Below are 136,344 nucleotides of genomic sequence, written 5' to 3' on the forward strand. Positions count from 1 at the left end.
AAGGGAAATCTTTGAGGTTCTACCTTTTAAAGTCATTTTTATAACCACTGTCTACACATCTCAAGTTTACACTTCCCTAACTGCTCTAGCCCTTTATCTGTGAGAGTATCCCCTGTGATGCAGTGACCTCTGAAGCTTGTACCCCCAAGACTCTGACCCTTAATGGCCATAGTTGATTGGATTATGGAAAGACTGCCTGGTCAGATTCCTTAAAATTTTGGAATTATGACTTGGAAGTAATTGTTGGACTCTGGCACTTAAACAGGAAAGTCAGATAAAGCAGGAGAAACAAACAACAACCCCACCCCACTAGTCTTAACAAACAGGTGCAGAGAAGCAAAAACAAAAGGCCAAGTGATGAGAAATAGGGATAGAGGAGGAAAAAAGTAAGGAAGAGCATTAAAGTCTTTGTTTTAAAGCCTCACGAAGTCTTTATTTCCTGCCCTTTGGTTCCATAAACTGAGTATTATTCCTGATAGTAAATCCTCTTTCACTTAAGACTAGCCAGAGCCGGTTTCTCTGCTCTGAAGAACTGAGTTAAATTCTTCCTAAGGTAGCAAGAGAGAGAGAGAGTAAAAGACATAAAGTGTCTTTAACCTCAAGAAAAATACTTGTGTAGCTCTATTAGGTGTAGAGATAGAGGAGGGGGTACTGTATACTAGAGATCCTGAGCCTCCATTGGACCTTTATGTGTTGTTTCATGATGGTCATTTGTGTGTGTGTGTGTGGGGGGGTATTCATTTGCTCATCAGCCCCTTCTGTACCTTATAGGCCCTCTTAATTCTTCCTTTTGGCTTTTACTTCTGCCCAATTGCCTCTTTCCCCATTTTCTATGTTCCCAGGGAAGTGGAAAAGTATCTGATTATGCCGAACTTTTCACCAGTTCAGTTCAGTTGCTCAGTCATGTCTGACTCTTTGCGTCCCCATGGACTGCAGCCTGCCAGGCCTCCCTGTCCATCACCAACTCCCAGAGTTTACTCAGATTCATGTACATCGAGTCAGTGATGCCATCCAGCCATCTCATCCTCTGTCGGCCCCTTCTTCTCCTGCCCTCAATACCTCCCAGCATTGGAGTCTTTTCCAATGAGTCAACTCTTCGCATGAGGTGGCCAAAGTACTGGAGCTTCAGCTTTAGCATCATTCCTTCCAAAGAACACCCAAGGCTGATCTTCAGAATGGACTGATGGGATCTCCTTGCAGTCCAAGGGACTCTCAAGAGTCTTCTCCAACACCACAGTTCAAAAGCATCAATTCTTCAGCGCTCAGCCTTCTTCACAGTCCAACTTTCACATCCATACATGACCACAGGAAAACCATAGCCTTGACTAGACGGACCTTAGTCGGCAAAGCATATCTCTGCTTTTGAATATGCTATCTAGGTTGGTCATAACTTTTCTTCCAAGGAGTCATACCCATTACCTATTTTCAAAAAACATTTTGCTTCCTTGATTTGTTTCTATGTAATTTTGTTAGGAATGATTTGAGAATAATTTGTATACATTATGGTTATATATTCCTAAATACTTCAGTGTGTATTTCCTTAGAATATACTGTTACATAAACACAGTAGTTATAAACTTCAGTAAATCAACAGTAATACTATTTTCTAATCTTCTATCTATATTCTTTTTTTTAATATAAATTTATTTAATTGCAGGTTAATTACTTTACAATATTGTATTGGTTTTGCCATACATCAACATGAATCCGCCACAGCTATACATGTGTTCCCCATCCTGAACTCCCCTCCCTCCTCCCTCCCCATACCATCCCTCTGGGTCGTCTAAATGCACCAGCCCCAAGCATCCAGTATCGTGCATCGAACCTGGACTGGCGATTCATTTCATATATGATATTATACATGTTTCAATGCCATTCTCCCAAATCATCCCACCCTCTCCCTGTCCCACAGAGTCCAAAAGACTGTTCTATACATCTGTGTCTATTTTGCTGTCTCGCATACAGGGTTATTGTTACCATCTTTCTAAATTCCATATATATGCATTAGTATACTGTATGGGTGTTTTTCTTTCTGGCTTACTTCACTCTGTATATAATAGGCTCCAGTTTCATCCACCTCATTAGAACTGATTCAAATGTATTCTTTTTAATGGCTGAGTAATACGCCCTTGTGTATATGTACCACAGATTTCTTATCCATTTGTCTGCTGATGGACATCTAGGTTGCTTCCATGTCCTGGCTATTACAAACAGTGCTGCGATGAACACTGGGGTACATATGTCTCTTCCAATTCTGGTTTCCTCGGTGTGTATGCCTAGCAGTGGGATTGCTGGGTCATAAGGCAGTTCTAGTTGCAGTTTTTCAAGGAATCTCCACACTGTTCTCCATAGTGGTGGAACTAGTTTGCATTCCCACCAACAGTGTAAGAGGGTTCCCTTTTATCCACACCCTGTCCAGCATTTATTGCTTGTAGACTTTTGGATCGCAGCCATTCTGACTGGCGTGAAATGGCACCTCGTTGTGGTCTTGATTTGCATTTCTCTGATAATGAGTGATGTTGAGCATCTTTTCATGTGTTTGTTAGCCATCTGTATGTCTTCTTCGGAGAAATGTCTATTTAGTTCTTCGACCCATTTTTTGATTGGGTCGTTTATTTTCTGGAATTGAGCTGCAGGAGTTGCTTGTATATTTTTGAGATTAGTTGTTTGTCAGTTGCTTCATTTGCTATTATTTTTTCCCAATCTGAACACTGTCTTTTCACCTTGCTTATAGTTTCCTTTGTTGTGCAGAAGCTTTTAAGTTTAATTAGATCCCATTTGTTTATTTTTGCTTTTGTTTCCAATATTCTGGGAGGTGGGTCATAGAGGATCCTGCTGTGATGTATGTCAGAGAGTGTTTTGTCTATGTTCTCCACTAGGAGTTTTATAGTTTCTGGTCTTACGTATAGATGTTTAATCCATTTTGAGTTTATTTTTGTGTATGGTGTTAGAAAGTGTTCTAGTTTCATTCTTTTACAAGTGGTTGACCAGTTTTCCCAGCACCACTTGTTAAAGAGATTGTCTTTTCTCCATTGTATATTCTTGCCTCCTTTGGCAAAGATAAATTGTCCATAGGTGCGTGGATTTATCTCTGGGCTTTCTATTTTGTTCCGTTGATCTATATTTCTGTCTTTGTGCCAGGACCATACTGTCTTGATGACTGTGGCTTTGTAGTAGAGCCTGAAGTCAGGCAGGTTGATTCCTCCAGTTCCATTCTTCTTTCTCAAGATTGGCTATTTGAGTTTTTTTGTATTTCCATACAAACTGTGAAATTATTTGTTCTACCTCTGAAAAATACCGCTGGTAGCTTGATAGGGATTGCATTGAATCTATAGATTGCTTTGGGTAATATACTCATTTTCACTATATTGATTCTTCCAATCCATGAACATGGTATATTTCTCCATCAATTAGTGTCCTCTTTGATTTCTTTCACCAGTGTTTTATAATTTTCTATATATAGGTCTTTAGTTTCTTTAGGTAGATATATTCCTAAGTATTTTATTCTTTTCGTTGCAATGGTGAATGGAATTGTTTCCTTAATTTCTCTCTATTCTCTCATTATTAGTGTGCAGGAATGCAAGGGATTTCTGTGTGTTGATTTTATATCCTGCAACTTTACTATATTCATTGATTAGCTCTAGTAATTTTCTGGTGGATTCTTTAGGGTTTTCTATGTAGAGGATCATGTCATCTGCAAAGAGTGAGAGTTTTACTTCTTTTCCAATTTGGATTCCTTGTATTACTTTTTCTGCTCTGATTGCTGTGGCCAAAACTTCCAGAACTATGTTGAATAGTAGTGGTGAAAGTGGGCACCCTTGTCTTGTTCCTGACTTTAGGGAAATGCTTTCAATTTTTCGCCATTGAGGATAATGTTTGCTGTGGGTCTGTCATATATAGCTTTTATTATGTTGAGGTATGTTCCTTCTATTCCTGCTTTCTGCAGAGTTTTTATCATAAATGGATGTTGAATTTTGTCAAAGGCTTTCTCTGCATCTATTGAGATAATCATATAGCTTTTATTTTTCAATTTGTTAATGTTGTGTATTACATTGATTTTGCAGATATTGAAGAATCCTTGCATCCCTGGGATAAAGCCCACTTTGTCATGGTGTACGATCTTTTTGATGTGTTATTGGATTCTGATTGCTAGAATTTTGTTAAGGATTTTTGCATCTATATTCATCAGTGATATTGGCCTGTAGTTTTCTTTTTTTGTGGCATCTTTGTCAGGGTTTGGTATTAGGGTGATGGTGGCCTCATATAATGAGTTTGGAAGTTTACCTTCCTCTGCAATTTCTGGAAGAGTTTGAGTAGGATAGGTGTTAGCTCTTCTCTAAATTTTTGGTAGAATTCAGCTGTGAAGCCGTCTGGACCTGGGCTTTTGTTTGCTAGAAGATTTCTGGTTACAGTTTCAATTTCCATGCTTGTGATGGGTCTGTTAAGATTTTCTATTTCTTCCTGGTTCAGTTTTGGAAAGTTGTACTTTTCTAAGAATTTGTCCATTTCTTCCATGTTGTCCATTTTATTGGCACATAACTGCTGATAGTAGTCTCTTATGATCCTTTGTATTTCTGTGTTGTCTGTTGTGACCTCTCCATTTTCATTTCTAATTTTATTGATTTGATTTTTCTCCCTTTGTTTCTTGATGAGGCTGGCTAATGGTTTGTCAATTTTATTTATCCTTTCAAAGAACCAGCTTTTGGCTTTGTTGATTTTTGCTATGGTCTCTTTTGTTTCTTTTGCATTTATTTCTGCCCTAATTTTAAAGATTTCTTTCCTTCTACTAACCCTGGGGTTCTCCATTTCTTCCTTTTCTAGTTGCTTGAGGTGTAGAGTTAGGTTATTTCTTTGACTTTGTTCTTGTTTCTTGAGGTATGCCTGTTTTGCTATGAACTTTCCCCTTAGCACTGCTTTTATAGTGTCCCACAGGTTTTGAGTTGTTGTGTTTTCATTTTCATTCGTTTCTATGCATATTTTGATTTCTTTTTTGATCTCTTCTGTGATTTGTTGGTTATTCAGCAGCATGTGTTCAGGCTCCATATGTTGGAATTTTCAAGTTTTTCTCCTGTAATTGAGATCTAATCTTACTGCATTGTGGTCAGAAAAGATGTTCAGAATGATTTCATTTTTTTTTTTAATTTACCAAGGCTAGATTTATGGCCCATGATGTGATCTATCCTGGTGAATGTTCCGTGTGCGCTTGAGAAAAAGGTGAAGTTCATTGTTTTGGGGTGAAATGTCCTATAGATATCAATTAAGTCTAACTGGTCTATTGCATCATTTAAAGTTTGTGTTTCCTTGTTAATTTTCTGTTTAGTTGATCTATCCATAGGTGTGAGTGGGGTATTAAAGTCTCCCACCATTATTGTGTTATTGTTAATTTCCCCTTTCATACTTGTTAGCATTTGTCTTACATATTGTGGTGCTCCTATGTTGGGTGCATATATATTTATAATTGTTATATCTTCTTCTTGGATTGATCCTTTGAACATTATGTAGTGTCCTTCTTTGTCTCTTTTTACAGCCTTTGTTTTAAAGTCTATTTTATCTGATATGAGTATTGCTACTCCTGCTTTCTTTTGGTCTCTATTTGCATGGAATGTCTTTTTCCAGCCCTTCACTTTCAGTCTGTATGTGTCCCCTGTTTTGAGGTGGGTCTCTTGTAGACAACATACATAGGGGTCTTGTTTTTGTATCCATTCAGCCAGTCTTTGTCTTTTGGTTAGGGCATTCAACCCATTTACGTTTAAGGTAATTATTGATAAGTATGATCCCTTTGCCATATACTTTATTGTTTGGGATTCGAGTTTATACACCCTTTTGTGTTTCCTGTCTAGAGAATATCTTTTAGCATTTGTTGGAGAGCTGGTTTGGTGGTGCTGAATTCTCTCAGCTTTTACTTGTCTGTAAAGCTTTTGATTTCTCCTTTGTATTTGAATGAGATCCTTGCTGGGTACAGTAATCTGGGCTGTAGGTCATTTTCTTTCATCACTTTAAGCATGTCTTGCTATTCCCTCCTGGCCTGAAGAATTTCTATTGAAAGATCAGCTATTATCCTTATGGGAATCCCTGTGTGTGTTATTTGTTGTTTTCCCTTGCTGCTTTTAATATTTGTTCTTTGTGTTTGATCTTTGTTAATTTGATTAGAATGTGTCTTGGGGTGTTTCACCTTGCATTTACCCTGTTTGGGACTCTCTGGGTTTCTTGGACTTGGTTGACTATTTCCTTCCCCATTTTAGGGAAGTTTTCAACTATTATCTCAAGTGTTTTCTCATGGTCTTTCTTTTGTCTTCTTCTTCTGGGACTCCTATGATTCGAATGTTGGGGCGTTTAACACTGTCCTGGAGGTCTCTGAGATTGTCCTCATTTCTTTTAATTCGTTTTCCTTTTTTCCTCTCTGATTCATTTATTTCTACCATTCTATCTTCTACTTCACTAATCCTATCTTCTGCCTCTGTTATTCTATTTGTTGCCTCCAGAGTGTTTTTGATCTCATTTATTGCATTATTCATTATATATTGACTTTATTTCTTCTAGGTCCTTGTTAAACCTTTCTTGCATCTTCTCAATCCTTGTCTCCAGGCTATTTATCTGTGATTCCATTTTGATTTCAAGATTTTGGATCATTTTCACTATCACTATTTGGAATTCTTTATCAGGTAGATTCCCTCTCTCTTCCTCTTTTGTTTGGTTTGGTGGGCATTTATCCTGTTCCTTTATCTGCTGGGTATTCCTCTGTCTCATCTTGTTTATATTGCTGTGTTTGGGGTGGCCTTTCTGTATTCTGGCAGTTTGTGGAGTTCTCTTTATTGTGGAGTTTCCTTGCTGTGGGTGGGGTTGTACAGGCAGCTTGTCAAGGTTTTTTGGTTAGGGAAGCTTGTGTCGGTGTTCTGGTGGGTGGAGCTGGATTTCTTCTCTCTGGAGTGCAATGAAGTGTCCAGTAATGAGTTATGAGATGTCAATGGTTTTGGAGTAATTTTGGGCAGCCTGTATATTGGAGCTCAGGGCTGAGTTCCTGTGTTGCTGGAGAATTTGCATGGTATGTCTTGCTCTGGAACTTGTTGGCCCTTGGGTGGTGCTTGGTTTCAGTGTAGGTATGGAGGCATTGATGAGCTCCTATTAATTAATGTTCCCTGGAGTCAAGAGTTCTTTGGTGTTCTCAGGGTTTGGACATAAGCCTCCTGCTTCTGGTTTTCAGTCTCATTTTTACAGTAGTCTCAAGACTTCTCCTTCTATACAGCACCATTGATAAAACATCTCCTTTCGAAGACAATGGACTGCTTTTCTGGGTGCCTGATGTCCTCTGCCGGCATTCAGAAGTTGTTTTGTGGAATTTACTCAGCGTTTAAATGTTCTTTTGATGAATTTGTAGGGGAGAAAGTAGTCTCCCCGTCCTACTCCTCTGCCATCTTAGGACTGCCCCCCTATTTATATTCTAATATATTTATTTATTGCTTGAGATCTTAAAGACAGATACTCAAACAGGAAAGAAAAATGATTGGTAAATGTTCATCTGGGCTGTAAGGACATTTCAGAGTGTTTACTTTTCCTTAGCTAGTAAAGTACATCTCATGTCATCATTTCACAGAATTAAATATTATTTTAACATAAGGGTATCCTGTTCTATTTTTATACTGTTACCTACTCTTTATTTCACTGATTCAGTTTATAGTTCCTTGAAGTTTTAATTTTTAAAATATGTCCATTTTTCAAAATTAGTCATTTTTCCTGATTGCAAATGAGGCAAAACAAAACAAAGAATAAACACTTTTTTGACTTGTAGTAACTATATTAAATTTAACTTCACAGGTTACAGACATTTTGCATTAGGTCAAAATTTTGGTCTTTGTGACAAAATTCAACATTATTATGGGAATATGTATATCAGGTATATATTAGCAAAGTTAAGACTTTTTTCAATGCAACATGAATAAAAGAGACTACAAAACAATGAAGTACAGAGTTATATTTAATGCTAGGTTAAGAACTTTCCCCATTTTCTTTGTTAAAATAACTGAGGACACTTATCTTGCTTATCTTAGTACCTGTAGTGCTGAGTCCATCAAGAAAACTGGGTTGTTTTCTCATACTGATCTAGTTTTTTCTATTTATTTTGTGTGTGTATAAATTTCACTACTCTACCCCAGTTTATAAACAGAAAATAATTTTTATATTTTTCTTTAGAGAGCAGTGCACATGGTAGGTAGTTAACTGTACCAATTAAATGTTGTTTGCTAGAAGGAGAAATGGATACCTGTTACACTGCAAAATACTAGAACAGACAAACCTGCCTAGTGAGTCCTGAGTCCCTTACTGAGCTGGCTGTGTGGCCTTGAGTAAGTCATAATTTTGCTAATTTTCAGTTTTTTCACTTGTAAAATGGGGTTAATAATACTTCCTGTCACATAAAGGCAGTGTGAGATTGGTATAAAAGCTTCATAAATAAAACATGGCTTGTAAGGTCTCATTTGGCCAATATTTCCATTCTATATTTCAGTACTCAGCATTATTAACTTAATGTGCTTTTAGGTCAATTTTTTTTTCCAGTAGTGGCAAATAACTGAAAATTATGAATCACCCATAAATACAGCCAAGTGAAATAAAGGCATGCCTGAAGCAACCAAAATCTCAAGTAGGGCCTCACCCGAGGTTGTCAGGATTTTAGAAGTAAATTATGAACCGCCATAGGGGTCTCAAATTGGCTGGTGTGATGGTCGTTGATTCTGTGACAGAAATGGAGAAGCAGTGCTCTAGATCACATACAAATCATTTTGGGACTTGGTGAGGGTGGGGTTTAAATACAGGCTCTGAGTCAGTAGGTCTGGAGTGAGAGCTCCAGAGATTCTGTATTTGTAAAATGTGTTTAGTGCAATGTTTCGATGCTTTCACTCTAAAAACCGATGATAAACATACTGAAACTGTTTACAAAAGTTCAAGGTGTATAGAAAACAAGGGCCATATTTGCAAAATTATTTATTTACATTTTAAGCTCATGGTAAAATAATTCTAGGATAGAACTGCTAAGATGAAATACACCAAGTCAATATCAACACACACACATTTATCTTTACATGCAAAGAATTCTAGTGATGGCTATAGATGAATTCAGGTTTTCCTTTACAAAACCAATGTTCCTTTCAATCATGCTGTGATAACATCTTCCAATAAGAACAGATTTAATGTATATCATTCAAAAAAAATCTGAGAAACAAAAAGCTGACTTGGATAGATTTATTATTAAACTGCTATCCATATGTCATAAAACCAAAAATGTTTTACAGGGCTGAGATGTTCAAATAGGTCCAAACATGATATAATTAATAACTTTTAAGTAAGGAATGCTTTGGCTATTAAGTTTTGACTTAGTTTTGGCATTACTTGCATAATTTATATCATTTCAGTTAGTCAGTAATCCGTTCAAACAAGACTTGCTTAATACTATCACAAAGCACTTAGCCTTACCTTGAGTAGGAATATCTTTAAGATTCTGACAATAGCAACACATTTCTCTTTTCCTTCACTCAGAGAAAAAGAAATCACAAAAATAAATTCATTTTCACATGTTGAAGTTTTACTCATTCTTAAAAAACCAAAAGTTCCTCATCATAATACCTACTCTGGGTATTGGTACATTATCAAAATGCTAGACCTGTAAGAACTCCTCCTATACCTCGAAAGCCTATGACTTTGTGATCTACATATGTTTAAGGTTAAATATATAAACAATGCATTTGAAGCTTCTGGGAAGAATTCATATTTACAATAGTTTTTAAAAATCTGGGTTTATTACGTTTTAGAAAAATAAATACTGTGGTTGGTTCTACCCTCCCCATCCACTTTTCTCCCCTTACAAATTTGAGCTTAAGAGTTCAGGCTTCGAAAAAGCAGAAGAAAGCAAAATAGAACAACGTAGATTTTATTATTCACATTTTCCCTTTCTAAGGGTAACATATTATCATAATGGCAAACTTGATTCTCTTTCCTTGAAATGAAGATCCTATCTCCTAAAACTAATTTAAATAACTGTTCTTAAGAAATCAAATGAATTTAACAACCAGTACTTTTAATAAACTAGGAATTAAATGACTATAAAATATATAACATGATTTTAAGGAGTTCTATTATAAAGTCTGAAAGCAAAATCTAAATATTTAATAGTTTAAATTTAATCTCTTTAAATTCTTTTAAAAGCTGTAAGCTATATTATAAATTGCCAGTTAAATTCCCAGTCTAGTCTACAAAAATAATCTGCTGCACAAATATATAAATTTAAGGTAACTCTATTTCTCATATTGATCTTTTTTCCAGTATCATAAGTTCAGTAAAACAAAAAGTAAGCACCTAGATATTAAATTAAATTTCATTTGAGCAGCATTTTGATTTTAGATAAAGGGATTCCAGAAGTAGTCTAAAACTTTCCAGAAGTCATATTTACACTCATTGTACAGCACTTTATATACATATAAATACAGATTTATAAGAAATAAACAAATTAACCTACACTTTTCATAATGTAAAAAATAAAGATAAAAATACAACATGTGATCATATGGTAAGCCATCTATTTGAGAAATATGTTTGGTGTTCAGTTCTGATGGCAAAAGCCTTGAATAACTTAAAGCATATCATATAAAAACACCACAGGCGCTTAGTTTATTTATGATCTTAACTTAGGCCTATCCACAGTTTTAAGTGTTAGTCAATGCCATACAAGTAGTTGAGTTTACTAGTAATGTCTGCACTGGACAAAAATGATTATGGAAGGTATGACAGCAGGTATCAAATGTTTTTAAATATAACTATAGGGAGGGATTAAAATTAATTCTTTTCCGGGGAAATCAGGAATTTCTGATAATAGAACTTTCTTTAGCAGTTTGTCTCACGTTTTGTTCCTGCCCATAAGGTAGTGTTTGATTTTGCTGTGATACCTCTTATAAAAGATTGATGGACTTGACTTTCCTCTAATACAGCAGAGTGAATTTTTGTGATCTAATTACTCTTCCACAAAAACAAATAGGTGGCTGTGATAAGCAGCCCTGTTTGCGTCCCACACACAGTAAGTTCTTTACCAACCAATTCCTGGCTAGAAGCAGGGATTTTACCTGGGGAAAAAAAGTTACTCAAAACGTTTACTGTTTTATAATGTTCTAGTCTTGAGACTGATTGGAAAATTCTATTTGGCACTCCTTTACCTCAGATGGCATGCCAGTTCTTATCACAGTAAGAAATTCTTATGATCAGATTCAAGGTACAGAGGAATAGGAAGCATGGAAATTTTGACCCACACTAAACAAGCAAATAACAACTCTTCCATAAGTTAAAAGAGGCTTTTTAACTCTAAAAGCAAGGCCCTTTCCCCAGAAAATTAAATTCATTAAAAATGTAGAAATAAAAATCCCATTATGGCTCTAAATATACAACAAATAAATAGTCATGTATTTCATACATTTCAAATTTTTTAAGAGCCCTACAGTATTTCAGGAAGATGACTTAAAGTGTTGTTCCCTGAGTTTTTGATGCAACCCCAAATATAAGTTCACGAACTCCAAGACCTTAAAGAGAGAAAAATCCACATGGTTTGCTTCTTCTCTCTTTTAGGATTAGCTGTTTACTCCAAAGCAGTCTGTTCAGTGCTTACTCTATAGTTCAAATGCTTTAAGAATCTGGCTTTATCCATTTCTTAGAAGACAAACTCCCAAAGAAAATTCTAAGAAAGAAAAAACAAGGCTGTTTAAAGAAAGTAAAATTTTAACATTAGTTTACAGTGCAGTTGAGTAAATGAGTTTTATATCTACAATACATCAAGAGTGGTAATACTGTCATAGGTATTAGAAGGTAGAGTTCTATGAATTCTGCCTTTTCTGACCTCAGTGGTTATTGACTCTAGTTTCTGTTACCAAACAGAAAGTCTAACAATTAAAAAAACCCAAACTACTAGAAACAGAATGACTCTTCCATATTTAAGTATATGAGAAGACATAAATTTGGTTTTAAAATAAAGATCAAAACAACCAATTAATAATATCTCGATTTTTAAAAATCTGCAATCTACATAATAACTTGTACATAATAGTTATAACTTGTCTATAATAGTAATTTTCAAAAACTCATTCAAAACTGGGGGTTTAAAATTCTTGAATTGTTTTCATATCACCTTCTTGATGGTTATTAGAATATTTTTTAAAAATTCAAAGCTTGGGAATAGTTCAGTGAAATAAATATTTGTTTACAACTTCCATTACAGTCTATTTAGAAAAACTAATTACAGTGAATAGAGACTTTAATTCTGTTCCTGGAAGTTTTAGGTTAGGCTTAACTTTAAGCCACTAAAGGTTTCTAAGAAAACAACAACAGTTGAGAGAACATCTGAAATGTCCCATCCATTTCAGTAAAGTGCACAATCGTGAGTGTTCATCCTTTGGCTTGGCTATGACCTCAAGGGAGGTGTAGAAGTCAGTGGTGCTGGTGTCAGATTCCTGACTATATTACTGAGGCTGGCAATCTTCTCCTCTAGGAGGTAATTTTTCTTCTCTGCTGTTTTTTGTCGCTGTTCAGTCATTTCCAGAGCTTTCAACAACTGGGCATTTTCCACATACAGATCTTTCACTATTGCATCTGCTTTAGTATTCTTGCAGAGCTGGAAACAGAACCAGAAATATCTTGATGCCATTTCTGTTATTCTTTTAAAAGATCTGACATAAGGACAGTTGTTTATAAAGGCAAATGGCTTCTATCAGTTACATTCTTTTATTTTACAATACAGCTTTACTATCAGACCTGGTACCAGGTATACAAGTAAAACAAATCTACTTATTCCAGGCTGTTTCTTTGCATAATTTGTTTGTAGAAGTCACTAATAAAAGAACAAATTGATATTTGAGGATTCAAAAGTGAAAGGTATTTTTCAGCCTAGGTATTATTTCTTTATTCATTCTCTAAAAATATCACAATAATCTTATATTTAAATTTCTGAGGTTGTGAACTGTTTACCTGTTATGAATGGGAGATAAGCCTCTATTGTTAATAACTACATACAACCTACTGATTATTTTAAAATGTGGCTCATGTATTATAACACAAAGATTCAGCAGTTACTTCCTTTTAAAATAAAACCTTGTCTAGAAGAGATATTCTAATCTTTACGGTTAAAATATATAGTCTTGGTTAGGGTGGGAACACTCTTCAGCAGAATAGGATAATTTGATTTTCGATCTCCTTAGTTAATATTTTCCAATCCCCCTTTCCTTGTTATACCTTTAACTCCTCATTTTACACCCAGTTTCAGGCAATGCATCTACAAGTATGAAGGTTTACGGTAATAAAACTTAGAAAGAAAGTGAAGTCGCTCAGTTGTGTCCGACTCTTTGCGACACCATGGACTGTAGCCTACCAGGCTTCTCTGTCCATGGGGTTTTCCAGGCAAGAATACTGGAGTGGGTTGTTGTTTCCTTCTCTAGGGGATTGTCCCAACTCAGGGATCAAACCTGGGTCTCCCACATGGCAGGCAGACGCTTTACCATCTGAGCCTCCAGGGAAGCTTAAGAAAACTTAAGGTGTGGCTAATTAATTTACATAGTATCATTTCAAACAGCAATGCTAAAGACTATCACACAGAAGCCCAGAACCTAGGTGACTGGCAAGTTTAATATAAAACTAACATTATTTTCTATTAAACCGTTTTAGTGTATAATCTTTCCTCTTTCCCCTCCATTAAAAAACACTTCAGTGACTTTTATCCACTACACAACAAAACCCAAACTCTTGTGGTTTAGCACCAAGACCCTCTACTATCTACTCTTCCCTCTCTAGTTTCTTTTGCTTCTCCCAGAATAGGATGAACTGTTAATGCCAAAGTGTTTGTAGACGTCCACACCCCATGTTACCCATTTTCTTTGTTTTTCAACTGCTGCTGGAAGTACTGCCAAATGGCAGTAGTACCATGTAGGTGAACTATACTCCATATGGGCAGGGATTTTGCTAGTATTTCTAGTACTTGGAACAGAACCTGGCATGTAGTGACTATGTGTTGAATAAATGATTAAGGGACTGGATCAATAAATATAAGAACAGGACTTTCTCTTTCTCTCCATTCTGTGTACTAAGATTTAGGACACAGGAAAGTTCCTGTCCACCATTCCCTTGGGATTATTCTTCTCAGATTCTACATATCTAAAAACCCAGGTTGGGCAATTTCTACCCTCCTACCCCCTGCCACAGTTCGTCTCAATCTCAGATTCCAGAGAGGTTATAAAATTCCCTAGAAAGTAGTCTTTTCTGTTATGTCTCTTCAGTGGATGCACAAATAATTTATAAGCACTCAGGCCACACCTGCTGCCAGCAGGAAAAAGGATCAGCCTACTTGGTGGTCCTGAATTTGAGAGTCCAGATTTTGATTCAAAACAGAGCCTTTTGGGGTCTGGCTATAGCCACAAGTTAGATTTTGAGGTTGTCATAGTTGTTGCAAACAAGAAAGCTAAAGTTACATTTATTATCCCCCCATTTTTTTACAAATATAAAATTTCTGTTTATTTGGGGAAAAAATCTATAAAAATTCAATTTGGATTGAACCTCATTAGAAATGCTTTAGAAATTCTTCTAATTTAGGAGTTTATAATAGAGTTTGCCTTTATTAGACAACAAAAGTTAGCAAGTTAGTAGCAATAAAGGGATGTAAAACTGGAGTTAAAGCAGAAGGTGAGATGGGTGGGTAGATATGACCTGGGAAGCTCACTTGTTCTTTGAGCTGATTCACTTTCTCCTGAAGAAGCCTTTTCACCAGTTTCAATTTCTGTTCAACTTCCAACATTCGTTCCTCCATGACAGTTACCAGGTATTCCTGGTTTCCCTGAAGGAAAAGAAAAAAAATTGTATTGTTATTTGAAAATCATGCCATGAGAAAGCACTAGTAGTTAATTTTCCCCATAAGATACCTAGAGAAAGGACAGCAAATGTTTGCTTTTGAATAGCAAGGGTGGATTTCTGATGAAATGGAAGTTCTGAACACTGCATGGGTTACACAGGTTAGAAGGGTAACCCTATCAAAGAAAGAAATCAAAGATAAAAAAAAGACTTACCTGTGCTACCATCTTCCCTGAGATAAAGCAAAATTCTTAAAACCAATACTTTAAGATCTATGTGTACTTATTATAGTAAAATAGGTATCCAAAGTAAATTAAAACATGGTTATCAACCTTTCATCTGTGATTTGGGTCTTTGCAATACTATGGGACTTTCAACAACAAAATGAATAAAAACTGAGTTTATTCAGGATCACCTAACATTTCCAATCAGCTTGCAGTATGTGTGTCTGTTTTTATCTTCAAAATGGCTAGTTACTGTGAGGGTGTTAGTGTTTCTAGTAGCCTCTTCCCACTAGTTCTTCTAATTATTGGTTTTCTAATTTGATTTGTCAATGTGGAGCAAATACCTGAATTGGAGGATGGACTTATCATTAGAACATATTTAATTTTCTCCCCATAAAGAGCTCCTAGATGAAACAGGGCAGAAAAAGGACGCTGGCTTCTCCTCTCCTTATATAACAGTGATGGATTAAGGTGTGTGTGGGTTTTGAAGTGCAGAGGGACCTAGAACAAGATTTAGAGTGCAACTGACTACCCCTTCTCTCAGTCTACCAAAATGTTCATATAAAGAATTTCAGATTTTAAAAGGTTCTTCAAATGTTTAAGCAAGACTACGGCGTTAGTAGCTGATGGCATAACCTGTCCTTAAAAATATACCCCAAAGTGTCCTTTAAAAAGCACAAAGAATGACCAAATGTGAGGTGAAAGCCAACAGTTTGTGTATTAAATAACAGAATTTATTCAAACATAAAAGAAACAGCTAAGCCATGCAACTAATTTAAAGATAAAACCTGTAGTCGGCAAAAGACTAACACAGAATTTTAAGAAACCAGGTCCTAAGAGCATCTAAAAATCCTATATTTTAAAAGGTATAATGGCTTTTAAAAATTCAAACATAAATGGAAAAGGCCAGATTTCCACTTGCCTTAAAAAAAAAAAAGAAAGTATAACAACGCAAAAAACCTGGATAATTAATTCAAAGAACATGGGGCATGGCAAAAGAGTGCGGAAAGAGGAAAAACAAAAGCAGTCATATATTTGAAACATTTTATTTCATCAAAAATTTCCTTTTTCCTGTCAAAAAAGTTTATACATCTTATATAAAACAGTATAAATAATCCTGATTTTCTTCAAATTCCATATATAAAAGCAGTACCTTTTGTTAAAAATATTTACAATGTATGGAATGAGAAAATATATAGAATACATCAAGAATCTCAAATCTACACTCTTTAGATGGTATAAATAATTAAGTGTAACAAGCTGAGATTTGTGAATTTGATTCACAAAATTCACATCCTTTCAAGAATCTCAAATTCATACTCTTTAAATGGTATAATTAAGTGTAACAAGCTGAAATTTGTGAATTTGATTCACATAAATAAGAAACATAATACTGCAAAGGCTTAATGATAAAACTTAAAAGAGCACTTGATTCCAAAACATTTCTCAGCTTATATCTAGATTAGTGTGGTGTGTGTGGGTGTGTGCATTTGAGTATCTGCCATGGTAAGAAATGCCATCAATAACAGCCCAGTTTTCACAGGTGCCCAATCCTTCTGTAGGAATCTGCATGCACTGCTCGCTGCTCCGGTAGCAAGGCCTAGAGAAAGAAGGCAAGTGGTACACTTCACCCTGATGTCAAGATTATGCTTTTGGGGGGAATCTAAATTCACACATTTACAATGCAAACAATTTTTGAAAGCACACATCAATACTACATATGCAAGCGAAGCAACACAAGGCAGAAGAAATCATATCACTCCACACACAGAGACAACATGCAGATTCTAACAACATTCTCTATTCTTAAAATCGGTGTCAGCTCACTCAGTTACCAGAAACAAAGATAGCCTGCTGTCAGAGCCTGCCGTCACTTCTCGTGAGAGCAATAAGCAGTCCACTCTGCCATCTGGCTGGAGAAATTCTCTTTCTTTTTAAGCACAAAAGTCTTAACAGTTTTTGTCTATCTAATCCTCAAGTAATTGAAGTAAAGGGATACTTTTTAAACACTGGTAGGTGGGTTGGGAGGAGCATGTTTTAAAAGTAGTACATATGAGAGAGTAATGAGTAGGATCTTAGTTTGATCATTTGATTTTAAAATGTCTATTAAAAACTGAGACCAAGTTTTATGATTCACTTCTATAATGAAGAGCTGAAGCATCTGTCCAATACCTACCATCACAATTTTACTTCTGGAATTAGCTTTTAGTATTTGGAAATTGAATGTAGTTGACATAGTTGAATTGAATGTCAAAACATGGATTTTAAGCCTTTGCTGGAAAGAATAGATGATGATTGCATCATGCAAAAGCATAGATATATACTAGTAGGCAAAGAAAACAAAATTGCTCCAATGTACAATTATGGTGCTAATATGACTTTGCAAAGCCACTGTGACCAGATTACAGAAAAAGAATTGGGAAATTCCTTGTCAAATGTCACCTGAGAGGCAAGGTACATTTTGAAAACAGAAGAGTTATTCAAACTAGAATGAACTAATCTAGAATTCTGCAAATTAAGGAATGTTTTTAATTTTAGTTGTAATTTTGAGGAAGAATTAAGAGACTTTTGAAAGAAGAGAATCATGAATGAAGCACTAAAAAGAAAATTTAACTATTTGAAAACTTAGGTAATATAAGATTGTGTCTGGTAGTGAGCTGGGATAATGCTAATTCAAAGGGAAGAGGAAGAAGATCTTTATTTTCTTAAAAATAATTTTTCAAACTAGATCATTTAAAAAATAAGTTAAATGAACTATGTCAACTTAAAAAAGTCGCTGATGACACATTCTACTTTAATAGTTGTGAAAAGTCCCCATTTGTGAATTCCAAGGAACTCAGGCAGGCCACACCCTCTGGTACAAGAAAACCCAGGATGCTTTGTTAGTAGTAACACATATCCTAGAGTTGCACTTGAATTCTGTAATATTTTTGGCATCAGACAAGAATGTTAGGTCAATTGCACACTATGCTCAAGTGAGCCTGACACTTCATCATCACTTAGCAACTTGCATGAGACCCAGAACTCTTAATTACCCAGCTTAGAGGCTGAGAGCTCAAAAGTAGCACTACAAAAACCAAGACCAAAGCCAAAACAGCACTGCAGTTCTGTGGATTTGTAATACAGGTAAGGTGTAACTGACAAAAGATTGAGGTTCTTCATCCCCACCTTTGAACTGGTGTAACTTCCAAATAGGTAAAATTAAATTAGGTGATCTGCATTTACTATTAGAAAAAGATCGTCATACCTGTGGTGTGTTGGTTTCAGAAGTCCTATTTTCAAGTTCCTCCTGCAGGCACTGGTTTATCCTTTCTGCCTGCAGCAGCTGATGCTGAAGCTGCAGAAACTGCTCCCTGGGAACCACTGGACAGGCTTGCTGCTGGAGCAGTTGCAGTTCCCAAGCATGAGGGGATGGGCTAAGCATCACAGTGGACCTCAGGTGCTGCATCTGGAGAATAAGAGCAAAGCCCTAGTCAGCTACCATGCCTTCAGTCACAGAGCTGCCTTGAAAGTAGCAGGCAGAGAAAAAGGAAGTCTACGGATTCATTAATGGCCTCTCAGACTTACTGATAACTTTAAAACAGGCAGCACATGATCCCAAGTAAGAATAAAAAATCATTTTGCTTAGGAGGTAATATATTTAATGAATAAGCAGGCCTTAAAAGTTTTAGACTTAAACTATACTTCCTCAGTCTTAAGCAACAATAAAACATGAGGTACATGGTGCACATATGTCTGGATTTTCCTTTTTTCTTCCCACACTAGAACGTTTAATTATCCCTCTTTAAAAAAAAAAATGGTGGAATAGGCAAAGGGCAGAAAGAGGTTATGCTCTAGAGTTTTGCTACTTACCAGTCATAAAGATTCTTAAAAGCAGTTCAATGACTACTTTTTTTCTAAGTTAGCAATTTGTTTTGAAAATCTCATCTTGCATCTCAAATTATTTTCATCTATCTTAGTTTATCAGACAGGCAATTCTGGGACGTAAGGTGATATTCCAGAATATTTGGGAATTGAAGTACATGGAATGAAAGGATTTATTCAAGACAATGAAGAAATAGTATATGTATCGCATGCCAATCAAATGTGGGGCAAGGGAAAGAAGGCATTGCATTTGGTCAGTGAGGCATGCCACTTCACATTTGTGGACACATTCAGCAGACACAGAGCTCAATGGAAGACATGCAACAAATATGACCAAGTACTAAACTCATGAGGAAGTACCCCCAGGCATGTGAGAAGGGAAAAAGGCCCTCTAAGACAAAACCAGAATTAAATGTTATCATGAAACTTCAGAGCCACTATCCATTGCCTTAAATTTAAATTTCTGAGGTGGGTTATTACCCATTTTGAAATATTTCTAGTTATAGATTTAGAAAACCCACCACTTTATGATCCCCTGATTTTGTATCAGTGGGATGATTTTCTTCACTATGTCTTTAAATATTGAGGGAAATCCTGATGGAAATGTAAACAGATGTATTCCAGAGTTAAATGAAATTGAATACTGGCTCTTAAGTATTTATTAACTGTCACAGTAGTAGAAATGATTACATGAAAAAGGGGTTTAATGAGATGTCTCCATGCTATGAAATTCATTGAAAGAGAATGTTCTACCTTCACACACTATCTCAGGCAGAGAACTGCACCCTTCTCTGCTAGTTCCAACCACAGAGTTCTAGGTACAGGTTAGCCACAGATAAAACAAAAACAAAAGAGAATTACAGGAGTTAGAGAAAGGAAATATGAGTTATAAAGAGAAAGAACAGCACAAAACAGGGTATATTATATACTTTAACATATATGCTCCAGTCAGTAGGAACTTAAAAAGACCAACATTTACATTTCTCTGTATATAAATTTTACAGATATTAAAATGTCAAACAGCTCTTAATTTTGCAGCCACTTCCTCTTCTATTGTAATTTGGTTGGTTTATGAGCTTGCTTCTTTACCTCAATTCATTCCAATATAATAATTCAGAAGATTTCAAGTGTAGTATGGAATAGACCTGATGTTAAATGCCTTGTGGAGATGCAGGATATAAACCACAAAACTATTGGCTATCAGAGGTACACATCAGACTATAAGAACTGCTAACAATCTTTAACTTTTTCTTTAAGTGTTCAAAACAAATTGTTTATGGAACATTGCCTCATATAGTTAAAAAAACCATGGAGTGGGAGGCGAATTCTTCCATTTCCTTGTCTAATAATTTGGGATCTTTAATTGCCTTGGGGTAAGGGTATATGTTATATTAATAATGAGTTTAAACTATCATATAGGGATGAGAAGAAATTCCTTCCCCCAAGGGAGTACATACATCAGATAGAATCACCTAGAAAGCTTTCCCTAAATTACTTGATACCAAAGATTCTGATGTAGGACTATCTCCCTGCCTGCCTACTGTCCCTCCCCTAAACCTGATAAGAATCCATGCTGGAGTGAGAGGAATGTACCTATCCCCAGGTGAGCTGGGCAAAAAAAAATGGTATGAAAAACCACTGTACATCCTGAAATTTGGCCTAATCTTTAGATATCACAGCATAAACAAAAATTCAATTTATAGGCCCAGTGGGAAGGGGAAATGAAGAGTTATTGCTTAATGGTTAGAGTTTCTGTTTGGGGTGATGAAAAGGTTTTAGAAGTAGTGGTGACATTGTGAATGTAATTAATGCCAGTAAATGCCACTTAACAAAATTTGCCATTTTAATAATTCATGTATATATATATTTCTATATATATAACCGCTGAATTAGACACTTTAAATGAATGAATTATGTAGTGAATTACATTTAATAAAGCTGCTAAAGAATTATGTCTGCACAGAGTCCACAGCTCAGTCTTATTTCAATGGAAGTTTCATTAGAATAGTGTATGAGGTGTTCTTTACAGTGTTCCAGTTAAAATTTCATGCTTTTTCTTTTTTCAGCTCCAGTGACAAGAACACTCAATCTCCCTCATCCATTACCAAATATTTACTACTAGATCAGGGAGAAAAGTAATGAGGGGAAATTGCTTATGATGATTAATCATGTAAAGTATGATTGGGAGAGAAGGGGCCAAAGAGAGCCGGTGGAAGAAGACTCAGCCTGTTGGAAGAGCATTTGGAAGAGCATATACTTAATCAAACAGTGATTAAGTATACCCTGTTACTTTTCAGTTTGGTACTAGACATGTCATATGTGGCTTCAGATATCTCATTCATTAGAGTATATAATTATTTCATCAGAAAAGCATATCTACATCTAAACACAGCCTACAGCTCAAAGTTTTAATAAATACATTTATTATATGCAGAAAGAAAAGCAAATATGGTTTGGATTTCATTCTTTACAGTTTCACTAATCTCCCTATTAGTAGATAAATCAGAGAACATAAAATTGACAGAAACCTTAGTGGTCATTTAAATATAAATGCGATATGTTTGCCCATATTTCATATTTAAAAACCAAGCATCTATTGAAATATAATTACCTTTGCATGTGTCCAGCTTCACGAAAGAAAATATTTACACATCTCTCTTCCTATAATTCTGGCTTTAAAATATTTGTATACACAGAACTTTTTTTTTCATTCATTCATTTATTGTGTCTTCATGAGCCAGACACTGTTCAGATGCCTTATTTGACATATCAACATTTATAATCTATTTTATAATAATTACACCCTTGCTGATTTAAATTTCTTTTCTTCTTTTCTTTCTCACTTGTTTCCAAAAATACAGCTGAGTTGGGCTTTAAAAAATGAAAGTTCAATTCAGCTGTTCAGTCGTGTCCGACTCTGTGACCCCAAGGACTGCAGCACGCCAGGCTTCCCTGCCCATCACCAACTCCTGGAGTTTACTCAAACTCCTGTTCATTGAGTCAGTGATGCCATCCAACCATCTCATCCTCTGTTGTCCCCTCCTCCACCCGCCTTCCATCTTTCCCAGCATCAGGGTCTTTTCAAATGTACACAGAACTTTTTAAGAGCACAGAAAGATTTTTTACCTGTACCTCTCTACCTTATATAAATGTTCAGTTCAGTACACAGGTCATCAAATGCTGGAGTAACTAATATTTTTATTACCCAAAGTAAAGTACCTCAATGAAATTTTTACTTATTAAGGAAGATTTTACATAAATTGTTTTATATCCTATAATTGCACTTGGTGTTCAGAAAGCAATCTATTAGACTAGAAACTCAATGTCCAAGCTGACAAGTTTTACAAATCCACTTTTATATTTAACAGATGTACCTCTCCCAAGGCAGTGCTGGGTTACAAATATAGAAATGAACAATGGCAACACTTGAAAATTAAATGTCTAAATGCTAATGCTCTTAAACTCCCGGAATGTACTTCCTAACTGAATAGGCTGTAACAGAGCACATCACATCTATAAAACACTACACTGCAGGAGGTATTGGGAAACTATTAAAACCACAGCATTGGCGAGAGAGCTCCGAGGCTCCTGGTCAGTACTGGTCAGAGTCCCTGCCCCTTGAATTTGTTGAGGCACAGGTCCTTGCATTTTAGGATAGTCAACATTATTATTATCCCTTCTTCTGTGAAGCAGTATATATTCCTATGGCTGTGTAATTAGCAAAAATATCTATCAAACTTGGTAAGACCAACCAAAGAGTCCAGCTTGGCAATGTACTTAGATTTTCACTGTTTTCTTAATAGGAATTTAATGCTATGCTAGCCTCTCTCAACAAATGGGTCCTTCATGGATTAAAATATTCTTCATATCTCAGGTCACTTCCCTTAAAAACTTACCTCCATTAGCTGTTCATCCAGTTTTACTTGTTTCTTTTTCAGGCCTTCATTTTCCAAATGAATTGTTTCTAATTCTCGCTCAAGGGATTTCATCTGACTAACCTGTTGAAAAACATAAAACTCCCTTAAAAAAAAGTAAGCAACCTGAATTGCTTACTTTTTTTTGACAAATTTACACTAATCAGAAATCTCAACTCTTGGAAGAAAGCTGAGTTCATTCATCAAGGGAAAACAATGAATAATTCAGTGCACTGATTGTACCTCACATAGAACAGAGTCCTAAGGCAGGTAGCTTTCAAACTTCAATGCCACTCACTGTGCGAAATACATTTTATCTTGCAACCCAGTACATCCACACACCCCCACATGTACATACATGCATAATCAGCTGTAAGTATACATCACTAAAAGAAAACTTCCATGAAATAATACTTATCCCTACTACAAGCCACGTACTTTGATATTTTATAGTATATTTTATTAAAGATGCTGTCACAACATTGTAAAGAAACTATAATAAAAGTTTTTTTAAATGCTGGTATTTCACTAAACTGAATTCATTATCATCTATGGATCTGCAGTAGGGGAAAACATCTGAAAACATAGTACACAAAACCTGATTTATTTAACTCTTTTCTCAATTTTAAAGAAGAAATTTGAAAATTTTATGAGGATCCACTTTTGGAATTCTCTTTGGTATAGAATCTTATGAGAATCTAATGAGCTAGAGGACACTCAAGGATTCAGAATATTGCTAAGTAGAAAACATATGACACAATTCTAGAACGCTGATCTTTGCCTCCATTAAAAGAGCTGAGGAGTGTAGCAAGAACTGTTAAATGGAATTCGGGTGTATGCTTTTCAGGCACACTTCAATTCATTGTTATTTTAAAACCTATCGTTAGACTTTCCCCTTGGTAAGCAGCTGGATGAAACCCAACATCTTTCTGAAAAGTTTACTTGAATATAACCTAGACTTTAAATGACATAATTATGGAACCATGCTTTTATTTGCACTGGGAAACTAAAAAATTCATGTGACTCACTTTACTGTGGTTGTCTGGAACCGAACCCGGAATATCTCCAAGGTGTGCCTGTAGTGAAAACTCTTGAGTTTTAGTTTAGAAAAAGAAAGAAAGGAAAACAAATACCAAGAACTCCCACAGTAACGCTGGTCTAGAACTCAAACTTAATGTAACAAAGAAAACAAAGCAAAGGGAATCGTGTTACAGAGGTTTAACCATGTGGTAGCCAGCCTCTAAGCAGTCTGAGTGATCCCTATCTCACACCCTTGCCTGGTCCCCTGCCCCCACTATACCTGAGTTAGTCTGTGTGACCTATAGAATACAGAAGTGATGTTGTGTGACTTCTGAGATTGGTTTATAAAACATATTACAGTTTCCATCGTGGTCTTCTGGAATCTCTCTCTTGCATCACTCATTGCCACATCCTGAGAAAAGGTCCAGGTAGGGAGTGCCTGAGCCTCTGGCAATCAGCCAGCAAAAAACAGAAGCTTCTTCCTAACATGTTATCTGAATAAATCTGGAAGTGGATGATCTCTAGCACCAGTGAAGCCTTTGGATATTGCAGCCTCAGCTAATATCTAGACAGCAATCTCAGGAAAGACCTTGAGCCAAAATCATTCCATTAAGCTGCTTCCAAATTCCTGACCTACAGAAACTGAGACATGAATGTTTTGTCTTTCTATTATACGGCAGTAGTTAACCAAATTAAAATGTTCCTAATATTCAGGTATATATGTTTTACTAACTTAGAAAGGTTTATATACTAATGAAGATGATTAACCATCTTCTTTATGAAAACTTAAATTGCTCCTTTTTAGCAATCATTCAATCAAAAAGAACTATGATACTGCTTTGACAAGATGACAAAAGTACAGATAAAAGGAAGAACCAAAATATGCCATTAGTCATTTCTTTGGAAGCACACAGGGGAAGAAACATACATTTAGAGATGCATCAGAGTCAGCATATAACCACGTGGTAGTAACTCAAAAACTCACCTTCCTGTTAGTAGGAGATCGCTCCTTTTGAAACTGTTCACATTCTCTCTTTAAGCTCAACTTCTCCTGCTCTGTGGGCTTCACAGTACCTGACGAATTTAGATGTTTTTGGTGCTTAGGAGAAGGAAGGTTGGATTCCAGCTGATGGACCTAACAAGAACCAGTATAACAGGAAGAAATGCTAATATAATCACCCAGCCAGGAAAAACAAAAAGCTAACATAAGGAAAGTTTTTATTCAGTGCTTGGGTTTTGTTGTATTAAAAAAGCTTTTTCCAGTCAAGTCTGCCAATTTTTGAAGCTAGCTTTTTTGGATTTCCAAAGATCCTTTCTAGGTTAATCTATTTTTAGCCTGATCCAACACTAAGCATCAGGGAAGAGGGGACTTCTGGCTCAGCCAAAGCACTGGGAATCAATAGAGCCATGTGGCCACCAAGCAAACAGATGTAATCTGTAGGCACCTATGTGCCTAACATGCGCATAACTTTTAGGAGTGAAGGGGGTGACAGTTCCTCTGACTCTGTATTGGCCTGTTCACACCTGAACAGTGCATTTACATCAGCTAGGTTCCATGAAGACAGCGACCATGTTTAGTCTTGTTCAACACTGCAACTTTAGTGATAGTAGTTTCTGGCACAGGGTAGGAGTTCTAGTGAGTATTTGTGACTCCTAGGAGTTCTTTCTCAAAAGAGATATTTAAGCATAGGTTAAAAATAGTTGCTTGTTCATATTGATGTATGGCAGAAACCAACACAGTATTGTAAAGGAATTATCCTTCAATGTAAAGTGGGAATTTGCTGTATGACACAGGGAACCGAAAGGCAGTGCTCTGTGACAATTTAGAGGAGTGGGAGAGAGTTTCAAGAGGGAGGAGTCATATATATACTTATGGCTGATTCATGTTGATGTATGGCAGAAACTATCACAATATTGTAAAGCAGTTATCTTCCAGTTAAAAATAAAATACAATTTTAAAAAAATGCAAATAAATAAATAATATCTCAATTTAAATAAATAAATAATTTCTTGACTACTCAGCAGAGGTAAAGAATTTAAACATCAGCTGAAAAACATGATCTTTAAATACCATTCTAACCTTGAAATGCTGAGTCTTTAAAGAGAGGCAACTTTTCCTCTTACAAGGAGTTAGATCAACAAGATCTGAGTTTAGTTTTGCCATTTTTGTACTATCAGTCTTGGTGGCTAGCCTATTTGAATGAGGAATATATGGTTAACATAATTTCCATTTATAAAATCACAGATTTAATATAGAACTGCTTATACAAAAAATAGTATATAAACATATCATGATAAAATTATATTGCAAGTAAATGATAAATTATACATTCTTAAAATAAGTCTGCCACACCAGAATACTCAAATCCATACCCTAGAATCACTGCAATCATATCAAACAATGACTTTCAAACCTAGGCTACCACGTGCAACTTTTCAAGTTACCTTTTCCCGGGAGTGTATGAGTTCTGGTTTGGTATTCTGTACCATGGTTTGGACTCTCTCATTCTCTTGCCAAAGTAGCTGTTGTTCCTCGTTTATCAGGTGATCCAGCTTGTCCCAGGACAGCCTTTGCTGTTGGTTATGGAATCCTGATGGATGGGTGCCTATTTCTGGGGCCCGGTTCTTAAGAGAGAATTAACAGAGTTAAGCCTTAAAAAACAAGCTGATTTTTTGTTTGAGTGTCTTCTAATGTGAGTGAGCACAGGTATATATAGATAAAAGTAAAACAATATTCTTGAGTTTTTTATTTTAAAAAAGGTTTGGAAATTCTGTTTTAAATGGTCTTTGGCAAAACAGCTCTATCAGATCTAATAGCAAAGCTGATTGTAGGGCAATGCCAGGTTCCACATAGGACCCAAGTGCATAGAGACTAAGTGTCCTTAAAGATTACCTCATTCTTATGAAGTTATGCTTTGAATCCATATAAGCATTCTTTTGGTAAACATAGGACACAAAGAGAACTCTGAAATGCACAGCTAACTTGAAAGGGTTCACATGCCAAACTCTAGTTTCCTTTTCACATATGCAATCATATCCTTTTTTAGAATCCAAAGCATGTATCATCCATATAATTGAGACTTGAACTCAGGAATATGCTTTAAGCTACCTCAGTGCTTTTTTTTGCTCCTGAAAGATGCTTTAAAAAATATTTTTTTAAGGTATCACAACTAGGTAAGCCTTTTGCTTTTCAAGCCAAAACATGAAAAAGAAAAAAAATGGTACAGTCTCATTTTGAAAAACATTTCAGCCCCAAAGTCACTTTTTAAAATGGAAACAACTATTATTTTTTTTTAAAAAGCCACAGTTAAAAAAAAAGTATCAGCAAGAGATAAAGTAGCTGAATTTAGCACCAGTTTTTATGGTAGGACAAAATCTTAACATCTATCCAAGGCTGACATACATCAATTCAGTTCAGTCACTTAGTCATGTCCGATTCTTTGTGACACCATGAACCGCAGCACACCAGGCCTCCCTGTCCATCACCAACTCCTTCGAGTTCACTCAAACTCATGTCCTTTGAGTCAGTGATGCCATTCAACCATCTCATCCTCTGTCATCCCCTTGTCCTCCCGCCTTCAATCTTTCCCAGTATCAGGGTCTTTTCAAATGAGATAGCTCTTCTCGTCAGGTGGCCAAAGTATTGGAGTTTCAGCTTCAGCATCAGTCCTTCCAATGAATATTCAGGACTGATCTCCTTTAGGATGGACTGATTGGATCTCTTCACAGTCTAAGGGACTCTCAAGAGTCTTCTCCAACACCACAGTTCAAAAGCATCAATTCTTCGGTGCTCAGCTTTCTTTATAGTCCAACTCTCACATCCATACATGACTACTGGAAAAACCATATCCTTGACTAGATGGACCTTTGTTGGCAAAGTGATGTCTCTGCTTTTTAATATGCTGTCTACATATATTGTTCTTAATTTATTTGCAAACAGATGAAGCAGCATTGTGATATATTAAAATGAGACACTTTCTATAATATCAAAATGTTTTTACCCATGGTCTTTTGACTTGCACAATATAAAAAATTACCTTGTCACTATGGTTCCATTCATGTGAAGTTCAGAAACAAGCATCCCTAACCTATGATGGCAGAAGGTAGAGAAGTTGTTCCCTTGGGGTTGTCAACTGAAGAGGACGCAAGAGAGCCTACTGGGTGCTGGAAATGTTCTTTATTTTGAGCTAGGAGGTGGTTACACAAACATACCTACACACATTTCTAGGTAAAATACACATTTATATATAGATACATATATATGTGTAAAAATAAGTTATAAACTAAAACTGTGTGCATTTTACTGTATAAAGTTATACCTCAATAAAGAAAAGAAATTACCTTGTCACTGGCATTCTGAAGTTGCTTGTGTAGAGACATCACTTCTTGCTTTAAAGCCTCCTTTTCCTGCTGAGTCACTCGTAGATCAGATTTAATTCGGGACATTTGTAGGTTTACATTCTGAAGAGTGTCTTCTAAATTCTGAACCTACATCAGAACAAATGACAAATCCTCATGGTCTCAGGTATAGCATGTGCATGTATGAATGAACTAAGACACAGAACTTCAAAGTCCCTTCTGTTTCTACTTACTATATCCAGCTCTTTTCAGTTGCTCAGGGAAAACCAGGATATTATGTATCTTTACAGGATGTTACGTTATATTTAAGAGAATAATGAAATATACCTTGAGCAAGGTATTGCTGGTACAGTCATCTAGTGTATTACCAAGTGATATCTTACAGAACCAAGGAGTACCAGCTGGCATCACAATAGATAATTTTACTGAATTTTGCAGAAATTACATTTTAGACTGTGGTGGTGTTTTGCAAAGGACCTCTCAGTTTAAAATAAAACCATATCTTTGTAGAACCCTACTCCATGCTAATATCTCATTTATATTTCAATTTTTAAAATTTTAAATTGGTAAATGGAATGTCAATAGATATCTTTAACTATAATAGGGCATGAACCTGCCTTAGAAATCCTAATTCTAAATTAGAAATAAGAAGTCATTTTTGCACACGATTCTTAAGCTTTCATAAATAAGTAATCTCACAGTGATGAGGCAATCTCATGATTACTTCATAATAATGAACTTTGGAGGAAACACTGTTCAACTTATTTTATTATACTGTAATGTGTGAAATATTAGTTAAATTGAACCATTCTGAACCCTTTTAGACCACATCCACTTAGAACATTGTTTCCACTTGGAGTTCTGCTGGAAGATATAGGAAAAAATTAACTATATGGATGAAACAAGAATTGTCCACATACCTTTTCCTGTGAAGCCACTAGTTGTGACTTTAAGCTTTCACTCTGGTGTTCCCAAGACTTCTGTTCTTGCTTCATAGTAGCAATTCTGTGCTCTAAAAGACTTGATTTTGCCAACTGTTTCAGGAAAAGAAAAGAGGTAATTTTTGCAAACATGTCTAGCTGCAATTCATAATTATATGCCTCCATTTACACTGAGAAGATCAAGTACCATCTTTTCACATAGTGGACTGGGGCAAGGTAAAAGACAAACGTCTCCTTGACTCTCTTTTCTACTTTAATTTTGAGGAGTCTCTTTTCTTTGGGGATTTCCAGTTTTCTTTCTCATTGCCTCATGTTTTGTGGGTGAGACATGAAGGGCTGGAAGGCAATTAGAAATCCCAAGAGTGTGCCATAATAGGAAAACAGAGTGTGTCTATTAAGGCAGATATAACAAAAGCAGTGTTTCTGGATTTGGCAAGGAAAATATAGCAGAAAAAAAAGAAACTATGCAACAGGCTTCAGATTGTTAAATACATAATATTCACGTTATATGTAAGTAAACTAGTGATATATTTAAGTAATATATATTAAGTAACAATGATTATTAAAATGAGACAATCTTTATATTACTGTATTTAATATTTATTAAACAACTAATCTAGACTCCTGTTAAAATCATGGCTTCAGCAATCTACAGATTTAATGTGATCCCTATCAAATTATTGATGACTTTTTTACATAGAACTAGAATAATCCTAAAATTTTTATGGATTATAAATACACATGTGGTAATACATATACATATGGTATATTACTCAGCCATAAAAAAGTGAAATAATGCCATCTGTAGCAACAGGGATGGGCCAAGAGATTATCATCACAAGTGAAAAGACATAGCAAGTGACAGACAAAGACAAATATTACACGATATCACTTATATGTGAAATCTAAAAAAATAATACAAATAGGCTTATTAATACAAAATAGAAACAGACTCACACATGGAAAACACACTTACGGTTACCAAAAGGGAAGAGTGGGAGGGATAAATTAGGAGTATGGGACTAACAGATATACACCACTATATATAAAATAAATAAGGATTTACTATATAGCACAGGGAATTATATTTAATATCCTGTAATAATCTATAGTGGAAAAGAATAAAAAAAAAAGAAGTACATACACACACACACACACACAGTCAAATCACTTTGCTGTATACCTGAAACTAGCACAATATTGTAACTCAACTATACTTTAATACAAGAAAAAAAAAACAAAACTAATGGCTTCAGGAGCTCTAAGGTCACAAAATGCCAGCAAAATGCTGTTCCAGGAGACTTTTAGGCTAACACAGTGGGCCCATATGCCACTGGCATTACAGAAATGTTCATTACAGTACATACCATACGATGATGGTAAAGTCTTATTTTTATTACCTTATCAACACAGATATTTAATTCTTCACTTAGAGCTTCCTTTTCTTTCAGCAGTTTTTCATTGTGGCTTAGAATACTAGAAATTTTTTGCTGGAAGTCAGAGAGATCAGGACATCTGCAGAGCTGCAAGGGATAAATAAATGAGCCCACCCATCACATCTCATGAATGTATTTATAGACAGGACATTTCATGGCTGTTGCCATTTCCCTATCTATTTCCAAGGACATATAGACTCCAGGGGACTATAATTAACTTTGACAAAAATCTTCCCCACTTCTCTCAATTCTCCAATTGACTGCCGAAATGTCTGCTCAGGAAAAATCTACCAGACATTGTGAAGTAATGGTCCCAGCCTTCTGTTTTACCTTCAGGATAAAATAAATAACATATTGCCATTCTGTCATCAATTTAACGTGGGTACATATGACAAAACATTTTCCTCATTCTTTTTTAACTAGAAAAAAAAATCTTTTTTCAATCAAGAATACAGAATTGGCAACAACCACATATAATGTATCAACCAACACAAAGTCAAGTTTAAAGATAAATCAGTCTTTTTCAGCTCATTTTACATACCCTTCACTTTGGGAGATGCTTAAATTGACTGGCTTAGAAAAATGTTGCTGGTATGGACACACTTGCTTCTTCCTCTGCATTTTATGGAATCATGATAAACCAAAAACTTTTTGTTCCTTTTCATCATCAACTTGAGCACTACTGACCCTCAGGGCCAGGTAATTTCTTGTCATGGGGGACTGTCCTATGCACTGTAGGATGGTTGACAACATCCCAGGCATTACCTATTAGATTCCAGTAGCACACACTCCCTGCCTTGTATACCCAGTGTGGAAACCAAATGTGACCCCAGATACTGCTAAATATCTTGGTGTGTGGGAGCAGTCTCCACCCACCACAAACACTGCCTTAAAGAGACTGATTGTTTCTTACACTTTTAGAGTTCATATGTTTTCCATTTCCCTCTGCTTCATCTGGCTTTCAATTTTCAATTATTTACTGTCACGATTTTATGGCCACCTTTAATGTTTTACCTGAAGGTCTTTTGGAACAGTATAACAAAACAGACGTTAAGGATTGAAGCTTGTCTTCAACCGGCAACAAATTCAGCATAATTTACAAATCTAAACAAGTCAGAAAGATGAAGAAAAATCCATGTACCTGGGCACGGGTTAATAAAGGACTTTTCTCCTTTACTCACTACCTTGCCTCCCTATCCCGAGACCCTCACAAAGCCTGGTACCAGTTTGGGTGTCTACAGACTGTCATGTGACTACTGCTGGTGCTAGTCATGTTTCTTTTCAGTGCGACAGATAATACAAACAAAACTGTTTTGTGAACAAGAAATTATTATGTCATACAGAGCAGCATGTGCTTTCTAGGTCCAAGCTGTACGGCAGCAACAGCTTGACACCATCCTACTCCTGTGATCCAAGAGTCCAGGGACGATGAACAACTTCCTACCAAAAGCAAAAGGGCTCACATGCAAGAAAAATGTGCCAAAATGATGTCCTGATCATGTTGCTGTACTCTCAGCTCTGCTCCTTTTCTTTTGATCCATAGCTTGACAAAATCACAGCACATACATTTCCCATGCTTGGACATGGGACCCATCATTATCATCCGAAAGGTTGAACAACAGAAAAAGAAGGAGAAAATTATGCCCAAGTTAATTAGGATAAATTTGGTAACAACAGTCCTGGAATACTTATATAACACAGAAGGGCCTTTTAACTTCTGGAATGTTTATAAGGGCCAACAGCTTCTGCTAGGGCAGGACAGCTATACCTTGCATAGCAGCATCTGACTGGAAAAGGTTCTTATAAAGCACCTATTAGATACCCGTACTCGATTAGGCACTGGAAGAGATACAAATTCCCTGAGTCTAACAACCTTATTAGGAAATCAAGACTTATGGGTGTCAATTAGGGATCAACGCAAACGTAACACGCCCAGGGGTACAGGCTCTATTTCAGCATTCAGAGAAGGACACCTTTATGCTCATAGGCTGGATAGATACAAGAGAGTTTTATAATCTAAAGATATCACGGTCTTAAAGTAATCCTTTGGTGAAACAAATAAAATGGAAAAACTAAATTCTCCTATTAGATATCAAGATTGCATAAACTGAGAAATTCATGTACTCACTGAAAGGTTCAGAATAAAGAATAAAATTGGATAGTGTTCAGCATATAAATTTTAAGGTGGACTTAAAATTATACTTAAAATTAGGTCTTTGCTTGAAACTCTGAAATATGCTTTTTAAAGCCAAATTCATAGGTGAGACCACATCCCTCATAATGCTTTAGAATCTATTCTTCTGCCTAAGATAGATGCCTCAAACTCACTATGAGAAAAAGGGAGAACCTGGATCTCACAAATCTGGGTGAATAGTTATTAAAGTTATTAGCAAGAAAGTCACCAGTTTTTTAGGCAAATTTATATTACCTTAACATCTGGCTGGGCAAAGGTAGAGCAAAACATTTCTTAAACTGGTGGCTGGGATTCATTTATAGTAAATTAATAGAATGTCAGCCTACAACACACATAAGTTATATAACTAGAACAACATTTGGAGAATTAGTGATAGGAGCTCTTATAAATTAGACTTGTATTGCATGCCCTGAACTTCACTAAGCAATAAGCTAGTTAACACGCTTCAGTAAAAGGGACTCTCAATGGCTAGAACAAAAAAAAGACAATCTGGTACATGTTATTCTATGACTCCCACACATATCTCCTTGCCCCCACCTAAGCTGCACACAGTCTTACTCGTTTCACTTTCTCCAGTTCATCTTTGAGAAGGAGGTTTTCCTGTTCCACGATGTGAGTCTGTATTTTAACTTCAGAAAGTTCTGCCTCCAAAGAAGACACTAAAGTGGAAGACTAAGAAAAAAAATTAAAAAGTCAAATAACACACTCATTTAGCCTAGGGAAACTTAATAAGGTCACAAAAGGCAGCATTAAGGAAAAAATAGTGCATACTCAATGGCACACTGTTTTAAGATCATTTGCACTCAGTGGAACTAACCCACACTATCTTTTAAATAACTTTTCACTAAAATGGTATAAACATGATTTCTTAAGTTTATTTTTGAAGATTCTCCACTGTAAAGTTACTATCTTTCTCTGGGGGGCAGATGCTTTGAGACCATGCAAACTGTGTTTTTTCTTAAGCATTTGCTTATTAATTTTAGTGTCTATCAGTGGATTTTATCGACAACAATTACTACTTTGGTATTGCTTAATGAAGACTTGCTATTTCCTTCCTTCCTTCTACATTTATTAATTGGAATTCTATGGTAAGGAAGATCTGTTATTTCTCTCTCCTTTATTTACCTATTCCATCATAACAGTATGGACCTATAGATATTAATTTCATTCTGTATTTTATAATTATGCTTATTTTGTGCTATGCTTTATTTTGTTGATCAAATTATTTCAGCTTTGGCCATTAGGAGCTTCTTCAGGTTGTGTCCTGTCCTTTTGACATGCCCCATTTTTTTCAGGGGGTACCTTTTTCTTTCTGGCACCATGAGATGTTCCAGGCTCATTTTGAATTGATCCTTCACCAGCCTTGGGATCAATCATCTCTTTAAGAAGCCCGGGTTTCTCATGTAGGAGAACAGTGTTCAGGAATCAATAATTGGGTGCTGGGTGCTCCATTAATATACACACATCTACATTTCTGTATCTGCCTATATACTAAACAAATAATGAGTTTATTCTATTAACTCAAATTCCAGCCCAACATCAGAAGATTCATTTTAGCCTTCCTAGTTTCCCCACTTCCAACCTCCTTGTCCCAAAATGAGAAACTCAGTTCTTACTATCTACAATATATTTAGTTATTTGTTCAATTCTGGTACATACAGACTAGTTCCAGAATCACTAACATACACCCTCATGAGAAACACATTTAGTGACTATTGTAGCATTTATGTACACTTCCTTTTGTCTTAACCTTACCATGTACAGTCAAGACACTCCTTTCTAAATTACTTATTTTCTTCCACATCATGGTTACGTTATCCACTCATAACACTGTTAGGTTCACTTGCTAGTGTTTGTGTTCCATCTAGTTCCCCCTCCCCTGATCTTTATTTTCTGGATTGGTTTTGCTTGTTTATTTGAGGGGGTATGTGAAACATGACCATGGTTCTAAGCATCAGACTGTATGAAAAGGTTCTCAGAAGTGTCACTCCCGTCCTCACCCCTGCTATCCCATTCCCATTCCTCTCCTGCATTCCTTTCCCATTTGCCCCCTATACGGAAGCATCTCTTTAGTTACCTGGTGTATCATTCCTGTATTTCTTTTCCAAAAATTCTGTATTTTTTTACACAAATACATGTGTATTGTCTAATATCCCCTTCTTTCTTACATGGTTGGAGACACACTAGAGAGACTCTTAGATATGCTTTTCAGCTTTTCCTTTTTCACCTGTTTCTAGTGTGTCCTGGAAATAATTTCATACCAAAAGATCTTTCTCATTCATTCTTTTTCTTTTTTTTAAACCTGTATAATACTCCTCCATGGTGTGACTCCCTCACATTTACCCAACAACTCTCCTATGTGAGGGCATTTAGGTTGTTTCCAATACTTTGCAGTTACAAACAATGCTGCAATGAATAGCCAACCCTGTGCATGTGAATTTTCATATTTTTGGAGGAATATCTTTAGGGTAAATTCCTAGAAGTAAGATTGCTAGCATACAAGTAAGTACATTTATAATTTTGTTAGATATTGCCAAATTTCCTTCCAGAAATACGGTACCAGTTTATATCCCACCAGCAATGTATGAAACTGCCTGTTTTTCCAAACTTTTGTCAACAGAATATGTTGTTATATTTTTAAATTGTTGCCAATCTCATAGGTGAGAAATGAGATATCAATGTTGCTTTATTTGCATTTCTCTAATTCTGAGTAACCAAATATTTTTTCATAGGTTTGAGAGCCATTTTTATCTCTTTTTCTTTGTGTGTGACTATTTTGTTCATGCATTTTTCCCATTTTGCTATCAGATTTTGATCCTAAGTCCTTTGATTTTTAAGAGTTCTTTACATAGTAGGAATATTAGCCCCACTCTTTGTGGCATATGATGTAAATATTTTTTTCCCCAGTTTATGAGCTGTCTTTTGACTTTAATTCTGAATGTCTAATGACTTGTCCAGGTACCACTTATTAAAAACTCCACCTGTACCCCAGTGATTTGAGAACCCATCTTTGTTATATATTAAGTTTTCATTTGTTATATACTAAGTATCTGGGTCTAGTTCTAGACTTTCTATTCATCTCTCTACTCATGTGCCAACACTACACTGTTTTAATTATTAGGACTTAAATGCATAAGAAATTAAATATAAGCATTTCTTTTTTTTCACTGGATTTCCTCTAAAAAGGCTATAGAGTAGCTGTAGACCATACCTGCAATTTACAGTGTTCCAGTTCTTCTTTGAGATTAGTCTTTTCTTGTTCCCATTCCTCACATGCACTGTGTCCTGGCTCTTTGTCCTTCTGGCTTAGCATTTCTGCCAGACATTGATTAAGTTCTTGCAGCTCTTTCTGATTCTGAGAGTTCTTTTGGCTAAGCTCCATATTTTCCATATCCAACTGCTGGTTTTTGGTTTTTAATTCTGAAATCTAATTAAAATTGAAATAAGTGTTTAAAATTTGTTATCCTACTTCTGCTAAAACAGCTTATTTAGAGATTGTTTTACCCTCTATGTAGATAGTTTATATATATATATATATATATATACACACACACACATACACATTTAATAGCAGACACAATTCATACTCATTATTACAAAGTCAATTAGACACTTGTCCAATCCCACTCCACAGGGGTAGCCATTGTCCACAGCTGGATGCATCCCCCTCCAGATTGTTTTCGATGCATATACAAACCCATATGAGGGCTTCCCTGATAGCTGAGTCGGTAAAAAATCTGCCTGTAATGCAGGAGACCTGGGTTCGATCCCTGGGTTGGGAAGATCCCCTGGAGAGGGGAAAGGCTACCCACTTCAGTATTCTGGCCTGGAGAATTCCATGAACTGTATAGTCCACGGGGTCGCAAAGAGTCGGACATGACTGAGTGACTTTCACTTTCACAGACACATATACACATAGTGTTTTTCTTCTTTAGATCGAAAATTTGCATAATTTCAGATATTTAGATACTCTGCTTTCTCCACTTATAATATCTTATAGACTCTTATCTTTCCAAATCAGTGCATTCAGAAACTGCCACATGCTGTATTTTTATGCGGCTGTGAGGTATTCCATGTAGCAAGACATTCCATATTGCATTTATCCATTCTCATATTGACAAAAAAACAATCTTTTGGAAAATTTGTTTATACATGGTGGCATTTAGTATTTAGCATCTCATTTTTGGAAGTTGGGCTGCTGGGTTAGAAGGTATGCATATATATTACCATTTTGATTGACATCCCCAAAATGTGTTCTTCATAGCACTACCAACTTATAGTTCTATCAACAACGTATGAGTAGATTCATTTTCTCACTCCCTTTTAATACTAGATGAGATCAATCTTTAATTTTTACCGATCTGATATGCAAAAAAAGGAAATATTTAATTTGCCCTTCCCTAATGAATAATGAGGCTAACTTACTTTTTGTATGTGCTCTTTTTTCTGACTTGACCATTCATATCAGTTATCCATTTTCAATTGGGTTTTGCAATTTGTAAGAGTACAAAATATATTTTGGATGTTAACACTTTGTCTATTTCAAATGCTGAAAATACTCTTTTCCCAGGATGTCCCTGTCTTTTGACTATTTCAGACTGATTCTCAAATGGCCTTTCTTCACACAATTGCACCTTGTTGAGATTATACGAATTGGGCATTGAATGGCACACACTATCTAAATAAATCATAATTCTGTGAAAATATACATGGACTAACTAGTATTCTATATCTGTAAAATTCTATTCTTAACCTACTGCTTTTAATCATGCTGAAGAAAGAGGAAGGGGCTAACCTAAATGAAAACCACATGAGGAGCTGCAGTCCTTGAGAGAGTATGGTACTGGCACAAAAACAGATATACAGACCAATGGAGCAAGGTAGAGAGCCCAGAAATAAACCCAAGCACCTACAGGCATCATATCTTTGAAAAAGGAGGCAAGAATATATGATGGAGAGAAGACAGCCTCTTCAATAAGTGGTGCTGGGAAAATTGGACAGCTACATGTAAAAGAATGAAATTAGAACACTTCCTAACACCATATACAAAAACACACTCAAAATGGATTAAAGACTTAAATGTAAGGCCAGAAACTATAAAACTCTGAGAGGAAAACACAGGCAGTACACTCTGGCATAAAGCACAGCAAAATTCTCTCTGACCCATCTCCTAGATTAATGGAAATAAAAACAAAAGTAAATAAATGGGACCTAAAAAAACTTAAAAGCCTTTGCACAGCAAAGGAAACTATAAACAAGATGAAAAGACAACCCTCAGAATGGGAGAAAATAATTGCAAATGAAGCAACTGACAAAGGGTTAATCTCCAAAATATACAAGCAACTCATATAGCTTAATATCAGAAAAACAGCCCAATCAAAATATGGGCAGAAGCCCTAAACAGACATTTCTCCAAAGAAGACATACAGATGGCTAATAAACACATGAAAAGATGCTCAACATCACTCACTATTACAAATTCAAATCAAAACTACAATGAATTATCACCTCACAGCAGTCAGAATGGTCATCATCAAAAAATCTATAAACAATAAATTCTGGAGAGGATGGAGAGAAAGGAGAACCCTTATGCACTGTTGGTGGGAATATAAACTGATACAGACATTATGGAACACAGTATGGAGATTCCTTAAAAGACTAAATCTACCATATGACCTAGCAATCCCACTACTGGGCATATACCCTGAGAAAACCACCATTCTCAAAGACACATGTATCCCAATATTCACTGCAGCACTTTACAATAGCCAGGACACGGAAGCAACCTGGATGTCCATTGACAGATGAACGGATAAAGAAGTTGCGGTACATTTACACAATGGAATATAACTCTGACATAAAAAGGAGCAAATCTGAGTCGGTTGTAGTGAAGTGGATGAACCTAGAGCCTCTTATACAGAGTGAAGTCAGAAACAGAAAAACAAATGTCGTGCATTAACACTTGCATATGGAATCTAGAAAAATGGTACTGATGAACCTAGTCGAGCATGGACTTGTAGACACAGCAGGAGGTGAGGGTGTGACGAACTGAGAAAATAGCATTGACATACATACACTATTATGCGTAAAACAGACAGTTAGTAGGAAGTTGCTAAATAGCAGGGACCCAGTCTGGTACTCTGTGATGACCTAGAGATGTGGGATAGCGGGAGGGAAGGGAGGCTCAGGAAGGAAGGGATATATATGTATGTATAAAATTATGACTGCTTCATGTTGCTGTATGGCAAAAACCAACACAAAATTGTAAAGCAATTTTCCACCAATTAAAAAAAAACAAACATATAAGGGATAGAGCTAGTTTTTCATAGGTTTGGTTTAGATGTTATCATCTCCCCATTTCCACAGATTATACGGCTTGTATTAAACACCCAGAAGTCTAGAAATAATGTACACACATTTTGAAAATAATAAATATATTTTCAAAAAATAGAAACTGAATTTAGAATTAGCATAAGGTAAGTTTCCATTTTGAAACTCAGAATTACAACCTTACCATTATTGGCTACGTTTCCAGTGGCATGTGCTATAAATTTCAAATTTAAAAAAAGACAATTTTAGAATCAGGAAACATTGAGAAATACCTCTTACCTGTTTCTTTAAATTTTCAACCATCTTTTGAACTGCAGCTTTTTCCTGTTTTACAGTTTCTATTTTTTGCCTAAAGGGACAATGAAAATATAACTTAAGAGTTAGGCTTTAAACAGTGAAGTACCACAGTTTTAGTCCTTGCAAAAATGCCTTTAGAATATTTAAGTATATATCTTACCACATTTCTTCCTCAGATCCACTTAATTTCCCTAATTTCAGGTTAGAAATGCTGTCTTCTTCATTTAAAGTAGTAATTTCACTTCTCAAAATAGAATTTTCCTCTTGAAGCTTCTCAGATTCATATCTGCAGTACAGAGATTTTTAAAATAGTTATAAAAAGGCCATCATCTGGCATCTTTGGAAAACACTTTCTAGTAACTTCCAATTAAATTCATATTCCATACCAGTTAAAGAGAAAAGCCTAAATTAGTAGTCTCTTGGTACTTGGAAATCAAGCTATGACAGTGACTCATTTCTTTTGGGAAGTAAGAATTTTACTAAAAGACATTAGGGAAGTGTGACTAAAACACTTAAGCATTGAGACACAAAAGAGACTCAGTACCCATCCTACTTGGTGACTTTCTCATACTGCTTTGAGCAAATAACTCTGTATTTCAGTCTCAAGTCCTGCCTGCTCCTCAAAGACAAAAGCCATATCACTAAGCTGTATGAGCTTTAGTTTTAAACCCCAAGGTACCTAGAGAAAGAAAATTCACTACATAAATGAAAAGGACATATCAAAACATGTACACTAATGGTTACCTTCTAATTTCTTTCATCTCATTATGATTTTTGGAACTAAGAACTAATAATTTTGGAACTAAGAATTTTGGGGTCTAAAATAAAAAGAGGAAAGACTACACCTAGAATTATTTTGGGTTTTTTTCCCCGTATCATTAAGATATTTCAGACATGAGGTAAATTCTACAATTTGTTTGAACCAAATTTGTTAGAAGACAATTGCTATCATATTTTATAAAGTCAAGTGAGCAGTGGTTCAAATTAGTATATTTGTCTTTTTTCTTTCAGCACATGAATATCTGATAGGTCCTCAAAAAACTGTATGTTCTAAGATGAATTTCCAATATCTATAGAATATCAGCATGCACTTTAAGTGATGTAAGTGAAAAACTATAAGCCATGAAACAACATTTTCCCCCATATTAGTATAAGAAGAAAGTTCTTATCTACCAAGTGAGTTAATAATACACAAAAGGCATTCATTCTCATATAACTGGTTTCATCAAAATGAGGAAAATAACATTTAGCCAAAGGAGAAAAGTCTGTCCATCCCAGTGAAGTGCTAGAAAGGAGTTAAAGACGACATAGGATGATGATGCACGTGGTTAAACAGCCAACACTCTCCATTATGAACTTTCACCCCCCAAATGAACAACATTTATTTCCTATAGAGGAAGGAATGCCTCCTAGGCTGGGTTATTCTACTTGTTAATACAACAAAGCAGCAGAAGGGAGTCTAAAGTACTGCTCTCTTTTTGAAGACTACCAGGTTAGTTTCTCTAGGCACAGCAAGCAGCAGAAGTGAGATGTGGTGCGGCGCTCTGGGTGACTCCGTGAAGCGCGGAAGGTACATACATTACCTCAGAAGCTCAACTTTCTGCTGCATCTCACTGCATGTGATTTGCAGGTCATGCATCATTGCCTTCAGCTCTTCTTCCTTTTCTCCTTGAGAAGGTACATCTTTTTGCTTGACTAAAGCAGTGACTCTTTCCCTCAACTTTCTAGTCAGCTCCTGCAGCTTTTTTTTCTCCCGTTCTAACTCTGCGATGGTGGCCTGGTGCTGAAAATGCTTGTCTTGAAGGCCGAGGAGAGTAGTGTTTTCCTCCAGTGTAACTCGGTTCTGTGCTCCAGGCTTGTCTCGATGTGTCTGGAGTGTTCCGTGTAGCCAGGCAATTTCATGTGCTTTTACTTTCTCTAAGAGCTGTGTATTCTCTTGTTCTAGGTACTGGTTTTCTTGATACAAATGTTCTTCTATAATATGGTGCACACTCATAACATTTGGTACACGCTCATCCAGTGTTTGGTTTAGTTCAAAGACCTTCGCATCAGGTCCGACTTCCAGGTTATCTAAACGGGCTTCCCATAAGGAGAAGCAGTCACACTGCACGGCTGCTCTTTCTCGTAGCTTCTCATTCTTGCCTTGAAGTCTCAAAACCAGAACATGCAGTTCCTCATTTTCTCTTTTGATCTCATTGTAACTCTTTTCCAGGCTGAGGAATGTGTCAGTCATTTCTTCAGCCTTCTTTAGCTCACCCTGTAATCTGAACATTTCTGAAGTGAGCTCTTTGTTACTTTCTAGTGCTTCCTCGTAGCGCTTCTCCATCATCCTCAACTCCTCCTGAAGATACTCATTTTCTCTACTGGCATCTTCGTATAACAGTTTATACTTGGGGGAAGCCTCAGGAATTCTTTCAAGCATCTTCAGTTTCTTTTTTAGCACAGAAACATCAAACAGTAGGTCCTGTTTCTTTTCAGACGCTCGATCACAGTCTGCACGTAAGATCATTAACTGTTCCCGAAGCTGGCTGACCTGATTCTTCAGGTCCCAGGTTTCAGTTCTGGTCTCCTCACTATTTTCAAGCTCGGAAAAACTCTCTATTGATGCTTCAGACTCCTCCACTCTGACCTGTCTCTGACCAGAGCTCGTCCCTGTACTTTCGAGGTCACGGACCTCATCGCCTTGTAGGTCACTGAGAATATGCGGCGTGGTTCCACCTTCTGCTTGATTGATTCGGTTTGACTGTAAAAATGGCTCTGTTTGTTCCACTGAATTTCCAAAGAGCCCAGAAGCTGGTTCATCTAAACAAGGAGACATTACTGACTCTGGTTCTAATTTTTGCAGCCTCTGCTGCAACCTAGAAATTTCAGTTGCCATTTTCACATTTTCCTTCACTGCTCGTTCATGGGCTCTTTGCAGGCTTAAGAGAACATCTCCATTCTCTTCCAACAGCTGTTCTCCTTGCTGAAGCAGGGACATGGCGCCATTTTCTTCTGCCTCCTCCCCTCCTATCACCTGACAGCTATTCTGAAGCCTGGAGGGAGGAGACACTACCTGCTCCATCTCCTTGATTTTATTCTGGAGCCTGGAGATTTCTGTGCTCATCTCAGCCCTCTCTCGATCTGCTTTCTCACAAGTTGCTCTGTGGACACTCTCCATGACCAGAAGCTTGGACATCATTTCCTGCCTCTCCTGGTCATGTTCCCTTTGCAGCTGTTCAAGCCTCTGGCTGACCAGCTGCTCTGAGGTGCCTGCCTGGCACAGGACCTGCTCACGGTCCTTCAGCTCTCTTTCATGACTGCCCTTCAGCTCAAGTATCTGGTTGGACAGGAGACTTTGCTGACTTTCAGACACGTTTCTCAGATCTTCCAGGTCCCGTAGTAGCTGCTCTCTCTCTACAACCATACTATTCAAATGCTCCTTGTATGTTTTCTCCAGCATCTCTCTCTCCTGGGTGAGGACCAAAGAGGTTGTTTTCTCCCTCTGGAGAGTCTCTTTAAGCTGCTCCTGGGCTTCCGCACATTCCTGGGTGAGCTCGTCCTTCTCAAACTCCCACTGGGACCTCTCCTCACATTGTTGGTCCAGGAGCTCCTTCAGCTGTTGGCGGTAGTGCACCTCCAAACTCCGCAGGGCGTGTTCATATCTCTCAGTGACTTTCTGACAATCGGCCTGAAACTGGGCTTCTATCTGAGAGGTTCTTCTATTACACTCAGTTTCCATTTTTTCCCTAAATGTGGTCAACATACAGCATTACTGAAACTGTCATCAATTCCAGAAGCAAACAAAAAAACATTTTCCCATGCATAGAAGCAGCCAAGCAAACAATGTAAATATTTTCTAAAAAATGGTCTTCACTTATTTCTATACTCAGAAGGGATCTCATTTCTGAGTGCCAAACAATGGCAGCCATAATTAATTTAAAAGACTCACTTACCTCTCTCTGCATTTAAAAAGATTTAGAAACCAAATTCTCTGGCTTATTCCCAGATATTCACGGAGTTTTAGCCGAAAACTTACAGTGCTTTCTCATTTAATGTTCAAATACATATTACCCTAAACCCTAAATAGGAAATACATAAAATTCTTTCATTTTAATTATGTATACTCTGGTGCCTCAGATGGTAAAGAATCTGACTGCAGTGTAGGAGATCCAGGTTTGATCCCTGGGTTAGGAAGATCCCTGGCAGAAGGAAATGGTATCCCACTCCAGTATTCTTGCCTGGAGAATTCCATGGATAGAGGAGCCTGACAGGCTACAGTCTGTGGGGTCATAAAGAGTTGGACAAAACTGAGTGACTCTCTGTCTGTCTATATGTAGTTATATAAACCATACATATATGTTTTGCTTTCTATTTAATGAAGTACCACTGAGATAAAGCATGAAGCACCAAAGCCCTAAAAAACATCTGAGGTTTCACATGAGGAAAGTAAGCACAAAACAGTGTTTCATAACTCTGGGAGGAAACGTAACTTTGCCCAAATCTAATAACTTATAAAAGGCCTTTCTCAGAAAACAACAGGACTAAACAAAGAAGAAATCACATTTGTGATAATCTTATTCTCATCTGGAACCTTAAAAAGTATATGTTTGATAAAAAAACAAAACAAAACCTTCCTCTTAAAAAAAAAAAAGTTTCAACAATCCCAAGGTAGGCTTATATCTGAACAAGGACAAAACAAGTTGAAAAACTAAAAAAGAATTCTAGTCAGTTTAAGTGGGCGCTTACACCTTCTGGTTTTTCAAAGTCTCCTTTATTAATGGGGACTTGTGGTGCCCCTGAGGACTGGTGCCCCCTCCTCTTCTTCCCCCACTTTCTTACCTTCCCTCATGTAGTTCCCTTTGGTGTTTTTCCAAGAGCTCTTTTTGCAATTCCTCTTTCTCAAGAATGTGTTTCTCCACCAGGCTTTTCAGCTGCTCCTGGTGAACTTGTTCTAGTTTCTGAGTCAAGCCCCTCACCTTCTCCTCTGTCCAGGCGCCATTTTGAATGAGTTTTTCCCTCTCTCTGTTAAAGCCTTCCTCCACCTGCTCCAGCCTAGCCCTGAGTGCCATCTCATGTTCCAGCCGCAGCTCCTCCTGCACGTGAGCCTTTTCCTCATCCCACTTCATCTGCAGCTGCTTTTTCTCCTCCTCATGTCTGCAGATAGCCATGTGTTGTGCCTCCTTGAGTAGCTCTGTCTGGCCCTGAAGTTCGGCAATCTTATTTTTAAGGTCACTTATTTGTTCTTCTAAGATGTGTACTTCATTCTCACACTTCAGCTTCATGTTCTCCTGCTCCTTTTCAAAGGCAACTTTGGTTTCATCTAGCTGCTTTTCATAATAGTTCACCTAAAGCCAGAAAGCAAAACCACCACAGTGTTATTCAACTCAAGGCCATGGAAAGGCTCTGGGGCAGTAAAGACTTTTTTCTTACATTTCTCAGTTTTCCTATTTTTGTTTTAAAGTAACAATTCAAAACACATTAAATAAGATATTTTTAAGTCAGGTGTGATTTCCTTTGTAAATTGGTTGAATTTTATTAGTTTCTAAACAACTCTGTTAAAACTAACTAGACCTTCACATAGACACTGTATTTCTTCATAGGCATCCTTTCCAACTGCAAACTGCAAGTCTTAACATAGATAATTATATTCAAGTATTTATTTAACACCTGTCAGGTACTCTGCAGGCCTCATGGGGACACAAGTTGGATAAGACACAGCCCCTTCTCTAGACATGGTTATGACGAATATAGAGAAAGTGTACTACCAGTTAGAATAAAACATTTAAAAACATGTGTAGGAAAAATACCTACAATGTAACCTGGGGACTCCAAGGAGGTGAAAATCATGTTTGGTTGGGAGAATTCAGGAATAGAAGAGGTAGCATTTGATGGAAACTCTGAAGGTTAAGTAGACTTTCAAGAGGTAGAAAGAAATAATAACATAGCATGTAACAGCATGAGCAAGAGAGGACAGTTTGGTGAAGAGCAGCAAACTACCGGGTCTGGCTGGAAGATAAAGTAACTCAAAGGATGATGAGAGAGAAGACTGGAAGCATAACCTAAAGCAACACGCTAAAGGGTTTTGAAACCAAGATTCAGAACTTGTACCTAATTCAGGAGGTGATGCTGTATCAAAGGACTTTTTTGTTTTGTTTTTTTTTTTTTAATGAGTTTGAAATAATGTAATGACCTTTCAGCTCCATGCTGGCTAGGACTGAAGATATTCCATTTTTAAGAATCTCTCTCCTACGAAGAAGAGCCCTCAAAGGCCCCTTGGCCTGGGAAAGCATCCTTAGGAAGTGAGTTCCTGGTAGCCACCCAGACGCATGAGGAAATGTACAGAAAGTGCTGCTCTGGGAGAAAAAAGAATGGAGAGTGTCGTACATGCAAAAGCTTGTCAGAGCTCAAAGAAATCAGAGAACAGGATTGAGAAGAAGGTCTTACTTTATCTTCAAGCTCCAGTCTTAGGTGACACACGTCCCTGTGATGTTGTTCTTTCATCTGTTCGATGACCAGCTCTGCCTCGATGCTCATATTCAGTGGATTGCATTCTTCAGAACCAAGCCCTGAAAACACATGGGATCTGTTGACCCGGCTGCAGGTTCTTTCAATAACACAACTGGTATTACTTATGGAATCCTAAAGTGCAATAGATGATATCTACTAGGAAACAGCAGAATCCAAGAGTGGTCTCTTGTTTTCAAGTATAAGGGAAAATGAGATACAGGCAGTGTATCAAACCTTAATAGAAGTCAATAGGACAGGAGGTGGGAGCAGATGGGGAAAATGTTTCTTAAAAGTGACCTCCTGCTAATGAAAATGCTGCCAAGTGAGGCAGTATGATCAGACCAATCAGCCTTCTTTCCACCCAACAAATACTGGGTGACAAATCAGCAAAAGGGAATGTGGTAGGGGGATGAAAGGCCAGCATACTTGCTATGCTTCGAGGTGTTAACTTCATGGATCAAGATATCCAACCCACCACTCAACATTAGAAGATTGAGCACTACAATGCTAATTTCCTGTAGTGCAGGTGGGGCCTCATCTTCAATTATCAGCTAAAGTTATTTAAAAGAATAAAGCATAGGTTAGGAACCCAGATACAGACAGATTCTGTAGAAAACTATCAACTCATTCCATAGGAGTTCACCTCTGCAACTGCCCACAATGGTGACTGAGACAGACATTGAAATGTGAAGCATAAGCTGAGGGCTGAGCTAGTACACAGATGAAATGATTACATCGAATACTAAGGCAGGGGACTAGTATTAAGGCAGGGGACTCAAAGTTTTCATGTGGAGGGACACAGGCAGATGCAAGAAATAGTGTAAGTCTAACATCTGGAATTGACAACCTTTGGGCTTTCTCTACACCTGCCATGGCGTTCCCCATCTGAGAAGTGATACCCGGGGTGTAAACCATCCCAAGATGGCACAGCCTCATGTACCCATGATTAGAACTCCCAGTCCTTGGTCATCTACGGAAAAACCCAGAAAAGCTTCTGAGATATATTCTATCAACTGGGCTCCATCCTTTTACCACAGTAAGGCTACAGAGTACAGACTTAGAGGAAGAGTATTCAAGCCTCTTCCTGTTCCCTCCTCACTCCCTTATTTACTGTAGAATAAATAGGTAAGGAGAAGAATAAACAACCATTGTGAGAACCTGTACTCCTGTTCCAAGTAGCAGTGGGGAAAGCTATATATAATGAAGAATTTATTACAAACCCTTCTGAAATTCATAGTCAACCCACTGGAGGAAAGAGGCAGGATATGAGGAGGGAGGAAAAGAGCTGATAATGAACATAGGAGGGTTCCCAAACAGCTCTGCCTTCCATCTGTATTACTCAAAACCCTCCCCAAGGCACAGGCACCAACATTTATTTATCTTATTTGTTGTTTTGCAGGCATTTAGCACAACCAGCATAAGGAAATCAAATTCTGGGGTTTCTGGCTGGCTCACTCTCCAAAACATTGTCATACCAGTCAGGCACTCTTTTAGAAAGGGAGGATTCAGCAATAACTCAGTGACTGAATTCTAACACTCCCAAGGCCTGGATTCGCGGACTCGTAGCCAGTTTTTTTTTTTAATATCCTTGTGGTTTGATTTTTCCATTTCTTTGTTGATGTGTATCAAAATCAGATGGAAATATTCTCATAAAGACTTCAGGACAAATGAAAAAAACATACCACAAGTGAAACAGCTCAAGAAAATAGCACTGCCAAAGTCTTTTTGGGGGGGTGGGGGTGGGGTAGTGCTGTGGGGGCGGAGAAGGCAGGGTTGCCAACATTTTGCAATTTTACATTCAACTATGGTTTTACAATCAAAAGTCAAAGGCACAGACTCTGAAAAGATGGTGTCTGAACGGCTTACCCTGGTCAGGCTCGATGCAACCACTGTTAATATCAAGTTCTTCTGACAGTGAGTTCTTCAAGGGAAGCCTGAATACTTTGCCTTGTGTACGATATTCTTGCAGTTCAGACTGGAGTTCGTCTACTTGGTCTTGTAATAGCTGGAATTTAAAAACCAATATAAATCTTAGATGTGATGTCAAAAACAAGCAATGGAAGAAAAAACAGATATACTGTACATCATCAAAATTAAAAACTTTTGTGCTTCAAAGGATACCAACAAGAAAGTAAAAAGACAACCCACAGCATGGAAAAAAAGTTTTTGCACCATATATATCTGATAAGGGACTTGTATACAGAATATATAAAGAACAATTACAACTCAATAATAAAAAGACAAATAACACATTTAAATATTCAGCAATGGATCTGAAGAGACATTTCTCCAAAGAAGATATACTGACAAGCACATGAAAAGACACTCAATGTTACTAGCCATTAGGGAAATGCAAATCAAAGCCACAGTGAGATTCCACTTCATATCCACTAGGATGACTAAAATAAAAAAGACATATAGTAACAACTGTTGGCAAGGATGGAGAGAAACTGGAACTCTCTTACTGGTGGGAATGTAAAATGGTGCAAATATTTTGCAAAAAATTTGGCAGTTCTTCAAAGGTTAAGCATACAGTGATCATATGATTCAATTCCACTCCTCAGTACATACCCAAGAGAAATGAAACCAGATGTCCACACAAGAGCTCACACACAAATTATTCACAGCAGCCCATTATTCACAATATTCAAGATAACTCAATGTCCATCAACTAAGGAATGGATAAATAAAATGCGGTATGGCTATGCTATGGAATATTACGCAGCAATAGAAATAAACAAAGTACTGATATATGGTACTACATGGACAGAGCTCAAAAACAATATGCTAAATGAAGGAAGCCAGTCACAAAGGTCAATATATTGTATAAATTCATTTTTAGGAAATGTTAAAAATAGGCAAAACCAAACAGACAGCAAATAGATTATTAGTTGCCTAGGGCTGGAAGTCATGGGAGAGATTACAGCTATGTGGACTGGGAGTTTCTTTGCGGGTGATGAAAATGTTCTAAATTTATTATGGTAATGGTTGTACAATTCTGTGAATATACTAAAAGAGACTAAATTGTATACCTTGAGTTGGTGAATTGTATGGCTATGAAAAGCTATTAAAAATATATAAGCAGATGAATTTGGGGAATTTTCGGAGGTGGAGCTGACAGATTTTACTGATGAAATAATTGAAAGCATAGGAGAAAATAATCTATATAACTGAAAGCATAGGAGATTAGAGACAAGAGCCAAAATGTATTTGTAAGAGTGACAAATATTTCATTTCTTTTCTCAAAATCTGCGTGTATGTATATTTCCTGAGAAGGCAGACTATGAACAACCTCATAAGGAGGTGATTGTTTTCTTCATTTTTGCCCAAGTACTATGTTCATCTAAAGCAGGCTGAACTCAGTTATGCTCACCATGTTAAAATACACAAGTGTTTGTGGTTTAGGAAAAAAATAAAAATCCCAGATTCCTGAGCTTAGAAGAGTTACTTTTCTAAAAAAGTCAAAGATTCTTACTTATTAGGATGTTTTTGTGTCCTCTAGTAGTAATGACTTACTACTTAAAGACTTGAGTGGTTTCTGCTCTATTTGCATTTTGTAAATAAAGTAAGGAATCTATTCAGGAATAAAACCCCACAGAACAAAAGCAAATTATATCAAAGTAGGCCGGCACTCAGGAAAGGCTGGTTTTGGAATAAGCATATCAACATGACCACAGTTTCCTTCTCTTAGAATAAAACTTTATTTTCCTCTAATTACTGGCAATTTCTGACCCAGATAAAACAGACAATGGCAGTTTGCACGACTCTCTCATATATCAGGATACTGAATAATATAATAGCCAGCACTTAGGTTAAGTGTTTTCTGTGTCTCAGGCTTTGTTCTATGCGCTTCACGTGTACTTCCTGACTCTCCACAACAACTCTATTTTGTGGGTTCATTTATTTTTGTCACCTTGTAGATGAGGAATTGAGATACCCACAGGTTACGTTTACCAGTCGCTTGGCTAGTAAATGGTGAGGCAGGATCTGAATCTAGGCACTCTCCACTTACTAAGTTAAGTTCTCTTCAGTCACTCACCCGGCACTGCTGCTCATATTCATTTCTCATCTGCGTCAGCCTTTCTTCTTGCATGAAGAATTCAGCACTGTTGGGATCAAGGTCACCAAACTAGAAAATGGAAAGTGCAAAGTTGTCATTTTTCCCAAGTATCCTTCTTTGACCTAAAAAATACCAAAGGCCCCAATTTCTGGTGTTCACTCAGTCTCTTGAGTATGAAAGGAATGTGACTTTTGAACAGAAACACCATCCACTGGATGATGGAAAGAACATTCTAGAGTGATGTGTTCAACTAAAGCAGAGACCTTTTCTCAGTGCCATGCAAAGTTTTCCTCATATAAATTAAATCCCTGCAAAAGCTGACAACTTCCTTTAGTCACATAAATAATTCCATAATAGGCATTTTCTTAGTGGCACTGCTTCTGGTCTTTTGAGTAAACTACATGTCGGGGTTACCTTTCAGGAAATCACATTTAAACAGATTTACCTTTTCTGCCAAAACATTTTCCAAATTTCGCTGAAGTTTGTTTGTCAGACTCTCATATTCTGCCAACTTCTCAGTATTCTCCAGAAGCTCATTTTCTAGACGACTGTTTTCCTGAAGAAATTTGGGGAAATTCCGTGGATTAAAAAGGAAGCTGTTGTACCGTTTAATTTCATGCATAAATCAATGCTCTAGATTGAGAAAGTTTCAGTACATTAGAGGAGAAAAAGTAAATATTAAAAAAAAACAATATTATCTTATAACCCCAAAGCGTGCCTCTTCTTTTTCTTGATCCTACAGAACCATGCTATCCAATAGGAGGCACTAGCAGTTCCAGGTAAAGGAGCTGTGAGTATGAAACACTCACCAGACTTTGAGGATTTAGACAAAAATGAAAAGAAAGCTCAATAACAGGTTTTCTATATTAATTACAAGTCAAAATGATAATGTTTTAGAGATTACAGATTAAAATGATTTAACATTAAATTCACCTGTTTCCATTTACCTTTTAATGTGGCTGTCTGAAAATTTGAAATTACATATATGACTTGCATTGTACTTCTATCTGACAGCTTTGCAATTGAAAATTTAATGACATGAAAAGCGTTCTCATTAGGATGTCAAATGAAAGACTGGTTGCAGAATACCATGTTTATTTGACAGCAAAAGAGAACTCAGAAAAACTACAAAAAGGAAAATAGCTCCAACAGTTTTCATTTAATGATGATATAGACATGGTTTACATTTAATTTGCAATTTGATTTTGGTTTAAAGATATAAAAGCTACACATACAGTTTTTTCATAATTTATGTTTAAATTATTATAATAACATGTCAACCTAAGTCCACAAAATGTGGGTTTTTTCTGTGTATTTTCAAAGCACATCTTGCCAAAATATAGAGATGATATATTGTTTTTTAGAAAACTTTTAATTTTGTATTAGGGTATAGCCAATTAACAAACAATGCTGTGGTAGTTTCAGATAAACAGCAAAGGGATTCAGTCGCACATATACGTGTATCCATTCTCCACCAAGCTCTCCTCTAATCCAGATTGCCACACAACACTGAGCAGAGTTCCATGTGGTATACAGTAAGTCCTTGTTGGTTATCTATTTTAAATACAGCAGAGTATACATGTCCATCCCAAACTCCCTAACTATCCCTTCTCCCCATCCTTCCCACCAGCACCCATAAGGTCATTCTCAAAGTCTGTGAGTCTGTTTCTGTTTTGTAAGTTCATTTGTATGAATATCATTTCTTTTTAAATTCCACGTATATGGGATGTCATAGGATATTCTTCCTTCTCTGACTTACTTCACTCAGTAGGATGCTCTCTAGGTCCGTCCATGTTGCTGCAGATGGCACTATTACCTTCTTTTCAGTGGGTGAGTAATAGTCCGCTGTATATATGTACCACACCTTTATCCATTCCTTTGTCATTGGACATTTAAGTAGAGCCAATATGTTTTAAATATATTCTTGTTCACACCCTTATACAGTTAACATGGAGTGAAAAAGCATGTGCTTGAAGTGTCTAAGAAAGAAAACTACCTACCCCCCAAATGACAACTCTAGAATTCTAATCTTTCAAAGTATGTCTAAACTTAGATGTGAAAACAATCAGGAGCAATCTCTATGAACTGGGCCTGTGTGGTGCTTTGGAAACTAAGAAGTCAGCTTCTGTTGCCGACCACAAGTGAGTGAAGTTGCTCAGTTGTGTCCAACTCTTTGAAACCCCATGGACTGTAGCCTATCAGGCTCCTCCGTCCATGGGATTTTCCAGGCAAGACTGCTGGAGTGGATTGCCATTTCCTTCTCCAGGGGATCTTCCTGACCCAGGGATCGAACCCGGGTCTCCCGCATTGCAGGCAGACGCTTTACCATCTGAGCCATCAGGGAAGCAGGGACCACACAATTGGGACCATGGCAGGGGAGACAGATATGGATACAATTACCTAAGATGTGATAGAAAATATGCTACCTTCTGGTGAGAAAAAAAAGTTAAGTGTAATGGGAACGAATAAGCACTTTGGCCTGCGGTGTTGGAGAAAGCAGTGGAGGAGCCTAAAGCCCACTGAGAAACTGAAATTACTGATAGCAGGTGCAGCAGAGGTCACGCGTGGGCTTGGGGGTTGCTGGCAAGACCTGAGATTAGGAAGGTAGGAGCATGAACCCCTCTTCAGGGCCCTTCAGGCTGCCACGCTGCACTTTTACAAAGGGTGTAGCATGATTTTTAAGTTTCTTCAGTAAGATGGCACCCCACTCCAGTACTCTTGCCTGGAAAATCCATGGACGGAGGAGCCTGGTGGGCTGCAGTCCATGGGGTCGCTAAGAGTCGGACACGACTGAGCGACTTCACTTTCACTTTTCACTTTCATGCATTGGAGAAGGAAATGGCAACCCACTCCAGTGTTCTCGCCTGCAGAATCCCAGGGACGGGGAGCCTGGTGGGCTGCTGTCTATGGGGTTGCACAGAGTGAGACATGAATGAAGCCACTTAGCAGCAGCAGCAGCAGTAAGATAACTCTGGTGACCAGGCAGAGGGAGGTTGGATAGATGGAAGAAAGGATGCACATAAGTCAGTTGAGAAATTGTGATGAATTCTGAACCTGCTCAGAAGCTGTGGAAATGGAGAAATGGGATAAATCTGAAAAGACTTTCAGAGCATCAGCAGGACTCAGAAAGTGAGAATCCAGGATGACCAAGGACGGTGACTTCTATGACTTAACAGCACAGGATGGTGATGGAGATTACGGTAAAAATTCAGGAGAGGAAGCAGTTTGATGGTTAGGGAGGGAGAATTGGCTCAGTTTCTGATTTGTGGAGTTTCAGGAACCTTTCATAACCTCAAGAAAACTAACTATTCCATAGGTTCTTATTACTTTCACATACTGTATATGTAGCAACTCACTCAATCTCCACATCAATGCTATGTGGTTGGTATTATGATGGTGACTCTTTTGCACATTAGGAAACAGGCTTGAGTAACCTGATGAAGGTCTTATGTAAGTGGTGGTATCCAGATTGGAACCAGGCAGTCTCGAGTCCAGACCCCTCCTGAGAGGGTCCCACCCACCTTCAGCTCCAGCTGACACTGTACCACATTACCTGGTGTCAGAGCTCCATAAAGAGAAGGATCACTTCCTCTACTGAGACACAAAAAAGAGGAGGAGGATGTGCAAGGGAAAAGGTAGATTTGGGAGCAGAGAAACAAAGTGGATGGCCTCAGTGTGGAAGGAAAAAAAAAGCCATCTGCTAAGGATGAGGAAGGGGACAGCATCAACCAGGTATCAAACAGCCCTGAGGACTCAGCGCAGCTTCAGCAGGTAAGAACAAGATACGCTGTTGGCAAACCAGAAGCCCGGACACCCCGGAAACCTGGATCCCAGCGGGGGCTCTACCATGTCCGGGTGTTGACCCAGACTTACGAGCCCTGTGCAGACCTGTCCTCTTACAGAGCTGTGGTTTTCCACGTGGTATTCCCAGAAGGCACACAGACCACATAACTAAGAGGATAATTACCTTTAAAGAGAGGGCGAGGCGGTCCCGGATGTAATTCTCTTCTGTTTTTGCCTTTTCGATTTCTTGCTCAAGTTCCATACGCTGCTTGCCCACCTGCTGCAGGATCTGCTCTCTCTCCTTTCGGAACTCATTCTTTAAGGCTGCTATTCGCTCCTTGTACTCTTCATCCAGTTTCCTGTGAGAAGGAAAGACTGACAGGCTGCCATCAAGTCCCTCAGAGGTCCCTCTGTAGAGCCACCAATAACAGAGTCATAGAGATGGGAAGCCCCTTGAGAAAGTGTCCAGTGAGCTCTGCTTTCCTGTAGGCTTGGCCACGCCTAAGTCACCCCAGCCAGGTGTGGCCAAGCAGGCGGGCAGGCAGGCAAAACCCCGCTGCTCTGGGCCAGGGTGGTGGGAAAGGAGGGCCCTGGCCCCGCCCGTCCCACCTGAGGTTGTGCTCGTTCCGCCGCTCTATGGCTGCGTGGTGGTCGTCCACCTCTGAGGCCATCAGAGACTTCAGCTTCTCGGCTTTGTCCAGATCAGACCGGAGCTTCTCCTTTTCTCTGAGCATCTGATCAACTCGCTCCCTAGAATCAGAAAGAAACAAAGTTATAAGGGAGACTGTTACTAGGCAACAAGTAGACCCAAAGAGCTCTCCTCTGGCTTGCTCCTCTATAAAAACAAAACCAAGACAACCAGAGCCCTTCCAAAACACATTCCACAGCCCTTTTCAAAAGCCTACATGCAGATCTAAGCTCCACCTCACTTTCACAGAAGTGAGATGGTAGGCGATTAGCCACCACTGCCTTCAGAATGGAATACACGCCACAGGCATCTGAAGCACTTGCTCAACAAGCAGCAAAGGGGACAGAGCAGGTAAGCTTTCTGCTCAACTCACAGCAAATGCCGAATCTCAGCCTTAAAACTGGCCAGAGCTGCCTGGTGAATGCTGTTCTTGGTGACCAAAAGTTCGTTTTCAAGAGCCAGTGTCAACTCTGTCAAGTTGACATTTCCATCAAGGCTAAAATCCAAGGCCTAGAAATCAGAACAAGTTCAAGATAATCACAAGTTCTATCCTAAGAAAGCAGAAAATGTGAAGGTTATACAGATCTGGGGAACTGAATTTATAATCTACAAACTGGATGTTTACATTTCTTTAACAGTTGCTTCGGAACAATACTCGACTAAGGTCTCTCTAAGGAAAACATGATTATTTACGTCTTTTTTAAAAATGCTGTCTGGCATTGTAAATAAACACAATGGCAAACCTCTACCAACCAGAGATCAGTTAAGAAATTTCTTGTCAATAATTTAGGGGTTAAAAACATGAAGTCAGCAACACTCCTGGTTAAAGGGGGGAGCAAAAGTTATCTCTTATGTCTGAGATCTTGTGAACGGAAGAATCATTAAGGAGAAATCAAATCAAATCACAAACAGAATTTTTCAACCCTTCCCAATTTGTCATTTGCCACACCTTCAGGATCTCCTGGCTGTTCTCAATGCCTTCTTCCTGCCAGGTGTCAAGTATTCTTTCCACTGATGCATAGCCCATCCCATCATCCAGGCAGGAGAAGACCCGAAAGCCAATGGTACTCATCATTGCAGATGGGGCTGTGGTCCGTCGTCCACTCTCATCAAAAGACTAGAAGAAAGAGACTTGAGCAAGCTCAGGCATTGCAACATGACATTGGTCAAGACCAAAAGCAGTCAGTCCCGACCACAAGGGGCAGAGGCATGCTTCTCTCATTTATGCTGCTAGGATAAAAAGCCATGCGGCCCCTTTGATCTTCCTTTCCCATGTCAGTCAAGAATGCAAAGCTGATCAACAGCTGACCTGGCAGACAGATCCTGCATACAGATGAGATGCATCTCTACTTAACATCAGGTTCCTTCTGGCCCACAGCTAACATGAAGGGGCATAATTAGTGGTCTTCCTACTATAATTTATGGTCATTTCTCAAACCCAACTTCCTCAGTGGTTTAGTCTTTCTTTTCTGCTCTTCTTTTGCTTCTCTTTCTCCTCAGTATTTTTCTTCAGACAGCAGATTAACTCACTAGAAATTATTCAAATGGATGTTAACCTTACTCCCAAAGAATCCACTTCCTATTTATTTCTTACCTGCATGGAGATGTGCCTTTTCAATTGTCTATATGGGGTAGATGCTGATGGTGTAAGAGGTTTTCCATTTTTGAACAAGCCATAGAAAAAATCTTCTACACTCATCATACCATCAGGATCAAGATTATGGAAGACTTCTTCAAGCATCTAGAAAAGGGTAACCGTACATCTTAACTATTTCTCTCAACAAAAACCCCATGAAGTTCAAAGTACACTTCTAGTCCCAAGTGGCTCAGTGGTAAACAGTTCCTCTGCCAGTGATGGAGACGCTGGTTTGATCCCTCGGTCTAAGGAAATGGCAACCCATTTCAGTTATTCTTGCCTGGGAAATCCAATGTACAGGGGAGCCTGGCAGGCTACAGCCCATGGAGTCACAAAGAGCTGGACATGACTTAGAGATTAAACAACAAAGCCAACAGATATTGGCACCACTCTTGATCCCAGGACTCCAGAAATATGACATGTCCCTTTATTCTCACTTCACTAAATATATTTTCCTTTCTAGTAATCTGTCCTTCCCCCTCCCATAAACTGAATAAAATTCATTTTCAACATCTTCATAATTTTATGCAATTTAGAAATTAACTGTTTTCTCTTTTGCTCATACTCTTAGAACAGGTTATCTTTAACGTTGCTATGCATTATCTTGTGAGTTAAAGAATTACTGAAAAATATAAAGATATAGCTTCCCAGTGTTGTAACAGCAGAAAACAGACATTCGTTAAGCCAGTATATTACAGTGACTCCACATGATATTTTGCTTATATGAAATTTTGGAAACTAGCATAATTGGGTCTGGGACAGACTGCAATGATTTAAGAGCTTGGGTCTGAAACCCATGCCTTGGAATTTAGAACATTACTTGGAACCACACTGTGGTGTTTGGGGCTTTTAATTTCTTTTAATGCTTTTGCACAGCCCAAATGAGGACTGGATAGGAAGAATTTCACGTGTGTGCAATAGAAGTGTTCCGAGAGATGTGAAGAGAAGGAAATTCTGCCTCACTACTTTGCCCTCTCTGACAGTAATCAAGTGGTCCTCATCATATGGAGTCTCTTCTAGAGGCATGCCTGGGAGATGGTTTGTTCCCTAACTCACAGAGGAATGGAAAAGGGAATAAAGCAACATGAATCACAGACACCACAAAATAGGGAGGGAAAGCAAAGCCTTCCATTCTCACAGTCAGCTTCCTATTTGGGGGGCTGAAATTTTTCTATAGGATATGACCCAATGTACAAAGCAGAAATCACCTGAGGATCTTGTTAAAGTGCAGACTCTGATGTAGTTAAATCTGGGGCTGGGGCCTGGGAATTCTACATTTCTAACAAGATGATGCCTAATTTGCTGAGTAGCAAGGAACCAAATAAGCAACAAACTTACCATTAGTGCCTGCAACTGGGTCTCTTCTAACAAAAGCCTCTTTGTAACAAATCCTCAAATTTTCAATATTTATTTCATAAGTCTGGACTATTGCTAGGATTCCTGTCATCTCCTAATTGTTGATTTTATCCCTCAGCTAAGTCCTTGTGGCATTTCTTTTATCTTGAATGCTTTTTTTTTCCCAATTCATATCCAATGGGAAACATCTGTCTCTATTCTTGTTTTTCTACCACTTCCTCTGGAGAGGATTCCAAAACAAAACCATTTTAAAGGGTGAAAATCTTTGGAAGACGTGACAGCTCCCATAGAGAATCACACGAAGAAACAGATGGAAAGATATTTGGGGCAAAATTCGGAGGTTGCCAAGCTCCCTTAGATTCTCTGTCTCATTTTTATCAAACAAAAGAACACTTTCTTAGAGGACTAGGCTTTCAGGACTGTCAAGCCAGAAGTCACAGTAAAATCCAGCAGTGATGACTTAAGTTAACCAGCGTATTTTGCCTTTAACATTGGAACATTCCAACATATTTGCCTTTAACACTTTGCTCCCCATCGTTAGCCCTGTGACCTTGGCCAAATCAATGTACAGCTTCTCGACTGCCTAAACACCCATCACCTGATCCATTCCAAGTGGTGGAGTAAGCGAGTCCTGCCAGTTATTAGACATGGGGGTGTGGCAAGTGGTGAGTAAATGACTGTGGATTCAGAAGAGGATGGATGGACTGGGTTGGCCTGATAAGAATGCAAGTCAGTGGGCAACTGGGACACACCCTGCAGCCTATGCAGGAGCTAAACCTAGAACCCTGAGGACATTCTTCCTCTCTATCACCAGCCAGGTCTTTGGATGGCTGATTTCCCAATGTGTAAGTTGGGAAATAGCCAGAGGGGCCAGGAAGGTGATATAAATGAATGAGGCAGCATGGTCTTAAGACATTTAAAAGGCTACAGTCCTGATGAGATGGATGAAACTGGAGCCGATTATATAGAGTGAAGTAAGCCAGAAAGAAAAACACCAATACAGTATACTAACACATATATATGGAATTTAGAAAGATGGCAATGACGACCCTGTATGCAAGACAGGAAAAAGACACAGCTGTGTATAACGGACTTTTGGTCTCAGGGGGAGAGGGAGAGGGTGGGATGATTTGGGAGAATGACATTCTAACATGTATACTATCATGTAAGAATTGAATCGCCAGTCTATGTCTGACGCAGGATACAGCATGCTTGGGGCTGGTGCATGGGGATGACCCACAGAGATGTTATGGGGAGGGAGGTGGGAGGGGGGTTCATGTTTGGGAACACATGTAAGAATTAAATATTTTAAAATTAAAAAAATAAAAAACCAAAAAAAAAAAAAAAAAAAAGGCTACTTGGAAGCCTTTTAAAGCAGTGAACGGAACATTTGAGTGCATGCCCTGTCCAGAGGGGCTAGCCATTTCTCATTACCAGAAAAATGGAGACAAATCTTCTGATTTTCAGAAAAAATCTCCGATTTTAAAAAGTATAGCAAATAGTTCAATTTTTAAACATTGTGTAGGTCACCTGGCCTTTGGGTCATATCTGGCCTCTAGACTTCCCAGGTGGCTCAGTGGTAGAGAATCCTCTTGCCAAGCAGAAGACCCAGGTTTGATCCCTAGAGAAGGAAATGGCAACCCACTCCAGTATTCTTGCCTGGAAATCCCCCAGACAGAGGAGCCTGGTGGGCTGCAGTTCACGGGGCTGCATGAGTCAGGCATGACTTGGCAACTAAACAACAAGGGTGATGGTTCGTCTTCACTGCCCTACAGCCATGTTGGCTTCTAGAAGGCAGGGCACTAGCTTCAGCTATAAGACAGTCAATCCAGTTTCCCTTCATGCTGATGGCAACATGCAGCAGTGACCTCTTTCTTTATCTATAAAATGTGGGGTGACTAAATCTAAAATTGCTTTCAGTTGTAAAATTCTAGGATTCCAAGCTGTGTGTTAGTGAGATCATCATGAACTTTCAGCTCCGCTGTGGTCTAGAGCTAATAATACAAAAGCACTATAGTATTTCATGATTTTGGCAGGGAGGAAAAACACTAAATAAAAGCTACATTCAATTAGCAATCCTTCACTCATCCTCACAGCAGAGGAGAATAAATGTGCTGCTTCTTTTCCTGGATTCTGGAAACTCCACCACAGAAGAAAATGCAACTCCCCATAAACAGCTACAGTTTATTCCAAGATTTGTTCTTAGATAAATAATCCAAGTTTGTGCAATATTCCTTGGCAAAAACAACCCAAGGTTCTGTACACTGCACTGGTTTATAATTTAAGAGGACGAATTTAATTTTATGACTCAACAGTCACCACTGATAAATAAATGACTCTGGAGCCATTAAAAGGTAGTCAGAGAGTGTGCAATGGTCACATACACATGGGAGGAGGAGGTGGAACTTTTCTGCAAGCTAGGCTACTTGGAAGCTTTTGATAATAAATCTCATTCTGGTTTAGGAAAATAATACCACTTCTCCTCTGAGCAAGCAGATAACATGGTTTTGAATATCATTATAATCAAAGTTTCCCAAAGCTTGTACAACTGTAGCCCTAACCTCTAACTCCCTTCGATCCTTATTTTCAACTCTTTGAAAGACGTGTCTTGGAATTAATTACAATCTTTTGTTTCATGGCTGTTCATGCACCCGGTCCTGCCACCCCTCTTAATTTTTTAGAAAATGTGAAGTTGAGAATTTTACCAAGCAAGAGCATCGTGGGGGCTTCTTCAAGACTCTTTTGTTGTACGTTTTTAAAACCACCAACGTACCCTTTTCCATTTCCTCATGACCCAGATTATTGTGATGACTCCTGGCTGGTGTCCTAATCTATGGCTCTCTTTACACCAATATACCCCATAAAAGAAGTTCAGACCAGCCTTAGCAAGTAAGTTTTTCCAATGTATTATGTAATCTGCTAAAGAACTCTGGGGTGATATGGAGATTCTCTCTCCAAAGACTAAACTCATCAGCCTGGCCTTCAAAGTATTCCCGCAACTCAACCCTCCTGAACTCTCTGCCTTGTCCTGCCTCCACACCTTTCTCACCTCTGACTCTGTGAATGCCACACCTACAAACAGACTGACATCATGGCTACCCTGAGCTGGGGTCTGATAATGATGTGGGGTAACATGCTTAGCACAGTGAGGCACACACAGTTTGGGTTCAGTAATTATCAGCTATCGTCGGTTCTTTTTTTCCCATGACAAACATGAGGTCTTCAGAGACAGAAACTTGATGGCTGACTTGCCAGGGAAAAAAGAGAATGGAGTCTCTGTAACTTTCGGCAGGAAACCAAAACATGGCTGTCTCCAGCTTGTGGCCAGGTTAGCTTGTATCACGATTACTATCCCTGAATAAAAATACAACGCAACGCTCACCTCTCCATCGACATTCTGCAAACCATACTGCTCGCAGATGGAGACCAGCTTCTTTCGGTTTAGGTGACCATCACGAGTGATCCCCAAATCTTCACAAACCTCCTGCAGTTTCTCTTCTATCCAGTCTTGGGGAGCCAAAGACCCACTCTGTGAGGCTTTCAAGTCATCTGGGTTCCAAAATCTTAACTGGCCTAAAATAAAAGCATATATTATATTGTCCCTAAAAGAACTGCACAGAGAGAGCACCTATACTCAAAGAAAAATGTGCTTTTTGAAAATAAATGCTCTAAAAAAGAGATCACCAAGTGTTGATTTGATCCAGAAGTTCAAATGAAGTAGAACCATTGGTTCTTAGGCTGCAATGAAGGCCAACAGGCACTCTTTTGTTCACTGGCAGTTATACCCCTATAAGAAATATTCCGGTGCAGTCATGTCAAGGTTCTAGGTTTGTTCTATTTCAAAGAAAAATGTGCACAGGCTTAGGCTTTGGTGTGACTGAAAGAGAAGGCTGGTTGAGAGCCATTCTAAAGAGCTTTATACATCCTACCTCAACTATAGCTACCGGACTTTATTATCTCTACTCTCTTTCTAGTCTAAGCACTGTTTTACTGAAAAGGAAATAATTTCATGGTAAATATCATTAAGTAATGATAACAGTCTCAAGAGTAGCCTGTTTCTAAATCTTTACACATGACTATTCTAAGCAACCTAACTTAAAAAAATCAATGGTTGCAAGTCATTATCTGTGCATTAAGGAGAGTGGATTCCCTGGTGGCTCAGTGGGTAACAAATCTGCCTGCAATGCACGAGACCTGGGTTTGATCCTTGGCTCAAGAAGATCTCCTGGAGAAGAGAATGGCTGCCCACTCCAGTATTCTAACCTGGAGAATTTCATGAACAGAGGAGCCTGGTGGGCTTCCATGGGGTCGCAAAGAGTCAGACACAATTGAGTGACTAAGCACATATTAAGGATAAGTTCTATTTGAGGATACAAGGATCAGCCTACTTATTTAAAAATAAATACTTTTTCTCTATGAAAAGTTCCCACTTCTAGTTAAGATTTCTACTTTCACATTAGAGATTCTGTCATTACTTAAACATGAGCTAATTATTGGCATGATACTGTGTGTCTCCAAGAAACTTGGAGGTTGAGAAGAGTATTTAGTGCTACCCTTAATATTTATTAAGGACATTAAGCCCATTACTGCTGTGTCTTTACAGGTTGGAGACCTAGAGAATTTGTAATTACACCGAAGTACAGCTAATCCACGGTAGGCTGTGAAGTGGGTAGAGATCTGTCAGCTGAACCACAGTGCCATCTGCTGGTGAGGAGATCACCATGAAACCTGTCGAGGGATGCATTTAATCAGTAAATCATTTAGGATGGTTTATAGATTACTGTGAAAGTCTATGTAAGACAGTAATTAACTCATAAGTGAAATTCCACATCTCAGTTGCCATATCTTGCATGATGTTAAGTCCAATGACTTAAAACTATGAGGTATCAATTGGGAGTGAATTTTTTTGTGGCTGCTGTACTTCAGGTTGCTTCTTAGCTGGCCTCCAGCAGGTAGGGCTATAGGAAGATGGGAAGGGGTTGTGGAGAACGCCCTGTGAATGCAGCCCTTCCCTCCCAGGCCGGCCCGGCACACCCTCAGTTCCTACCTTCTGCTTCATACTCCTCACTGCGCTGCGCCTTCCAGTGCTAGGGGAGGCAAGAGGAGGAGGTTAGTGTGCTTCAGAACCAAGCCTGCTCTTCCAAGACCAGATCACTCTCTGGCTCTGATGTCATCATCTGAGTAAGTCACATGATTCAGGACCCGCTAGCATTTATCCAGGCAGGCTCTCCTCAATCAGCGAGCCAGCAGAGAGCAGGTGAGTAAGAAATACCACGCAGCCTTCTGCAGCATCTCACCAAGGATTTGCCCTGTGAGCTGATGTCACTTATTCAATAGCAAAACCTAGCACAGCCAATAAAATCAGGCCAAAGCCAATATTCAGAATCCACCACCTGAGAAGAGTTTATACACATGCGTTTATGAGTTTGTTCTTCAGTAAATGTTTAGTAAGTGTGAGGTATCATGCTACATCGTTGGAAAACAACCATGAACAGGACAAGCACAGTTCTTCTCTCATGAGGTTTATATGCTGACAAAGTCGGGCAGACAAGAAAACAGAAACAATACTGTAGTGTATTAAGTGCTGTTATGGAGGAGTTCAAGAATGGGTACCTAATTAGGGTATCCATCAGCCTCGGAAGTTCAGGGTAGACTTCCTGAAAGAAGCAAGCTCTGACTGAGACTTGAGGGGTAAGCTGGAGATAGCCAAGTGGAAAGATAGGAGCAGACTGTTTGCTGACCCATGAGACAAGAATGAGACAGGTGTGTTTGTGGCACAATGAGGAGACAGAGGTGCAGCCCCAAACAAGTAGGCTAGAAAGCTCAAGTTAAAATGTACATTATCAGTGAATTACTACATTAAAAACAGTGAAACTGATCTGCACTGGATCATTTTGCCCCTTATCATGCTATGTTCTACTGAGTCTTTTCCAAGTCACAGCATACAGGTGTAGTTTGTATATTGCACAAAAGCACCCAGCCCAGGGCACCCGTCAGAATCAAAATTCAGCCCTCGCTCCATGAGCCAAGCATGGCACAAATCTGCTTCCAACCAGTGGCCGTGAGTAGGTACACAGTGATCTTTGACCTCATCAGCAAGGTTCCTAATTACTCTTGTTAGGAGGTTCTACAACCACCGCAGTCAGGTAACCCTGTTAAGAAAAGTGTATCCCCCTTTTAAAACCTCCTGCTGTCTCAGCAAAGATCCAGCTTTATGAATGAAGAAGCTACCTTTGATAACTGATGCAAAGAGAAGACTCATTGGAAAAGACTCTGATGCTAGGAAAGACTGAAGGCAAAAGGAGAAGGGTGCAGCAGAGAATGAGATGATTAGACAGCATCACCAACTCAATGGACATGAATTTGCGCAAACTCCATAGTGGAGGACAGAGGAACCTGGCGTGCTGCAGTCCCTGAGGTCGCAAAGAGTCAGACACGACTTAGTGACTGAACAGCCTTTGACAACACATAAATAACCAGTCCACTCTCCTTGGTGGCCGAACTGTGCAAGGGGAACTTTTTTCTTAGATTCTTGAAATGAACTCAACAGGGAAACAAACCTAATTAACTCTCATCTCCAGAGCTTGGATCCCTCATGGCAGACAGTGCACAATCTAAAATTCTTCAGTTAAACGTTGATTTCTTTTAGTAACTTGTTCAAGTTGATACGAGTTGAAGTTCCTACAGCTAACCTAGGCACATCTATTTTGTTCCTCTCTTCTTAATTGAAGGATAACCATCTACCAGGATTTCACAGCTCCATATTTCACTCAGAAAGATACTGCATAGAGCACCGATTCAAAGAGCTCACCAAGATTCGCCACACTAACCTGAAACCCCAAACTGACAGTGCTGAGATAAGTTATCCTTGCCATAGAGAGACATTCAAAGGCTATAACTCAAAATATAAAAGCTCACTACAACTCACAGATTACAACTCAAAGTCACTAAAACGGATGATAAGTATAGGGACTGTGGCACAATGTGATTTTTACTTGATTGTGATTACAATTTTATTGGCCCACATTTCCACACCACAAATCTGACGAATGGGTGATGTGTTGGGGATTGGGGAGGGAGCAATGGAGGAAATAGACCTCCATAGATTTTTCTTACACTGTTGTTTCTAGGCAGAATTCAATTGTTTTTATTTGTAAAGTATACATTTTTATGCCTCCTAATAAAAGCATCCTGCCTGTCTATCCCTCCACATTTATTTCCTCAACCAACAGAGCAAATGCTCATATTATTGCAGCACCCAAAATGGTGAAAATTCATCATTCAGCATGTAAGTTGGAAACACCCTAAAATGAAATCCATTCAGTCCACCTGAAAAAAATACAGTAGGTTGCTGTGATCTAAGAACCATCAGTCAAAATAAAACCTATCGAATCACATGCAGGGGATGATTTTTTAACAGCAGAAATGAAATGAGACATGGCAGAATAGGTACCACTGGACAAGCCGCTGCCGGGACAATAGTTGGAAAAATGCAAACACACCCCTTCAAAAAATGCTCTGCAACAATTCCTAACACAACACGGTGTGTGTCTTGCTATAGAAAAATGTATTTCTTCCATTTTCTCACTTCTCAACTCATTAAAAATAGTGAACAATTAATTAGTTCAGAGGAGCAAGAGGCTTCAGTGTACTATTTCCAAAATCTCATGAATCTATGCAACTGGGTGCCTCATCTGATTCCCGCTTCCCTGCCACCCCTCCTCCCCGATTCTCACATCTGACTATTGAGGGTGGGAATCAGACTGTCACCTGGCTCTGAACCCAGGCTTACCTACTGGGTTTGAGCTTGAACACATTTCTTAATCTCTTTTGCCTCAGTTTCTCCATCTATAAAATGGGAATAAAGTAGTACATATTTCACAGAGCTGGGTAAAAATGCCTAGAACTGTGCCTGGCACTAAATAAGTAAACAAAATTTGATATTATTTTTCTTCTCACTACATGTGTTTATGTAGTACATGTTTAATTTATATTTGCCGTTTCTTTTCATTACCATGTTTAAACTTAAAGAATTAATTTGATTTCCCTTGGGAGGTACTGGTTATTTATAAAAATTTGTAAGAAAAATGCCAAGTCTCCAGCAGATATGCAAGGAATACAGACAATTCACATAAGAGGCAACCCAATTAAATATGGGGAAAGGTTCATTTCAGTAGCATTCAGAGATACATAAATTAAAACCAAGCAATCATTTTGTTGCCACTAAATTAGCCAAGTATTTAAGATATGATTCCTATTACCAACGGGTTATGATTTAAAATAGGCCTGTTTGGGAAAGAAAATAAAACAGACCTATTAATGTTATTGGAAACAATACAAATGGATATTACTTTTTAGTAAAGGAAATGACTTTATGTATCAAAAGCCATGAAAATGTTCATGCATTCTGATCCCATATGATTTCTGATGGTAAAAGTATTGAAAACAATTTAAAAACAGTGGGGCATAAAGTATAATAACACATCATAATATAGTCATTATATAAACCATGTTGGAGCATGAAATACATCTGATGAAATGTTAAATGAAAGACCACAACAAAAATGCCATCAACACGAGGCCACTGGAAAAAAAAAAATTCATACAATTAGACAAAGACTGGAAGGAAACAGAGACAATAAATATATATTTAGTTGAGGCGATGTGGGAAACAATTTCATTTCCTTTACTGTTATAAATGTTGTTTATACCATATAAATAGGTACAACTTCACTACTTCTTTTGCCTACCTGCCCTCGGATTCTCACTGAATGAATTCCCTGTGAGCTGGGGGCAGGGGAAAGGGAAACTTCTGCCCCCTGGGTATGTACCACTCTGCTAGTCAGCAAGGTCCTCCTGCACAATGACTTGTGATCAAGAGAACAGGCTCAGTGGGAAGCCCAGGTGCTTCCAGGAGGGTAAAAGCTGCTGGTGCCAATGCCTCCTAAATTTAGCAGAGTGTAGGAAGATCAGGGACACTCATCTGAGACCTGCCTTGGGGGCTATGACTAGAGTCATCCAAAGAAGCACCCTTCAGACAGCCTAACCAATGGCATCAGGTACAGCAATGTAAGTGATTTCATGCAAACTCTTAGGGTGAGTAGTGACAAGGTAAGGAATAACTTATTTTAACATCTCCAGGGATAACTATTTTCCAAGGGTTTCTCTACAGCCCTGTGTAAGAAGCACAGATCCAGCTAAGACCAGCCCTGTTACAAGAGGAAGCAAACTTATCCTAAGGGCTATATTTTCATCCCAAGACCACTTCAACTGGAGATTGAGTTTACCACCCAGATGTTTTGCTATGCTTCCAAGTCTCCCCCATAGGTCTGTTCCTTTAAGGGGAGATAAGCACATCACATAGTAGCTGAATGTTTGTTATTAAATTGCAGTTTCAGGGCGTGAGGGTGGGAGGGAGCAGATCCAATTCATTCACAGCTCATTTATTTTCATTCTCACTGCCTGGAACCAGTAGTTCCAATTAAAAAGCAGGGGGAAAGAAAGGGGAAGGCAGGTTAGAAAGTGGGGGAGAGGGGGGGTTAGATCTCTGGACTACTGGAATACCACCAATAAAAAGAGCCATCCCTCTGGAACCAGGTCCTTTAATTGCTGATGCTTTCCCCAGCAGGAAAGCCTGGCAGGTCGCCTCCAGACACTGGTCTGCCCTGAGTGTTGGAAGGGAGGTAATCATGAACACCTCTGGAAAAGTGGGAGAGGGAGGGGTGGCAATTGCTGGGATGTGTTCTCTACTAATTAATGAAAAAGGATTTTCAACTTCTTTCCTTGAAATCTTATAATAGCCTCTCCCTGGAGAACGAATGGATATTAATAAATTTAAAAAAAAAAATCATCCTGTGGGAGCCCAGCTATTCCTGACTCTGGAGGCAAAATGGTAGCTGGGGGAGACTGCCAGGGTGAAGCTCTGCCGCTGTCTGCAGAGGGGGGCTGACCGCCCCCTCCCATAGGGACATGGAGGCACATGCCTGGGTCTTAGGAAATGTTAGCTCTTGTTAATATTTCAGCAAGAACGATGATGTGGTAAAGGGTTTAGGCTCCAGAGATGGATTCTTCAGTTATGGGCTACGCAAGCCTGGGCCAGTTACTTAATCCCTGCGTGCAGTTTCCCTAGGGTTAAGTGAATAGCGGCACCTACCTCTGAGAGTCTGCTAGTATTTGGAAAGCACTTAAAATAGTGAACGCTACAAATTAAGTGCTAAGTGTCTGTTAAGTAAATAAATGTCATAGTTTTATTCCTATGACCTGGGTGTACAACACTAGGACAAAGGCAGAGGAAAGAAACAGCAGACAGACCAGCATCAGCTTTAAGAACAAACCCAGAAGAGACTGTAGAAATGACAGCTTTGAGCGTGTTAGCTGTGCTGAAGCAATCAATCTTTGATTCAGCATAGGAGCGAGGCCTCCTTGGGGGGCCTCTGCACTCTGAGCAGTGTCCCCACAGCTGACACGGCTCAGCATGTCATGTGTGCTGGCCAACAGCCTCTGTGAGAGTGGACAGAGGGGAGATGGTCAGAAGCTGCCTGGCCCTAAAACAGCTGCTGCAGAAAGCAGCTCTCCCCACCCCCCCCACACACGTAAGCAGACAAAGGGAGTCCTGCACCCACCCTGTGGGCTGCGCAGCTCAGTCACACTGGTCATTGTGGTCAGCTCTCAGGCTGTCTTACAGCTGGACGAGGGTGTCTCGCACATGCGGGCCATACAGGCGGCCCTGCTTTCAGGAATGTTTCTTTTGGAAGGACACCTGCTTTGCTGGACTGCGAAGCAGATGGCCCGAGCCTCTGGGATGCCGGAGCTGCTAGCCCCAAGGCTGGGCCAGCATCTGCAGCCCGTAGGCCTGGCATGGCCCCTGGCCACAATAGCCCAACCTCAGCCCCCAGCAGCCATCTGCTCGAGTGCAGACCTCTGTGCCCCTCAGAATGTACGGCTAATTAAAACGATTATGGTGCACACACGGGGCTATTCTTTCCAGCAAAGGTTGCTGAGCTGAGCTGATCTCAGCAGACTTCAGCAGATTTTTTTTTTTTGGAAAGGGGAAAGTCTTGCAAGCCCAGAGAGAAAAGAAAGGAAATTTATTAAAGGAACAAAGCTCCCCCAACAAACTGAGCCATAGTATCCATTTTACATGAACAGCACACTTAAGTAAGCACAGGAAGTCTCTACACAAAAACAGGATCACTTTAGGAGAATATTTATGATGGAAACCTTAGCACTTTTAAAAGTGTAGCATCTATGGTATGGCCTATTTAACTAACAATTCTAAATATTTATAAAGCCATGCTCTGGCCAGGTACTGGAAGCTAAGTGTGCCCAGCCAGGCTGCTAATATCCCTGCAGGGACACACTTTCGAGAACTTCATCTCTAGCTTTCCAGCATCTGAAGGTGAAGGGGCGAGGAAGGGCGCCCCGACAGCCCCACACTCTGATCTCTTAACCCAGGGACAAGCTGCTCAGTTGCAGGGCTGTCACAACTCGAATGCAAATCAGTCCCTTATCTTTAAAAGCAATTAAAAGCTACAAGTGCGTGCTGGGGATAACAAGAATCAATGTATGATTTTAAAATGCATGCACATTTAGATAAGTCCTGCTGCAATGCCAAACAGCCTGCGGTACTGCCAGTGTGAAGAAATGCTGAATTTAAAGTCTGAGCCTTAAGCCTTTTCTACCAAGTTTGAGGACTGGTTTCAGTTCACTGGATTTTAAAGTCCTTAAAGAGAAAGGATTCTTTCATACATCTGCTTGTGGTTTCCTGCTCATCCGAGTCACTCTCAAATAGTGGATACCCCTTTTCTATTTGAAAAATACTTTCTAATGCTATAGTTGGAAAAATGTTGCTATTATCACTTAAATTAACTTGTTAATTTTTCTTTGAAGTGTTGTTGATTCTGTTTTCTAGTTAGAAAATAAGTATTAGAAATTGTTGACTTGGAAAGAGGTGAGAATGAGGGCTGGATTCCAAAGGAACCTCCTCTGTGATGAAATCAGGAGGACTTATCAGAACAACAAAACCTGAAAATCTGAGACCTGTGTCTATGTTAGAATGAAAGCATCTTATTTGCTTTGAAGGGGTGTCTTTATATCACTTTTATGATCTATATTTACATCTTGAATGAGTGTTTCATCTCTGAGAATAGCCAGATGATCTAATAATACTCAAGAAATATGAAGGAGATCACTGGAATTCCATGAATAAGGAAACCTCTCCTGATAATCTCACATCATTTGATGGGAGCAAATGGCATCAGTAATGAAACTGCTTATTTTATCTAAGACTAGAACAAATAATGTAACAGGCGAGGAACTGAAAAATAGGTTTGACTACAAAAGCTCTTAGCAGAACGTCTCTAAGTTACTAAGAAGATTGCTCCAAAATTAAATATCTGCTCTATACAACACAAATGAATAATTCATGAAGTTCAACTACAAAGTTATGCATATATGAAAATGAACAGAAGGATAATTTAAGTCAGTTTCGCACTTCTTGAAGAAGTTCGATTTTATGGAGGGTAGTAAAATCAGCGTTGGGATTCTTCATTTCTGTTTTTGGTTTTAAACAACCACCACCACTCATCCTCCCACTCCCACAGACCTGACACAAAGGCTTGATTTCATGTCCATTCTCGGCTGAATGAAGCAATTGGCTTTAACTTTTCTCTCAGGTCCTCACTTAAACTGCAAGGTTTTGACTTACACTCCTATTGTCTGCAATTGAAGAAATCATTGTTTAAAGCCTGTGGCTCATGATAAGAATCTTACTAGACCCGATTTATACCCTGTGGAGGAGAACAGTTAACAAGGTGTCCCGTGTTTGGAATGAGGGCAGAAAGCAAAGTGGCCCTGGTCCAACTGTGTTCATTGTCAGCCTTTTCCACTACATCTGAATAATACAGAATAGAACCAAGAAACAGTTTTCTCCCCCACTTCCAGCTACTCTTAGGAGAAAAGTGAATACAAAATTCAAGGGTAGTTCAGTAGCCACCGCATCTGCGCATTTAAGGGGGGTGGGGTGGGTATGTACTCTTGGAATCTAAAAACTCAACTGTTTCTTCACAAAGTAAAGCAAAAACTACCACCACCAAAACCTTCTCATTAATCATACCTTACGTTGGAATCAAGAAAGTGCCCTTTGTTAGTCTGGATTAATTCAGAATAGAATGTCCAACTGAACTGCCTTGAGTGAAAATGATCCTACGAACAAAGAAAAGTCACCATTTTCCTTTCAATACCCTAGAAGAGAGGTCAGACTCCCAAGGGATCTATTTGTCAGATAAACACACTAAATTGAAAGGTGACTGCACATCTCAACCTGATGGTGGAACCTACCATCACTTGTGAACTAGCACGTTTTGCCTTCAGGGTTTCTAAGTGAAATTCTAAAATATCATTTTAGTGCTAAAAAACTGAGCAGGATTACAGCGGTCTTTCCCTATGCAATGGCTTTATGGCCTTGTAAAGTAAACTTGGTAGGGGAGGCATGCTTAACAGTTAGGTTAGGTGTTTTCTGCTTCATCAGGAAAGAATCAAATTGCCTGAATAAAACTAGGGGAGGGTAGGATGGAGATGATTAAAATGTTGACAATTTATGTTGGGGTTTTACCTTATGTGAACTGAAACAAAAGTCAAACACAACCCCAAACACTCATAACAAGGTGTTATAACTCACAGAACTCATGTATTCTATTCAAAGGATGAGGCCAAAATGTGATCCCGTAGTCATAACATGGGTTCTCATCTAAGCCACAACACACAATGGCTGGTGCACCATGAATGGTCGTGGGGGCAATTTGGATCTTCACATGTAACTTATATTAAAAAAATTTACGTGCTGAAAAACGTAAAAAAATTCAGGCTTCCCTGGTAGCTCAGACCTTAAAGAATCTGCTTGCAATGCAAGAGACCCAGGTTCGATCCCTAGGTTGGGAAGATCCCCTGGAGTAGGAAATGGCAACCCACTCCAGTATTCTTGCCTGGAAAATTCCATGGACAGGGGAGCCTGGCAGGCTGCAGTCCACGGGGTTGTAAAGAGTCAGACACGACTGAGTGACTAACACACACACCACAACATCACTCTCGCTTGCCAGCATCTCTGTTTTCTTGGGTGGGAGGAAAATGGTGGAGTTACAGGTAGACATCAGAGAATTGTGGCTACTGAGAATTACCCATAATCTGTTGTACATATGGGAGAAGGCCTTCCAAATAAGGATGCTAAAAGGACACTGTGCGTAACTAGACCAAGAGCCTAGGAATTAAATGTCCACCCTTAGCAACACCCCTACTCTGGAACAACCCTAGAGGGAAACTCTGTGTGTGTGTGTCTGTGTGTGTACTCTGGAACAACCCTAGAGGGAAACCCTGTGTGTGTGTGTGTGTACTCTGGAACAACCCTAGAGGGAAACTCTGTGTGTGTGTGTGTGTGTGTGTGTGTGTGTGTGTTAGCCTAGGAATTAAATGTCCACCCTTAGCAACACCCCTACTCTGGAACAACCCTAGAGGGAAACTGTGTGTGTGTGTACTCTGGAACAACCCTAGAGGGAAACTGTGTGTGTGTATGTGTATGTGTGTGTGTGTGTACTCTGGAACAACCCTAGAGGGAAACTGTGTGTGTGTGTGTGTGTGTGTGTGTGTGTGTGTGTGTGTGTGTACTCTGGAACAACCCTAGAGGGAAACTCTGTGTGTGTGTGTGTGTGTGTGTGTGTGTGTGTGTTAGCTGCTCAGCTCCCATGTCCATGGAATTCTCCAGGCAAGAATACTGGAGTGGGTTGCCATTTCCTTCTCCAGAGGATCTTCCCAACCCAAGGACTGAACCCAGGTCTGCTGCACTGCAGGCAGATTCTTTACCATCTGAGCCACCAGGGAAACTGGGTAGGGATTATTGTTTATCCCTTCAGATGACTGCTAACATATCTCTACAGGATGAGTTCCTAGAAGGAAATAAGCTACCCTGAGGCTAGCATTTAGAGGTGACTTGTGACACCACAGCTTTATTGACTATGACAAAGCCTTTGACTGTGTGGATCACAATAAACTGTGGAAAATTCTGAAAGAGATGGAAATACAGACCACCTGACCTGCCTCTTGAGAAACATATATGCAGGTCAGGAAGCAACAGTTAGAACTGGACATGGAACAGACTGGTTCCAAATAGGAAAAGGAGTACGTCAAGGCTGTATATTGTCACCCTGCTTATTTAACTTTTATGCAGAGTACACCATGAGAAACGCTGGGCTGGAAGAAGCACAAGCTGGAATCAAGATTGCCGGGAGAAATATCAATAACCTCAGATATGCAGATGACAGCACCCTATGGCAGAAAGCAAAGAGCAACTAAAAAGCCTCTTGATGAAAGTGAAAGAGGAGAGTGAAAAAGTTGGCTTAAAGCTCAACATACATATAGTTTTTCTAGTAGTCATGCATGGATTGGAGGGTTGGACTAGAGGAGAATGGGACAACAGAGGATGAGATGGGACTCAATGGACATGAGTTTGGGTAAACTCCGGGAGTTGGTGATGGACAGGGAGGCCTGGTATGCTGCAGTCTATGTGGTCGCAAATAGTTGGACACGACTGAGCGACTGAACTGAACCGTGACACCATTCCATTCTACTGCCCACCTCTCCAAACTCCTTAAATAAAGAGGATTATTACTTGATTCATCCTAGAGCCGAAAACTATTCTCCTGTTGGGTAATAACAGCCAGACTTCCTCATTATTGAACTTCTGATAACAGGTTCAGGTCCTGTGGTCTTCATCAAAAAAAAAAAAAAGAAAAGAAAAAACTCTCAAATCACTTTAGAAGAAAAAATGAGGCTTGTCTGAGGACAGGAAAAACTTCAGTCTATGGGCAAGCCAGGAACCCCTGAGCCAGGGCCCAGGAGTCAAAGAAACCTAGAACCAAACCAAGCAGACTTGTCTGGAGCTTCCCATCTGACTGCTCCTCATGAAATAGTCATGGTGCAGGAGACCCAGCCCGCTCCTGCCTTTAATACTGCAAAGCCACATGGAAATATGAGTCCCTGATAACAAACATACCCAAGGAAGAAATTCTTAACACCCAAGAGCAGGAGACAAAAGGGCCAGAGGCAACCAAGAGGAAGAAAAAAGAAAAAGAACTCCTGACAGAATGGCTATCATCAAAAAATCCCCCAACAATAAATGCTGGAGAGGGTGTGGAGAGAAGGTAACCCCCCTAACACTGTTGGTGGGAATGTAAATTGGTACAGCCACGATGGAGAACCGTATGGAAGTTCCTTAAAAAACTGAAAATAGAGCTACCATATGACCCTGCAATTCCAACCCTGGGCATATATTTGGAGAAAAACATCCGAAAAGAAACATGCACCCCAGTGTTCACTGCAGCACCGTTTACAAAAGCCAAGACACAGAAGTGACCTAAATGTCCATCGACAGAGGAAAGGATGAAGATGCGGTGCACATATACAATGAAACACTCCTCAGCCATTAAAGAGTGAAATAAGGCCATCCGCAGCAATATGGGTGGACCTGGACAGTGTCACACTGAGTGAAGTAAGTCAGACAGAGAAGGAGCACTGTCCTGTGACATCCCTTATGGGTGGAACCTAAAAAGAGACGATACAAATGAACTTACAAAACGGAAAGCGACTCACAGACTTAGAAAACCAACTCATGGGTGCCAGGGGGAAGGGACAGTTAGGGACTTTGGGAAGGACATGTACACACTGCTGTGTTTAGAATGGGTAACCAGTGGGGGACCTAGTGCATAGTACACGGGACTCTGCTCAATTGTATGTGCCAGCCTGGATGGCAGCGGGGTTTAGGGGAGAATGGATATGTGTATGTGTATGGCTGAGTCCCTTCACTGTCCACCTAAAACTACACTGGTAACTACATTGTTAATCAGCTAGACCTCAATACAAAATTAGTTTAGTTTGGAAAGAAGTGATTTGGTAGCTTGAGATGCAATAAAACCCATTTATTCATGCAGAAATCTGCAATCAGGCTGTTTGTATAAACAAAAGATAAAGACCTCCTGACAGACACTGAACTTGTAAGTTAAGAATAAATCAATCCCACAGTTCATTGAGAACACTGCCCTCCCCATCTTCCCCACCTGAGGGCCACTCTACAATAGGGATGATGCCCCAGTACTCCAAGGAGTGCTACATAGCTTCTGTAGAAGAGACAAGGGTGTCTAGAGCAAGCCAGTGCTGCCCAGAGCATGAACTGAGTTGACCAACAGAGTGGCGTTCGATTGCTGAAATGACTACAGAAACTGGCCAGGAAACCAGAGTGCCACCTTGACACCAGATGCAATTAAGACCAGTGGTGACGAGACTAGGTTGCAGATCGTCCGGAGCCAAGGCTGCTGCATGGAGCAGAGGCCGGCCCGCCTTACTGCCAACAGGAACATAAAAGCCTCACGCATCATGCTGTGAATGTGATGAATCGATCTGAAAACCAACAGGCTCCATTCAGTTCACAAAACACTTCATTTTTAGACAAGAAAGCAGCTGGATGAACTTTGAGTCCACTTTTAGCGATAAACAAAGAGGGAGGTAAAAACGTGTTATCTGATTTGCTACAGGTTTTCTGGTTGGGCTATAACAGACTCTCGAAGTCAAGTCAGTAGAGTCCTTGGGGAGAACAGACAGAGACAAATGATGTTCTCCAGCCCTCTATTTGCTGCTCTTTGATGGTGGCTTGTTAACACCAAAGCTTCTATATAGTGTCAAAAGGTCACACCTAAGAGGTTTCTAGAGGAGTTAGGGAAGCTGAAGTTTATCAGGGGTGAAATGATTCTCCCAATATACCCTCGTACTAAGTATAAGCAGCAAGATTTTGCCCAGACTCTGGCCTCAACCCCTAACTTTATTTACACATAAAGCCAAAGTCGTACTTTTTAAACAGTAAATCTCACTGGAAATCAGTAGATGAAATTAAATAAAGACACAAGAAATATCCTACCAGCAACAAAATCAGTTCTCCCCAAGAACTTTCTGGGTCTCCCCAGGTGGTAATTAGAAACTGGCCTCACACACGAAAAAGTAACCATTTAATTTCTTAGCACCAAATAACAGTATCTCAGTACTGAAAACAGTTGGAGAAAGGAGGTACTAGACTTAAAAGTGTTTTCCAGATAAGAAAATCTTCCCCCATCAAGTATGGAACCCTATTTTAATCAATTATTTTTTTCACATAGAAATGTCTCAGATGCATTCCACACTAGTTAGGGCTATGAAGCAGGTTTCACGCTGTAACTTTGATGCCCTTCCTGACAGCGAAATAAACGGCACACACACTGCAGTAACTGAAGTATGCAAATTACTTGCTCACCTGAAGTAGTAAATGGAACACTTGTGAGTGAGAGTCTATGTGTTTTACTGTGGAAAGGGCCCTATCTAAATTCTCAAAGCGACCCAAGAAAGGGTCTGAAACCTACTGAACCAAGATGGGCAGAGGTCTCTGCCCCAGACCCATGGGCCCCTAGTGCTGTGATCTTTTAGCAGCATCCTTGTTGCTTCTCATAGGCTTTCTATTTTTAGCCATCACCTCTCACCCACACTATTCACACCACTTTTGTGGCTTCTATCTATCTTACCCCCTTTAGCTGCTTTTCTTCCTCTCTTCTCCCTCGCATTTCTGCCACTGCTCCTTCACTTCTATTGTGAGGACAGGTATCACTTGATTCTAGAAAGCAGTGCGAGCCTCTTCTCGTCAGCAGACCAATCACGTGTCTTCTAAACTGCAGCACTTGTGGTTGGTCTCATTTCTGCTCAATACTGGGATTCTCTCTGGTTACCTTTGGGTTTGCAGGTATTCTAGAAAGTTGAAGATGAGGTATCTGCTTGCAGGGGACATTATTGGAGCAAGCTTCTCATGGATATATCAGCAAGCTGAACATGAAAGTTAATGGCAACAAACACTCCCTGCTTAAACTATGATCTACAGATGACTTTAAGGAGGTTGAGGCTCTTTGTCTCTATTCCAGCGTATATGAGCATCTGAAATATCTGCATCCCCTGACTAAGCTGGGATTTGCAAGGAATATTTAGAGCTTGCTCAGCATGGCACTTTCAATCATGTTCTATAAATGGGACACTGGTAAATGAGCCATAAAGAAAAAAAAAAAAAGAAAATGCTATTGCTTCTTCCTTATTGGTGGAGTATAGCAAAACGTAAAATGAAAAGAGGGAGATGAGGGAAGCAGGGGGCTATCTGATTGCTGGGGAGTCAGATGCGCCTGGGGGCGACAGAACTGGTAAGAATCCTGGCAATTGCTGAGCCCTGTGACAAGGACAAAGTTGCAAAGCTGCTTTGCTGCTGCTGCTAAGTCGCTCAGTCATGTCCGACTCTTTGCGTCCCCATGGACTGCAGCCTACCAGGCTCCTCTGTCCATGGGATTTTCCAGGCAAGAGTACTGGAGTGGGTTGCCATTGCCTTCTCCTGCAAAGCTGCTTTACCCCACCACAAAAGATAAGATGCTGGCTCCTGAAATGCCTGGAAACTGCTTTCACTTCTTACCTCTCACTGCAGCTGTTTTATAGTTTGCGGGGAGGGAGCTGATTAGCTTTTTACATAACTAAAAATGACAGTGCCGTGGAGGAGAGAGATATTCCCAAGAGGAGCTAGAAGTGGCAGACCTCAGACAATATAAAAATAACGGAATTAAAAACTATATACAGAAAACACGCACAGAAACATCAGCTCTTCAAAAGCTGAAACAGAGATGAAACATATAAACAATAGAAAAAGCAGTCATAGATATCCAAAAGGCAAGTAATAAGATTAGCATGTAGTTGAAAAAAAAAACTGGCTGAGAAAAGCCATAGGCCCCTCAGTCCTCCTGTGTTTGCGCCACAAGGGTGTGGGTGCCCACAAGTCTCCACACCTGTGGTCCAGGTGGATGTGTCTGTCCAATCTCTTACCTCGCTGCGCTCACTGGCTGGGATGTGTGAAGGCTGTGCTTCTTCATCAAGTGGCTCAATGACGGTCACCTCTGCAAATTCCTCCACGGATTCTTGAAATTCAGGTAAAGATCTGCGTCCATAACGCTTCCCACCTCTAACATATTTGGGCTGAGCTTCGAGAGTGCAGTCTGCGCAAGGAGACAAGAGTTGAGGCCACATTACAAGACAATCTCAGTCCCTATTTGACAACTCCCAGCCTTCGGACACAGCCTCTTATATACCAGCCCCAAAATAAACCACCACCATTTGCCAGTTGCAGTGGATGTGGGCGTCCACGAGCCAGCAGGTCAGATGCATAGCACAGCTTCTAATTCCAAATGATTTATAGTGTGCCCCAAGTAGATCTCAGCATATGGTGGGAGAGATGCAGAGCCCACAGTGAGAAATTTGCTTAAAATTATGGAATTAGGATCAGGACAAAGCAACCAGTCACATTTGTTCTTCTGTTTATCACCTCTGTTTACAGACACAGGGGAAGGTAGAGGGAGGGATCATACCACCAAAGAGACACGTTGGAAAATGAGGATAAAATGAACACTCTATCAGCGCTGTAAAGGCAGCATTCATACCAATTAGTCTGGAACACACCCCTCTTGTACCTCAGTGACTCCTTTGTTAACCATCCCACTTTCTGATCCATCAGATAAGCAAGATGAGAGAACAAAGAAATTGACACAGTGCATCCTAATCAGTTAATGACAGCTCATTGCTTACACGAAACTTGGCATCAAAATCTCATTATAAAATTAAAAGCTGTGGAATAAAACAGCAACTGCAAAACTGCATTAAGAAAATTATATATTTTTTTCTCTTCATGAGCTTTGTGTATTGCAAAATAAATAAGAATGTGCATATAAGGGGAGAGTCATCTCCTGAGCTTGAAGAAGGGCTTCAGCATTCTGCAGAACATGTCTCAGGTTCAGCCTTCACCATCATCATCACCTTCACCACCACCACCACCTTCACCACCACCACCACCACCACCACCACCACACACTACTCTTCCTCTACAAGGGTAGCTTTAAAGCAATAATACTTCACTCATTACGAATGTCAAATTAGAGACAGACTTTTTTTTTTTTAGCATCTTGAACAGAATTTGGAGAATAAAATATTCCATTAAATATAAGACTGGCAATACTTTGATTTCAGTTCTTATCACCCATATAGACATACTGTCTCTCTGGAGAACATATGTGTTCTGTTTGCAGATGACAGTCTTAACAAGGTATGTCTGAACTCAGACATGTGGATTTTTAGTTAAGGGCTGTATACATATCAACAAAACTAGGGTAGACGATTAGATAAGAACTAAGAAAATAAAACCCTACTGCTTAACACGTAAATGTTAAGGGGTAGCCGTTACTTTGAAGCTTCCCTGGGAGGACTGGTGATTCTATGTGACTAACTCTGTCCTCACTCCCCCAGGCCCTTTTCCTGGGATAAGCTCTGATTTCACAAATGTGCTCAGAAACATCCTGAAAATGCTCAGCAAAGCTCAGAGTGAAGTATTTATGCTTGCTCTATAAATTCTAGCGATATTTATATCTAGCTTTTTCAAAGTCCCAGCCAAGCCACTTTATCAGGCCGAATGATTCTCTTACAGAAAGTGTTCAAGCATACAAAATTTATACGGAAAGGCACATGCATATTGGAAGGTACCTTTTATCAGAAGAGAGTGTGTCAGCTTGTGAGCATTCAGGAGCGGCCCAGACACCCGAGCTGCTTGTTGGCAGCTGACACCCACAGATGCTAGTCAGATAAGAGGCAATGTAGAACCATCCTTAATTTATTACATATTCTTAAATTTTAGTGGAGGACAACAAGATACACCATTTAGTGATGACGGGGGCTTAGAAAAAATTAAAGGGAAAATGTAAAACATCAGAAAATAGAACATGGGACTTCCCCACTGTGAGAAGATGGTCACAGTCTGGGGAAGGAAGTGACAAAGGAACTCTTAATATATGCTGTACTTTTTCAGACGAAAAAAGGCAGTGGGACAAAGCCACTGTTTCAAACAAAAAAACAAAACCCCCCAAAATCCCACTGTGATTTAATCTAAAACCAATCTGTCGATAAAATGGTGCCCTAGTTAGTGAAAGTGTTAGTCGCTCAGTCGTGTATGACTCTTTGCAACCCCGTGGACTGTATGCTGCCAGGCTCCTCTGTCCATGGGATTCTCCAGGCAAGAATACTGGGGTGGGTTGCCATTCCCTTTGCCAGGGGGATTTTCCTGACCCAGGGATTGAACCCGGGTCTCCTGCATTACAGGCAGATTCTTTACCATCTGAGTCACCAGTCACCAGGGAAGCCCTAGTTATTTACCACTAAATATCTCATGCTGTGTAGGGAGCAGTGGTAGATTTGAAACAGTTTTTTTCCCTACACAATGAAAGGTAATATGTAGATTGTGAAACACTAGGATCCTTTGGTGTTTTATTTATATACGTACTTATTTTTGCATTGCCAGAAACTTTCATTTTTAAGTTAATTTTATTTTAATTATAAAAACAAATTCTGAGTAAACTCTAAGTTAATATCTTTCACAGACTGTACATACATCACAAAGTCAATTTCTAGAGAGATCTATTAAAATATAAAATCTTTTAGGAATAAAGATATTAACACAGCAAAGGAAAAATGAAGTATTAAAGTTTCCTCATAAGAAATTTCACAGATCATGCAATAAAGTATCAGACTAATCACATCAATTAAAAATAGTTACATTTTAGACTTACATACTCACATATCCTTTTTCTGTTTAGAGCATCAACCTCATTGTATTTACAAAACAAGAAAGGGAAGAAAGACATTAAATGTAAGGAGGTCTAAAGAGAACATTCATGGCCAACAGTCATTGCTGTGTTAAGGGTTTGAAAACTCCAACATTCTCCTTATTCATTTCAAGCAGGGCTTTACAAGTGTTCAGCAGCAGTCCACCAAATAGAAGGCCTTAGTGGGGGTTTCAAGACATTCTTGCTCACTGAAACTAAAGAACACCTTGCCCCTTCCTTACCTCGCCCAAGAAAGCCTTGCCAAACCACAGCCCTGGGGCAAAGTTTCTTTGCTTTAGGAGCACATCTAAATGTACTGTACATAATCTTTTCTGTGTCAGATAATACATGGTTATTTAACCTATTAAGAAATGAAATTATGTACATATAGCTTCCTTTAACCTAAGTGTAAGTAACTGCTTCAATCATGAGCTTTAAGGAGGGACATGAAGTATCAGTGGTGGGGGGTGGAGGGGGGGGTGGGGGGCAGCGGCAGGGGGGGAGGGGGGAAATAAAGGACTGCTTTTACTTTTAGTCTTTCAGTTCCTTGAATGTATATTTATGATTCTACCTGGGGTGTCAAGCTTGTGAGCCGTTTTCCCTTCTTTCCTATTTTCCATTTCCCCTATTTGGCATCACTACATGAAAGTACAAGTGAACTCTGAAGGAAAGCAGACAAGCCCACATTGCCTAGAGGAGTCTTGGACTCCACTCTCGTGGAGAGCTCAGGATGAGATGTAACAAGAAGAGAAACTCCAGAGCTGTGACAATGTTCACTTTCCAGGATCAGCATGAACCACAGTGCACACATTTAAAGTGACCAGAAGATCTTGTACTCACACTAAAAGAAAAACTGAAATACAAAGTTAATGAGAATGACCACTTGGAACAGGCTAGCTGCAGGCAGGGAAAACAACCAACAGCCACCCACCCCCTCTCCCTTCTCCCTCTAACTGAGCAGGGCAATGTACACTCTGTGCTGTCTCCCAGAACTGCCCCAGGCACCTGCGTGATGCGAATGGCCACTTGGAACACTCAGTTCTTGCAATGGCCAAAGACAAAGCAACGAGGACCCAAGAGGAAGCTGAAATGGTTACCCCAAAGCCTAAACACTATTTATTCCATTAATACTTTTCATGAAAAACACAAGCTTAGAACCTGGGATGCGGTGCCATCCATAGTACATACATGGGAAGTTAAAGGAGAGTTTCAGAGACGCACTCCAGTATTAAATACCAGACACCAGCCACGGTAGAGCATTCTGTTGTAGTTGTTGAGGGATCAGTTCCGTTCAGTGGCTCAGTCATGTCCAACTCTTTCCGACCCCATGAATTGCAGCACACCAGGCCTCCCTGTCCTCACCAACTCCCCGAGTTCACCCAAACTCATGTGCATTGAGTCAGTGACGCCATCTAGCCAATCTCATCCTCTGTTGTCCCCTTCTCCTCCTATGCCCAATCCCTCCCAGTATTAGGGTCTTTTCCAATGAGTCAGCTCTTTGCATCAGGTGGTCAAAGTACTGGAATTTCAGCCTCAACATCAGTCCTTCCAATGAACACCCAGGACTGGTCTCCTTTAGGATGGATTGGTTGGATCTCCTTGCAGTCCAAGGGACTCTCAAGAGTCTTCTCCAACACCACAGTTCAAAAGCATCAGTTCTTCAGTGCTCAGCTTTCTTCACAGTCCAACTCTCACATCTATACATGACCACTGGAAAACCATAGCCTTGACTAGACGGACGTTTGTTGGCAAAGTAATATCTCTGCTTTTGAATATGCTATCTAGGTTGGTCATAACTTTCCTTCCAAGGAGTAAGTGTCTTCTAAAAAATGTCATGGCTGCAATCACCATCTGCAGTGATTTTGGAGCCCCAAAAAAGAAAGTCTGACACTGTTTCCACTGTTTCCCCATCTATTTGCCATGAAGTGATAGGACCAGATGCCATGATCTTCGTTTTCTGAATGTTGAGCTTTAAGCCAACTTTTTCACTCTCCTCTTTCACTTTCATCAAGAGGCTTTTTAGTTCCTCTTACTTTCTGCCATAAGGGTGGGGTCATCTGCATATCTGAGGTTATCGTTGAGGGATAAGATGGCTATTTTATCACTTTTTGATTCAAACTTCCCTTTGCCCTGAAATGATCTGAGGATATTTCCAGGATGAAGAAGAAAGCTACACCTTTGTGGTGCTGATCTCGGAATTGCTCCTGCAATCCGTGGCTTCCTGCCTCCTTAACCTAGGAATTCATTCCCAGAGACCCCACCCCTTCTAATGGACCTGGGGACAGGGGGATCGTCTGAGACCCTCTAGACTATATTTTGGCTGACCTCACGGGATTCCTGAAACTCTTTTGAAAATTAAGCAGGTGTAAACCTCAGGACAAGCCTCCCCCTCCTACCCCACTCCACAAAGCTTCCCAGGAAAAGGCAGTTGCGCAGCAAATGAGCACCCCCACCCCCACTGTGCATCCCACTTCCTCGCCCACTCTGACACACTGCTGCATAGGGATCACACAGTCAGAGAGCAAGTGCATACCTGATACTAAATAAGAGAAAAGGAAAGAGAAGAAGCAAAGTGGAGAACAGCCCAGAGAGAGGACGACACAGAGACAGAAAGAGAACCAACAGCAAAGGAAGCGGGTGAGGAACAGAAGCAGGGCAGAGAGCAAGAGGCCGACGGAGGGCTGGGAGAGGAGAAGCAGGAAGAACTGATGGGTTGGGGTCCAACCAGCAGAGGAAGAATGAGTGAGAGGAGAGCGGGAGAGGTGGGAAAAGAAAAGGGATGGAGAGGGAGATGTTCCAAGGAAGGGAGAGGGGGGAAAAAAGGCATCTGGAAAGCCTTGGGACATTATATCCATTCCTCCTGCCTCCCAGTGCAACCCCACCTCTGCGGAGACCATCTGCAGGCAGGGTCCTCACCCCCATTTTTGTGTCCACACAGCCCTTTCCAAGGCAGCTGCTTCCTGAACCCTGGCACCCCACTCCCCAATCCCGCCTCTCTTCCGGCATCTTCACACAAAATGCAGGTGCCAATTGGAGCTTTAGTGTCCCCTCCCCGGATGCAAACCTGGAGAAGGAAATGGCAACCCACTCCAGTCTTTTTGCTTGGGAAATCCCATGGACAGAGGAGACTGGCAGGCTATAGTCCACGGGGTTGTAAAGAGTCAGACATGACTTAGCAACTAAACAGCTGAATGCAAAGACAGTATTTTAGTTGCAGTCTCCACAAGTTCTTAACAGTTCAGTCTCCACAAGTTCCACTCAGTTCTTGGCAATCTGAGTGATGCTTCCTGCTCAAACACAGGGGCTTCTGGGCACAAAATGGGGTGGCTGTGATTAGCTTTGTCTGGAAGGGAAATGTCAAGGGGAAGGTTAGCACTCTCCCCAAGGGTAATGAGGATGGTGGATAGGTGTGGTCTAACAATCCCCAGGGGTGACTGGTCTGATCAGATGATCTATCTAAGCCCTAAAGCAGGTGAAGATCTGTCAATAGGGAAAACTCTTTGAGTTGAAAATGATGATGAGATTGTTCACCAACCTTCTCCTGGGAGGCTCGGCCTGCTAATTCCTGTTAGAAGGCCCTGCTTCTTGAGCCATTTGGGGGAAGAAGCCAGAGATTCACAGATCATCTAACTGAATCCTCCCCATTGTTCAAGGCTCAGCTCAAAACTGACTTCTTTCAAACCTGGTACAACTTTTATGGGACCATTTTTCTCCTGTGAATTCAGTACAACCCATATATTGATTGTTCCATGCTTAATACTGACTGTGGTCATATTTTTCTATAAACATTTTACTTGTTAGATTTACCTTTCCAGGGCAGCAGTGCTGCATGGAAAGAGACCATGGGCTTTGGAGTCAAAGAGACCTGGACCCTTAGTCCTTACTGAGGTGAGGAGTACCTAGCATCCTGAGGTTTAGGGAAAGCCACAGGAGCTTTGTGGGGCAAAGGCACTAGTCAGGTAGCTTCTGCCTGGGGTTGGGTCCTCCCACCCAGGGTCCTGGGGGTCAGCGGTGGCCTGGAGCCCATGGAGCAGACTCAGGGAAGGCCTCACAGCCCCCAGTCCTGCAGCACATTCCTTCTCCTCATGTGTTGTGACAGGTTAAGATTACTGGCAAACGCACAGTGACAGCATCCTGTCTGTCTCAGGAACTGAAGCTGCCTTCATCCCATTCGTGCCCTAATTTTCTCCTCCTTGTCATCTCCTTTCCCTTCACCACAGCATTGACATGAAGGCATGTGTGCTAAATCACTTCAGTTGTGTCCGACTCTTTGTGACCCTATGGACTGTAGCCCACCAGGCTCCTCTGCCCATGGGGATTCTCCAGGCAAGAATACTGGAGTGGGTTGCCATGCTCTCCTCCAAGGAATCTTCATGACCCAGGAATCGAACCCGAGCCTCTTACATCTTCTGCACTGGCAGGCTGGTTCTCTATCACTAGCACCACTGACATGAAAGGACACACCAATTCTCTAGGACTCCCTGCAGAAAACTACCATTTTTGTGTCCCTAATTTGGAAAGGATTGCATAGACTGGAACTGAAATAAACTTAGGTCAGCACAACATCCAAACAAACTGTTTCATTAGCAAAATTCTCCCCAGACTTGTTTAATTTTAAATAACAGTAATATCCTTTTTGCACATACATACACACACACATATTTTTTTTTAAAGTGCCTTCTTGCTCCTTGGAAAGTCATAACAATAAGTATTCTTCCAGAGGACAACTGAATAGCTGCCTAGTCTTTGATTATACAGGTACATCATAGCTTGCCTAACCAAAATACACAGTCAAAAATTTCTGCTTGGGGGCTTCCCTGGTGCCTTAGTGGTAAAGAATCTGCCTCCCAGTGCAGGAGACATGGGTTTGATTGAAGAAGGTCCCAGATGTCTCAGGGCAACTAAGCCCATGAGGCACAACTACTGAGCCTGCGCTCCAGAGCCTGTGCTCCACAACAAGAGAATCCACTACAGTGAGAAGCCCGTACTCCACAGCGAGAGAGTAGACCCTGCTCTCTGCAACCAGAGAAAAGCCGTTGCAGCAATGAAGACCTAGTGTAACCAAAAATAAATAAATAAAATTACTTAAAAAAAACTTCTGCTCAAGATATATATATATTAGTATTTTAACTATTTTAAATGACCATCCTTACACACACATAATTATTTCCATAGCATAAAATCTGAATCTGGCATTGATTGGACAAAAACACTTTTATAGTTTTTGATGCTTATTGTTTTACAAAAATCCAGGGATGTCCCACTATTTTACATGATCACCAGTGGATGTGAACATTTCTAGTTCCCTCTGATCTCAGGAAATGAGTCCTCACATGGTCTTTTGATGGTGGTGGTGGTGGTTAGTGGTAGTGCCTTTATGTTGCTTTTAACTTTTGAAGAAATCTTTTTGGTCCTCACTGATAGCATCCCATATATACCAAGGGAACCAAGGGCTAAGTTCTTAACTGAAGAGAGGACAAGAGGACACTCCTGCTGACCATCTGTGCGTATCTTCTAAACACAGGGCCCTCAAAGGGCCTGGCCCACGGCCCCCAAATACAGCTGCAAGCACAAATCTTCAAGCCCTGCAAACCGGGATCTAGCCTGCTGTCTGCTTCAGTGCACACTTGCCAAGTGAATGAGGAAGTATTTGTTTATTATAGTCACAGCTTCTCCAAAATACAAGGAAAATAATTAGAAATAGGGCAGTTTCTGGAGTGAAGAATGTTTATTACCAACAAAAACAAAAACCAAAAACCCAATCATCTGCCTTACCTTATTTTTCTAACAGTTTAGCTTTTCCAAACCTGAGATTTCCCTCACCAGATAAACAAAGGAAAGATATTTACATTAACAGTATGAGGGGAGGAAGCGCTTGCTGCGTCATGCTAACATCTACCACAGAACAGAAACCTACGGCAAGATGCATCAGATAAGGACAAAAGTCTCTGGAGAACAGATCTGGACAGCATAGGCATGTAACTATGTAGCTTACAGTCGTGTAGCTTGGAGCCCGTGTCAGCATCTCCGTTACTCAAATCCTATAATCCATAAATAATAATTAAGGTGTCCCTCTCTCTCTCTAGGAATATAACTCGAAAATTAAGCTGCACACATAGATGCGGGGGAGCTCTGCCACCGGTGATGTTAATCAGCTTGGAATCCACAAAGGACTCCCTACGTTCCCAACCCATTTTTCTGACTTCATCTAAATTTTAGTACCTTCATTGCATTGTTGAGTTTTTAGGGGGAAAAACTCTCTGTTAAAAGAGTTTTAGAATCATAAACGTCAGAATTAAAAAGATGCTGCAAATCACCTATACCCTCTAATTTTAAAAATAAAGACACTGTACCTCAGAGATGTTAGAAATGGCAGAACCCAAGACTGCGGAAATCATGACTTAATTCCATCTCCTCTGAAATCCTATTATAGCTTTCTTTTGTATTATTTATAATAGCTGTCTTTTATTAGAAGAATAGGAAAGCATGAACTATATTGGGTATTTGCCTTTAAGAAGTAAACCCTTTAGTGTCAATTTATTTGGGGTGAAATTTTACAGAAACACAGAAGCTAGCTTTTTCATACACGTAGATGTCATTTAGATAATAGGAGACAACACAGCTGAATCCTGGAGTTGAATGGATTTTAAGTATTTTCTAGTATAATTACCTTCACATATGAGGTAACCAAAGACCTCAGAGGTTTTAACGTATATAGTTCAGTTCAGTCGCTCAGTCATGTCCGACTCTTTGTGACCCCATGAATCAAAGCACACCAGGCCTCCCTGTCCATCACCAACTCCCGGAGTTCACTCAGACTCATGTCCATCGAGTCAGTGATGCCATCTAGCCATCTCATCCTCTGTCATCCCCTTCTCCTCCTGTCCCCAATCCCTCCCAGCATCAGAGTCTTTTCCAATGAGTCAGCTCTTCGCATGAGGTGGCCAAAGTATTGGAGTTTCAGCTTTAGCATCAGTCCTTCCAAAGAACACCCAGGACTGATCTCCTTTAGAATGGACTGGTTGGATCTCCTTGCAGTCCAAGGGACTCTCAAGAGTCTTCTCCAACACCACAGTTCAAAAGCATCAATTCTTTGGTGCTCAGCTTTCTTCACGGTCCGACTCTCACATCCATACATGACCACTGGAAAAACCATAGTCTTGACTAGACGGACCTTTGTTGGCAAAGTAATGTTTCTGCTTTTGAATATGCTATCTAGGTTGGTCATAACTTTTCTTCCAAGGAGTAAGTGTCTTTTAATTTCATGGCTGCAATCACCAACTGCAGTGATTTTGGAGCCCCAAAAAAGAAAGTCTGACACTGTTTCCACTGTTTCCCCATCTATTTGCCATGAAGTGATGGGACCAGATGCCATGATCTTCGTTTTCTGAATGTTGAGCTTTAAGCCAACTTTTTCTCTCTTCACTTTCACTTTTATCAAGAGGCTTTTTAGCTCCTCTTCACTTTCTGCCATAAGGGTGGTGTCATCTGTATATCTGAGGTTATTGATATTTCTCCTGGCAATCTTGATTTCAGCTTGTGCTTCTTCCAGCCCAGTGTTTCTCATGATGTACTCTGCACAGAAGTTAAATAAGCAGGGTGACAATATACAGCCTTTACATACTCCTTTTCCTATTTGGAACCAGTCTGTTGTTCCATGTCCAGTTCTAACTATTGCTTCCTGACCTGCATACAGGTTTCTCAAGAGGCAGGTCAGGTGGTCTGGTATTCCCATCTCTTTCAGAATTTTCCACAGTTTATTGTGTCCACACAGTCAAAGGCTTTGGCATAGTCAATAAAGCAGAAATAGATGTTTTTCTGGAACTCTCTTGCCTCTTCAATGATCCGTCGGATGTTGGCAATTTGATCTCTGGTTCCTCTGCCTTTTCTAAAACCAGCTTGAACATCTGGAAGTTCACGGTTCACGTATTGCTAAAGCCTGGCTTGGAGAATTTTGAGCATGACTTTACTAGCACGTGAGATGAGTGCAATTGTGCAGTAGTTTGAGCATTCTTTGGCATTGCCTTTCTTTGGGATTGGAATGAAAACTGACCTTTTCCAGTCCTGTGGCCACTGCTGAGTTTTCCAAATTTGTTGGCATATTGAGTGCAGCACTTTCACAGCATCATCTTTCAGGATTTGAAATAGCTCAACTGGAATTCCATCACGTCCACTAGCTTTGTTCATAGTGATGCTTTCTAAGGCCCACTTGAGTTCACATTCCAGGATGTCTGGCTCTAGGTGAGTGATATAAGGCCACCCAATTAGGGGAGCATGGGGTTGGCAGAGAGTTGGTCACCACTGAACACACATGCCAGTATTACATAGTTCCTGGTTCAAGGGTCTTTCTACTATATCAGGCTGGATTTTCTATATTATAGTTAGGTACAGCACTGGATATTTTTAATTTATAAAGATTTTGGATGTTACAAAATATCAGTTCATGACTCATTCAGTGTCAAAGGCTGTGCACTATGGCCCTCCTATTTTTACTAATTTAAGAGTAATTTTTCCTCTCAAAGTCCAGTAGGTCCATTGATTTCAAAACATAAGATAAAAAGACCACAGCCCTGGCCCCTTATGGTGGAAGATGAACTAAGTGCTGAACAGCCAAGTAATGCTGAGGACATAGAACCCCTGTCACTAACAATTAGGTGAAACTTGCTCTTCTCTGCTCCTTCCTTCTGCTGCTGGCCACTTGTCAGAATCTTTCTGGCCAGGCTGCACTGACTGAGACTGCATTGCCCGCAGCTCATCCATCTGAGGGTGAACACCCTAAACCAAAGCCTCCTGGACTCCCATCCCTTGGTGATAACAATGTTAGCATCTTCCTCTGCCCCTATCTGTGAGACTTAATCCACATCCCTCTTTGAATCTCAGTTTGCTCATGGATAAAATGGCAGCATTCACTCTAGCCTTGCAGTCATACAGTCTATGACTTAAGGGATTGTTATGTTGATAAGAGTTCAAACCAGTCCATCCTAAAGGAAACTGGTCCTGAATATTCATTGGAAGGACTGATGCTGATGCTGAAATTCTAATACTTTGGCCACCTGCTGCGAAGAACTGATCCATTGGAAAATATCCTGATGCTGGGAAAGACTGAAGGTGGGAGGAGAAGGGGACAACAGAGGATGAGATGGCTGGATGGCATCACTGACTCGATGGACTGAGTTTGAGCAAGCTCCAGGAGTTGGTGATGGACAGGGAAACCTAGCATGCTGCAGTCCATGGGATCACAAAGAGCTGGACATGACTGAGTGACTGAATTGAACCATGTTCGTAAAGGGGAAAGAGGGGGTGAACCCAGGTGGCCTCTTGATATACAGTATTTAAGTCCTGATCCTTCTTTCTCTGCCTCTCTCCAGCCAAGCCAGGCAGTCTGTAGGGGTGGAGTCACATACTTGAGTGGGTGGGAGAATGTTTGAGTGAAAAGAAATGCATGATCCCCAGAAACAACTGGAAGGGCCAGGGAGTGACAGGCAAAAGTCAGAAAAAGCAGAGATGCTCAGGAACAAAGAAGGAATGACTTAGCCTCATATGAGATAAAACACTCTTAAGGCACAGGCTCAATCCTAGATTTTATCCTTCCAGGTCAAATGTTAGGGAAGTTACATCCATGCTGGAGGAAATGCTGTCAGTAAGGACTTTGATGCTTTATTGCACTGAATTGGGGCAGCTCAGTAGCAAAGGTTTGCTGTAGTCTACCCAAAGGACGGAGCACACAGTCAACTATTAAAACCCCTCTGGAAGACTTGTCCAAATGATGCCTCCTCCGGCCCAGCAGTGAGGCACACGTATAAATCTGAAACCACTGACCGGAGTTGGACTTACAAACCTTTCTTTCAAACTGTTACCAAGCTCAACCAGACACTGTCTACCTCCTCGTCCTATGATTCAGATCCCAAGATGGTACAGTTCTACAGGGAACCGTTCACATTTGTGGTCTGTTTATTTATTATGATAATTTTCTGGCAGGTATCAAGAACAGGTTTTAAAGAAAGAGCAGCAAAAGGACAAGAAACAGGGAAGCCTATTCCAAACTGACATAAACACCCATTATGGGCAAAGAGAACACAGAGCTTAAGTGTATGTTACCTATGTGCGCACGAACAACAATAGACGGGGTGATGTCACGATAGCTCTAGTTAGGGTCCCTAGATCTTACACTATTTTTATCAAGATGACAACCTTAAACAAGTAAAACTACTAACAAAATGTGAGAACCAGTAAGAACAAAAGTCCAGATTCCAGCACTGGGTGACCTACAGAAATTCTGTTTTTAGTCTGGAAAACCTCTATGATGCAATAAACTCCCTCCCACACTCACTAGGGGCTTGCAGAGAGCTCTGGCAAGCCTCAGAATTAACAATAACCTTAATAAAAAGGGAGAGACTCAATCCAAACCCAAAATACTGCTTACCGCAGAGTTTATACATATGACACAAATCTGGAGCATTTCAGAAGGTCTGATGAACTGGATCACCAGTGAGGATAAGACAAGAGTTCCCACCTGTGCTTCCAAGTAGGTCACACTGAATGACTGCTTGTAGCAACAAAATGTTAATGATCTCTTCTCAATCTCAAAACTGGACTATATTTTTAGTGTTCTCTTTTTTAAAGTCAGGTTTATTGAGGTTTAATTTATGTAGAGTAAGTTTCACCTTTTTACAGAGCAATTCTGTGGGTTAGAAAAAAACTTATAAAATTTGTGGCCACCATCACAATCAACATATAAAAATGGTTTCATCACACCCAAAATTCCCTTGTGTGCCCCATTATAATCAACCTCTAACCCTAGCTTCTGATTTTTAAAAAACCAGACTGTATTATAATATAAATTTCAACACTGTTTAGACTTCCCCTTAAATATTTACCATATATCACTGATCCTAAGACATTACCCCCAACACACACACTCCTAGATTTGAACTTTCTCGAATTATGATGTGTCTTATATTCAATGGCTTTTTACCATTATAACAGAGAAAAAAATTTTTTTAGGAGTATATAAAATAATGATGTGTCATAATCTATAGTACCTTAAAAAAATCAATGAAGTATAATATTCAGTTTTTGTTGAATACTTACTATGTGCTAAGCATCCTACTGGGCACTAAAAGTACAAATATGAACAACAAGGACCATAAAGAACTATCACTCAAGAGGAGAGAGAAAAACAGTTATAATGTGGTCCTGTCTGTAACACAGGGCTATCCACTCACTAGCACTAAATAAAATTACCCACCCTTCTTTCAGACAAAATTCTGCCCCAGTTCATATTATTTCATGTTCACAGGCAATGAGGACGGAAGAAGGACCATTCAGTTCCACTCTGCTCATTCCGGGAATGAGTTACGGCCACACCATCTGACAGATCTCCTGGGAACAATCCAGTGATTTCTTCCCTAATTCGCTGCTGTGATAGAGGAGGCTCTTCCTAGTGTGCGACAGCTGCACGCCTTTTATGACCACGTCAAAAGACAAGTCACTCCAAATAACTGCTCAATCTGGGGGAGGCAGATACTCCGAAGCTTTCACACACATGCCTCAAAGTCCCCAGATTCTCCCCTGGACACATTTTAAAGCAGAAGGAAGAGAAGAAAAGTTAGCGTTCTTACCTGGTTCTTGAAAGTGCTCTTCATTTGATAGAGTTCTAGACAAGATAAGTATTAATGCTTCTTTAAACTGGTCAAAATGCACCTGAAAATAAAGAATTCAAAATAAATTAAAAATTCCATAGCCTTAAGGAAGCAAACCCATGTACAAGGTTCCAGAACCATTTGTTAGCATCCTGACAGCCTTGAAGGGAGTCCTAGAACCTGTTTTTGTTCCCACTTCTTCTTTTCTCTAAAGCACTAAAGACAAAATGGGATAATCATTTTACACACCAGAGTCACCAACACCAATGTCAACATTTGTTCAACCCCAAGGGGAAATAACACAGCAAAATCCTCTTTATAAACTCAGAAGAAGATAGGTTTTGAACTCAGTTTCTTTTATTTTTCTGAACGAGACCAGAAGAGAAAGATGTTAGGTGAGACACTAGAAAAAATTTTCCAAGTAAATGACCCTTTTTAACAATGTGCCAAAAATGCTTTCATCTCTTAAGACATTCTAGAAGAGAATGTCTTTCAAGGATGACTTGAAATACAGTCTTGCCTCAGGCAAGTAGATGATATTTATCTCCCAAGGCCCTAATTCTATAAACAAGTAGAAATCAACAGCATACACAAAGGATAAAAGAACCTTGGGAAGCATGCTCCCGAATTCTTAAAAATACAATTACCTTGACTAAAGTAGGATGGAACCTGAGTCTTACTGAAGTAAATACTCAGAATTGGTTATTGAAGCTTTATCTAATGTTTTGTGAGTACAATTTTGCACCAATATCCTTATCAGTTTCCTTGGCACATAAGGGAGAGTCCCTCTTCTCTTGGTGTGGTCCACAAATGGGACTGTTGGTATCATTTATAACTTTCATTATTAAAAAGAAAAAAGGGGCAGAGGATTGTACAATTCTTGAAAAAAAACAAACAAACAAGCAAACTCAGAACTGGGATATTAAAGTAGTAAAATGGTTTTCTTTATAGCCAAGTACATTATTCTACAACTTAAATTCACATGATCTCACCATGGGGCAGAAGCGAGAGTCGGTATTTCTTCTCACCATAATTATAGTTTAATAACATGATACCTATTTATACAGAAGCCCATATGTAAATACAAAGTTGATAAATTCATAATGTGTGCTGCTGTGGGTCTCTTTGGGACATCATTACAAAACATTGCCTAGGAGTTTAAATATAGGTGACAGATAAAAACCACTTCTGAATTAAATGTGGAAAAGCAGCAAACCTCATTAGTTATCTAAACAACAAATCATATGTCTTATTCATGCAAATCAATGCAAGAGAGAGGAATCCACTGAGATTCACCTCGGGGTGTCATAACACTGTGTATGCTTGCAATTTACCACACTCCCCCAAAGTACATGTGATTTCTCTACCACATTCATTTTGATTACTTGAAACTGCTTTCTAAATCATATTCCTTTAGATCATACAGACTAAAAGCATATTTATGGAGCCACAGCAGAAGTCTATTAAGGAAGGGCGGGCATCTGCTAAGGAGCCAGTGAAGGATTAAAAGATCATAGAATTATAAACTGCTCATTAGGTTTCACAGCTGACAAATCACAGAAATACCAGGGAGAGGAAAGAGGGCCAGCTTTTGGCAGTGGCAGATGTGAGTCAGGCACTGTGGCATCCAGATTTGGTTAACCAGGGGCAAGACCATCTTCCCAACCAGCCAGCTCACAAACATCACATACCCAAGCCCCTCCTACTCAGGGCATCTCCCACACTGGCATCTACTACTTCCTACCAGGATCATGCCTTCCTCTGAGGGTGGGCGGGAGAAGGGTGAGGAGCGAAGGCTCTATATGCCGGAGCCAGCTGGCTGGAGGTTCTGACTCTGGCTCAGCCACTCACCTGCTTCTGTGAAATGGCTCAATTACTAAACCTCTCCAAGCTTTAGTCTGCTCCTCTTGAAAAGTGGGGCTATGGAACAACTAATTTTTATGATTCATTCAGCAGATATTTATTGGGCCACTGCTATGTGCCAGGCCCTATCCTAGGCCCTGGTGATAGAGCCTCCATATTCTCAGAAATGGTCACAGGGAGTCAGGCAGGTACTTTGCCAAAAGCATTACATGTATTTTATGTTATGTATGCTACCACCTCCCTCATAACAGCTTTAGGGAGATAAAATGAGAGTTACATAAAGTCTCTCAAACTTCCTAGCACTCGTGCAGTTCAGTTCAGTCACTTAGTTGTGTTCAACTCTTTGCAACCCCATGGACTGCAGCACACCAGGCTTCACTGTCCGTCACCAACTTCCAGAGCTTGCTAGGTACTCAGTAAGTGGTAGTAGCCACTACCAATAGGACCAGTAATAGGATGACTATTTTCACCACTTTCACAGAGAAATGGCTATGTTTTCCAAGCAAAGCCACTGACCATGAGAATGACCCAGCCCAACCAAGTGCAGGGTGGGGTGAGAGCGGGAGAGCCGGGAGCCTGCCTCCCCCAGGATCTGTGCAGCTGCCCAGCACCAGAAAAGCAGGTCTGGTCTGCTGTGTTCGGGGACCCCAGCTCCTTGATTCTACTCTCTCTTAGGGAATCAGTGGGCATGACCAAATGAAACTGGAGTCCCTCGTTGCCACAGTTAGTTAATGAGTTGAAGAGAAGGAGGCTCCTGTTTCAAAAGGGTGGTTCCTGATTTGAGACTTTCACATCCTTTCTACCTGACTCTGTGGGCCTCCGCTGGGTCTTCTCAAGGTGGCAGTTTTGATAGAAGTCATTGGAAAGAGCCCTTCAGAATTTTGTCCTAATGTAGTTCAACCCAGTGAGGACTAGCCGCACAGATGACTCAGGGGTCTCTGTATCTCAAATTTACTCCCCCAACCCCCACTGCTAAATGGGAAAGAGATTCAGTTACTAGAAAGTTATATTAATGCAAGTCCTGGGGGCATTATTGTAGGTTCATTCCCTCCTGGACATTTAGCCAGCTGACTCACACAACATCCAGGAGCGACAGGCCCCTATACGTGTGTTATTAGTCTGTTTGATAGTGTCCCATAAGTCCCTTCTGTTCTCTATGTCTGTCTTTTGCTCCTGTGATTAGACGAATTTTACTGCCCTATCTCAAGGCAGGCATCCTTCTGCTAAATTGAAAGGAGAGAGGCTCAGAGGAGGCATGTCCTTTCCCAAGGCTGCTGGTCTTGAAGTGACAGAGTACCAGGAGAACTCAGGCCTTCTGCCTGGACTCATCAAAGTCCAGCCCCCTGACAGTCCCAGCTCCCCCCTTCACTCCTGGTCTGACCTCTCAGGGAGATCCCTCTGTTGCTCCAGGTCACATCAGCTTTACACAATGTCACCAGGTGTAAAGCCGGACACTGAGGCTTCAGGACACGAAGCCTCTCCTGAAGGACACGAAGGCAAGAGTATACATAACCTCTGCCCTCAAGTGGTTTACCAGCTACAGTCCAGATTCTAGAGGGTGTGGGGGAGGGCGGGGGGGGGGACAAGGGAAGAAAGTTGATTAGCAACTACAAGGCTGAAACTGACAAACGTTTGAGACACAAAAAAATGAAAAGAAAAAATAATTCCACTGTATGTGTGTGATTTTATATATATATAAATATATATATTATCTATCTATCTCACAACTTCTTTATCCATGGACATCTAGGTTACTTCCATGTACTGGCTATCGTAAACAGTGCTGCAGGGAACACTGGGGTACCTGTGTCTTCTTGAATTACGGTTTTCTCAGGGTATATGCCCACTGGTGGGATTGCTGGGTCATATAGTAGTTTTATTCCTAGTTTTTTAAGGAATCTCCAGCCATGATCATGGCTGTTATCAATTTACATCCCCACCCAGAGTGCAAAAGTGTTTCCTTTTTATTCAACCATAAAAAGGAACAAATGTGAATCAGTTGAACTGAGGTGGATGAACCTAGAGCCTGTTATACAGAATGCAGTCAGAAAGAGAAAAACAAATATCGTATATTAACACATACATGTGGAATCTAGAAAAATGGTACTGATGAACCTATTTGCATGTCAGGAATAGAGACATAGTTGGGGGAGAAGAGGCTGGGATGGATTGAGAAAGCAACACTGACATATATACTGTGTAAAATAGCTAGTGGGAAGCTGCTATACAACACTAGGAGCCCAGACTGGCACCCTGTGATGACCTAGGGGTGTGGGATGGAAGGGTAGAGGGAGGCTCAAGAGGAAGGGGATAGACATATAGCTATGACTGATTCATGTTGCTCTATGGCAGACACCAACACAACACTGTAAAGCAATTATCCTCCAATTAAAAAAACAAACAAACAAACAAACAATCAGTGGCTCTAATTTAAAAAAAAAGCTGGTAGGGGGCTCTGATAAAAGACTATGTCCTAGTAGGCCAACAGGGAAAAGAAGGACAGTTTTTTGACATCTGACTTCAAGATATTCACAAGCAGAGCGTACAAGTTTCCAAAATGGACTTAGGATGTATTAAATCAGCTACATTTTAGAAGGAAAAAAATTTATAAAAGACTAAACATGATTATTAACTCAGGGGTTCTTCATAACCCAACACTGTCTATCTGGGTAACCTCTTCTTCCTGCACAAGGAGAACCTACAGGTCTAAAGCAAATGCCTGGCAGGCTGATCGAAACAGCTGGAGCAGCTGTAAGTCTTAAGTTGATCCTTATTTTCCTTCTTGTGAGGACAGAGACATTGGACCCTCTGCCTTAAACAGCAGTAAATTCCACATCTTTCAAGAGAGTTCCCTAATAGAAGCAGGTGACTGCTATTTTTCATCAGAGCTCAAGATTACTGATGGGGCAGAAAAGCCCCTCAGGGCACAACTCAGAACCAAAAAACGTGAATAAACGCTCTCTATTGTGAAGAAGTGGGGATCCAAGGGGCTCACTCAGTTCAGTCCCTGAAAATTTTTAAGTACCATTTTTATCCTCCCAGGGAGCTTTACTATTGTGTTCTGTTAAAATTTAGAAGTCTTCAGAAATATTCAATGTAATTAAATCTCACACGGTAACCAGCTTTGATAGCCATGCATACCTTGGTCAGTCCCCCCTCATTTGAATAACAACTGCTGCCAAGCATTTTACAAGCATCCCTACACCCTGTATGCCTCAAAGGGCAGTTTGCAGCAATGGGAAAATTACCTGACTGACTGAAAATACACATGACATTCAAACGAAATTAACAGGAAGACTAGTCAAGTCTGATATTTTCTGTCATGTGTCACCAGTGCTTAATAGAAATTTACTTCATCTTTCTTCCTCTCCAAATTTCATAGGAATGCTTTTTGAGAAACACAATTTGCCTCTCTGAAAAAAGAATTTAAGCATGGCATAATAAACAGATGCTATTTCAAACCACACACACAAAACCCTGCAACAGGAAACAGAAGGAGGAACTTAAATTGCATGAAATCATCTCGTGCAATCATGGAGATCAGATGCACACACATTTCCCCATGTGAGCAGGCAGAACTTCAAACAGACCCGAGATGAGAGGGCTTAAGCCAGGATTCAACATAGTGCACTTATTGGACCAAAGGCCTACGTAACTCTCATCACACTTAGGAGGTTTGCATCTATTAATGGAGAAATCAAAGAAAGGACTTTCAAAATGTTAAACGTTAGCTGAAATGGGTATAGAAATACGGACTCACCAGAAGGCTGATGTAGAGGAAAAAACCATTGACAGCATTATGCAAAGAGAAATGACACAGAAGAACAAAGAGACCTGGTTTCGTAATGAAAGATTCAGTTACAAAATATTTTCTTCTAAATACAGCATTTGGGTTATTGGAGCTTAAAAGTCATTTACTGGAAACAACGTGGAGAGAAGCCAAGGCCATTTTCAAAGGTGGGTTTGTAAAGGCTAAAGCAACCATATAACTCCAAGACAGTTCCAAGGAGTTCTGCCTACAGATGGAAATAGATACAAACCACTGCCACTCAAGAGAGTTGCTAGTGATTCCATTCTCCACTTGAATGAGCTTTCTCAAAAAACCATTCCTGGGAATTCATCATATATCAAAAACCTACTCTCAGTGTGTAAGGGATAGAGGAGGGGAGTGTACAGAGAGACACAGGACACAGAAGTTACCTACCTGCCTGGCTTCAAAATAAGCTTCTGACACGCACAGTCTAAGGCAACTTCATCACAATCTAATAAGGAGGATATTATTTTTTCCATTATACAGATGAAGAAACTGAGGCTCAAAGTATTTAAGATAACAGGTATACATGGCTAAAAAGCAGCAGGAATCAGTACCTGAATTCAGGTCTGATTCAAAGACTGCTTTACAACATATGGTCTCCATGTGGTGGGTGTGAGGGTGAGGGGTGGGAGGTGGAGGGTTGAGAGGTGGAAGGTGGGGGGTGAGGGGTGGGAGTTGGGGGGTGAGGGCGAGTTGCAGGGAATGGAGAATGAGATCCATATTTGTATATGTGCAGTCTGAGGAGAGATGCATTCAAACTCAGGGACTGGAAAATCTGGGTTCCCATCTCAGCACTGCTTCAAATGAGTTGCCTGACCTTGGACAAGTCATCATCCTTTTTCCAAGTTCTGGGTTCTAGGTTTTTCTGTCATACAGATGGACACTGAAGTGTAAAATCTGTGCTGGATACTGAAGAACTTTCAGTCCCCTCCATCCAAACAAGAAGCTACTCATAAAAGTATAAACGGAATACTGTAGAAGCCTAATGACCATTCCTGATCATATCACTATTTTCTCTGGTGAGACTGACGGTCATTACTGAAATAGAGTAGGTAGAAAAGAACAGCTATTAGCACTTGCTCCTGCCTCTTGTTGAGAATGGAAGGTCTTTCCAATGGGCTTCCCTTTGCTCTTACTTTATGCCAGATTAATGCCTCTCGAGGGTCACAGTACACAATACCAAAGGCAATTTTGCTGTGAGGTTGATAAGAAAGTATTAATAAAGAAAAGTAGCCAGTCTTGTAATCTCTTAATCAGGTCTTCTTGTCTATAAATGTGAATTATAGATCCTTAGGAGTTCAAATCAACCCCAGATGACATGGTTGTAAAGGAATGGAGTAATAGACATAGAGTCACAAGACCAAAATAGAACCAGAAAATGTCCCTCAGAAGTATAAATTATCACCACCAGAAAGTACTGCTGTACTTCTGATCCACTTTTCAAATGGTTAAAACGTGTATTGTTCTTGTTGTTCAGTCACTAAGTTGTGTCTGACTTTTTGCAACCCCATGGACTGCAGCATGCCGAACTCCTCCATCCTTCACTATCTCCTGGAGTTTGCTCAAATTCACATCTGTTGAGTCGGTGATGCTGTCTAACCATCTCATCCTCTGCCGCCCCCAGTGAAAGAAATCTTAAAAAGCTTAATGAAGTGGGAACAAACAAACCAGCAGATCACCATATAAAATTAAACATGATGTTTATAAAAGAACTCCAAGCACTTGAAAATGAAAAGTGGGGAAACTGGGTGGAATTATATATTTGTACAGTTCTCAAATTTTAATACAAAAATTCCAAAGTGCCTTTGATGACCGAAGTCCACATACGTTTGGTCCTCTTTGGAAACCAGGGGTAAGTTCTGCTACCAGATTCTAGAGAGTGTCAAGGATGTGAGATGTTAATTCTTTATCATCCAGATTCATATTAAAGAGGACATCAGGGCAACTCAGGAGGCAGCTTTGTCTTAAAGTTAAAATGTTCCATGAGGAAAAGAAAATGTATTTTTAAAACTGGAACTAACTAAAGGCTTCAACAAAAGCAAGGTAAATTATCATCTTTATGTTCTGATTTCTAATAAAGGAGGTAGAGAGGTACGTGGAAGCCCTTCATTTAAAAGACAATAGACAGGAAGCACCTACAACTAGAGTCAACTGCTTAGATGAAAACTTGGTTTAATAAGTGAGCTAATATGGTTCTCTTTCTCAAATGTTTGTAGCAGTTACTCCCAGTACTATTATTCACCTACCAGGAATGTTACCTAATCAGTGTATAAGTTCCCAGTATCTTGAGGGGTCTGACCCGCCTGACCAGTGCTTACCTGATAACAAAGATACAAGTAGAGCTCTTTTGATAATCTAGTAGGAAACACCTACCAGCAATGTCCTCTTTCCTTTAAGTCAGTGATCCACAATCTCTGGGCATTTCAAACACTTACAAGATAACTACCAAGTGCGTGCAGGCTAAGTTGCTTCAGTCATGGATGACTCTTGGTGACCTTACAGACCATAGCCTGCCAGGCTCCTCTGTCCATGGGATTCTCCAGGCAGGAATACTGGAGTGGGTTGCCACTTCCTCCTCCTGGGGATCTTCCCAACCCAGGGATTGAACCTACGTCTCTTGGGTCTCCTGGATTGGCAGGCAGATCCTTTTCCACAAGCGCCACCTGTGAAGCCCACCCACCCTGGTCAGGGGAATATGACTTCAAGTCTTTGCAAGAGCAAAGAGGGCAATCTGAGGGCCAATTAATAAAATATATAAAAATGGCAAGTTGATTTAAGTTAGTTTCCTTAATAACTGTCAAAAGAAACATTAGGATTAAAAAAAGAAAAGAACAAGAAGCTACAAAAGATGGATCTTAAGATAAAAAATAAACAGATAATATTCATATTCTTAGGTGAAGGGGGAAATGCTTTTTACCATATTTCTTTTTTCAAGAAAAAAGAGTAATTCAGCCTAATTCCAAAGGAGGTAAAACTTATTTATTTTGTTTTGTTTAAAAATTATACTTGGAATTCTCTGGCAATTCAGTGGGGAGGACTCTGCACTTTCACTGTCAAGAGCCTGGGTTCAATCCCTGATCAGGATACTAAGATCCTGCAAGTCAGGCAGTACAGCCAAAAAAAAAAAAAAGGGAGTAAATGTATCAGTTCTTTAAAAAAGAAATTATATTTGTTATGATATAAAAGACAGAATTAAAACCACAAGCATGCAGGAAGCTGATGGATATTAACGTACTCAAAAGCCAATTTAATGGAAAAGTTTACAATAAACATAAGTCGCACCCATACCAAAAGGCCATTAGAATGCTGACATATGGGACACATATAATACATATTTGTCAAATTAGTGAGTAGATGAATATACTTAGGTTTGTCATGCTATTATTCTTTCTCCCTTTTTATTAAGCCAAACTGCTAACTCTGACATATTTGTCTATAAATACCATCTAAAGAGAGGGAAGATGCTGGCATTAGAAACAATTTATAATTTTATAATTCTACAACTTATGATCCGTATTTAATATATCATGGTGGTAGAACTTAGAATTCTCCAGTGAAGTCGAAGGAATTTTTTTCCTTACAATTTAAAATTGTAGACCATATAGAGTATCTTAACAGCATATGGCGCAGTTTATGTGATCATCTGAGAATAATTCAGTTTCATAAAAAATGCAAATTTAACAGTAGTGCATTAATTCATGCCAACTCTGCTCTCAAGACAACCACCAGGGACCTTCCCCATGAAATCAATATGCATACATCTATTTAACTTTTATCACTGGATAAGTAAATATCACGCTATAGACCACTTAGGTATTCATTATTCACAAGCCAAGAGCACATTTAAAAGTGGGTTGGTAGTGTCAAGTTGTTAATGAATCAATCAATAACTGGTCCACTGTGTTAGTCTGCCAAATGAGGGCAAAGACGCACAACACCTGGAGAGTGGGCTGTCAGTCTGCTGTCAAGGGGCAATCTATTTACAGCAGAGGGTTCTGTGTTTCACTGGCTCTCAAGGAAACCTGAAGTCATATTCTGTCTTCTCTGGTTTTAATAAGCTTGTTACTATCCCTCAGATACCGAAAGGACTCAGATCCCAAAGGACCACAGTGGGAAATGAGATTCTGTGGGCTTCTGATAGTGTCTGAGATGAAGAAGGAACAAGAAAACAGTTGAATGCCTTACACGATGAGGAGCAAGTGGTTTAATTCTCAACGCTCCCATTTTGGTTGCTTTCAAAGCAAGATTTTTGCCTTTTTTTTTTTTTTTTAGGGATCACATGTATTTATAAGCAGCTAATCCTCCCCCAAAGTTACCAAAAATGGTTTCATTTTTGCAAAAATCTCATACTTTCTTTAAGTGGGAGTCCTGTTAGATGCCACCTTCATGGTGCCAAGCCCCCAAGAACATCATCCCCTGTACATTAACTTCAGGATGCTCATCACTCCTATTTCCCATCACAGAGTGCCAGTACACTGCCCTGTGTCTGAGGTCACCTGCCCAATGTTTCAGTTAAGAGACAGCGAAAATGAAATGAAGAAAAGGAAGTTTGGTCACTAGAATAAAGCTGAGCTTCACAGTTGCTTCCTCGATTTACACCCTGTGATAAAAACAAACATCTACAAAGTGTCGGCAATGGCAGCAACAGAGCTCGAAAAGTACTGCCCATTTTTCCTTCTCATCCATTCAGAAAACCAACTGCAAGATTCAACTCAAAGCCAAACAAATGATGCTTTCAATTTTAGTTATGAGAATTGAAGACACTAGCAGGTCATGACATCCTTCCCACTAAGAGCAAGAGGAACCGCTTTCACCTCTTACTCATCTCTGTGACCTGATCTACAGGGAGAACATGGCTATTTGTTTTCATAGGTAAAACTTAACATCAGCACACATGCACATCCCTGCTGGAAGCAAGTCATGCTGGGTTTTAAATGAATCTGCACGGTATTTATTTACCCTCCTGTCTTATTTCCTGGGTGAAAGGTTTAATTAATACTTTATCCTACAAACAGTCCTCACAAGAAATAGCTTTATGTTTATAGTTTATAAACGTCCTAGTGAGCTGCTCTTCCTGGGAAGGCAGTTTTCTCACTGTAAGTTCCTTCACTTCAGTGGAAATCTCAGCCTCCTCCCTTGATGAGTGTGGAGTCCATAAAACGCACCGCAAAGAGTTGGAAAACATCCTCGGTACCTTTTTCTCTTCTCGTCTAAGATGCTCAGTGTACACTTTTTTCACTCCAGAGCACAAATTAAAGCAGGCCCTGGTCACCGCAGCAAACTGCACTGCTGTGTTGCTTCCATTACATCCCATCTCCCGCCCCCCACCCCCACCCCCGCTGTTCATCAGGTTAACAGCTAACAGCACACAAGGCTAGAATGTTAGAAACAAGTTGCAGCGCCTGTGGTTTGCTCCACCCTCCCCCAACCCCACAGCACAGAAACCGCACCCACTTCCCACCGCCCGCCTCTCTGCGGGCCTTACCCGGCCCAGGAGGTTGTCCTGAAGCAGCGTCTCCTGCAGCACTGGGGCCACCTCCTCCAAGCTCAACATGTGGCAGAGGTCGGTGAGTTCCTCCTGTCCCAGGGACCCGGTGCCCGTCGTGTCAAAACTGTCAAACAGCTCCTTGAGTCGGGCCTCATGCTGGTCCTGCTCTGCCTCATCCATCCCATCGCCCGCAGCGCTCACCTGTGCGGGACATAGACAAGGCCTGGTTATGGCAGCGCTGGAGTCCTGCCGCCCCTTGCATGCCGCCCCCACGCTTGCCAGTCCCTTGGGAATGCTGGGTGTGTCCTGGGCCCCTCGTTTTGGTCGATCGGGCCTTGTGAGGGTCAGCGGGGGAGGGAGGTAACACTGCACACCTCCCAGTGAAGCCTTTGGGCCTCCAGGACCCAGTCCAGGCCAGGGGAGCTCCCACACACACTCACACCAGGTGCATATCCACAACGTCGGGTCCTGACAGGGTCACCAGAAGGAAGGAGTCTCCTGGGCAGAAAGGCGCCTTTCTCTCCTGCCCAGCCTCAGGCAGGCAGCCAGTGTGTCAAACTCAAGACAGAGTGGTTAGGACTCAGAGAAGGTGAAAAGCCACTCCTGCCATCCACCCCTTCCAAATGCAGTGATTGTTAGTGACAACAGACGGCAGGACCAGAGCATCCACGCAATACAGCAAGCTCCAGAAGACCTGCCAGATGTTGCAATCTGCCAAACTGTTTCATTTCTCTCCGTCCAGCCTAGCTGCCCCTCTTTGTAGTCAGACCAGAGGGATGCAGCAAAGAGGCACTGGGTGAACATGTCTGATACAAAACCACCCCTCTTTACATGAGACCAAATGCCTCTTACATGAGTTGCTCAAAAATGGCAACTCAATTAACTTCACTGCTGCAATTACGTGTGGTGTGACAGGAAGAGTATTCCCTCAAGCTTGCTTTAGCCCCAGGGAGCTTTAGGTAAGGCCTAGTTGCCTAGAGAAAGAGGAAAACACCACTTCAGCCTTTTAGAAAGACAGTGAGATTCGAAAGAACCACAGACCACTTGTGAATCATGCAGAATCTTGGGACCCTCTACAATCTAGACCACTGAACCTCTGTACTCCTGATGAAGAGGTCTTCCATCTCTCTGACCCACCCCAATTCCAGCCTTTCCATTTTCCCATCTTTCACAGGATTCATGAAAACACAGAGTTATCAATAACTCTCAGAGTCATTTTTGTTAAAATATATATCATAAAAGTCTAGGTCCCTTCCAGTTGAAGAACGAAATTTGGTTTTTTGCTTGCATAATCATTTGCTTCTATTGTGTTGGGATTTCCAATGAAAGTCTGAAACATTTGCATCTAAAGGTACCTTCACCATGATGCAATGGAAGCCAAGCATGACAGACATATATACCCTTGAGAGGGTGACCTCAGCCATCTCAAACACGACTTGCAGCATTAGTCCCTTGACTATTAAAAGCAGCACCCTAAAAAATAAATAAATAAAGTATTTATCTTGCCAATATAATTTTTCTTGGGATAAAAAAGATAACATGGCCACTCTATTAACAGAATTTTGGGTGTGCGGTATCGTAATGTTCACTATATATGCGCTGCTATACAGCAGCTCTCTAGAACTTTTCCATCTTGCATGACTGAAACTCTGCACTCACTCCCCAGTAACCCTCCATTTCTACTCTGCTAGCCCGTGGCACACCAATATTCTACTTTTAAAAGCACACATCTAAGTAAACCAAGTCCTGGATCAGAAAACTGTACCTTAGAGGCGATGTTATAGGGCACATCTTTACAATCATGGGGACCACACACATTAAGATGTTGCACACAGCCAGACCTGAAAATAAACAAGCCTTCTAGAACACATCAGTGCTGCTCTAGGCTGGGTTGCCTTCTTTCCTCAGACGACTGTTCAAAACATGACAAGCTAACACAGAGCGAACAACCATCCCAAGGCTCTCAGCAGAACTGAGTGAACTCAGAAGATGGATTGAACAGCTAGGCTGTGCATTACAGGGATAGAGGTAATGTTCTGCTCCAGGCTCCTGGTCTCCAAGGTCTCCTCTCCTAATTATCAGTTTCTCTATTATGGTGCTGCTAGCTCTGGCTGCCTTCCCAGGATTGGTCTGTTGGCTTAACTAATCAGCACATAAATGTTTACAAAATAACGTGAGAGTGTGACATAAACATCAAAACACCAGAAAGGAACAACCAAGGTGTTAGGCAAAGCTATAACCCACTCCAGTATTCTTGCCTGGCACAGAGGAGCCTTGCGGACTACAGTCCATCGGGCTGCAAAAGAGTTGGACACAACTGAGCAACTGAGCACAAAAGTTAGGAAATTAGACAATGCCAAGGCTTGGCTAATGAAATTCACTTAGCATCTGCCCACCTCATCATCAACTAAGATCTGTTGAGAATCCCCAAGATGCTCTGGGATTTTCAAGGTTATCACAGCTCTCAGACTTAGTCTCTGAGTTTTACAGTCCCCTGGGCTAGAATTTTTAAAAATTTATTTATTTTTAAATTTTTGGCCATCTTTTTTTAATCCCAGGAAAAATTATATTAGCAAGATACACGTTTTTTTTTTTTTTTTTTTTTAAGGTGCTGCTTTCTATAGTCGAGGGGCTAGTTCCCGTGGCACATGGGATCTCAGTTCCCCAAGCAGGGATCAAACCCAAGAGCCCTGCAGTGGAAGTGTGGAATCTTAACCACTGAACTGCCAGGGGAGTCCCTATGCTAGAATCTGATCAACTTCATAAAAGTTAGACTATTCTGCTTCTTCCTGATTTTGCATATTTTTTTAAAACACAAAAGTGAAAGAACTCTAACACTTCCCCTTTTAAAAATTACTTTTAAGGGGTAGAAACTTGTCCATCTAAACCAATGAAAGAAGACCATAAAAGTCACAACGGTTATGTGTATCTGAGTTTATTCACCCATTGGCAACTGTAACCATATTTGTTTTCTAGTCTGTGAGTCTGTTTCTGTTTTGTAAATAAATTCATTTGTACTTCAATTTAAAAAGAAAAAACACCTCACGATGTACTAAGAAGTCTCAATCTTATTCATGGCTTTGAACCTGATAAACTATCACATCCTGCTCTTTACAAGGTCATGGGATTTTCACTAATTCAAACCTTTCATCTCATAGCAATTTTCCTTTTTTATCTCTTTATTTCATCTCCCTCCTTCCCAAGAACTGTGCTCAGTAAAACAGTCTTTTGACTTAACAGGAAAAACAGCCCCACCCCTGCAGAACAAATGATCATATGGAAACGTCCAAAAGATGTTACATATGGTGACAAGCTGTCAGCACTCTTCTGGCACAAAAGGCGTTTTCACTGGTTGATATTATTCCCCAAATGTTCATCAGTTATTTCATGTGCAAGAACTATTTTTCTCCTCATTTGGCAGAATTTTCTTTAACAGCAAGGTCCATGATTTCAGTTTCTTTTCTAGCTTCCCAATGCTTAGTACAGTCTATTCTTCAAACCAGGAACTCAGTAAACGTCATGCAGTTAGTATATGAGATACCTTGCAAGGAAACTTACCCTGAATGAACATTACAGAAATGAGCCTATGAAGACTTTGAAACACCTACTTCTTCCACAAGAAGACACAACCAAGCATAAGTTGAAGGCGAACACTCACTGTCAAACTGTGCCATGGAGACCATCTTAAGTTTGATTCTACAAGTTAGGAATTAAGGATTCACAAACTTCAGCTGCATTTTGTTGTTGTTACAGGGTATGATTTTGGAGGAAAATCTGTTTAAAATACTTTCCCAAGTTCCCTTGTCTAGAGAATGAGAATAATAATACCAAGCTGGAAGGTTGTTTTGAATGTTAAATACAGCAAGCAAGAGCAGCTAATCCCAGAGGAAATAGCTACAAGAGGTTAATTGAGAAAACAACCAAGAAAATACCTGCAATTTACAAAGGAGAGGTAAACTGAAGAGGGGTAACTTATATACATCAACCGGCCATAGTCCTGCCTTCCAAAAATCAAAACAGGAGTTGTGGAATACCCTAGAAAGCAAGAACAGGTGGGGGGATGTACTATGCGTATAAGCAATATCATATTACTAAATGGTAACAGCAGTAGGTAATGTTCAGGGCTTCCTCGATTTTCAAAGGCAGATTATTGATAAATTTAATGTCAAACATAAGCAGAAAGGCTGAACTATAGTTGAGAGCTCAGAAGATTTTTTGTTTTTCTTTTTAACTTCTGAGAATGTACTATAAGTCTGTCCCATGCTGAGTACTTCACAAAAATTATCTCATTTAAAGCCTCCTAATTCTTTAAAGTAGATATCATATTCCCATTTAATATGTAGAAACTGGGGCCTGGCAAAGTCAAGCTACTTGTCCAGTGATTTAACATTAAATATGGCCATGGGCCCGGGACTTGAACTCTGGTATGACTTTAAATTATACTGTCAACCTTACACATGCACACAGAACACATGAATGGGACCTCTGGAACGGTATCATTGACAAATCTCTCATCTCCACTTTTATGTATTAACCAGCTGTATCGTACAAAGCACCAGAAACCATCATTTAATACCTGGTGGCCACAAACTCCTCCAAATTGGAATGGGGAGGAATTCCATGGGGTGCCTTCCTCCCTACATCCTTTGATTCATTTATTGAATAACTATGGGTTAGATAGCATCACCAACTCAATGGATATGAATCTGAGCAAACTCTGGGAGATAGTGAAGCCTGGCGTACTGCAGTCCAAGGGGTCACAGAGAGTCAGGCACAATTTAGCGACTGAACACCACCAACCACATAGCCCATGAGGCTCTAAGGATGCACAGACTAAGCATTCTCTATTTTCTAAAGTAGCTTTGGGATTTATGGCAAAGAAGAAATACATTTTTACACAAAATGTTCACTGTGTCTTCAATAATGGGCATAGTCCAGAAACAGATAATTGTTAACACTTAAGCATGTCTAATCTGTGCAGTTCAATGCTTTCCAGAGTGAGAGCTCAGCTGACACTCACCAGTGACAGGAATCTTACTTAGAGATGAAGAAGTTGGGTGTTGATTAATATATCATCCCTCAAATTTCCAAGGACAATTTCAGTTTTATAAAGGCTGCCACAAGCCTGGACCTCTACCATATACTTTTTCAATCAAATTGCCAGAAACCTTATGACACCTTTAGAATTAAACAGCCAGTGTGGGTAATATTTTGGAGTTCTAACCAGGGATGGTTAAATAGGAGGCAGATGCCCCAAGCCATTAATCATAACATTTACCACCCAACAACCACCCAAAATGAGAACGATTCAGAGCATTTTCCTTCCAAATAACTCAAAACAAGGCCGCCAGGATGTGCTGTCCCTGACAGGGATGTCCATCAGCAACCGCTGTCACTGTGCTCCCCTCGGCAACCCCAGCTGATGAAATCACAGTGTCGTCTGGGATAGAAAAAGAGTGAGGTGGAGGTGCAGGTGGGACAATGAAGTCCCTAATGTAAGGCCAGCATGAAGTAGAGCCGTGAACTTGTGAACTTTCCAGCTTCCAAGGTATAGAAAGGGGCTTGTAAGCATGGCAGACCAGCCGAAGGGAACGTCTGCTCTGGCCAAAAGGAGTGAAAAGGGGACAAAGTCTGGCAAGAGAAAACCAAATAATAAATGAGCACAATGCCAGAGTCCCTAGCCCAGGCCTTTTATTTCGCCTCCAGATGGTTCAGCAGCTGAACAGCTACAAGGAATGTCTGGATGGCCCTCTTGGCTCAGCAGCTTTCCCTGAGTATCATAATAGATGCTTTTGGATCTGTGTTCAGACATAGCTGTTGGGGGTCCATAGCCCAGGCAGTGACCACTAAGTGACTAATTTAGTTATTTTATAACTAAAGTGATGAACATAGACCAGCTCTGCTTTGGCTAAGCTTTCAATTCATGCCTTTTGCTTTTACTGTTTGCCACTTCAGAGCCTCATGATACCAATGGTCAAACTAGAATGTTTCTTTTTCTTCACTCTTTTCTGCAAACACTTTAATTTGTTGCAAAGATTTCCATTTTGGACCAATTTCAGCATAAAATGACACAGTGACAAGAATAAATTTAAGTTTAGCAGAAGCTTAACAGAAAAGCAATGTGCCCCCATCCCCCATTTATGTGTTGATGTAGAATATTTCTGCCAAAAACTGCTGCTCATCAAACCTATTACTGTCAGAGAGTCTCCTCTCAGCTCCGATAGCACCTCACTTCTAGCTGGATACTAAAAGCATAAGAGTATCAGCAAGAATAAAATCGGAATGTAAAAATATAACACAAAAACTTAAATGTCACCACACAATGGAAAAAATCACATTAAATTTGAAAGAAAATAACAAACTTTGCTAACTACAATTTTAAAAATTTTAACTAAGGATATCCCACTAGCATTTATTCTAAAACATAACAGGCTTTAGTATTTTACTTTCCTGAAATGACGCAACAAACCCAAGCTTTTGTTAAACCTAACAGCTAGGTAGATTACCCCATCAAGTCTTAACTCAGGATGGCTGGAAGAATAAAATCATTAGCCTGGCACAGGGTAGCTTCAATAACCTGTAATTTCAGAAGTAGAAAACAGAGGTTCATGTTTGTTACTCTCCTAAAAGAGATAGCTTGTAACAACTTTCACTCCTTGAGCCACTTTTACTTAATTTAGAATGTCTGCAGCTCTGACTATGGCTCCCTGGAGTATAGCCTCAGTTTGTTCTTGTCTTCTCATATCTATAAACAATATTTTCCTAGCTTTGTTTTTTAAGTGAGCATTACATCATAAATAGTTTATAATTTTTCCATCTAAAAGCTTGAACAAATGGTTAATTGCTGATATGCACTGCGATAAAAAAGTGTCCTGATTTCAAATAAAGTTGCTCACTAGCATATTCCCATCTTTCAAATTTATTTTATTTGTGAATAGGACAAAAATATCTTCTTGCAAGCTTCAGTAAATCTCTCCACAAGCCCCTGCCCAACAGATGTAAGTTCAATAGCCAGAATTCAAACGACATAATTTATTGGCTTACAAATGAATTGACATCTGTAAAAATAAACCTCCTGAAAAGGCTTCAGGCTGTTTGAATCATTCTAAAATGCTCTAAATATGCCAACCCTCTATCAATATAAGACTGATAAAATGTATTTTCATTATCAACGTAAAACAGAAGCATCAAGATTGGTGAAATGTTAGTTTAGAAAGTCATTTGCAGTGACATTTAAAACAATTTATTTGAACAACATTTGACTTATAATAAAAATGTTGCCTATTAAGACTGGCTGTTCAAAATTCATTGGAGCCCTATTCTCCGCCTCTGTGACAGTTAACATCTTTTGATATTAAGGCTCATCACATATCTAAAATGAAAGAAGAACAAGAAAAAAGACACCCATGGCATTCTGAGCAAGGGCCTATAAAAATGACTGATTCTGACATTTGACTGCAAAGACCATGCCTGTAATGGCCCCCTATAAAGCCTCTTCCTGCCTTGGCAATACCTTTGCTGATGTCCAACCTATCTGGAACATCTGTAAACTCCTACCCTTTATCTACACTGCAATTCAGAATGCTTTCCTCTAAGGAATCACTAGAAACCAGCTGAAAATAAACAAATCTGCCAAGAAACTCCCCAGCAGTTCACTTCACCTCTCTGAGGACACTGACAACAGCTGAGGAGGCCACAATAAACGGTTTTGTCAGCCAGCCTGTCATGTCACTGTTACAAACAGTCTGGGAATTTTCACAGCCCTCTTCAACTCCAGAGCAAAACCTGCCAGTATTTCAGGTCAATTACCAACACGCTAGCCACCAAAGAAGACTCAAAATTAAACTGACACTGAAACAAACAAACACGTCCTTGCAGACTGTCAAGCCTCAGGAAACAAGTAAACATATAAACTTATGTTAATATATTTTAGGGGTCTGGATTGAGAACCCTCCCTGGTTTCAGAAGCTTAGCCTGAGTGCCTCTGTGGACTTTATTGGGATTCTAATCCTAAAAAAGCTATCACCTCAGTCACAACAGACAGTGACGGTGATTCATTTTGATTTCACAAATCCAGGAGTTAATTTCTATGACAAGCTTATGTCTGGAGTCCCTCAACACCAGGAAGGGATCTGCCCCAGTCAAGTAAAGATCACATAATAGCTAAGCTGTCTTGAAACAAGGTACACAGTAGCACAATCTTTCCAGCTCCCAATTCATTTACACTTAAGCTTTGGTTTGTCAGGGTTGAGGCTGGGAAATCGCCCCTTCCTATCTCTGTCTCTTTCAACTTCACAGAAAGAGCTTTCAGCAGTAAACTGTCTCCACCAGGCTTGTCCTTTTGTCAGGGACCGGTTTGGTAGCTGCAGAACCCTGGAACCCTGGAAGCTTCTCCGGCTACGCTCCACACTTCATTCCGTGGGTCTGGCGGTCAAGGGGTTCAGGCAATAAACCGAGCGTCATTTTGTTCTCCCCGTTTTCTTAGCAGTCGCACGGGGAAGTCTTTCTCTATGCACTGATCACCCACACCTTCTAAAATTCCCACTTTACTAAACAGCTCTCCGCGACTCAGTCCAGACTAACACCTCGGGGTCCCCCAGGCAGGTTTCCCTTCAATTTCTCAGTCACAGTGCTGTCTGGGTGGCACAAGGCAACAGAACCACCACCCTTTCTGCTCCCTCCAGGATTCAAGTCCGGTCCTGGACCTGCACACAGTAGCCGCTTTCAGTCGGCGGTGCGGGCGGGGACCCTGCGGGGTGCGGAGGTGCCCAGCCCCGGCTGAGCTGCGGTGCCGGCGCAGGGCGAGGCGAGGGCGGAGCGCGGGTGCGCCGCCCAGGTGCCCCGCAACTCGTGATGCAGATGCGCCCCCGACCCGCCTGCCTATCGCTACCCCCGGACACCTCGGGCACCCCATTGTGTCTCGAAGCAGCAGCTCCCTCGGCCCCCGCCGTCCTCGCTTACCTTCTGTCGGCCTCTCCGTTGCGCTCGCACAGCCGGCCGCTGCCTCCAGTGCTCTGCAAAGCGGGGAGGGACGCTTTGTTAGGGCTCCAGAAGCCGGACAATACTTCGCAGCCGGCGCCGGGGTTCCGGGCGGGCGTCCTTCAAAAGGACGCGAATGGGGACCAGCGCGAGCGTCATTTCCATATGTAAGGGGCCGGCACTCACAAAAGCGCGGCTCCGGGGGACTGCGGCGCGCGTCCTCCCCGCCCGCCGACCCGCCCCCGCCGCCCGCGCTCCGGCCCCTCCTCAGCCTCCCACGCCGCCCCCTCCCGCCCGGTTCTCCGCTGACGCCCGGGTCCGAGCCGGCCGCCTGGCCACGCGCTCCCTCGCGGCCGACAGCCACCCCCCGGCCGCAGCCCTGGGGGAGGATCCCCAGCCCGTCCCGATGCCGGGGCTGCCCGGGCGCGCAGGGCCCCGCCGCCGGCGCGGGGGCAGCACGAGGCCTCCAAGCCCCCCCAGGCCGCGGGACCGGGGTCCCCGGGAGCCGGCTGCGCGCTCACCGCGCCCCGGAGCTCAGGCGCCCGGCGCCGCCGCGGGTGCCATGGCCGCGGGGCACTCGGGACGCGGAGGCGGCGGCGGCAGCTGGGCGGCCGCACCCAGCGCGCTCGGCTCCGGGCTCTGCCGCGGCCACCCGAAGCCTCGGGCGGCGGGGAGGAAGGGCCAGGCCCGCGCGGGGAGGAGGAGCCAGGGCGACGCCGGCCCGGGCGCGACTCCTCCTCCGCGGCCCGCGCAGCTGGGGCCCTGGGGGCGGAGCGCTGGGCGCCGCCCGGGCCCTCTCGGAGTCAGCCCCCCACCCTCCTCCCCCGGGACCGCTCCTCGTGCGGCCGAAGCCGGGAGCAGCTCGGTCCCGATCGCTGGGGCGGTCGCCGCGGAGATGTGAACTCGGAAAGTCCGGGGAGGGGGAGGGTGTGGGGGAGGTCGGCGACCTGAAGTCGACCCTCTGCCCCTTCCTTCCTTCCGGAAACTCGTGCACACACCCCTCCGTGCCGAGCACGCCCGGCCAGCAAAGTCTCCGGGTCGGGGAAAGGGCCCGCCTCCAGCCCGTGGGACCGTGAGATGGGGATTCAGGTGCCTCTTTTGCCCCAGGCGGCCTTGGATCTCTCGGCCCTCGAGCGCCCATTGGCGGTCATTGGAAGAGGGTCCCCGGAGGCTGAAGAGCTCCAGGCTTGACCCTGAACCCTATCCAGTGAGTGCGACCCTTCTACCAGTCCAGACTGGCTTCCGCACCTGCCCACCATGTCCTTCTGTGGCTACATCCAGCCCTCTGCCACTAGCCACACCGGAGGGAAACTCCTTGGAGTCGGAAATCCTCAGGCCTGTGACTGCGCGGTATTTACCCCCTCCTCCCTCCTCCCCTTACTCCACCGGGTCCCCCAGAGTCTCAGCTTCTCACTTCCCGCGTCTCTACACTTCTGATCTGGAGGCAGACCCGACTCTGGGCCGTGGGCCGGAGGTGACACCGCTTTTCTCTCAGGGCTGCAGAGTTCAATGCGTTGCTCTTGAAGAAGGAGCCGCCTGATTTAGCATAACCCACCAGCTTAGTTATTTCAGCTGGAAACTAGAGAATGTTCCCTTGCTACTGAAGGAACAAGGGGTAGACAGGAAGAAACTAGCATTTTCTGAGAATCCAGTCTGCTGGAAACTTGACAGGAATGATTTTATCGAATCCTCACAGCACCTTTAGGAGCCAAATCTTATTCCATCCATTTGCAAATGAGGGAACCAGGCCTCAGAGAAGTTAAGGAGCTTGCTCAGGACCACACAGCTAGTTGGCACAGCTAGGCTTCAGAACCAGATCACATTTGTGACAAAATTGCACAGAACTAAATATTCACTCACAGGAAGAAGTGAGCATAAAACTGGTGGCATTTGAATAAAGCCCTAGGATTGTTTGGATGTCATTTTGCAGGTTGTGACATTATATTACAATTATGCAAAATGTTATCTTTGGGGAGAATTGGGGAAAAGGTCTATAAGGAACCTCTCTGTATTATTTCTTACAACTCAATATGAATTGACAGGTAACTGAAAATAAAGTTTGGGGTTTGTTTGTTTTATGCAGATCAGCTTCATTTTATAAACCAAATGCTATTCCCTCAACACATGGAACTGGAGAATAAGAAAAAGGAGAGGTTCATGCTCCTCTCTCCCCACTCTTTAATAGTCTTGTGCAAACATGCACGCACACACGCACACACACACACACACACTCACACACTCATCTACTTTATGCATGGCTGTTCAGTCCAGTAATAATTATACAACATACATACGCACTGCCTGTTATGGGAGGACTAACCTGTTACCAGAATCCTTACATAAATGTCATGTTATAAATAAGAGAATATGTTCCCTGGGGACTAAAACAGCCAACAGTCCTAGAAGGTGAGAATAAAGAGTTTTTTGGTTTTTGGTTTTTTTCCCAGAATGAAATATGCCATTTGCAGCAACATGAATGGACCTAGGGATTATCATACTAAGTGAAGTAAGTCAGAAAGAGAAAGACAAATACCGTATAATATCATTTATATGTGGAACCTAAAATAAGACACAAATGAACATACCTGTGAAACAGAGACAACCTCACAGGCATAGAGAACAGACTAGTGGTTACGAAGGGGGAGGAGGGTGGATGAGGGAAGGAGTGGGAGATTGGGATTAACAGATGCAAACTAATATATATAGGATGGATACACAACAAGGTCCTAAGTATAGCACATGAACTATATTAAATATCCTGTGATAAACCATAATGAAAAAGAATATATATATACATATGTAACATATATGTGTGTATGTATAACTGAATCTCTTTGCTCTACAGCAGAACTTAACATTGTAAATCAACTATGCGATAAAACAAGATTTTTTAAAGTTTTTTTTTTCCTTGTTTCATCTAGTTTCTGCCATGAGAGTCTCACCATACAAGTTCTCTCCCCAGGCATCACTTTTTTTTTTTTTTTCCAGGCCCCACTTTTTAACTTGCAAGAATCCTTAAGGATGAGATTGTCATTCATTTCCAGCAGTGATTCTTGGGGTTGAGGAGATGTCCCCTATGGAGAAAACTCAGAATTGGCGGGGATTGTGTCATTTCAAAACCACAATATACTGTTTCACAAGGGGAGTAAGTGGAGTGGAGTTAATGCTGAAAATTACACACAATCCTCCTTCGGCACAAAGGAGGGGAAAGTGTGCAGCATGGCTACTTCATGGTGTAGCTTTGCAATAACAGTCCTGCCAATGAAGATCATTTAATAAAGTGTGCCTGCAATTTAGGTTGCACAGGGTGAAAGGTTAGTCTTGGTCCAGACTGAGTCACTGGAAGAAAGCAGGGAATTACCTTAGAAGCTATCACTTGAGATTTTCTCTGTTAAACAAAAAATAAAGATAACAGCAGAAATAGTGGCCAAGCATCAACTCTACATTATATGCAATGTAAGAAAAAAATTAAAAGAAATGTAAATGTTTACCCATAGTTAATACCCTTCACAAACCACATTCCTTATCTCTTGCAGTTTATCTGCCACTGATATCAGCTCTCACTTTAAGAAGAGCCTTGTTCAGGGACCTAGTGTCCTTAAAGGTTTTGTAGTCGACACTTCCCAATGGCTTTCTGCTACATTTTCCAGTACTGGATTGGCTTTCTTAGATTGTTAAAAAGCTGTAAAAAGTTAACTAAAAAATAGTCCAGGGAAAAGAAAGTTATTCTTTGTGTCTTCCTGCAGTAACTCTGTAATGATTAATTTAGAGTCAAGATAACAGAAGTTAATTTAAAAAGGGAGTGAGGGTGGGAGATTCAAATTTCGTAAATGTCCTGGAATCTGCAGAGTTATCTTTCTCTGATTAAGGAAAGGCTACAGCTCTAACCAAACTGTGTACTCTCCCTTAAAGTCATAGTTGGCTTTATGTTATTTCATAATTGCAGAATAGTAAAAAAAACAAACAAAAAACCTAAACTAAAACTCTCTTGCCACTCTGTGGTAACTCCCAGCTCCTTCTATACTTAGTGTCTTTCTTATTTCTCTGATGGTTTGAACTAATCAGGACAGTGTTTGTGTAAGCAGCAGAGCTGCATCAAGGAGGGCCAAACACATAAAGCAGATTATTGGTAATAATCCAACCCAGGGACTGTCTGGGTGAAAAGGACATCACCCTCTCCCCAAAGGCCTAAGGAAATGGATGGTGAAAGGAGGAAGGGGAAAATCTGGGTTCCAGACTTACAAGTCAAAGACCACGAGTTTGCATGACAAAATATTGATGGTAAGAACCCAAGAATATGCCAGCAAGAAACAGATACACAGAAGAGGGATGGGAAAGAGACAGAAAGCAAACAGATTTACATTTACATTTCCTAATTTGTACATTAGGAATTAGGATGCCCTTTATCTTCCCTCATTCAGCAAAAATAACTCATTTTTAATTGGAGGACAATTGCTTTACAATATTGTGGTGTTGTGTTTCGGCCATATGACAGTGTGAATCAGCCAGAAGTATACATATACCCTCTCTCTCTTGAGCCTTCCTGCCACCCCACCTACCTGCCTCACCCCTCTAAGTTGTCACAGAGGACTCTGTTGAGCTTCTTGTGTTATACAGCAACTTCCCATTACTTATCTACTTTTACGTATGGTAATGTATATGATTCAATGTTACTCTCTCAATTCATCCCACACTCTCTTTTCCCCACTGTGTCCACAAATCTGTTCTTTATGTCTGTGTTTCCATTGCTGCCCTGCAAATAAATTAGTTCATTAGTACCATTTTTCTAGACTCCATATATGTGTGTGAATATATGACATTTGTTTTTGTTTTTGTTTACTTACTTCACTCTGTATAACAGGCTCTAGGTTCATCCACCTCAGTTTAAATGAGTCAAATTCGTTTCTTTTTGTGGCTGAGTAATATTCCAATGTATGTATATATGTAGCACAACTTCTTTATCCATTCATTTGTCAGTGAACATCTAGGTTGCTTCCATGTCCTGGCTATTGTAAAGATTATTTTTTTTAAAGTAAGCTTTAAACACCTACTCCATGTCCACTACTCTCCTGGGAGTCAAGAGGTGTTCAAAAGAAACCTCAGCCTTGGTCCTTACCCTTGAGGAATGTGTTACTGTGCCTTGGGGAGGCAAAAGTATGCCCCCAGGAGAGAGCGAGGGGACTGTGAGGTGGTACTGGACGCTAGTCTGGTCCTGGAGTTGGGGACACACGTGTATATAATAACAGAGAAGAGAGGACTGATTTCCCTGAAGCATGTCTTCTATCAGGTCCTTCAGCCCGTTGCCTTTCATATCAAGTCCTAGATCTTGTTCCTGATATTCAAGACGCTACTTGATCCACACAAATGTGTCTATCTTCACTGTCTCCAGACAAGCGACCCTCCTCCTGCAGTACTCATGAGTGCCCCTGCAGCTCCCCTCTGCTGCTCTCTCTGCCCAGATCATCAGTTCCAAGACACCTTTGATGCCCTGTCTCTGTCCACTGTTCTTTGTTTGACCCAGCAAGTTCATGCGCAGAAGGAAGTAGTTATTGAACATGTATCCTTGGGAGCCCACAGATTAAACTTTGAGGTGCTTTCCAAATACTTGGACCTCACGTGGAGAAGAGATGTCTCCTGTGTGTGCATGGCGGAGTAGGGAGGCTGGTCTTCACTTTTGAAAAATCTCTTTTTTTCATGTGTCTGGGATCTGGAAATACTCTACTGTTAAAAAGATGTAAGGTCTAAAGACTGACATAGTTTCCTTCAAAGCAGAAGAGATTAAAATTCTAATTTAAGAACCATTGGTATTCCTTCATCTCATACTCTCTTAAACATTCAGTCATCATGACATGAAATCTCTACCACTTTTGTTTTCTTTAAAGAAAGAGCCCTTTGAATGGAAAATGATACAACATTTTCCCCCAAGCAAGAATACTTTAAGTTTTCTAGATTTGAGGCACACACAAAAGAAATGAGAATCTGGGAACATTAAAAAAAAAATAGTTTTTAAATAAATAAAACAGTTCTGTTGAAAGAAAGTGAGCTATATGTGTAATTCAAAATTTTCTAGTAGTCATATTTTTAAAGTAAAAATGAGCAAGTAAAATTTTTATATTTTATTTAATTCAATGTATGCTCAATACTATCATTTAAACATGTAGTCAATATAAAAATTATGAATGATCTGATTTACATAAGTGGCTGTACTAAGTCTGAAATCTAGTGTGTATTTTGCAGCTCGTCTCCACTCAGACTAGCTGCCTATGGCTGTGGTTGGTGTTTCAGGGAGTGCAATGTTAGAACAAGAAGAGGGTTCTTATTCATCCCACCCAACACCTTGTTGTGATGAGGAGCCTGTGTTCAGGAGGGCTTGGCGATTTGCTCAAGATCATGTATCAGTCCCCTGGGCTGGGCTCATCCACATCTACACTCACCCTCCTATGCAGGCTCATGGGTGATGCAAACCACCTTCTTGGAATGAAACACAGTTTTAAAATATTCTTAAAAACTACCACCCTCTAAAACCTTTGAATGCCTAAAAGTATTTAAAAAAAACAAAATTTCAGAAGAAAATAGCCCAGTGCTCCCTATTCTAACACTTGGAGATGACAACCTTGTAGGCCATTTGCTAACACCTGCCCCATCACCTACCTGTTTTGTGCTCAGCTGTGCCTCCACCTGCAGGGGCCTCTTAGAGAGAGGGGTGGAGGCCCAGAAGGTAATCGCTGCTGTGTGTGCCTGTCCTCTGGGGATGAATGGGAGGGGTGCACTCCATCCTCCAGCCTTCATCCTGCCCACATCAGCTCCTGCTGGCATCCCAAGGAGCTGTGTTGTTTTCCATGATTAATCTCAAAGGCTTTGGAACAACTGGGTGACTTTTGTCTTCCACTCTGCACATTTTCCAGTGTTTTATATTTGGAACCAAGTCAAAGCTGAATGCAGGGAAGATGACCATTTCAAACACAGAAAATGAGACCAATAGGAAGAGAGTGTTGCTTCCAATAATGAGAACATTTGGGAGTAAACCGGATAATGAGGTCATCTTTTGCACCTGGATTGATGAGAGAGCAATGAGATCCTTCATTACCAAAAACAACATAAATCTTTGATTTGCATTTTGTTTTCAATTTGGACCAAATGTGCATGGTTCTCTAAAGATATAATCTAGACCTCTTCACACCAGAATACTGAGGTCAATGTGATGATAAATCTTATGGCAGTGAGCTTTAGGAGTCATATTTCAATCTGCAAAAAAAAAAAAAATGCTTTCTTGGAGATGAAGTTTTGAGATTATGATGAGATGTCCAGATGCCATGCTCAAAGCTATAACAAAAAAGCACTTTGTCTGATTTCTGTATTATTGAGAAGTTTTCTACTGCCTCCCCTCCACATCATGCAACCTATTTTTGGATTCTCCCAAAGTACAAATAAAAGGGGATTGGGGGACTAGAAATCAGCAGGGGAAAAAAAAAATGAGTGCCTGTTTATGTGTATCTGGTCACACAGCAAAGTGTTGTGTGTGTGTGTGTGAGAGAGAGAGAGAAAGAGAGAGAGAGAGAGAGAGAATAGGTAGGTAGATGTGCCTGTTTATCCCTCCAAATGCCCCCTTTGCCTCCTCTACTTGCTCTATTCCCTAAGAAGCCAACCGAGATGAGCTGTATTAAGGGTCTCCTTTGCACCCAGCATCCCATTAGGTTTGGCTGACGGGGTCAATGGCAAATGATTGGATGGAGGAAAGAACATGAGGTTGGGGTATTTACTCAGCCTGCTACCTCCTCTCGGGTCTCTATAGGCTGGCTGCATCCCTTAAGATCACAGCCTCTGTGGCACAGCCAGCTCTACACAATGCTCTGTCACCAGTTCTGCCAGTGAAGCCAAGGGTTGGTAACGGTGCCCTCTGGTATCAGCTGCCAGGCAGGTACTACCCTTGCTCCTGTGCACTCAGCTCACCCCTTTGTAAGTAGTCCCTTTATTAACTGTTCTCCAAATCCCTAATTTTAGTTTATCCACTATATCCTTCTGAGACTTTGATTAATAAAGGAAGTATGCATACATACATTCCTTGTTCCAGACAAAAACAAAAACTGCCTTCCCTCTATTTGCACAAATGCCTTGAAGTTTTCTACTGCCCAGAATTTTAGGTCAGTTCCCCAGAAGGAGACCCTGAGATAAGGATTTGTGTGCATGAGTCTTATTAAAGAAATGCTCTAGGAGAAGCCTGTAGGGGAGGGTTAGGAAGAAAACAAGATAGAGTAGAAGAGAAAGTCAGCCAAGGGTACAATTGCAGGCAAAGTCCCAGCCTCAGCCTAATCCTGAGTGACGTTCTGGAGCATAAATTGCACCTCAGAGTTAGCCCTGACTTGAGTCAGAGGTGCTGGGTTTTCCACCTCCTGCAACAGTCAGTCAGAGACCCAAGGGCATCCAGGCAGAACACCATCAGTTTATATTTCACACACATCCTTTGTAATGTGACAGAATCAGAGAGGGGAGACATACTGTTTATTAATTGGCTTAATAATGGAGTTACTGGTGGAGAGGAAAGAATTGCCTCCAGATACCAAAAAAGCTCACAGCAGATGCTAAAGGGACACCTCCTTTGAAAAAACACTGCATATAGACAGTATTTTCTTTTAATGGATTTGGATAATATACTTTAATATTAGTAAAAAACAAAATCATATCAGGGCTGATAGTCTTCTTAAGCAAAGTCATCTTTGTAGGAATCTTAGTTACCAGATGCAGGTAGTAGTTCTGTGGTGTGTGCATGTGGTTGGGAGGGGGCTATATCAACACTTGCCATTTCCCTCTGAAGCTTCTAACACTTAGAAATTTGTCATAGAAGCTTTTCTCATCTGCAGTTCAAACACTTTTTTTTTCAGCAGGAATTTAGCTGAAGTTGAAATCACCATCTGGCATCTCATATTGAACCAGGTTCTTTGTGTGCCAAGAACCTCTTCTCTTGGCAGTGATGTTGACTGTGATCTTTCAAAAATGTTTCTTGGGTTGGCAGTCTTGACTGAGCAGAGCAAGCAGCCTGTCTTGGAATTTAGGGAGAGATATGCTGAGCAAGTTGTTGCTCCAGGAAGAAAAGCACAAGGTGAAAAGTTGAACCTTAGGTTTTGAAACCCCACAAGTCATGTCTTCTATTATTGAGGTAAAATCAGCTAGGAGGGAAAAAAAAAAAAAAAATCTCAGCTATATGATTAGTAGTAGCAAAATGTTCCATAAGACCTAGGAAAGGAATATTCAATTTGAAACAACAAATGCTATTTAAGCACCTTCCAGGTGCAAAGTCATATCCTCTGTGCTGTAGGGACAAAAGGATGACTAAAAAGGGACCTCCACTCCTTAGTGGTCCACCATCCAGGGGCGGGGAAATGCTTAGGTGGAAACCAGGCAGCTTATACCAAGGAGCAGAGCTGGCGCTGTCTGCCCTCCTCCCGCATGCTCAGGGATCCCTTTCTCCATTTCTGTGCCCCTCATCAGCTGACAGGTTTTGCTTCCACTGGGCTGCACCTATGACTCTTCTTTAGTGGCTGCCCCTGGGTACAAGGTACATATTCAGAGAGCAGCCAGTGCTGGGGAGCCTAATTCCTAGCAGTGAGTGCTCAATGTGGGAATACAAAAGCCCAGTTCCCTTTGCCTTGGAGAAGGGCTTCAGTTGCCGTCCCACCAGATCAGGCTGAGCGGCTGCTCCTGGGTGCTTGCCTAGTCTCACACAGTCTGGCACATGCTCTGTCTCTTCTCTTTCCCTGTCCCACTCCCCTCATTCACTTGCCAGTCTCTCTCTTCTGGAACATCCCCTAAGTAAAACCTGACTCTACAAACCTTCCTCTCAGGATCTTCTACTGGGAACCTGTCTGAGGACAAGGATATAATGATATAAACAAAATGTTACAAGAGCAGGAAGGAGTGACTGATTTTGCCTGGTGCTCGAGCACCTCTCCATAAAAGGAGGGGTATTTGAATTAGGCCTTGAAGGGTTATTTGGATTTCACCAGACAGATGGAACTGAGGGAGGTCATAATAAATCTGGGGAAAATGCATACATGTGCAGGGATAATGAAGGTAATGGTGGGGTGAGACCACCAAGGTAGGCTGGGAGTGAATGAAGAAGAGTCTTGAATGTCATTAAAGAGTTTGGGCTTTTAAAAAATTGTTCATCTTAGATGTCTGAGCAGGGAAGAAATGATACACTTCTCTTTTAGAAAATAATTGAGCAGAAATGTAAAGGATGGGTTGGAGGGATAAGAAACAAACAACAGAAGTCAGTTTGGGGATCACTGCAATATTCCACAAGGGGATGATAAGTGACTGACTTAGAGCAGTGGGTATGGTAATAGAAAGGAAAGGATGGATCCAGAGATCAAAGCAAATGGTCTTGTAAACTAACTGGATGTAGGTGGGAAAATGAGAGCAATCAAAAGTGGTCAAAGTGTTGCACTGGATCCAAGGGTGAAGAATGGTATGGTACCATCAGCAAAGTAAAAGAATCGAGAAGAAAAATCCAGTTGGAAAAGAAATCAATGAGTTCATTTTTGGATATGCTGAAATTGAAGGAGACACTAGAGAACCCTAATAACTCAGACATTTGAATGAAATCAGAAAGTAATCTGAGAACAAAGAACAAACAAACACATATTCAGAGACTCATGAAGTTCTAGTTCAAGGTTAGACCAAAGAGACACTTTTAAAAATTAGCTTTCTGGATAGGAACCAAAACAAGAAAATCAATGACAGAAACTTGGACACCTTTTAGGAATAAGAACACTTGAAATTCACTTGCGACAAAAGTGCAATATTTCGGTTTCAATATGATTTTACTTTGCTGATTAAAATGAGGGTGGGGAGTCTATACAATCTAAAAATTGGATCTGATATATCAAATTTGTATGGCTGTTTCTATGGACTATGAAATTCTGTGAACAATGAAAACAGAGTCTTATGATAATGGTGCTGAAAGAAGAAAAATAGTGCTTTGAATGTTCACAGTCCATTACCCAAGGGGACACATTGCTGGTGGAGGGGCTACTGGAGTAATAGTTCCACTAACTGACAGTGGCCATTTCCTGGCCCTTAATTATTGCTGCTCATTTGCTTATGGCCTTGCATTGGTTTTTTAAAAATTAATCAGTTTGTCCACGTGGGAACTGCCATTCCTGTGTTGCACTGACATTTCAAGAGCACACAATTAGAAGAAAAAACACAAGTCCAAACTCTTTAAAAATGTTTCCAAAAAAATGTTTCAGTTGAGGAAAAGTCTACTGTATATAAGATACATTGTTTCAAAAGCCAAGTGAATTTTAGGGCAGCAGATAGGCCTGGGTACCCTGCAACAATGTTCCATTTAAACTCCTCTCTTTGAGAGCATTTAATACTTAGGAACAACACTTCCTCCTCTCCTTCATAGGAGGCTGTAAATTTCAGAAGCCAAGTTACCCATGGAAACAAGAAAGAGGAAGAGTCAGTGGAAAATATAGAGGAAGGAGGGCATTCGTTGTGTTTATTCATTCAATCTCTCTTCCTTCCTCCCTGGCTCAGTCCCACCTTCCTCTCTCCCCCACTTTAAGGAATATTTGAGGACCTACTGTGTGCCGTGACTGTACTAAGTGCCAGGGAAACCATACTGAACAAGGGAAACACACATGATCTCTACCCTCAGGGAATTTACACCTGTCAAGCTTGATTTCAGATTCTACATGTCAATAAAAGCTAACAGCACTTGTTCTTCCCTCCTATGCTCTCTCACCTTCGCATTGTTTATTAATGTATGTTAGGTTCGCCCATTTGTCAAGCTCACGTGCAAGGCATGACCTAGCTAGGCTGCCTCCATTTGAAATCCAACTCTCTCACGTAATAGTTGTGTCCATTTGGTCAAGTGACTTGACCTTTTGAACCTCCGCTGCTTCATCTATAAAATATCGATAACAGCAGCACAGACCTCATAAGACAGTTGTGAGCATTTTAAGAATTAATTCATTTAGAATCTGAATGGGCTCTGGTACATGGTGAACAATTAACTGATGTTATCCATTGTTATTTTTAGCACACATGGGAAAGTAAATAGTTGAAACAGACTGTATATTTCAAAGAGCTTACAGTCTTGTAGGTGGAGACAGACAGGTACACAGATAAATGTGAATAATGTGTGGTGAGTGAAATGATGAAGAAAGTACGCTTAAACTATGGTGGGGGATCACAAAGAAGGGAGTGGTGAATTCTTTTGGTCAACTCTTTTGAGACGGATGTAATATCAATCCAAAGTAGTGTTTTATTTCCCTGACCCCTTAGGTAAATGATCCTTTCCTATTAAATGCCTGTTTTGCTTGCTTTATTTGCCCCTAGTTATTCCACGGTGATAATTATGTAAGCACAAATGAAAGCTTTTCACGGCGGGGGTGGGGGGTGGACACTGTGGTCCCTCTTTATTTACACTCTGAGTAAAGGAGCTTGCCATAGCTGGTGAAACTAGACTACATTTTTCTGATTTCTTATGTTCAGTGGCATGTCTCTTATATAAACCAGACTTGTTTGTGTGAAGGGAAAATAAGCCTTTTCTCCTGCAGGAGGTGGTCTAATTCTTTTTGCCAGTGACTGATTAAGACACGGCCATAAGGACTGTGCAAAAAAGATCTTCACGACCCAGATAATCATGATGATGTGATCACTAATATAGAGCCAGACATCTTGGAATGTGGGTGGGCCTTAGAAAGCATCACTACGAACAAAGCTAGTGGACGTGATGGAATTCCAGTTGAGCTGTTTCAAATCCTGAAAGATGATGCTGTGAAAGTGCTGCACTCAATATGCCAACAAATTTGGAAAACTCAGCAGTGGCCACAGGACTGCAAAAGGTCAGTTTTTATTCCAATCCCAAAGAAAGACAATGCCAAAGAATGCTCAAACTACCACACAATTGCACTCATCTCACATGCTAGTAAAGTAACTCAAAATTCTCCAAGCCAGGCTTCAGCAATATGTGAACCATGAACTTCCTGATGTTCAAGCTGGCTTTAGAAAAGGCAGAGGAACCAGAGATCAAATGGCCACCATCTGCTGGATCATGGAAAAAGCAAGAGACTTCCAGAAAAACATCTATTTCTGCTTTATTGACTATGCCAAAGCCTTTGACTGTGTGGATCACAATAAACTGTGGAAAATTCTGAAAGAGACGGGAATATCAGATCACCTGACCTGCCTCTTGAGAAATCTGTATGCAGGTCAGGAAGCAATAGTTAGAACTGGACATGGAACAACAGACTGGTTCCAAATAGGAAAAGGAGTATGTCAAGGCTGTATATTGTCACCCTGCTTATTTAACTTCTATGCAGGGTACATCATGAGAAACGCTGGACTGTAAGAAGCACAAGCTGGAATCAAGATTGCCAGGAGAAATATCAATAACCTCATATATGCAGATGACCCCACCCTTATGGCAGAAAGTGAAGAGGAGCTAAAAAGCCTCTTGATGAAAGAGAAAGAGGAGAGCGAAAAAGTTGGCTTAAAGCTCAACATTCAGAAAACGAAGATCATGGCATCTGGTCCCATCACTTCATGGGAAATAAATGGGGAAACAGTAGAAACAGTGTCAGACTTTATTTTTTGGGGCTCCAAGATCACTGCAGATGGTGATTGCAGCCATGAAATTAAAAGACGCTTACTCCTTGGAAGAAAAGTTGTGACCAACCTAGACAGTATATTCAGGAGCAGAGACATTGCTTTGCCAACTAAGGTCCGCCTAGTCAAGGCTATGGTTTTTCTAGTAGTCATGTATGGATGTGAGAGTTGGACTGTGAAGAAGGCTGAGTGCCGAAAAATCGATGCGTTCGAGCTGTGGTGTTGGACAAGGCTCTTGAGAGTCCCTTGGACTGCAAGGAGATCCAACCAGTCCATTCTGAAGGAGATCAGCCCTGGGATTCCTTTGGAAGGAATGATGCTAAGCTGAAGCTCCAGTACTTTGGCCACCTCATGCAAAGAGCTGACTCATTGGAAAAGACCCTGATGCTGGGAGGGATTGGGGGCAGGAGGAGAAGGGGATGACCGAGGACGAGATGGCTGGATGGCATCATGGACTCGATGGACATGAGTCTGAGTGAACCACGGGAGATGGTGATGGACAGGGAGGCCTGGCGTGCTGCGAGTCATGGGGTCGCAAAGAATTGGACATGACTGAGCGACTGAACTGAACTGAACTGATAAGATTTAATTCTGACCAGTGGGACCCAGGGAAGCTGAGGGGGTTCCGGAAGACATTTTCTCAGTAATGTGAAGCTCGGGGAAGGAAGCATCGTTATTCTTCTCCAGATGCCACTGGAGTGGCACATGATGGCTGATATTGCTGCAGCCATTTTGTGATGACGATGGGGGATAGCAAAGTAGAAAGATGGAAACAAAGTGGGCCCCTAAAGACCTCCTTGTACAGCTGGATTTACAGACTTGGGCCTGGATCCACCTCCAGACTTCTTGTTGGGTGAGGAAATATCTCCCCCTTCCTTTTACTGTTTCAGCTAATTTCAGATGGGTTTTCTGTTCACGTTCAGTTAACGCTTTGTGGAAGCTTGTCCCTGAGTACTTGGGGGTACCTCCCTGCAGGAAGATTGTACACTCTCTACCTTTCAAGCCCAGGCATGGCTGTATGCCTTGCTTTGACCAATGTAATATGAGCAGCACGATGTGGGTATTTCTGGGCATTTCTTGAAGCCTGTGTGTGGCTTGCCTTGCTTCCTCATCCCTGCCCCCATAATCAGGGAAGCATGCTGAGATGGAGCCTCTGCCAGCCTGGTTCTTCAATGAATACAATAAGCAAACCTTCTGTGACAAGTTGTGGCACGAAGAAGAAATAAACCTTATCAGACTTCCCTGGCTGTGCAGTGGCTAAGATTCTGGGCTCCCAATGCAGTGGACCCAGGTTCAACTCCTCGTCGAGAACGAGATCCCACTTGCTGTAACTAAGAGTTTGCATGTTGCAACTAAAGATCCTGCAGGCAGCAACTAAAGATCAAAGACTCCATGTGCTGCAACCAAGACCCAGTGCAGCCAAATAAATGAAAATGAATACTTTTTAAAGCAACTAAAAGAGTGTTTATATATATACATAAACCTTGTCACTGAGCTGCTGAAATGTAATGTTACTGTTGTTACCACAGATAAAACCAGCCTACTTAAACTGGTAAATATCCTAAATACTGCAGTGACTAAAAACAATGAGGTTGAAGCAAGAGCTTGAGATACAGACCTTTAACCCCAGGTAAATCAACAGTAACCAGAAAGAACAGGCTCCCCTCTGCCTGCTCCGCACCCTTCCTGGTTAGTGAGATGAGCCTCAGAATGGTAACTAATTTAATCTAAATACCACTTTAAAAATGTCTTCACTTCAATGCATTATTCAGAGTAAATTAATCACAATGTATTGAGTGTCTCTTTAGCATCCCTGACACTTGCCTCATCACTTTGCCCATCAACTTTTTTTATAGTGACCTCACTATGCACTCCTCTAACAACCTCCCCTACCATGACATCTGCCCAGGGGCTTCTGGAAATAGGTCAATGATATAGCTGGAGTTATGCAGCACAAATAAGACATGAAGGTGATATGTCAGTGGGAGACAGGAAAATGATGACCGTGATATTAGCAGTTCATATCTGTGTAGCACTTGCTTCACGTCAGATGCCATTCAAAGCACTTTATACATAGTAACCCACATAATCCTCACCTTATGAAGCAGGTATTATCATTATCTCTCCTCTATAGAGGAGGAAACAGAGGCACAGAGGGGTTAAATGTTGTATTCAAGGTCATGTAAACTAAAATGTAATGATACTTGAGTTCTATTGTAGGTAATCTGGCTCCAGAGTGCTGTTCTAAAAATAATGCTTTACCAAGAGTGGGTGGGGAGGAGTACTCTTTTAGGGGCAGCAGTTCTTGGAGAAGCACAAGGTTAAGAGACCAGCTGAGTTTCGCCTGACTTCTCTGACCAGGGATTGATCCCACCCATGCCCTCATCAGTGAAACATGGAGTCCTAACCACTGGACTGCCAGAGAATTCCAGGGTGTTGTTTTTCAATTTGCAAAAACACATCTACATCCTGGTTTCCTCAGCTACATGATCGTGGTGCTGGTAGCTCTGTCCTCTGCGAGGTGACTGAGGCATGCAGAGATTCTGGTATTGAGCTTGCCTGCAAAACCACCAGCCGAGTGTGGTTGGGGCTGCTGTCACATTCTAAGGACAGAGCCCGAGAGGGTGCAGAAGTCTTGGGTATGTGGAGAGTTATATAAAGGTGTGAAATGACATCTGGGGATTTCTCTAGGAGTCCATTGGAGGGTATGAATTGTAAGGTGACAGGACCAGGGGAAGGCTGTCTGGAGAGTCACTTCTGAGGCCTGCAGGCACAATAGCTGCTGAGGCGCACCCAATGCCCTGGGACGGATGACGGGATAAGCCACTGGGATCAACTGTGATTTGAGAGAGTTGAGAGGGCATTTTCCTGAGCACTGAAAGGGGTACACAAATGTGCAGAGGGCTAGGGAGGGGAGAACAAGGTGCTGGGATCTAAAACTGTTTCAGAAAAACTTGGGAAATGTAGCTCAGGAGAGATAACTTAGTTTGGGGAGCTGCAGTGAATTGTCAGAAAGCCCCTTAGGCTGTATCTCTAAATTATACTTCCAATGTGAACACTTCTTACCATCCCCACTGTGGTCACTGCTAGCACCTACCAAGGGCCACCTAGGGGTGTCTCTGCAAGACTCCTGGCAGTCTACCTGACCTCCCTGCCTCCATTCCGGTCCCTTCCATGTGCCTCTCAGAAAACAAAGTTATCTTTTTAAAAAATGGAGTCCATTCCTGTGATTTCTTTCCATTCTTAGAATAAACTCCAAATCTTGACTCCATAATCAACCTGCCTAACACCTGGAACTCATCTCTCACCACCAGCCCCACGCTCAGTCCACCGCCCCCCCCCCCCCCCCCCCCCGCCCACCACGGGGCCACAGCTTTGACATACAAACACACCAGGCTCCTTCCCGCATTAGCTGCTCTCTTCACCCGCAATGCTTCCCCCTCTGTTCTCTGCATAGCTGGCTCCTTTGGTTACCCTGTTCTTGATCCATACATCATTTTCTCTGATCTCCTGACCACACTGTCCCCTGGCCCTCACACTCTCTCACTCACCCTCCATCCCATTGGCAGGGTCCCTCTTACTCATAGCACTCATCACTATCTGAAACAGTCTTGTTTGTTATAGGGCTGCTGGGGCTGTTAGCAGTCTCCCCTATTAGTCTGAATGGGCTTTGTCTGCCTCGATCGTGGCCGTATCCCCAGCAACTAGATCAGTTCCCAGTGCACTACGGCTCCATAAATTAAGAAATAAGTAATTTACATTTAATTTCCACTAGTAATACATTACAAACAGTTTACTTATATGTCCCAGTGGGGAAAAGAAGAAAAATTAATTTTATTTATATTTAATTGAATGTTGATGCATTCTTCAGATGATGGCAATGGTACAGCCATATTTGAACACAATTTTGTGGGGATAATCTACTACTAGAAAATTTGAAATTACATATGGCTCGGAATAAATTATTTTTACATAGAAGATTAAAAACCCAGGAGCCACGACTGATAGGTTCCTATTTAAAAATATTATGAAAATATAAAACTTAAATATTATGAAAATGTAAAATATAAGCCACAATGTTTCTATAATGATGGCTTTAAAGTTTGTAAGGGTAAAGAATACAATGTCAAAATCTACCTCACCATATTTTCTTTACTGATTTTTTTGAATAATGCAATGGAAATGAATGTTTATTTGAGGTCTGTTAAAATGTTAACATTATACTTTATAATTACATTTGACTATTTGTCTTATTTCTGGATTCGGTACAACATTTTTAAAGATTGTTAATGGAGAGCCCTCTGGGATATAATCATTTTCAATCCATATATGACTAAATTTGGTCATATCTGCTGATTGTGCAAAGAGCTCTTTCTGAGAAGTAAATATTAATGCTGACTAGTTTTGAAAAAAGAACCCTTTGGAGCACCTCTTCTTTTTTCCATTTTTAGACACCTCTGTTAGCTTCTTTAACACTTGGATGGAAGTGTTTTTAAAGGAGCTTGTGAAGATTCGGAGAAGATTTTATTTTTAATATCCCAGATTGCATCCCCTGCACTGAGTGAGTTTTGTTGCATGTGCTCCATCTGTCTTGGAGATATGGAAAATTCAGCAGGAGAAAAATGGAAGGGCAAAATTGCTTCCCTAGCTTTACAGAATGTCTGAAAATGACTTCACATGTAAAAGCTAGAGTATGGATTCCTCCGCTTCAAACTTCCCGACACTACCCAAGTGCCTGGCACTCTGCCTTCTTAAGTGGGGAAAGGAGAAATTGTTTAGTTATTCCCTGGTTAGAAAGTTTGCAAGTTTGAATACCTTTCGCACAATCTCTATTTTGTACAACTTCAGTAAAATTTCTTATCATTTTAGGTGACCTTAATGAAACACAGGGATTGCTTCTCTTATTATGAATATTCCCTAAACAAGAATGTAATCTATTAACTTGCTGGCTACAGTTGATCTAGAATTTCTGATAGCTTTCTTTCATGTTTCAGGCTTAGTATTGGATAAAAAACTTGAAAAACATAGCATTTCTTAGCCTCTCCCCAGCTGCACCTGACAGTGGAAAAAGCTGAAATCTCACTCTTCACTGGACATTACATCAAATTTCAAGCTTCTATTATCTTTATCAAGAGCCATTAGAGAGTACTTAGTAAAGATTTTGTTTCTCTGAAAATTGGCCTATTATATTTGTAACTGGAGCACTTCATGGATTGGGTGTCTAGGAGATCTAAGTGCTTTTTTCCCATCCAACTATTGTTTAGCATGATATTTGCATGTTTACTGAGAGTCTTGTAGGCTTAAAATGTGGACTTCTGGAGACTAAGGATCTCTTACGATGTGTGTAGCATCAAATAAAATATAGATTCTTCAGTATATTCTCAAAAGGGACTTTAACCTGAAGCTATAAAGGGATCCTCCTTTGGTGTGTATTTATCTGCAAATAACTTTTTGAACAGAATCAAATCTTCAGCAAGCAAAATTCACAAACTCATTATGAACCTACTTAATTGAAATGATGCTAGAATTAGCTTGTTAATTTGGGGAGGACTGTTATTTTAGAATTATTGTAAGTAAAGTATTTTTGAGCAAAAGGCAACTGTTGGAGAAGGTGATACTTAAACATCATGTGATATTTAAAGCTGGCTTTGCAGTCGCCAAATCATTGCCCAAGATGATAAAGGTATCCATCAGTGCCTAACCCACATAATATCAAGTTTTCTCATGTCCCGTGACTCATCTGGGAGCTCTACTCACTTGCTATCAATATCTCCTATCCTGTTACAAGACCTTGTCATCACTTAGAACTGCTTCACCTCTGAAATCCTGAACTTGGAAATTCCACTGTGACCTCAGCCCTACACATTTCCTCCCCCTTCACCTTCATCCCACCCATCTTCAGTCCTACCAAAGCATTGGTCTTCAATCTTCCTGTATAGTAGCCCCCAGTCTTCATGGATTTAAGACACTTCTCATTAGACACAACCCCCTATTCCTTTGACACGCTGGCACAGCCAGTCAACAAATCCTCAGTCTTGCACCCACCCCTCCATCTGTTTTCTTTGGCCCTTGAGCATTACAGGAGAAGATCACATAACACATAATTCGGTAGTCAGGTGCTAGCATGAATTTTATTTCAAATCTCAACTGGGTACACAACACCACCTGGAGTCCTTTGATCATTCCTAGATGGTTCCCAGTATAATCTACCAGATCTGAGACATGTAGGACTGGATAACATGAATTACAAACATTTGAAATAATACTGACTTCTTATTCAAAATATATAAAGTTTACTTTCTCCTCCTGGGTTTTATGTGAGCCAAATTTACCCCATTTTTGTGTTTCCTCTTATTTTCATTTTCTTTCACAGTTTTACAAGTAGATCACTTCTTGGAGTGATTAAAGAGTTTAGGGGAATATTAAAGAGTTTAAGATGATCACAGGATATTTACTATAGACCTACTAGGTTCCCATCTCTATTTTAGGCACTGGGGATACAGCAGTGAGCAAAATAAACAACTCTGTCTTCATATAGTCTACATTTTAGCAGCAAGGGACAGAAAATAGGAAATCAGTAAAGTTATACTGTGTCAGAAAGTGGCAGGTGGGACTACAGAGTCCTGGATTGGTTGTGCCTGCTGGGAGGCAAACTGTGGAGAGGCTGCTCTGTGCAGACTGCCTGGGTTCAAATCCCAGGGCTGGTACTTACTACATATGTGACCCTGGGCAAGTTACTTAACCTCTCCATGATTCAGTTTCCCTGCCTGTAAAATGAAGAATTTCATAATGCAAACATCATGGAGTTTTTATGAGGATTAAAGGGACTTAATACACACATAACATTTCCCCTGGCAAGTACTACATAACTGTCAATGATTTTATTGAGGTTTTGTTTTTTCCTGTTTTTGGCCGTATTGCATGTGGGATCTTAGTTCCTTGAACAAGAATTCGACCCACACTCCCTGCATTAAGCATGAGGTCTTAATCACTGAACTACCAGTTATGCCCTAATGATCTTATTTTAAATTTAAATGATGTGACTGACAGGGAGTTACTATCCAAAATATACAAACAGCACATAGAACTTAACATTGAAAAACAAACAACGCACTCAAAAGATGGGCAGAAAACCTAAACAGACATTTCCCTGAAGACATACAGGGATATGAAAAGATGCTTAACAGTGTTAAATTTTAGAGAAATGCAAATCAAAACCATAATGAGGTATCACTTCACACCGTTCAGAATGGCTATCATCAAAGTCTACAAATAACAAATGCTGGAGAAAGTGTGGAGAAAATGGAACCCTCCTTTCACTAAGGTGGGAAAGAAAATCGGTGCAGCTACTACGGAAAACAGTATGGAGGTTCTTAAAAAAAAATTAAAACTATAACTACCATATGATCCAGCAATCCCACTCCTGGGTATATATCCAGAAAAGATGACAGTTGTACCCCGATGTTCACAGCACCGCTATTTACAATAGCCAAGACATAGAGACACCAAGTGCTCATCAAGACAGTTGGTTTAAGAATATATGGAATATTATTCAGCCATAGAAGAATGAAATTTTACATTTGCAGCAACATGGACAGACCTAGAGAATGTTAAACTTAGTGAAATAAACAGTGAAATAAAACGTGATGCAAAAAGGTGAAATAACAGAAAACACGAAGATGAAGCCCTTCTCCCATAGGAGTTAACAGACCCTTTGAATCCCACCCAGTTGGGCGCTTCCGCTTTAAAATGACGTCTGGCACTACTGTCCTCTTTTCCCGTCCTCCTGCCACTGACCTACTTGCGTCCACAAGGAATCCCCACCCACACCTTAACTAACTCCTCCCGTTCTGAGCCTGCTCTTCCTCCAGCGTGCCCGCCTACTCAAGAGGAGCCAGCCTCCACTCAGTCACCTAAGCTGGGTGCCCCACGTCACACCTGCCCCTTCCACCCTCCGTCGTGGACCTGGCCCAACTCGGCAGGAGAGCTCAGCTTGGCCGCCCTCTCCGCCCATCTCCACCTTCTTCTTTCTCCCTCAGATGACTACAACCGCCACCTCCCCGCTAACCTAGACTGGCCTCACCCCCCCAACCCCCCCTTCTTCCAGGGGCACCGACAGATCCACCTAGAACCTAGGTCTGGTCCTCCGCATTGTGAACCTTCTGCCCGTCTTGCTAGCAAGCTCCTGCAACCCTGTGTTCCGGTGCCTCTACACTTCTTGTTTCTTTCGGCTGCCCTGCGGGGCAGCATGCGGGGTCTTATTTCCCGGTGGTCCAGCCCTCACCCCTTGCATTGGAAGTGCAGTCTTAACCACTGGACTGCCAGGGAAGTCCCGCCCCCTCAATTCTTGAGTTACCAAGGTTACCGAGGTTTAGAGAGGGGCCTCTAGCACCTCAGCTCAAATCCTTGTTCTCCCTGCGCCACACTTCAAGGTCTTTGAAAAATCCCTCTGCCCTCTGTGTCTCAGGGACCCACGCTTTAAAATGGAGCCGCAAGAGCAGTTGCCCACAGGGGTGTGGGAACTAGGTGAAATACACGTGGAATGTTCAGGGCACGGCCACGGTGTCCTGAAGAGTTCAAGAGCCTCTTTCTTATTTCATGTTTCCTTCGTGAGGAATGGCCTTTCTCCTGTTCTCTGCTCTGCCAACAGGTCCTTTAACGCTCAGCTTGGGCATCTCCCAGTCCAGGAACCTTCCACCCCCCACCTCCCCCGGGCTGGGTGGGGCTGGGCCCTGGGCTCTAGGGCGCCCCCGCCTGCTCATCTCACCAAAACGCACCACTTGGAAGCGTCCTGCTGGAGAATTCCTAGACCTCCCTGCAAGGACTGAGGCTTCTTCCCTTCTAATCCAGGAACTGGTCAGAACCAGGCATAGGTGGCTGTTCAGCAAGGATTTGGAGGCTGAATGGGTTAAAGAGCGAATACAAATCAAAGAACAAAGTGTTCAAGAAGAGCCAGCTCTCTTTCCACTCTCCTGACAATTTGCTTTTCAAAGTATCGCACAATACACAGGTTTATCTTACTACTTTTCTGAGCGGTCCTGTCTGCTTCCAGCCCTTTCCTGGCCAATTCTTGGGCCTGATAGCATCGGGTTTCTGAAAAAAGAAAGGGAAAAACAGTGTGTGTGGGTGTGTGTGTGGGCGTGCAGGAGGGGGCAGGAAGGAGGCCCTCAGCCTGCTCTCAGGAAATGGGTATCTAGGGACACCAGCGGCTTAACAAAGAGGACTTCAGCAGCAGGAGCAAGAACTAAAGTATATTTTTAAGAACAGAAGAGAAAACCCTGCTGTGCTGAGTCCTGCCTGAGGGCATGGCCAGCACGGCAATGGCCCTGACTGTAGTTAGAGCTGTCCTCATTCTTTTCTTTTCAAGCCCTACAAGAGAATTCATTTCTTGGGAAAAGATTAGACAATGCAGAAGGGCATAAAGCAAAACAGCCTTACCCACCTACTCCCAGTCCTACTCTCCATAGGTAACCTGTGCTTCTGGGCAGATTTTAAAATATACTCAGGGACACATGGCAGTCACACGTCTTTATGGCTGAAATCGTGTTCAAAGAAGAAGAACCGCAGGTCTAGATTTGTTCAGAGAGAGACACTGGATGGAAATAGGGCAATAAACACACACCTTTCCCTGCTGCTAGTGGAAGAAAGAAACTATTTGAAATAGAACACATATAAGGAACCCTTTTTATCTGAGAGGGCCTGTGGTGTGGGACCCGAGGGGAGAGCAGGCTTCGGAGGTCGAGTCCAGGTTCTGTTCTTCCTGTTGGCTTCTCAGCAGGTGAGAAGTAGGTGGAGCACCCCACATTCAGAGTGGCGAGGGCATCTCAGGATGCTCAAAAAAGAGGCCGTCTCACCTGGGCCTGAGATCGCTTGGTTGAGAAACGCCTGGATTGGAGGTCCAAGAGGGGAGGACGGAGGGCTGGCCAGTGCAGGGCCCGCTGGGAGCAGGAATCTCGGTCCCTGCACCCTTCCCCACCCCCTCTCTTTAAAGCCACCATCACACTTCCAACTTGGCCCAGCCAAACAAAGGCAATGGGAAACACAACAGCTGTTGGCTTGGGCTTTGGAAAGCTGAAGCAACAGCTGTGCGAGGGGGAAGCCGGGAGTGGGAGGGCAGCCTGGCTGAGCCTAAAAGTAAAAACCAGCCTGACAGCCTGACAAAGGCCTCCTGTCGGGTGCAGCGAGAGGGGCTGACCTGGTGGCTCCTTGCCAGGCTGTTCTGGGGCCACCGTGGGGAAGAGCCCAGACTCCCACCCTCTCCTCCCTCTCTGCCTCCCCAACACCCGCTTTGGGGGACCAGCCTGCCCTCAGTAAACACCCCTGCAATCTGCAACTTTGCTTCTAGGCCTGTCTCACTGCCACCCCGTTCTGGGATGTGAAGATGGACTGGCTGTAGTACCTTTATTTACAACATCTTCCAGCAGTGAAAGCGAACCAAGTACCGGTACTGGTCTGTGGTCTTCAGTTTCCAGACAGGCGGGGATGAGATGAGCCGTCTTTGGCGAGGAAGAGGGTGTACCACCACATCCCCCTATTTAAAAAGGAGCCCTCGCCACCGGCTTGCTCTGTGATGTTGTCAGCACCGAACGTTGTGGGCCCTCTACACAGCGAGCCTCCTGACCTTCCGCACCACCCAGAGCTTGCTTTCCTTCCCCTGGCATTGGGATATCGTGTTCAGCACCCTTCAACTTGGACTGGTCAGGAGGAACTTTCTCAGCTTTAAAAGACCATCAAACTCCTAAATGGACACTA

The 136,344-nt window shown here is 40.9% G+C and overlaps 1 protein-coding gene across 6 annotated transcripts; it reads right to left on the reverse strand.

Moving 5' to 3' along the window:
- Window positions 1-8,963: 8,963 nt before the first annotated feature.
- On the reverse strand, window positions 8,964-112,658 carry NIN (ninein). 6 transcript variants are annotated; one of them, XM_012181333.5, is made up of 32 exons: window positions 112,497-112,658; window positions 111,958-112,010; window positions 102,994-103,197; window positions 91,811-91,892; window positions 77,371-77,540; window positions 62,501-62,540; window positions 60,836-61,026; window positions 56,056-56,202; window positions 55,411-55,578; window positions 54,835-54,971; window positions 54,383-54,523; window positions 53,958-54,132; window positions 50,436-50,546; window positions 49,970-50,059; window positions 47,797-47,935; window positions 45,868-45,989; window positions 44,263-44,768; window positions 41,025-43,169; window positions 39,602-39,727; window positions 39,424-39,493; window positions 36,026-36,241; window positions 33,373-33,486; window positions 30,585-30,707; window positions 29,164-29,277; window positions 28,226-28,372; window positions 26,330-26,509; window positions 24,870-25,019; window positions 23,893-23,940; window positions 22,847-22,948; window positions 18,334-18,534; window positions 14,735-14,848; window positions 8,964-12,640 (listed from the first exon to the last, which is right to left on the reverse strand). In XM_012181333.5, exons 3-32 carry the CDS (start codon window positions 103,174-103,176, stop codon window positions 12,431-12,433), a joined length of 6,462 nt encoding a protein of 2,153 aa, XP_012036723.3. In that variant the 5' UTR covers window positions 103,177-103,197; window positions 111,958-112,010; window positions 112,497-112,658; the 3' UTR covers window positions 8,964-12,430. The 6 variants fall into 6 exon arrangements, with proteins under 6 accessions (XP_012036723.3, XP_042108247.1, XP_027827534.2 ...); XM_042252313.2 differs by lacking the exon at window positions 23,893-23,940 and adding an exon at window positions 79,075-79,164; XM_027971733.3 differs by lacking the exon at window positions 23,893-23,940.
- Window positions 112,659-136,344: the final 23,686 nt, after the last annotated feature.

Source organism: Ovis aries, chromosome 7 (genome assembly GCF_016772045.2).
Source record: "Ovis aries strain OAR_USU_Benz2616 breed Rambouillet chromosome 7, ARS-UI_Ramb_v3.0, whole genome shotgun sequence".
In the NCBI taxonomy this organism is placed as follows: domain Eukaryota; kingdom Metazoa; phylum Chordata; class Mammalia; order Artiodactyla; family Bovidae; genus Ovis; species Ovis aries.

Excerpts from the sequence above, each read along its gene's own strand:
- NIN (XM_042252313.2), bottom strand. The coding sequence starts at position 103,176 with ATGGATGAGGCAGAGCAGGACCAGCATGAGGCCCGACTCAAGGAGCTG. Across the intron at positions 54,524-54,834 it reads GCTGAGATTCGGCATTTGCT|GGAGCGAGTTGATCAGATGC; the intron begins GTGAGTTGAGCA and ends TTCTGATTCTAG. Across the intron at positions 43,170-44,262 it reads AGGGAACTACATGAGGGAAG|GGAAAAAATGGAAACTGAGT; the intron begins GTAAGAAAGTGG and ends GACCACATTTAG.